The sequence below is a fragment of the Rutilus rutilus genome (genome assembly GCF_951802725.1).
Source record: "Rutilus rutilus genome assembly, chromosome: 3".
Lineage (NCBI taxonomy): Eukaryota > Metazoa > Chordata > Actinopteri > Cypriniformes > Leuciscidae > Rutilus > Rutilus rutilus.
Genome location: NC_140211.1, coordinates 48553755 through 48675650, shown reverse-complemented (window position 1 = coordinate 48675650; position 121896 = coordinate 48553755). Strand labels below are relative to the sequence as shown.

Sequence of the window (121896 nt, the reverse complement as noted above, 5' to 3'; positions counted from 1 at the left end):
AAAGGCCCCTTAGGTCTGGGGATGCCTCAATGCCGAACCGCCGACTGTTCTGATTCCGCTAAAATCAGCCAGTCGTCTATGTAATTCAGAATGCGTATGCTCTGCAGCCTGAGTGAGGCCAGAGCTGCATCTACGCACTTCGTGAATGTGCGGGGTGATAGAGCTAGACCAAATGGAAGTACCCGATACTGGTATTCTTTGTCCCCGAAAGAAAACCTCAGGAACCTCCTGTGCTGAGGGAGGATGGAGGCATGGAAATATGCGTCTTTCAGATCTATCGTGACAAACCAGTCCTCAGATCTGATTTGAGTCACGATCTGTTTGAGAGTCAGCATCAGCACGGGCCCCCACCCATAAGCTTCTCTAGCTTCTTTGGGGGACCCATTCATTATACCTATTTGATCTTGTTCCAATGACTGCATTATTGTGCTTTTGGTATTTTGTGAATAAACATAAACATAAACATCTTGAACTTGAGTTTCTGAACTGTACGATTCAAACGACGAAGATCTAGCATGGGACGCAACCCTCCATCCTTTTTTGGAACAATGAAATAACGGCTGTAAAAATCCGATTCTCTGTCGGGTGAATACACCTGCTCTATAGCCTCCTTTGCTAACAGAGCTTTCACCTCTTGCTCCATTATCAGAGCCTGCTCGGGATGTACTACCGTGAGCAACACCCCGTTGTAGCGTGGTGGACGAGAACCAAACTGGATTCTGTACCCTCTTTCTACTATCTGCAGGACCCATCGAGATATGTTTGGCAGATTCTTCCATTCTGCCAGAAAATCTACTAAGGGAACCAGCCTCTCGAGGCTGGCCTCTGGTGTAATTTAGACAGCCAGTACCAATTGAACCACCCGAACTCACTGTTTTTGAACCCCCTCAGAGGGCAATGGAGTCTGACGCAATGTCGAGTTAACACTGCGCCAGAAGCTCGCTGGAGGCCGCTGCGCCCCGAGGCACCAAGGGTGGCGGGGTTGGCAGAACGGCCCCCTGAGGGCACCGAGATGGAACGGGCACCGTATACTGAGGTGTACACCGTTCCATCCCGGTTGGGGCTGCCCTCACTGGTCTGATGCTGGTGGCGTCAGGACCTTTTCTTTTGAGCCGAAGCCTTCTTAGCCTGAAGAACGGTCCTAAGATCTGGCTTCTGCTTCGAAGGCCTCGGCTGAGAGTGTTGAGTCTGTTTCCAATATTTTTGCGGAGGGGCACGAGATGCAACACTCTCTTGTAGGATTGAGTGCAAATTAAACACAAATGAATCTTCCAGGTGATTTGTTCAAACATAATTCCACACAGAACTCAACATTCCAGACTCCAAATCACCAATCCAGAGCCATAAAAGAAGGCTCCAGCCAGTCTACCTAACCAACGAAAACCCCCAGCTAAGAACTTTATGGCCATGCAAGCTTCAAAGAGATGAGCCCAACTAAAGGAAGAACGTTGTCAGCGTTTGATAGTTTTAAAACTACTTTACAGCAACCATATCACCCTGTAGCCCAAGACTGGTTGCCCACTGAAGCTAAGCAGGGCTGAGCCTGGTTAGTACCTGGATGGGAGACCTCCTGAGAAAACCAGGTTGCTGCTGGAAGAGGTGTTAGTGAGGCCAGCAGGGGGTGCTCACCCTGTGGTCTGTGTGGGTCCTAATGCCCCAGTATAGTGACGGGGACACTATACTGCCAAAAGAGCACCGTCCTTCGGATGAGACGTTAAACCGAGGTCCTGACTCTCTGTGGTCATTAAAAAAATCCCAGGATGTCCTTTGAAAAAGAGTAGGGGTGTAACCCCGGCATCCTGGCCAAATTTGCCCCTTGGCCTCTGTCCATCATGGCCTCCTAATCATCCCCATATACTGATTGGCTTCATCACTGTCTCCTCTCCACCAGTAAGCTGGTGTGTGGTGGGCGTTCTGGCGCAATATGGCTGCCGTCGCATCATCCAAGTGGATGCTGCACATTGGTGGTGGTTGAGGAGATTCCCCCATCTATGTATTAGAAAGTTTGTATTACAAACTAGAGGTATTTCGCATTTCATGGAAAGAGAGCTCAATTACTAACAGAGAGGCTTTAAAAGCTGCTAGATCTGCTTATTTTTCAACCCTATTAGAAGAAAATAAACATAATCCTAGGTATTTATTTGAAACGGTGGCTAAACTAACGAAAAATAAAGCTTCAAGCACCGAAGTTTCCAAGCAACACAGCAGTAATGACTTTATGAACTTCTTCACTTATAAGATTGATAATATCAGGGACAAAATTATAACTATGCAACCGTCTACTACAGTATCGCATCAGGCAGTGCATTGTAGTCTCCCTGAGGAAAAATTTGATTCATTCGTTGCTATAGGAGAGGAAGAATTTAATAAACTCATTAAATCATCTAAATCTACAACATGTATGTTAGACCCTATACCGACTAAGCTACTGAAAGAAATACTTCCAGAGGTCATAGATCCTCTTCTTAATATCATTAATTCGTCTTTGTCTCTAGGATACGTACCAAAAAACTTTAAGCTGGCTTTGATTAAACCGCTTGTTAAAAAAACGCAACTTGATCCTTCAGAATTAGTCAATTACAGGCCGATCTCGAATCTACCTTTTCTGTCAAAGATATTAGAAAAGGCAGTATCCTCACAACTGTGTTCCTTTCTTGAAAGAAATGATATCTGCGAGGATTTCCAGTCCGGATTTAGACCGTACCATAGTACCGAAACAGCTCTCGTTAGAGTCACAAATGATTTGCTCTTATCATCCGATCGTGGTTGTATCTCTCTATTAGTGTTACTCGATCTTAGTGCTGCATTTGACACCATCGACCACAACGTTCTTTTAAATAGATTAGAACATTATGTTGGCATTACGGGAAATGCACTAGCATGGTTTAAATCATACTTATCTGACCGTTATCAGTTTGTAGCAGTAAATGATGAGATGTCTCATCGATCACAAGTTCAGTATGGCGTACCACAAGGCTCAGTACTAGGACCGCTGCTGTTCACTCTGTACATGCTACCCTTAGGAGATATCATTAGGAAACATGGCATTAGCTTTCACTGTTATGCCGATGATACTCAGCTCTATATTTCTTCAAAACCTAATGAAACTTATCAATTCACAAAATTAACGGAATGCATAGCGGATATAAAAAATTGGATGACTTGTAATTTCCTACTTCTAAATTCTGAAAAAACAGAGTTTCTAATTATTGGACAAAAAACTTCCTCACGTAATAACCTAGAATACTGTCTAACACTTGATGGCTGCTCTGTTAAGTCTTCGTCGTCGGTTAGGAACCTGGGTGTGCTCTTTGATACCAATCTTTCATTTGAAAGTCACGTGTCTAGTATCTGTAAAACTGCATTTTTCCATCTTAAAAATATATCTAAATTACGTCATATGCTCTCATTGACAAATGCGGAACAATTAGTTCATGCGTTCATGACCTCAAGGCTAGATTATTGTAATGCTCTACTGGGTGGTTGCCCTGCACGCTTAATAAACAAACTACAGCTAGTTCAAAACGCAGCAGCTCGAGTTCTTACCAGAACCAGGAAGTATGACCATATTAGCCCAGTTCTGTCAAAACTGCATTGGCTCCCTATTAAACATCGCATAAATTTTAAAATATTGCTGATTACTTACAAAGCACTGAATGGTTTAGCTCCGCAGTACTTGAGCGAGCTCTTAACGCATTATAGTCCGTCACGTCTATTACGATCTCAAAATTCCGGCCAGTTGATTATACCTAGAATATCAAAATCCACTGCTGGCGGTAGATCCTTTTCCTATTTAGCACCAAAACTCTGGAACAGTCTTCCTACCATTGTCCGGGAAGCAGACACACTCTGTCAGTTCAAAGCCAGATTAAAGACACATCTCTTTGACCTAGCTTTCACATAATACATTATAGACTTCTATAATTTAATGTTATGCTGCATAGATTAGGTCAGCCGGAACCGGGAACACTTCCCAAAAATCCTGATGTACTCGTTACATCATGAGAAGAATGGCATCTACGCTAATTTTAGTGTCTGTGTTTATCCCAAGGTTTTTCCTGCAGCCTGCCGGATCCGGGCCGTATCCAGATCTGACGAAGGACCTTCACCTGGACCGATGACAACGCAGTGCTGAAGTGCCAACTAGTCTCTCCCTATGGAGGATCCCACTACCACTCTACAGATAAGGCGTTGTCGGGAAAATTCGTCTCGCGGTCCTACCCCAAAGCAACAAATAAAATAAAATTCCTTATCAAAATTTATAAGGAAAGACAAGTATTTTGTTTAGGCTTGGCTTGTAGGGAATTCCAAACCTGCGTATATTCTAACGCACATAACTATAGAACCCATTCTAAATGCGCATGTGACCGCCATCAGCGTTTCTCACAGGTTCGCGTTTAAAGTCTGTGTAGAGAGAATGGTGTCGTCTTAGCGGCCCCTAATTTAATAACAAATGATCATTGCGACGGAACCAAATCAATTAAAACTAACTTTAGATGGAAATAACTTAACTCTGCTGTAAAGCCGAAACAATCTCTGTTACCTTAAATTATACGCTTATCTCTGTGAAGCTGCTTTGAGACAATCTACATTGTTAAAAGCGCTATATAAATGAAGATGACTTGACTTGACTTGACTTGACTATGTAAAGCGCTTTGAGGTCTCAGAAAAAGCGCTATATAAATGTAACAAATTAAAAGACTGATTGGTTCAGAGATGGCACAGCTCAGTGCTCGATCAAGATAACAGCAGAAGCTGCACGAGCCCACAACAGAGATACTAAACAGACCCCCTTCTTCTTAAGGACCTCTGAATGACCCAGGGTGTAAAATCTCTTCAAGTCACAAGAGAACTGAGATTTTACCTATAACAATACATAAAATCATCCCAGAACAATTTTCGATGGACTTATAATCAAACATCATGCAACTACATAATTCTATGTTGTTTCTACAATATGTCTGTGTATCTAATATGCTTAGATGCCATATAATTCATGTAATTGTTATAACTATTAGGTGTGTGAATTAAAGTGTGTCGTGCTTCCTGTCAGCATGATCGTATGTTCTTAATTCAAAAGATGGCTTGATTGAAATCTGTGTAAAATGTTTCGTATTCTTATAATAGTAATAATGTCTAAACTGTGGCCTCTTTCCTCTCTGCTAGAGCTTAGAGAGTAAGGAGAGCACAGATAAGCTTGATTTATGATAAAAAGTGAAGAGAACGCCACCTCCTAAATAAGCCAGTGTTTAATTGGTCAGAACTCATCCAGGAGGCTGGACAAACTTTTGAGTTTAAAATCTTAGACCCGAACAAAGCTTTGAGCAGAAGAGAAAATGAAAAAGTCGATTCGTAAACCATCATGGAGAAGCCATGACAGAGTGACTAGACAGACTAATAACCATGTAGACGCGCAGAGATAAAAGAACCCAAATCAAGATCAGAAGAACGGGTTCAACAGCTTCATTCAAGCCATCACCTACTCTTGTCTCAATTTCCTTTCTTTTCTTAGTTTCCTTTCTTTTCCGTTGTGAGTTTCGGTTCTAAGTTAAGTTTTGTGGCAAGATTTCGGTCCACGTTTCTTCTGCAAAGCCAGCTTCAACAAAGACTTTCATTCATCTGCCAGCACACCACGTGATTGGCCGCCCCAGACCCAGGCACCAGACCAGCCAACGAACTCGGGAAACCCCTTTTACGCAGACAAAGGGAATCCCAGAAGCAAAGACACGCAAGTAACCTCCAGACTCTTAAACTGAACTGGTGTATTTGATATAGATTTAATAACCCACCTAAGAAACGAAGGGTTAAATTAATGCTTGATGGTTCATTCAGGTTATGTCTTATAAGTGCATATAGAAACTTGGGATTTCATCATCTCACTCTTAAAACTCATTCTTTCCTCACTCTCTCTTTCTTTCTGCAACTCGTATGAATGTGGGTGCGTGTGTTTGTGTTAGATATTAGCTTTATGTGTTAGAATAATCAATAAAGTCTTGCTTGTATTTTTAAAGAAAAGTGTTACTTGCGTTATATGCTTACGAATTTAATGTCTTAAACTTCTGATCTAAGTTACCTTGCTAACTATAGTGTTTGACTATAGTTTGGATATTTATAGCCTACCTGTTGCAGAGCTGATAGTTACAGCCAGTTCAAATGAACCGCGATCGAGTCATTTGCTCGGTTGAAATAAGTGATTCTTTTGAATTCCCTATAAATTAATTAATAATTCCTTTGAGCTAAATTGACGAATCACTACAAATACAATTATCTTACACTCTTTTTGCTGTGCTCGATATGAGGCGCTAGACGGCTGGGGCTGCTCATGCCCAGCAGCCCCAGGGGGTTGGACACGGCGAGGGAGAAATTTCTTAAAAACCTCTGCCTGCTTCTTAGCCTCCTGGAACCTCTCGACAACTGAATTAACAGTGTCACTGAAGAGGCCAGAAGGATCAACAGGAGCATCTAACAGAAAAAGTTATATCTTTTTCTTTAATCTCTGCTAGATTGAGCCAGAGGTGTCTCTCAGTGGCTACAAGGGCTGCCATAGACCGCCCAATTGCTCTGGTGGTCTCCTTAGTAGCCCTGAGAGATAAATCTGTGGCCCAACGAAGTTCTCGAATCTCATCGGGTCCCACCCCCTCACTTCTATCCAAATCCCCCAGCAGGTCAGCCTGATATGCTTGAAGCACTGCCATAGTGTGAAGGCAGGCTCCGGCTTGACCTGCTGCCGTATATGCTTTGCCCACTAGATTGGATGTTGTTTTTAATGGCTTAGTGGGCAAAGCCGAGGCCTTCAGGGACGATGCTGAACCGGGAGACAGATAGATCGCAAGCGTCTGTTCTGCCCGCGGCATCACCCCATAGCCATCCTCTTTCAACCCCCTTATGTCTGATATACGTGAACTTGGGGGCTGAAAAGACGAGACGAGTATGGCTTTTTCCACGATCTAGACAGCTCACTGTGCAGATCGGATAAAAATGGAAGGCCTCGTGGTGGAGGTGAAACATTAGATGGGACGAGCACCCCTTTTCTCGGCTGGCCATTCAATATGTAACTTAACTACAGCACGAGTAATCACCTCCACCAGCTCCTCATATGCTGGGGGAAGAGATGGTGAATCCTCTTCCCCCCTGTTTGTGTCACTTTCAATGCTCAGTATATCTACCACCTCGGAGCTAGAGCACTGAAGCATTGGGCTCTCTTCCCGGGCAGAAGAAGCCGCAGCGCGGGCTTCCGACACCGGAGGGAGAGCACTGGATCCCCCAGGTAAAGGAGGAAATAAGGCCCTCGGACCCTTCTCCAACCCCGTTGAGAGATCCATTTGCGATCCCCAGGAATGCTTTCTCCGTGCTGCCTCGGCAGCAGCGGGTCCAGCACCCTGAGGATCGCGAGCCTGGCCACTTTCCTCAAAAAGTGACAGGCGGGAGCAGAGCATGCGAAGCGGAAGCTTCTCACAATGCTGGCAATCAGCCCCCTCGAAGGCTGATACCGCATGCTCCACTCCCAAACACATCACACAAAGCTTGTGTGTATCCCCACCTGTTAAATAGCGCGGGCAGGGAGAAGCACACGATTTGTACAATTGTTTCGCCATAGTGTTTGAACGTGACAGACAACAGTAAATATAGACAGACAGTATAGACACAGATCGCTTGCTGAGGCAACATAAGCTAATGCCGGTTGCACCGGATGCGCTTTTATCTCTTCCTGGTCATGACGTCACCCGCCCGTGACGTTCATTCTTTCCATTGGACTAGCTGACATAGATGCTTCAAACACAATCACGCTGGGGGCGTTCCCAAAGCGTCATCGACGCATCGCGAGTTCCCTTGAAAGGGAACAGGTACGCTGAGCTGAATTTGAAATACTAGTACAGATCGCTTGATGGAGAGCGAATTCAGGGAGGGAAACTCTCAAGCGCTCAGTCAGTGTACAACGAGTGAAAATATATCTATGCTAAACTTATACTTGACATCTAACATACAGTAAAATCTAAGAATTTATTAGCCAATGGCTAATGATAGACATTATTTAGTCGCCCAGAGTGAAATTTACTCGCATATGTGAGGGCTGTACGGCTGAGCTTCCGTTTACCATATACACTGATGTAAACATTATGAAGAGTCACAGGTGAAGCAAATGTCGTTAATTATCTCCTAACAATGCCACATATTAAGGTCTGGGTATAGATTAGATGGTAAGCAAATAATCAATGTGTTGGATGCAAGAGAAATGGCAGGAATAAAGATCTGAGTGACTGACAAATTGTTATGGCACGGCTTGTGGGTTGCTCCCGGTCAGCAGTGGTGAGTATTTACCAACAGTGGTTCGAGGAGGGACAAACCACAAACCTGCGACAGGGTGTCCAAGGCTCATCATTGCACATGGGCAACAAAGGCTATCCCATCAGGTCCGAGCCAACAGAAGGAATGTACCACAAGTCTCACAAAATTTTAATGATGGTTCTGTCAGGACCACTATCGTCAAATACGGTTGACAATTAGCATACAGTTAGGATGGATGCAGCCTAGCATGGATAAGAGCAGCAATAACCCCCCTTAGGGTAAACAGAACAGAACCAACATGAATGTATTGCAGATATCATTAATTAATTTTAATGTACAACATAATTAGAGAATTAGAGTCTGATTCAGGGGGAATCAGAATGCCAAATCCTGACTGACGAGAGGAGGAGCTGGGGATGGAGGAGGGAATTGGCTCCAGAGAAATGCGATAGCTGTTGATAATACTGAAGAGCTTATATTTCTATATAGTGATAGACGTCGTATTCCTATTGGTAGACATGGATCAGCTGAGAGTCAGCTGATGAGAGTTGACTAACGTGACCTGTCAGAACCGAATTCATGGGGGAAATGTGTCACAAAACACAGTGCATCACACTCTGCTGTGTATGAGGCTGCGTAGCTGCAGACCAAACAGAGTGCCGATGACCCATATCCACCATCGAAAGCACCTACAATGAGAACTGTTGGAACTGGAGCTTGGAGCAGTGAAACAAGTTTGCCTGGTCCGATGAGTCCACTCATTGTGATTGTCAAAACATTTTAGTAACTAAACAGAAACAATGTTACAATGTTTGCATGGTACAATTTCTGGTAAGCTACGGTTTTCTATTATTGCTTGACACAAATTTCACGATTTCAATTCAATTCTTGTGATTTGATTCAATATTGATTCATTTGAATAAATATTAGGAACACAAGATAGGCGCAAATTTTTCTCAACAAAAAAACAAACAAAATGTAAACATCTACAGCCCTATCAGCTGGTAGTATTATTTAAGGTTAAAAATTATAATGATATAAGTAAAAATATAATAAATATGTAATATAGTACACATATTTAGCAAAATACTCTCTATATACCTCTTTTTTCTAGGCAACTATCATGCTATATTATGGTCATTAAACGGCTTTCCTGAGGTAAATGTTATGTGACATAGGTGGAAAGTGGGGTGAGTTGTGCCAGTTTTTACTCAAAGTAACTTTAAAGTGAGGCCATGACAGTAATGCCTTCAACTTAAGGATGTACATATATTTCAGGATGTGGTGCATCCCTGAGAACAATACCTTTGGATCTGAAATAAACTGTTTCAGAAATATAGCTTTTGGGAAAAAAGTGGTCTCGTGGCACAACTTGCCCCTGGTGCGGGGTAAAGCCTGTTTTATACTTCTGCGTCGAACTCACGCCGTAGCTACGTCGTAGGCTGTGTGTAGCGCGCGTACCCTTCGGCGTACCCTGATGTGCACCTCTCCAAAAATGTAACAACGCGTCAACTCTACGCGGACACAAGCGCTATGATTGGTCTGCTAGAACCCCTCCCTCGGGTTTCACATGCTCCCTCTGCGCGCGTTAACGCGGACAACGACGCAGAAGTATAAATGAAAACCAATGCGTTGCCTACAGCGTAGAGGCTGTAGATCATTCTGGGCCTTCTGGCAAGGGAAGTATGACTTTTGGAGACACATAACTCCCATGGGCACCAGAACCAGTTTCATCACTTGATGAGTGCTCAGGATTTTGTTCCGGAAGAGTGGTAGGTGGCTCCCCAAAATAATAATAAGTGGGGGTGAGTTGTGCCACTGGCACAACTTAACCCAGGCCCTTTGGCACAAATCACCCCAGACCCACAAGTTTGAAAAACTAGCATGATCCAGCAGTTAAGAGCTAACATCATGCTAACTCTATATACTCATTGTATAGCCTGCACTAAAACATGTGTGAAATGTTTTCAAACTTGTCTATAATTGTTCAGACACTACAATCAAAAAAACTTAATCATAGAAATTTTACTTTGAAAGGAAAAACACTGATTGATCCATAGCCTATTATGTATGAGGAATATACATTTTGGTAAGTTGTACTGTATCTTTCAACATTGTTCATTCGTGTTTATTTAATTAGCTAGTAGAGATGATTGGTTCATGTGCCGCTAGGGATGTGTCATGTCACATTTACAGGCGCCAAAACGGTATTTATTGTTTGAATTTCGTAATAAAATTGACAGAATCTGAGAGCTGAGATTTTTTTTAATATCATAAGTAACCTGCTCTGTCTTGTCTGTCGGTCCTCATGTCCTCTTTGCTTCGCGATTTTTCTGTGCGTGAGAAAATGGATGTGTGGCATGAGAGCATGTGAAAAGTGTCAATTGCGAGTCTCACGCTGAATGCATGAGAGTTGGCAGTCCTGAATCAATAATGTAATGTTAGCTAGCAGGCTAGCGGAGGCAAAATTTTGCCCTTTGTTTACATCATAGCTATAGCAACTACATAAAGCTTATAATTGGAACTGTTAATAGAAAACACAACTACAAATAATAAGACATACTTACATGTGATCCATAAACAACAAATTGTCCCAACAAAATGGGAATGGCTACGTCTTTCAGGAGAAGCTTTTATGTGTATACATTGTAGCTACTCGGTCTGTCTGCTGTTCTCCATAAAATGTGAAAAAACTGAAAACCGTTGAGGATATAGGCTAATGTTCAGGAACAGTGTTAATTTTGAATAATAATAAATTGTAATCTCTCTAAGTTCGTCAGCCTTAGGACAAACTTTTTTAGGACAACAACTCTTCCTATTCTCTAAAGCAGCCCAACATGGCCTCAACCCCTTTGTTGCATGTTTCCGGGGGCAGGGTTTATGTAAATTTTAGGGTTTGTGATGTCAACAACCCGGGAAGAAGCTCATTGTTGTCCCTGCCAGCCGTTTGTTGTAGTATTTAAAAAGTCATTTCTGTAAAAGAAAATATATCTCTTTGCATTGAACTTTGAGAGTCAAACATACACACTTTACAGATTGTATATCCTCAAACAGCAACATTACACACCAGGGGCGGTTTCTTCATAATGACGATAGGGCGACGCACCACCACCAAAGTGCGAAAGGGACTTTTCAATCACATTCAGCCCATGATTCAACCACAGAGTTACTAGCCGTCTCTGCCTCCAATCTGCGTCAAGTCACGTTCTGTGGAGTACCGACTCTTTTTGGGTGATTTCACTCTGGCTGAGAATCTTCCCATAGAGGTCTAGAGTTTTCCCATAGACTTCCATACATAGAATTTTTTTTTTTTTTGAACTGCAGGCACTGCAATGCATTCTCTATGGGTTCCGGGAGGGCTAGCACTAACATGCTTTCATCATACTCAACCTTAACTTGTGCAGCGAATAGTGGGGACAAATATACCTCTATTGATAATCTTTAAGCTGAAGTGACATCCAATAATTACCTCAGTGCATAACTTACATTTCACGGACATATTCTCCATCTGTAAATGTTCGAAAGTAAAGCAAATATTTCCATTTTGCTGTAAGGAGTGGGCGAGCCTTCAGCAAGCTCCGCGAACGAGCGCCGCAGACGGAGCACAATAGAATATGAGCGCAATAATTCTGACAAAAATATACATTAACACTAAAATATAAATATATTTTGCTTAAATATTTGTTGTTGAATATTTGTTGTTTTTGGAACATGTGCTAGGCCTATAGAATTTTCTATAGAAATGTATGTTACTTTTAAAAATAAAACAGTTTTGTTTTTATTTTCATTTTTTGTTTAGTGAATTTAACGTCTTTAAAAAGCATTTATTTTGTTTTTAGATTGTAATGATACAATGTTAGAATGTAATGTGATTTGACATTTTTGCACATAATAGAGGTTACATTCACTTTGTTGTCATGGCCTTCAATATGAACATTGTAGGAGAATATTGATCAGGATATGTATTTTTTTTTTTTTTTTTTTTTTTTATTCAGATCTTTTTTAATTCAAATAATAATAAAAAAAAGTAATAATACTGAGATTATACCATACATCGCCATTTAGCCCAAAAAAATACAGCTTTTTTTTTTTTTGGCTATAGCCTATTGCCCAACCCTATTCCTTATGGCATGCTTTAAATGCTGAATTTTCCATTTTTAGCTCAGCAGTAATAATACATTATTAGCTGTTAAATGATTATTTATCAATTAGCCTACATTCAGTCCTGCATTAATAATTCAGTTTGTTTGTGCTTTTTTTTGCACCAGCCGCCACTGTTACACACTAACTAAAGGTAAAAAAGTTAAATCAGAATCAAGGACCCCTTTAAGGTTAAGCATATTTCTCTTCTCCATAATGTAATTTTTACTGTTGACCACCTGATGGAGACATTTCTCATGTTTTTATTAAATAACGGTAAGTGTTTGTGCCATACAGCATTGATCTAAATCAGTGAATTTACAAGGAGATTCCACCGTGTCAAAATTTCACACAATTATTAGTGGTCGCAAATTATCTGACACGAAATTACTTAAATGTGGCAGTTTTAAAATAGGCTAATAAATGTACAAAATGCATATTGATCAACTACAAAACTCGAGTAAATCAGAATGGTCAGTGTTTCTTTATGCAGATGATGGCAGTGGAGGACAGTGGAAAGAATGACTGCGACTCACTGTAGCTCTTGTTCAGCAGATGGGAGGGACTGACATGCCTCTCTCCCTCCCTCCACCATCAGACTCCCGCATTTCACAAAACTTCAGACTGAGAAACACCGAAGCGAAAGTTAAATTCGAGCAAAGGGGTCGTTTGTCCGATGTGGATGTTCAGAAACAGAATTAAGAGAGATGTAGTCAGTCCGGACGGTCGCGTGAAGTGATGGTGAGTCCAGTTGTCTTTCAGGAATGTTTACATTTGACATAATTAGCAATGTTTTTTATCCAAAACGAATATAAAATAATAAAAAAAACACGATTAATCTTAAAGAGGCTGTTACAGAAATGGTGCGATAGCTGATACAAAGTTACAAAATCGACCTTAATGTGGACTTTTTAGAGGAACTTTTACTTCGGGTATGCTGGAATCGATGATTCGTCCATAATTTCGTTTAATATGCTATAACATCTTCATTCATAGCTGTATTTAAAAGGGCTCGGTCTCTTTTTTGTTTGAAACGACAGTAGGAATACGTCCTCACAGAAATGTACCACATTGCTGGTCAAAATGCCTCTGCTACTACAGTTTAATGTATGGGGTGGTCAAAATAAAATGACAAAAAGGTTCTGAAAGCTTCTCACACTGAAGAGACCCCATATTATTGCACTACGGTTTTACAGTGCTGATAATATTGCAGTTAGGCTAGGTGGAAAGAAACCATGGATACTATGGTAAATAAGAATACAGTAGGAAAAACTGAAGGTGGGAATTCCCCCTCATTTCTTCTGAACTTATGAGGAAAAAAATGTAGGACACACCGATGTTTATCAAACTCAGGACTTCATGGTTTCTGGACTTTCTTTATGACCGTGGTTCATGTGAATGGAATAGAATAGAATAGAATAGAATAGAATAGAATAGAATAGAATATGAGTGAAGTAAAACTAATATAATAGAGTAATTTAGATGAAACTGTTGAATACTGGTTTAGTTAAACCAATAAAATAGAATTATTTAATAAATGAATTAGAAGAGTAAAGTTTAATGAATAGATTAGAGTATCTGAATATAATTGAATAAGTCTGACTTGAAGCAAATATAGTATAAGTGCATAGATGAATTAGAGAATGTGGAACTAATAGAATAGAACAGCTGGATAAAATACAATTAATGAATGTAACCAAATTGCATAGTGAAATAAAACAACTTTTATAGTTCAAAACAACATTAGTTTCCATGACTTTCACATAGTTCCATATGAATGGACAAGATTATTAGTGAAATAAAACATAAAGAGTAGTAAAAATAAAATAAATATAATAGAATTAAGGGAAGTTGAACTAATAGAATAGAGTAATTTGATAGCAGAATAGTTAACTTATTAAGAGTAAAGTTCAACGAATGGAAGAAGTCTGTAGTGAAACAAAAATAATAGAATTGGTAAGCCGATTTACATTTCTTTCTTTTAGAAAAGCCTTTAAAATGTGAGCTTCAAATACGATTCATCAGGCTTTTGAGGATTGTTTATTTGTACGTCTCTCAATCATCATTGCATTATATGAACAGAATTGCATACTTTAAAAAAAGGATAGGAATAAACAGAACAAACAGAATGGTATATTTTAAATATTGTAATTGGTTTCCATGACTTTAACACAGTGTGACTGAATGGCTCTGTGAGCTCATTACACACAGATAATACGTGATAATAGTGTTAATCAGCTGTAATGAGGTTATTGCGGTGTTCTGGACGTCCTGCATCAGTCCCAAACACCCACAGACGCTTGTTACTGTCCATCTGTTGGCATGTTTACAAAAACAAACTGAGGCAGATGAGGGCCGAATGCTGATGTGACTTCAGCTGCTGCCAGTGTTTGGTGTGTGTGGGACAGGGTGGAGCAGTCTGGCTGGGATATATAGAGACAGAGAGAGGGAGACTGTTTTACTTTGAGAGAAATGAAAAGACGTGATGGTGGTTTGGGTGAAGTTGCATTTTCCACATAAGACCTCAAATAGAGGCAGATGATTCATTTTCAGTTGGGAGAGGTGAGAGTACACGGAAAAATACATCAATACACACTTACAAACTCGTACACTAATATAGCAGATGGTTTTATCCAAATTGATTTACAAATGAAGAATGTCACAAGCAATTCATAGTGCACAATGTCTAAGTTTAAAATATATAAATATAAATAATATTAGTACACAAGCTAGGGTAGAAGTGAAATGCACAACAAATAGGAGGACACACATGCACGCAAATTGTATCTTATGCTTCAGCCACCCTTATAATAAAATGTCATTGCATTAGATAACAAAACTTCAAACCAAAGTGTCCTTTACTTTAAAGACGGCACAGGCAAAACCTTTCACAAAAAGAGAGTTTGTTGGCAATGGCAATGGTAACACATTGCCATGTAGAAAAAACTGTTGTGCCTCTTTGTGGTGATTAGTGGAACACGTTCATAGTTAAAGTGATGAACTGCACTTGCAAGGACACCTGTATGAACTTGAGGACAACTGACTTACATCTTCTAAAAATCAGCAAAACACCAGCTGATTCAAAGACATTGAAGAAAAAAAGCAAAGTCAGTGTCCAGAGGAGCTCTAGCATTGTTTGTTTGCAGTTGACCCTTACTTTGTTTTTATTATGCAATGACATTCAGACATTTTAGTGTCCAAGGCAGGCTTGAGTTTCAAAACTCGGGGCCACTGTAGATACATGCATACACAATTTTTATTGGACAGGTCAGTTGTGCACCACAAACACAATGAAAAGGCCAGAAATGGTTTAAATATATTCAGCACAAGTATGTGAATGCAGTTGTTTCTTAATTTACACATTGTTTTCCGACTGTAATATTGCATATTGCAACAAAAGTAGCCTACTCATTGCATTGCAAATACTGTGACTTTAGTCATCACAGACTTGAACCATGATTTGTCATTTGCTAATTGGTTGCTCATTGGACAGAAATTGGTGCGGTGCAGGATGAGTCATCAATGTTTTGGTCTGTTTTTGTCGGATAGACGTGATTTTAAATGCATATATCTGTGTGAGTATGGAAATAAACATTGTATAAACATTGTATGTATGGAAATGTAACATTGTATTGTGAATGAGCACACACACACTACGTTGAAAAGTTTAGGGGCAGTCAGATTTTTTTATTAATTAAATTAATACTTTTATTCAGCGAGGACATTAAAATGATCAAAATTGACTGTAAAGACATTTATATACTAACAAAAGATTTATATTTCAAATAAATGCTTGTATTTCAAACTTTATCTGTTCATCAGATAATCCTGATAAACATGCGTCACAACAAAAATATGAAGCAGCACAACTGTTTTCAATATTGATAATAGGTATAATGATGCTGAAAAGTCAACTCAACTTGTATATAACATTTGACAATATATTCACATAGAAAAAATATATTTTAAATTGTAACAGTATTTCACAATATTCCTGTTTTTACTGTATTTTTGATAAAATAAATGCAGCGTTGGTGAGAATTAGAGATTTTTTAAAAAAAAAAGAAAAAAAAGAAAATTCGTACCAATCCTAAACTTTTGAATATTAGTGCATTTGAATGCAACTTTTTGCACAGATGTCTATATAATATAACACACGAACATGGCCTACATTAGAACTTCTTTCTGTATGAGATACGACTGCTAGTCACGTTTAAGTTCCTAATGTCTTCAAATAGAAACCGGTTGCAGACGTCACTTACTTCATGATTTAAGACGAAAGAAACTGTTGGATCAGATGTGTCTGAGGGTGAAGTTCCACTTAGAAAGAGGAAAGAGTTCTTACTGAATATGTTTTTTCTATCTCTTTTCCTCCATTCACCCTCTCTTTTGTTCCCTCATTTGCCTGCATCTGGATTTTATCATTCTGTTCTTCAGCAGTGTCTGTCTTTCACTATCTCTCTTTCTGTATCTCTCGCTCTCGACTGAATCTTCCAGTAGGATCTGCTGAGAGAGAGAGGAAATTGAGTATAACAATGACACACACATGCACGCATGATTTCAGAATTTTGATAAAACAGATTGCAAATTTTTCAGTTGTATTAATACTTCATTAAACTCCTCACAATCAATGAGAGATTCACACAACAATTTTCAGAAACACTTGAACTAAGGATGTTTAAAATAACAGATTTTCCAATATTGACTTGTGGGTTTGTCTGAAAAATGTGTCTTAAGGATGTCCTGAATTATCAGACACATTTCTTAGGGGGTGTCGACCCAGGATGTAAAAACAGCTAGCAGAGCTTAAATGATGGATTTTTAGACCAAACATGTTGTTTGGCCATGACCTATCTAGCTAACTGAAAGAGAATACTATTGTTTTTTCTTACACGGGACAAGATGATTAGATTTCGAACATTTATACTGCCTGACTTAAATGTGCATTCATTTGTTGTTATCCTCATGTGACATGTTCACCTTCCCCCATTTTCATCCAAAAAAATCATAGTTTCCCCCCGTTTTGTCTTTAATTATGTTTCTCTTGCATTCTTTTTCATTTTACTTTCCTGCCATTTTCCTTCTCGGTTTGTTTTTCTTTCCTCACCCTCCCCACCACCCCTAACATGCTGGCCTTCCTGGCTGACTTTCCCTCTCTCTTTTCCCTCATCTTTTGTTTATTTCACTCACTGCTCAGTGCTCACTGAGTGGGAGACTTTTGAGAGTGTTTGTGTGTTTGTGAAGACGCTTCGGCATAATTGTTGTCAGATGATACTTAGAAGTAGTTCCTTAGAGAAGGAGAGAGTGAAGAAATAAACGAGAGGAAAGTGTACAGGGTTGCTATGACGACAGAACAGTAGTAAAATAAACATCAATGTTCATGTGCGTGTACTTGTGTGCTTATTGGTCATCCTGTGTTTCTCAGGATGGCTTCGAGCTTGTGTCAGTGTGCCTCATTCATAAAACACAAGCAGAACACATTTCTATGTAAGAACGGAATTATGGACGGTTCAAACCATAGTTTTTCATGAATGAGACCCAAATCTTTTTCGTGCGTACAGGCCACACAAATTGTAACATAAGATGTCTGTTACCATCTCTGAAAACAACCACAAGTAAAAAATACTATAAAATACAATAAAATACAAAACAGAGTATTTAAGACAAAATATAATATAATAATAATAATTATAAAACCTATGACATTCCAGGCAATCCCTACATCCAGAGATCGCTGCAGCAGAATAAAACGCAGATAGAGATGGTTGTCTAATGAAACATGAATACAATAAACAATAAACACACAATTGGGACAGCATATGGTTTATCTGTGTTCTAGACATATTAAGTATTTTCATAAGAATAAAGTATATTTGTAATGCAATGCTAATCGACATAGCCTTTATCACTGTATAGACCCTACTATAAAATACTATCATTTATGCCTCATTCTGTGACATAAAGCCACGTCAGATCACAAAAAGAAGTTATTTCAAACACTTCACTCGACTGAAGTGCGTTTGGAGTAAAAGCATGCCTTTAAATGTTCTCTTTTGTTTTGCAAACGCTTCTCATTACAGTTTTGAAAAAAGTTTTACGCATGTTGCTTTTTCAAATGCACGTTATAAGTGAATCAAACTCACAGCGCTTGAAAAGATGGAGCAGCATTTACTGCAAACCGATCGATGACCTCAGTGGTGTGCTCCACCATGAAATTCTGCGCATATATTTATTTATTCATTTAAGAATTGCAGCCTTTGTGATTTCTTATTCGCACTAAGCCAAATCGCAATTTCGGTTTAATTTTGGTTTAACTTTGGTTAATTGTGCAACCGTAGATTAACCACACAACAAACTCTCACTTCACACAAGCAAAACTGTATAGCATGCGTGCTACTATGGTACATTTATTCACCAAACAGATCGATTTTTTCATAGCACATGCATTATATATGTCGCACTGTACAGCCCTGGCGTATGTGTCAGTGTTGGGGAAACTACTGTAGGTATGCCCAATTTCAAATACTTCTGCACTATTTTATGCTATTTTGTTGTACGAGTAGACTATAAGACCTTAAGTCTTTCACCTGAGATGACACTATCTTTATAAAGTTCTATACTTTATGGCAAAGTACATAGTGTAAGTTCACAGTTTACAGTTGGCCAGCCTATATTATTTGGGACACAAGACATAGGCCTACAGTTTCTGAGTTCATTTCTCTTGTTGAAAAAAGGTCATGATGACCATTTGGTCCACAGGAACTTTTAGATGCTCTCTGGAACACGAAACAGGAAGTTGTGTTTTTGAGGAGGAAGAGCAGAACAAGCTGTCGGTTGTGATGACTAACATGTGAATCGCTTTGTCAGCTTCTGTTTATATAATCTCTGTTTCAGGGTTCAGAGGCGGTTGAGGACTGTGTGCAGGGGGCGCTATCCTCTCTCTATCCTCCTTTTGAAAGCACAGCTCCTCCTCTCCTCTCTCAGGTAAAACCATCAATCTCTACTTTCTCACTTTATTGGGCTGTTGGTTTTCCTGAAGCTGACAAACAAAAATCCCCAATATCATATCTTTCATTGACAATCTCTGACAATTTAATTTCAAGCAATGTCGACCAAACTCAGCACTGTCCTTTCTTATGGTTTAGCATGTAGTGAATACCCAAATTGATATATTTATTGATATCCATTCAACATCATTAACACCCTAGCAACTGCCTAGCAACCACATTTACCAGTGCAACCAAACCTAAAATCTCCTCAAACTACCCAAGACTCGTAACCAAGTTCAAACTCTGAATTTGTTCTCATTGCTTAATTGTTAAAACTACATATATAAGTCTTCATAAAGCCAACATTCATTCTGTCTTGACATTTTTTTTTTTTTTACTAGTTTTAGTTTCCAGTCATACAATTGTTCTAAAATGACAGCGTATGTTTGTTTGTGTCATGTAGGTGTTCTCCGTACTTGAGTCCACCTATCAACATGACAGCTTGAGATATCTGCTGGATTTCTTCATTCCTGCCAAGCATCTTCTGCATAGATTACAACAGCATGCATGTGTAAGTGTTCTGCTACGGCAAGCATTACTATTACTCATAATGATCATACTTAGAGAGTATTAAACTTCAGTTTGTTAAGGAAAGGCACGCTATTTTATTTTTTAAGGGATCAAACCAAGATCTTTTTGCCTGGTGGATATTAAAAATCCCATAGACTTAGAGGGATATGTGTTCAGACTGCAGGTAAATGTGGCCGAAATCCAATTTTTTTTGCAAAAAAAAAAATCTGTTTTTTTCATGACAGTGTGAACAGCACAAACCACATGGAATCAGATCTTTTCAATTCTGATTTGGGCCCCTTCCAAATGTGGTTCTAAAACCGAAACAGGTCAGATGTTTTGCAATGCAGTCTGAACAGTCAAATCGGAATTCATGTGACTTTTATGTCACTGTAGAGCAACATTCGTCACATTTCTGCGCTCATGGGAGTCACTTCAAAGATTTTACATACCTGAAGTAATCAAGATATTTGCAAAAGGTAATCAGTGGAAGGATAGTGATGTTTCAGAACTTATAAGTATTACAGTGATAGCTCTATAGACAAGCAAAACATGAGGGCTCGTATCATAAATGTTTAAAAACTCGCATCCTCGTCTTTGTTTTTTATATTGCCTGCGGGTAAATTGGTAAATTCACATTCAAAACAACAATTTTAACAGCTATACAAAAAAATCGGAACTGAGCACTCACGGTGTGAACGTAGCCTAAGATTGAATGAGGGACCTGAACCATATCAAGAGACCAGAATATCAGATGTGCTTTTTTTGGCTTGAGACAGTAAGCAAATTCCTACAACCCCCCCCACAAAACTCTAGCAAACACCCAGAACACCTTAGAAACCACTTCAAAAAATGTAAAAATCTACTGATCAATTGCAATACAACACTTACTAATATCATTTACGCACACATGATAATTATTTATATGCAGCCAAACAGAAACAAGCTAAATGTTCACTATGAAACTCTCACACTTGCATAAATACAAGACACACATGCATTCTCAGCCGACTCTGTTTTCATTGTCGCTATGAGAAGCTGCCAGGGACAAGAGCCTCAGTCTGAGTCATGATGGTAATTCTTACCATATGTGTGTGTGAGAAAGAGAGAGACTAGAGCCTGAGAAAGGCTGGAGGAGTGTTTGGTTGAGAAATGGGGGAGGGATAAACAGACGAACACTGGGGCACATTGAGAAAAAGGGTAGGAAGGGAATATCAGTGTGAGAAAACTGTGGGCTGTTCACTGAAAGAAAAAGGAATACAACTTCACAATCATTCTTTAGATGGGATGAAGATATGACTATATAATGACTGTACATGTCAGGCCATAAAGCAGAGGGTGGGGTTCAATAGGAAAGGGAGGATGATATAGGAGGTGAGGGGCATGGATTCCTCAACATAATTTAATCATGATCCTGTGAGTGATCACGGATCAGGAGGATTCATGTCATGGGATAATCGGCTCTATAGCCTGAAGAGAAAGCATTTGAATCGGTGTTTAGATTTTCAGTTATGTGGTAATATATATAACAGAATTTAATATTTAAAGATGCAGACAAAATTGAGGTAATGAGCAATGTTGCACTAGCCAAGAAGATCCATGTGCAGTTATCAGCAGCAGCCTCTTGGCAATTAAGGGTTAGATGCCCTAGATAGAAATGTCTATAATAACATTTCATTGGTCTAAAATCCTGCTCCACATGACTATACATTAAACATCAAGGGCCAGATTTACTAACAGCTTGCACCAGTGCAAACTCTCATTTGGCGTTAAAAAAACTACTTTCAGGATTTACTAAAGACACGCAGTGAAAAATTTGTCACCTTTATTTATATAGCGCTTTACAGCTTTACAGTGATAACAGGAAAATAATGCAACAAAGTTTGTGTCTGCTGTACAGCAGATCTAGAAGAAAATAGCGTCATTGTCCAGCTTAAGTAAGTTCAGTGATGGTTCATTTTTGTCGTAAAAAAGTTATTTAGTTCATTTATATATATAGCCGCTCTGGAGAAAACAGTGATGTCATCGTCCAGCTCTGTTCAGATCTCATATAATGGTGTCAATGCAGGCAGATCAATAATACTGTTGAATATTAAGTGTACCAAACTAAGCAAGAAAAATGCCAAAGGCGACATTGGCAGGGAACCAAAACTCCATTAGGTGACAGAATAAAAAAAATAAAAAAAATAAAAAACCTTGGGAGAAACCAGGCCAGTTCTCCTCTGACCAACGATCGAACACTGTATGATTATGATTCAGGCAGCATTACAGGTCAGAAGTCAGATTGGATCGGAACATTCAGAATATTCTAGGCACAGTTATTTTTGTGGCTGACCTGATTGCAAATGCTTTTGTAGGAGTTTCCCTTTCAGATGCAAAATTTATGGGAGGAGAGTATTTAAATGAATCACGCAAGGTGATTTACTAGGGGTTACGCTCGTCAATTTACTGGTATTTGCGCCATTATTTACCACCCAAAATAAGCATGTCTTAAAACAGACTCTAATTTGCACTGCTCTAAGTTGATTGCGTTGGCCATTATGGAAATGATCTGGCTGTGTCTGTGTTCCTTAATGTGTGCGTCGTCAGTAGATCACTCGCAGAACTTTCCACTCCCATCTGCGTTTTTTTGGAATTGCGCTCTCATGCTAATTTGCCCTGTTTAGTAAATCTGGCCCCAAATGTGTACTGATTGGCTGTGATTGTGTTGCATCATTTTGCTGGAAATAAGGTTGTTACGATGCTACAATATAAGTTGGCACTAGAATTTCACAATTCTTGATATTACTATTTTGAAACCGCAACAAAAACTAATACTAACCTAACTAATTTAAATACAACTCTTGTAAGCTTATTGAAGACAAGTAATAGTCAGTAATGAAGTAAATTTCTGTGTGCACAGAAGATTGTCTCTCAGAATGCCTGTACCAAATTGAGACCTTTTTTCCATATTATTGTGTTTGAATGGTTTAAAGATGTGTGAAAGGTGTGTGTTTTAAGGTTTTGTAAAAAACTGGATACATTTCAGGCTCGGTTTTAATGCAACTGTTTTAGTCCACTATGACATTAAACAGGCTTAGTAAGAAATATTTCTCTCTTCCTTTCAGTCTCAGTATCTAGGCTGTCTCTTCTTGCACTCTGGTTGGCCACTATGTTTGGGAGAGAAGGTAGTAGTACAACTCTCTACTTTGGACTGGAGACTCCTGCGTAGTACTGACTTCTACCTACAGGTGGTCCCCTTCTCGACACGTTGTCCTCGCCTTGCTCTTAAGTGCCTTGCACCTGGTGGGCGGAATGTACAGGAGGTCTTAGTGCCGGAGTCACAGCACCCGCTGGTGTTTACTTCTGAGTGGCTACATTGCATCAACAAGGAGCGTGGCTGCAAGAGAGAAGGTAAGACAAAAATGAAAGAATAAGGAGACCAGTGGTTAGGGTAGATAGTGGTGAAATGGGAGACCAGTGGTAAAAAAAATGGTTCAGCACATATAAGAAAATTTTAGTTTGTCTAAAAAATGTCTTAAGCTTTTGTTTCCCTTTTTAAAATGATACATAAGGCGGAGCCTATTTCTCAGTTCTTCTCAAACTTTCTTGCCATGTAGGTGGAGGATGTTTGGACACCTGTCTGGTGAGTACATGTGACGGAGTGGTCCGTATTCCATGGGAAGAGGTGGTCTATCCTAAACTCCTGCACAATCCATCCGATCCTCTCCAAGACAATCCTGACCCAACTGACTTGTCATCAGGGGGTTTGGTCCTTGGTTGGGGCGGATCTTCAGAAGAGCATGATTCCTGGTCTTGGGATGAAGAGGATGACTTGCCTCCAGATGGGAATGAGGCAGAGATTGAGGCCACATTAGAATGTCTGCGCAGAAGCAGTGATGACCACCTTGTAGGTGATGGTGCTGGAGATTATGTTGAGTTGCTAGAGCCCCGAGGAGGACCAGATGGTGGTGCTGATCCTAAACAGCGCTATCTGGAGATGCATGGTATATGTAAGACCAAAACATTACCCCTGTGTCGGAGGGGTAAAGCAATACGACTACGAAAGGGGAAGGGGAGATGGTATGGGAGGACTGAACCTGGTGCTAGGGCTGGGAAGTCTGGTACGAAGGGATAGCAACAACAATGCTAAGGATGGTGTAGTTTCCTGCAGTGACTTGGCTACCTCACGGCCCTTGCACGTGTCATTGATTTAGGTCGCCAAAGGAGGTCATATTCCCCCTTCGTTTCAGGACTCTGATGAAGGTGCTAAAGACACAGTAGGTCTCGAATTCAGATCCCGTTGTATGGACAATCCGGCCAAAGAGAGGAAGCCAGGGGTAGGAAAGAGAGAGATGGGACTGGAGGTACACTGCCCTGGGTAGAGGGTCAGAGAAAAAGGGGTTCAAGCAGGCGACATTCCATAGATGCAAATGATGTGGCAAAGAACAATGCAGAGAGTCTTGGAGGAAGGACAACAGGACCACAGTCAAAGATCACACTGTGGCTGTGATGATAACATATTGGACAGCACTTTTAAACAGTAGACATGAGCTTGCAACAGTAAAAAATTCCTCCGATGCTGCAGATAATGGCACTATCCCATTGGCTGTTTATGAGGAAACAGAAGGCATAAACAAGCAATCTGGACAATCTAGGACAAGTACAACATCCCACCGAGATTCTTTCCTTAACAATGCATCTGATTTATCAGGTTGTACGCAAAGCAGAACCAGACATTCAGACAATACCAGTGATGAGAAAACAGATACAATTCTGCCACCATCAGGTACTATGAGTACCATGGGAGAAAAGCGTGCTGGAAAGTCAGATAACTTTGTTTGTCCCAGAGGAAAAGAAGTAAAAACGGGTGGATTCAGAGCACCCAGGTATGGTCATGTAGACATTTATAGTCCCAAATATGAAATTCTATTAATGCTTCAAATATTTGTGTTTGCACCATTTTGCTGTGCTCAGCACTGCCTGCACAAGCGATACCATACCACTATAACCATACAGAATCTCTTGAATCACTAGAACACATACATTTGCTTTCCTACAGGAGGAAAAGGAAAGCCAAAGGAGGCAAAGGGAAGGCCAAATCCAATGGTCGTGTCCAACATAAAGGCAAGGGTGACCAAGTCATATCAAAGACCCAGAGCAAAACCATTCACCCAATCAGCCATTCTAGCCAATCAGAGGATGTTCCTCAGCTATCCAAAGATTGCAAAGTCTGTGTACCAGCCACTGATGCAGAAACAGATGCAAAGTCAAAGGCCAAAGATAGAGGTATGTTCTGATCAGCACAGTTAATGCTTATCAGTGGCCTCACACTGAACAAGTAAATCATTGCTTACTCCAGTGGTTTCCAGACTGGGGGGCACAACCCCTAGGGGTTATTAAAATGGGGCTTGGCAAGGCTAAGGGAAAGTGTACAGTCAGCAGATTGTTATGCAAAAGAAACCTCTTCAGGGTGATACAATACCCCACTGTATAATTATCCAACTTATTATGGAGCTACTTGCCACATAAGTAAATAATTAAACACAAAATATTAATTTGACAGTTTAAACAGTGTTATCGTTGTATAGTGTGCAATAACAGACCACTAGATGGCACGATTGAAGAATCATAATTGAGTATTGCAGGGAGCCATGTAAAAAATATAATGAATGATGCTTGGTTATAATTATGCATAAGCATTGGACAAGTTTGTGAAAGGACTGCTAGTGCCAGATAAATGTAAATCAGATGATGAATCTACTTCATATTCACAAATACCAAACAACATGTCTAGAACCCATTATAATCAGTGATGCTGTCTACTGGATGCGACTGACACGACACAACAAATCCCAGACAGTGAACAATGGTGGGTAATGAAGAGACACCACAGTGTGTTGCGTGCGTCAAAATATTAACTTCTGACAATATGAAGTCATACAAGTTGACACCACTTAGAGACTTCACATCACGGACACAAAGAGAAACCTGTTGATGTTGAGAAGCTGTAGTACTGTTTTAATTATGTTTTAAATAAATCCTTTAGAATTTTGCAATCAAGGTTATGTCTGAGAGTGTCTTTATGTGGGTGCATCTATATTTATCAAATAATCCTGAAAAAAAGTTTCCTCAAAAACATGAAGCAGCACAACTGTTTTCAACATTGAGAATAATCAGAAATGTTTCTTAAAGCAGATAATCAGCATATTAGAATGATTTCTGAAGGATCATGTGACACCAAAGACTGGAGTAATGATGCTGAAAGTCCAGCTTTGCCACCACAGGAATAAATTATATGTGAAAACATATAAAATAAAATAAAATACATTATAATATTTAACATTTTTAATATATAAAACCAGCCTTGGTGAGCATAAGAGACTTTCAGAAACAACAAATTTTACACAAAAGGGGTGGAGGGGGCTTGAAAATATTTTTCTCTACAAAAAGGGGGCGTGGCAGAAAAAGTTTGGGAACCACTGGCTTACTCCATACTCAATCTGTTTAAATTCAACATGTATTGCAGAAAGCCAGTCTGGCACATCCTTTCCTGACCATTCCCAAAAAGAGATGGGATTATCTGAATCTGCTGCTCACTTGGAGTCCAAATCTCCCCCTCCTCATCTTAGAGACTTAGATTTCAATCTTCTGCAGTCAGGAAAGCTAAAATTAACAGGTAAATGTTCTTGCTTAGTGGTTACAAAATATTTGATTTTCCCTTAACATTAAGCTTTTTCTTATGTAGGTACTATGGATCGACTGGGACGAGCATTGGTTTTCACAGAAAGTCACCTCCCAGAGGATGGCTGGAACACAGATGAAATGATCAAAGTGTTGTCCTGCTATTACACCATCACCAGGTCTGTTATTTAACCCATTTGACAGAGACCATCACAACTGTCATAACAACTACACACATATTACATGCATTGTTTTTTTTTTTTGAAAAACAAGCATATTGAGTGAGCTAAAGTTAGAGTTAGAGTTGGCCAGGGTTTTGGTAAAACCCCAGTGCTTCACTGAGTTTTAGACTGGAGGGCACTATCTCATGACCTTTTACTGTGCTTGGCTAATGTGCGTACTATGCTGTGCTTTTTTTTTTTTTTTAATAACAGACCTATGGCCAAAGAGAAGGGTCTTACCGTGATAGTGGACAGCAGAAAGTCTGCCCCGTCTGAACTCTGTCTCTCTGCACTGAAGCTCTTCAAGGTGAGTCAGTGCACTGACTGTTTGTGATCCAGCTGGCACTTTATATTGATTCTAAATCTGTTTTTTTCTGAGTGTTTGTGTCGGCTTGTGTTTAACAGGAACAGACAGCAACAGGCCTTGACTCGATTCTTATCCTAACAGAGGAACAAGAAGAATTGACCCAACTGGGTCTGGATGGAATAGAGGTTCATGTTTATACACGGAGTTAAATTTGTATCAATCAATTTGAGCTAACACAAAATAGGGAATGGTAGGGAAGGATCTTTCTAATCACTTACACTTGTGATCAACAGCTATGTGACAAACATAAGACAGATTGAGGAGCAAGGAGGAGCAGCTATTGGTAGCTAAAACCCCCTACAAGGAAGAAAATGAAGAAGGGCTAGTTATAAAAAAGTAATTTGTGATGTGGAACTGATATTAACAGTCTCCCTTAGTTACTGTTGCAAATTCTGCTTAACTTTCCTATTAGTGCTTGTTTGGATTGTATCTGGATTATCAGTGCATTTATATCTGCCAAAAATATCTATTTGCTAAAAGGCTGTGTCATGGATGGCTACATCCAAAATGTGAAATCCATCAGCACCTCAAACATAAGATTATATTATATTTGTGTCACAGAGACCATCTCAGACATAGAAAGCAAAGATTTCGTAGTTACAACAGTTGGTAGCACTTTTTTTTCTTCTTTCAGCTCCTCCACATCCCAAGGGAGTTCGTTCAGTTCCTGTGGGAAAAATTTATGTTCAGTCTAGCGCTCAAGCATTTGACTAGATAATAAAACTCATTATCTATTTTACTCTCTCAGGTGCATTCAGTACGAGGTACGGGCATCCTTCAGCAGTTTGTGGACAAGCAGCAGTTGCCCAGAGAAATGGGTGGAGACTTTAACCACTCACATGATGACTGGCTCACTTTCAGACTGGTAAGAAATTACTTGGCAAGTCGTCTTGTGTTGCCAGATATCTGGCATGGTTCACATTACATCTTATTCTGACTATCCAGCTAGTGGATGTCTAGTTTACTTGCTACTAAAAGTCTTAAATTAATGTATTTCAAGAATTTTGCGCCAGTTACCTGACAAACTTTGACAAATCCAGTGTTAGTTCTTCTCAAAAGTGCTTACTGTATCGTCCTGGTGTCTTGTAAATACTACTTTGTTTCTAATGTTTACAAATACTAGTACGGACTGCTACACATGACTGATGGAAATTGCATAGAACGCCTTATAAAACTTTCAAGACCATCAGATCTGAAGTCATAGTTTATATAATGAATGTGATATACTTCATTTAAAAAAATACTACTGCACTACTAACCATAATCCTGCGGCAAGATTCACCACCGGAGAAGTTATGGAAATAAGAATCACAGAAATATTTTAGTGACTTTTTCAGGCTAGGAGAAACTAGCTAGGTAACATTAGAGTTTAGCGTCAACCCTGGTCCAACACACAAAGAAATGAATGGTAAAAATTCTCCCAGAGCAAATATGCAGAAAAAATAGAGACCGTAATTTATGCAGTTTTATGTAACCTGCCCATTAACATAAAAAAGTTTTTTTTTAAAATGGATATCTGTGTGTGTGTGTGTGTGTGTAAACTTAGCACTTTGGATAAATATATTTTGAATCTTTAAGTTAAGTTATACTCTTAAAAAGCACCAATAACCGTAAATCTAAATGTTTTAATAATTACCACAAGCCTGACCCAACATCTGCAGTAGATTAACATGCTCTTCCTAATGCTCTACACAGAGTTTGGAGCAGTTGACTGAGTGCTGTGAGTGCGCCCTCACCCTGCTGGGAGACGCACTGCAGTCTATGGACACAGAACCACTACCTGACAGTATTAAGGTTAAGCAGCATTTGTTGCCAATATGATTTGCTGTCTACTTAAAGTGTATTTCAATACTTAATTGTTTGTGTAATATTTGTTATGCAACAATTATGCAGACACGGACAGATTAGTTATTAGACTGTTTCTAATAACTAATTCTATTCACCTTTAGAATGTTCCCTGCAGCGCCGACAAACACAAACAGTTAATGACAAGTATTCTCACTGACCAGCGGCTGACAGAGCTGCAGCAGGGGGGTGGGGCTTGGCTGGCAGGTCTGGCCAATGGGACGTCAGGGTTGGCACAGAAATCACCAGACTGCAAGTATGTATAGAATAGAGAAGAATAAATAATAATACTGTAAAATTAGTTCACATTTAAATTAGTTTCACTTAAATTTAATCTGTAGTGGACATTTAAAGTTGTTTGTTTAAAATCTGGTATGTTGCTGACGTAATTCTGCTTTTTGCTTTTAGGGCTGCTTTAGCAGTGACCTCTAACCTATATGACAGTGTGGATGATGCGCTTCACCGGCTGGTGCGTGTGTCCAATCAGAGGGGTCGTGACCTCGAAGCACTGGGGAGACTGGCTACACTTGTGGATAAACTGGACAAGGTACTGTATGTGTGAGGATAAAGAGAAGATTTGTCATCTGAATATTAATCAGGTAGTAGTTAGGAATTATTTTAGATAGACCATCAGACAGAAAGACATATATTACACCTGCTTTTATTTTTCAAGTAATCCTGAAGACCTTTAATAGCTTGTTAAAATGATGCAGTGAGATCCAGGCAGATGAGCAATGATTATGTCAGAGATCAAATTTTAGTAAGGAATAACAAATCGTATTAATTAAAATGTAAAAAAAAGTGAATCAAGTAAATATACAAATTTTAATAGCAAATAAGTTTCAAGATAAGATAGAAAAATGTATCTAAGCATTAATATCCAAAGTATAGTCTCTAAAAGATGAAGTTTGTGAAGATCAGAGAAAAGAAAAGCCCAAAAGAAGTAAGATATTTGCAGAATGCAAGGAGAGGAAGAAGGAAAAGAAGAAGCACAGAGTCTTCTGAAACTAAACATTTTATATGCTATGACTACATAACAGGAAGGGAAAGTACCTACTGAAGTTCTTTCTTTGTACTTATCTTGCAACCATTTAATGATGCAGGTCTTATTAGGTCCACCATGGTCCCTATAAGGCACACGGAATAACGTAATAAGCAATTGTGGTTTCAACACCTTTAAGACCTTTAAGAGAATATTGCAGATATTGCATTATCTCATGTCTGCAGACATATTTTGATACCAAGGTACATCACATAATCACTTTTGATGGAAAACATACCCCGGTCAACAGGATGAACCCCTCAATCTTACAGCACAGAAGAGACACAAAAGACTTGCATTTGAGAATAATCAAACATATCAGAGTACATGGTAGAATATATGTAAATGGTTAAAGAAATCAGTAACATGTAAAAGAATAATTATGTAACATAAGGAATATAATGATTAATGATGATTAGATGAATACATAGCTACCAATGGCTAGAATTCATGAAGAAAAGATACTTAATAAAAAAAAAAAAAATTGAATAATTTGAATAAATTCAAATATAAAAGATTTTGCATACACCATAAACTGTGTTTGATGAGTATTGTAGCTCAACTCTCAAGGCCCAGAGTTGAATTATGCAGTGTAGACATTTGCTGATTATAATGGGAACGTTCGAGAGAGTCCAGAACAATGAATTCACGCTGATCTGTGGAAACAAACAGTCACGTGAAACTGTGGAAACTTGCAGCTTTGTTGATTATAATGGGAGCTTTCCAGTTTTGACACATCGTGTCACTCACTTGCTTTGAATAACTGTTTTGTTTTTTTAAGCTTTTAGGAGAACCATGCTGACCATTTAGGTAGTGTGCTTTGAATGACTAATGCAATACCTTGTATAACAGCAATGAAGTCATTCAGAAGCGGCTTGTTTTGGATGTGTTCATAAAGAAAATTATAAGATTATAAGAAAAGAATAAATTATAGGAAGGAAAAGTTGACATGAAAATGAAAAGCACCATAAAAGTTTCATGCACTATATTTTTTATGCAGTCTGAACATGACAGTTGTTGTTTTTTCACTGAAAACATCCTCTCACCCTCTTGAAGGAGCTTTTATTTATACATTCAGTTATCATTTTTGCTTTAAAGTTTTTGTAATTTATATATATTTTTTTCATTTAGATACAATTTATTTTTTAGATGAATTAATTTTAGTACTTCTACTTCAACTTTTTTATTTCAGTTAGTTGCCAAGCCGATGCAAGTTTGCATTTTTCATCAAATATTTATATTTTATTTCAGTTAACAATAATAATAAAAAAAAAACAGTTTTAGTTAACAATAACAACACTGCAACCAGTAAATTTCTCATTTTCTGTTTAATGGAACAATGAAAGTAATGCAGCAAGAGGGTATGAGGACATTAGGGTAAATAATAAGTAAATAATGACAGAAATTTAATTTTTTTGTGAACTATTCCTTTCTTAATGGAAAAAAACCCCAACAATTACAAGTTTTCTCATAATGTTGCAGTCCTAATACATGTATTCCATTACAAATGATATTGACTCCTTGTTTCTTTCTCTCTCTCTGTGTGTGTGTGTTTGCTCCAGTGTGAGAGAGACATAGAGCACATACAGGAGCAGCTAGAGGACTATAAACACCCTCCTCTGTCTCTCAGCAGACTGTCACTCAAACAGCACAAGTTTAAGAGCTTCAGAGACACTGCTATGGTCAGTATGTTTGACAACTACAACTGAAATAGACTTTCATATATGATCTGAGATGCTTCTCATTTTCACACATTTGTTATTTGATCTAGCCTATTCCGCTCATGTGCACCTTAAAAAAAAACGATCAGCTAGGTTTGCATTTGTGTGTGTTTATAGGAGCTTCACAGTGAGACTCTGGTGTTGCTGGCAGAGGTGGAGAGCTGGTCTGAGCTGGATTGGTCTGGTCTCAGAACCGTGCTGGACAAACTCCCTCCAATAAGGGAAAGAGTGCGAGACATGTCTCACCTTCTGTCAGACTGCTGGACACAGCTGGACAACACACAACGACTGCTGTCTACACTTACTGAGGTAAAGCACAAACTAATACACACACACAGGGATCTCATATTAATCTAAACAGGAAACAATATTAAACTATTAACTGTTGTAAACTTGGAATTAAGCCTTTTCCCCGTTATTATTTGATTCACGGAACCGGACACCAGTTATCTTGCTTTATTCGTCAGCATAGGAGAGAAACTTGAGGAGATGTTGTATTCGTGCCAGGTCTATGTGTTCCCGATGTTTCTGTGCTGTAGTACAGTAAGATTGAGCTTATATACACCACTGAGCAACCTTCAACTTCCTTGTAAGGTAGAAAAACACGTTGCTTATAGTTAAAAATGGAACGTATACCTCATGCTTACACATGGTACAATCCACTTTCCATATTAAGAAACTATCTCTCAGTGTATACATTTGTGGTACATTTGCATCAGTTGAAAAACATTCCTTTCCTTGTAAAGAACATGCCAATTGTACACATTTAATGTATCATCATCATCATTGGAACATCTCTGCTCAGTGAATGTTGCATTGCACACATACCTCTTAGCAAAATATATAACTCTCCCAGCTCCCCTCCTTGTGTCTAAAATATGATCCTCAAACACATGTGTCCATGCAATCTATAGGCTAACTCATGCATTTTAAACTTAATAAGATAATACAACTGATTATGAATACTAATAAAGAATAAAAATACAGATACATAATATTACATAATGAAATTATATTAATAGATGAAATTTTAGTCTTCACTATTTGCCAATGGGGTAAGGGAAATAAACTCACTGTTGGCAATGAAAAAAAAATGAATGCATGGTCCAGCTCTTCTTATATGCAATTTTTAGTTTAAAGTTTTTAAACTAAACTACTCAACTTTAACCTTTAACCAAAATGTCATAACTGGCTCTTTTTTTGTTATGCAATTCCACATAATTTGTTTTTTTAATTGCAGTTGAACCAATTAATTAAGTAATTTAGACGCTTGCAATTTCTGCTTCATGCTAACTTAAATTCAAGTCTTATAACATTTATCTCACAGTAAATTATTATGTTAGTTAATCAGTAAAAATACTGATTAAAGGTGTGCGGTCACATTTATCATTGCTCTATGAAATTACGTGGGCAAAATCCAGGGATTTCAATAGGAATCTGCGCAATTAGCGTTTCGAGTGAGGGTGAAACATTATTGACAATGGACCTTTTTTGGCCGCAAAATATCACCTAAATTTCGTTAGTGTGACTGCACCTTAAGGAAATTATTGTTTTTTTTTTTGCAGTGTAGAAGCATTTACTTAGGTGCTCTCAATTTTTTGGATCCCACTGTATACCATTACTGCAATATATAATTATTTTTTGGCTTCCTACATTCCGTTCCTACATACATACACTTTTGCCAGTAATCATGACTACATCTCCATTCCTCCCCTGCAGGCATCTCAGTGGTGTGATGTGGTGTCGTCCTCCTCTCCTTCCTCTTCCTCGTCCTCTCCTCTCTCCTCTCTTCCTCCTATCCCTCCATCACGTTTCCAGGACGCTCGTGCTCTTGCACTGGAACTGGGTGGAGGGGCTTTGTTGGACCTCTGGTCTCAGACTCTGGAGCGCTATCAAAAAACACTGGCTCAGTTTAAGAGCCGAATCCTGCAGGCGGAAAGAGGTTCGTCTACAGCCCAGGGTCAGGAACAGGACTCCGGGGGACGAGGGAGGACTCCTGCCCCCAGCACCTCCAGCTTGGGGGATTTAGAGGGCGAAATCGAACCGGACTGGTGCCCTGGAGGAGAGGGGGGCATGCAGTCCTGGGGTTCACTGGCGTCTCTCTTCCGGCCACAAAACTGCTCAACACTCAAGATTGGAGAGGAGAAGAAGAAAGATGGGGTGAATCCAGGAGGGGGAAAGTTTCTGCAAAATCTGCTGCACCCAGCCAAAAAAAATGTTAGTGTTTTAGAATGACAGAGTTGCAGTCGTGTTCAACATCCAAAATAAACGTTTTTGCTACTCTTGTAAATGAAAGGTGAACTGAGAAAACCATCCAGAAAAACACCAAGCAACACCCTAACAGCTATCTAGAAACTCCCTAGCAACCACCAACCACTTAACAACACCCTATCAACTACATAGCAACACCCTGGGAACCATCCATAATGCTCTAACAACCTCCAGCAACACTATATCAACCACCAGGATCCCTAACAAGTGCATACCAACACCCTAGCAACTGGATACCAATGCCCTGGGATTCACCCAGAACACCCTAGCAACCATCAGAAATACCCTAGCAGCTGCATAGCAACTCACTAGAAACTCACTAGCAAACTGCACAGCAACGCTTTAGCTGCTGTATATAAACACCCTAGCAACTATCAAGCAGCTCTATAGTAACCACCAAGAATACACTAGAAACTGCCTAGCAACACCTTAGAAACTGCAAAGCAATGGCCTAGTACCTATTTAGCAACTCTGTGGAACCATCCAGAGCACCCTAACACCCACCTAGCAGCACCAAACCATCCAGAACACCCTAGCAATTGGGAACACCTTGCATAGGAACACCTTAACAATCACATACCAATGGACTAGGAAAACACTCTAGAAACTGCTCAGAAACACCATAGAAGCTGCATAGCAATGTCCTAGCAACCTGATAGCAACACCCTAGGAATCAAGAACACCTTTACAAAAAAATAGCAACAACCTAGCCACTACCCAAAACAAACTGCATACCAACACCTTGTTAGCAATAACTTTCCTTTGGAAACTCCCACAGCACCCTAGCAACCATCTAGAAACTGCTTAGCAACACCCTATAAACTGCATAGCAACTCCCTTGCAACCACATAACTAAACCTGGGAACCATCCAGAAAACCATAACAACCATATAGCACCACCCTAGCAACCACATAGAAACATTCTGGGAACCATTTAGAACACAGTAAAAATCATATAGCAATGCTCTTGCAAACCCCTAGAACCCCATAACAACGTCATAGCAGTACCCAAGCAACTGTACACCAATGCTCTGGGATCCCCCCCAAAACACCAAAAAACCATTTAGAACACCCAAACACACCTACAGCTAAGAAGAACACACTATAAACTGCTTAGCAACACCCTTGCAACTGCATAGCAACCCCATATAACATCAAGACATCTAGTTAGGACATGCACAGATTTAAACCATGTGTTATGTTGCAAATCTTTTTTTTTTTTGGCAGTTTTTACTTGCATTTTACTTTTGGCTGGTGCCAAATTTTTTTGTGTTTATTTAGGTAAATGAGATTTTATGTTAAAACAAATAATTACATGCAATTGTCCTGCTGTAGCCCACAGATGCACCACTCCCTCCCAAACCCCCTCGCAAGCGCCATCCCAGTTTTGACCTTCAGGCTCTGCTGGCCCCGCGCCGTTCAGCCGCCATGTCTAAACCTGCTGAGTCCACATCGGGTCAGTCTTCTCCGCTATCCTGGCTGGGCCGTCGGGCTGTGACAGATCCCATCCTCATGGCGGGAGTGACAGCAGCGGTTCCAGGATGGAGGGATCCTACTGGAGGAGGAGGAGTGCTCATAAGAGGAGTGGAGGTCAGCAGTAAAGAAGTGGCGGATCATACTGGCTTCACACGCCAACATGTGCTTCTCAGCCGCACTGAAAGAGAGACAGGAGTGGAGAGAGCAGGAGCAACCGCACAAAGGTGTGTTCATGGCAGGTTTCTCTTCAGAAATGTTTTCTCAAGCAACCACATAACAATGCCCTTGGATCTACACAGAGCAATCTAGCAGCTATTTAAAATTCCCAAGCAATCTCCCCTAGGAACCATCTAGAAATACCCTGGGAACCTCCCAGAGCACCCTAGCAGCCACCAAGTACACCCTGCAAACTGCATAGTAATGCACTAGCAAATGCATGCCAGCACTCTAGTAACTCCCTAGCAACCACTAAGAACACTCTAGAACCTGCCTAGCTTCACACTGGCAACTGTATAGCAATGCATTAGCAACCCCAAATACAGTTGTGGTCAGAATTAATGGCACCCCTGGTAAATATGATAGAAAATGGCTGTAAAAAATAAATCTGCATTGCTTTTGATCTTTCATTCAAAAAAATCGTAAAAATCGAACCTTTCATTGAAGTAAAAGAATTGAAAATGGGGGGTAAATCTTATTATAAAATAAATGGTTTTCTCCAAAAGACACTGGCCATAATTATTGGCTCCCTGTTATTAAATACTTTTTGCAACCTCCTTTTGCCAAGATAACAGATCTGAGTTTATTTCTATAATGCCTGATTAGTTTGGAGAATAACTGACAGGAGATCAGAGACCATTCCTCCATACAGAATCTCTCCAGATTCACAAGTTCATGTTGGTGCTTCTTCTGTTCAGTTCACCCCACTCATTTTCTATAGGGTTCAGTTTAGGGGACGGTCATGGCAGAAGCTTTATTTTGTGCTCAGTTACCCATTTTTGTGTTGATTTTGATGTTTGTTTTGGACCGTTGTCCTGATGGAAGATCCAACCACGGCCCATTATAAGATTTCTTGCAGAGGCAGTCAGGTTTTGATTATTTTATCTGTTGGTATTTGCTAGAATCCATATTACCATGTATCTGAACAAGATGTCCAGGACCTCCAGCAAATAAATAGGCCCATAACATATAAGATCCAGCAGTATATTTAACCGTAGGCATGGGGTACTTTTTATCCCTGTTTGCACCAAACACATCTGGTGGGTTTGCTGCCAAAAAGCCCTTTTTATGTTTCATCTGACCTAAGAATCCGGTCCCTTTTGACGTTCCAGTCGTGTCTGACAACTGAATATGCTGGAGTTTATTTTTGGAGGAGTGAGGAGGATTTTTCTTGAAACCCTCCCAAACAACATGTGGTGATGTAGGGGTTGTTTGATACAATTTTAGGCTTTCTGACCCCCAAGACTCAAGTAATCTCTGCAATTCTCCATCTGTGATCCTTGGAGAGTCTTTGGCCACTCAAACTTTCCTCCTCACCGTGCATTAAAGGGATACTTCACCTCTGGAAAGATGTTTGTGTATTTAAAATGGGTCATTTATGTAGTAGAAATGTGAAATTATTTTTGAATTTGGAGCCTTCTAGATTGAGAAAAGCCAGAAAATGTATTTTTGGCTTATGTGGATGAAAGACAACAACTCCCAGAATGCACTTGCTTCGCTGCTCTACGAGGCCACTCCCAAGCCACGCCTACCAGTAAGAGCGCACAGTTAAATAACAAGACTAGGCTACCGGTGAGTCTCCGTGACGAGTCTGCCCGGGATTTCGAGATCACCCAAAATGTCCGGGATTCGGCTTTTGCGTTCTACAGTCGCCATTCATTATGTTTACTGTGGCGAGCAGGACGAGACTGAGGGCTGCGGGAGAATGAGGCCGGTGGCATGATTACTGATGAGCGACAGAGGAACGGGAATTTTCTTAGCAATGTTAAAAAGCACATCAACCGATCACTTGTTTAGAGTTCATGTAAACTTAACATTCAGATTCACCATTCGGAATGAATTCAGTTAGATTGAAACAAAAGGTGTGCATGTAAACAATGAATGGCAACTGCAGAAAGCAAAAGCTGAATCCCGGACATTTTGGACGATCTCGACGGCCGGACATGTCCGGGAAAAAGAGGATGGTAACCACTACTACTCAGCTTTCTCCTACTACTCAGCTTTCTCCACAGAACAAGAGTCTGCTAGCTTAGCTTCCAAAGAAAGACGGCTGACACTGTGTGTACATTCTGTGAGTGAGATCCCACCTCCTATGGGTGGGTTGAAAACATGCGGGACAGCCCCTACTACTGGCTGTAGTCTTTAGCCTCTGGCAAAAAATCCTCCGATGACACAAAATGACGATTTTTGCGTCATCGGAGGATTTTTTCCTGACAAAAAATACATAAATCTCTCTCAGGGGGACATGAGGGAGGAAAGCACGGTAATTCGAAAACACTACGGGTTTTCTACTGATACAAAGCTTAATGATAAATCCTGAAGTATCCCTTAGACACACGTCCTCTTCCTGGCAGATTCGTAACATCTTTAGTTGATTGGAACTTCTTAATTATTGCCCTGATGGTCAAAATGGGGATTTTCAATTCTTTATCTATATTCTTACAGCCACTTTCTATTTTGTGATGCTCAACAATCTTTTGATGCACATCAGAACTATTTTCTTTGTTTTTACTCATTGTGATGGATGATTAAGGGAATTTGGCCTTTGTGTTTCCTCATATTTAAACTCCTGTGAAACAAGAAGTCATAGCTAGACAATTTTATGTTCCTAGTCACCCTGGTGTGCTAAATAAAGGTAAATATTAATGGGAATATACTTCAGAGATATTTTACTCGTAAAAAATTCTAGGGGTGCCAATAATTGTGGCCAACTTGTTTTGGAGAAAAACATTTATTTCATAATGTGATTTCCTCCCCACTTTCAATTCTTTTGAAAGGTTATATTTTTGTAAATTTTTTGAATGAAAGATCAAAAGGATAAACAATGCAGATTTATTTTTTACAGCCAATTTTGATCATATTTACCAGGGGTGCCATTAATTCTGACCACCACTTTATGAGTTTCTCTTCAAAATTCACCTGACCAAACTACTTTGTCAGAATTTTCCTTTAGGAGCTAAATAACATCTTAATTCCAGGGCTGTCAGTTTAATGCCTTCACTTTGTGTTATTATTTTGTGTTATTGCCCCTAAGGCCACAGACCTCACCAGACATCATAGTAACGTCCTAAATAATGTACCCTCCTATTGCGTTTGATTTTTCAGACTGATTGAAACACTGTTTAAACTAGTTATTTCTTTTTGAATTTTTGTTACTTTGTCATTTAGGGTCATGAATGTGCATGCAAAGTCTTGACACATAGATGTGTTTTGGAAAGGCTATATAAATCTTGGTTACATGGAGTCAAAATAACCCCCAATAAACCAAAAAAACTTTATTGTAACTCGTCAAACACTAAAATATGAAATACATGAGAACTTATGAATTTTAAGACTCAAAGTTTACTTGAAATTGTGACTTGTCTTCTGAATCATCCTTAGAAAATTTGCTGTTTCTTTATCTATTTGAGTTTCACAGAAAAAAAATAAAAAATTGGAAAGGATACTTTTGGTGTGAGAAACCCATTTTACCCTCACAAAGGTTTGAGAACCAGACATAAAAAGGCAGAGGCAAATTACACCAAGTACAATATAGAAATAGATGGAAATTATAAAGTTTCTCTGACAAGCTGCTATCGAGGTTTTTCTTTTTTACATTGATCTTTAGTGTAAATGTTAAGATATGAATATGAGTAGGGGTGGATTTGTATGCATAGATTGTATATGTATATATGGGAATATTATTGTTTTAATTGTTTTATATTTTTATGTATATTATGTTGTGTTGTTGTCCTTGTGTGTGTGGTGTATAGTGAAGCCAAAGACAAATTTACACTTGTGGACAATAAAGGAACTAAACTAAACTAAACTAAAACTAAACATTTAATAGTGTACATTTTTGGCAAACTGCATGGAAACTAATTGTCAATTTGACTGCAACACAAAGGGAGTACCCATACTTTTAAAACAACAGGGGGATAAGATCAGTGACAAATAAGGCATTCCAAGATCAGTTTTCATAATAGATTTTCAAGAAGAAATTTCTTTTAAACCATTTTTGTGGGTAAGCTATTCTTTTAATGACATCTTTTCCTCACTTTTTATGTCTCTCTATCACAGCAAGCTCTATTTACAGTGGTGTCGGCTGGTCAGCACAGAGAGACAGTATGTCGCTGTTCTTAAAGGTGTGGAGGAAAACTACTTGCCCCTTCTAGAGTCTTCAGATGTCCCATCTACACTGAGAGGGAAGACAGAGTCACTCTTCAGTAATTGGAAGAGCCTCTCTGCCTTCCATTCGCAGTTACTCCTCCCAGCCATGGAGGGCGCTCTCTCCCAGACGCTACAGCAGACCGATTGTTTTAGTAAATATGTGAGTAACAACTTATATTAGTGTGTACAGCGTCTGTATCCAAAATCGCATACTTCCCTACTATATAGGTGGGGAAAAACTAAATGTGACAAGAGTAGTATGTACTAAATTAGTAAGTAGTATTAAATTACCCGGATGACTTACTACTTCCGGAAGGATTCTGAATTGTGCATACAATAGACACTTTACTATCCCATGAGGCCACGGGAGAGGATTTGTAATTGACAGAAAAGCGATGCAACTGCTGGTAGGTCACATATGATAGTGACAACAGGGTGAATGTAGTATGTCCGGATTACATACTAAATCATACTACACACATTCATACTATATAGAACGTATAGAAAGTTTTTTCCCAAATCAGTTAAGCGCAAACCCTACCCACAGCTGATTCTAAAGATTTCATTGGTCATGTTAATCAGTGCGAACTGTGTACTAATCACTAGCCTACACCCTCACCTTAATCTTAGTATAGCATTGGTAGCACATCCTTATACATAGCATTACATTTTTTTAAGACTTGCATAATTTGGCAAAACAATCAAGTAATACAAAGATGACATATGAACAATGAACTGAGGAAACTGAGGAACTAAAGGCCCACTGATGTGCCTTGGAACGTGCAGCTTTTTATGATGCATTGACGTAATTTGAAGTTGACATAAAATGAAGCTAAGGCGGGACATATTGAATGGCTCCTCCCCCTTTACAAATAGCCAATAGCATTTAGTTTACCTCACAGACTGCAAGTCATACTTGACAGCACCATGGAAGCGAATCCGAGCACTGATGATAAGTTGAATTCAATAATAGAGGTGTGAATAAATTCTAGCCATTTTATTCTTAACCAACGTACAGTTGGAAAACGGAATAATACTTGAGCGTTTTTAGCAACCGGACACACATCTCCAACCCATATTGCTCTGTGACGTGTCAACGGTCGCTTTGGTCAGATGGTATTTATAGCATAGGGGGCGGGAGTCGGGACGCATTATATTCTGTGATGAGAAGTTGAAGTCTGCAATGATGTCATAAAGTTTTAGCGAAAGTGAGAGACTACGTTTTGAATGCTTATATCTCCTAAATGGGAATTTTGTCATTGTTTTGGAACACACCAGCTTATTCATAAAAAAACTAAAAGCTAAAAAACTTAAATTTTGATTTCAGGGGGCCTTTAAATACAGATGGAGTGTTAATGAACTGAACAGAAACAGGTGCGCAATTAATTTGGAACTATGGAAGGGAACACAGGCAGGCAAACGGGAAAACCAAAACACCATGACAACAAAACAGAACTTAACAGGACATTACAAATAGGCAATGGGGTCCAAACTTTTAAGTAAAAAACAACAACATAAAGGTAGTGTAAAAATAATACAATTAACTCCAGTGGTTTAATCCAAGTGTCCTGAGGCAAGATGATCACTTTATCACAGTATTTATTTCCTTCACATGTCTGATTTTTCATCTCATCACTGACACTTTTGTTTTATTAGTAACTAAATACACTAGTTAACCTTATTAGTCAAATTTGTTGTTGTAAATGATGACTCAACTGAGGAACAGTCATTATTTGTGCAATAATTGATATAATTTGCACATAAATGAATGCTAATGATGTATGATTATTATGAAATACTGGATTTTCATATTTTAAAATTATAACGGCTATATTGAGAAGGCTGAAGAAAATCAATCTGTACATAAAAATGCATTTAAAAGGCAGCAAAAATAAATGAAGGAATGGGAAGTTATTTGAAAAACTAAATAGCAAAGGGGGAAAAGCAAGTTTTAATGTGGCCTCCATATAACAAGAAGTTTAATTTAAAAGAGAAAAAAAGAAAAACAGACCCTGGGCAATAGAAGTTGAAGAAACACCCCAATACAAGGTTAACTGTCCTCTGAGATAGTCACAAGAATGTTATGAATAATGAAATGTTGGTATGTATTCATATGAAGACTTAGACTCTCATGCTGGACACTCTTTCTGCTCCACAGAAGGATCAGTTCTTTCTATATTCCCACTACATCCGTATGAGACCTGAGCCAGATGCTCTGCTCATCAGTCAGGCTGCTGACTTCTTCAAGGTGAGAAACCAACAACGATATAACAGACTTTAATTGATTAATATGCCAAGACATGCAGCAGAGGTTTAGTTATGTCCAAATGGCACGTTCCACCAATATAATATAAAATAGGGCCTGAATGTTTTCTACAATACCTTCTTTTTATGCTATGTTTTTTTGTTTTCTACAAAAACATGATATTTGTGCCTCTAATGCTTTAAAAAAGTAATGGGTTGCCAGTTTATGCCCTGCCCTTGTGAAACAGAAGTACACTTTATCATACGTACTTATCTCTTTATAAAAAAGAGTACTTAGGAAAAAGTACTTGGGAAAACTTACTTTAAAAGAATATATACTTAAGTGTGAACTGAATGTAATGTTTTCACGCACTTAAATGCATGTTAATTGCAATGAAATGAAACCTTTTTATAGTTCAATTTATATTAAATGCTATTAGCTGAACTTTAGAGTGCTTTTTGACCCACTTAAGTAGGACTTAAGCACATGTAATTTCATAATTACTTCTATTATATTTTGAAATATTGTTAAAGCATACTGCTTAATGTACTGGATGACTAGTCGAACATCATAAGTCTGACCTATCCATACTTGGCTCAACATACTGTAGAATAGTTCATGTTGCACTACTGTCTTTGCCCACAGAGTGGCAAAAGTGTTTTTGATGTCTGTGCCATACAAATAAAACATTGTTAAATTAATCAGCCGGATCTCTCTCTCTCTCTCTCTCTCTCTCTCTCTCTCTCTCTCTCTCTCTCTCTCTCCAGTCAAAGCTGTCTTCCTCTCTTGTTCCTGCTCCTCCATTTCCTCAGTGTCTCTCCACTCCCATTCAGAGACTGGAGCAGTACTGCCAGACACTAGAGGAACTGGGTGGTCTTAATCCTACTTCAGACTCCGCCCTCTCCATCCTAAAACACGCCCAGCGGCACGGAGCAGATCTGCGAGCCAGTGATCTCATCACGGGGTGTCTAGTAAGAGAATAACACATTCATTCATGTCTGAGTCCACAGTATGTCTTTGTGAAGTCACAGTGAGCATTTCCACTGCAGTGCTGCCTCCTGGTGGTCAAAAGAGAGCAGCTTGATGCAGTTTAAAGCACAACAGATCACAACAACAACATAATATTATAACTTATACATGCTAACATATTAACATTTTAAAGTGCCCCTATTATGCTATTTTAAATGTTCCTAATTTTTTTTTGGAGGTCTCCTACAACAGGTTTACATGCATCAAAGATCAAGAAACACTTTAATTTTCTCATAATATACATTGCACATCACCACATTTTTCAGTGATTCTCAAACGACTCTCTAAATCCCCCCTTTCTGAGAGCCTACTCTGCTCTGATTGGCCAGATGGCCCAGTCTGTTACGATTGGTTTACCAAGTCCTCAGCGATTGTACACACTGTAAAGATAGTAACGATGACGTCGGTTTTCAACCCGAACCTCCAGATGTTTCAACTGTAATTCCTCATCAGCATCAGCATTAACAAGTGAATGTCCATCAATAAACTGGTGTGTATATTTCTAATTTATTGCGGTGTACATGCTGGAACTTTATTAACTATTAATAACGGTATATACGTTAGCCGAACACTAACGTGAATGACTGATGTAACATTAAAGTTTGCAAAGAAAATCTTGCTCCATCCTTTATCTTTACTCAAAGTAGTAAGAACGAAAGACATGCATTAATAGACACAGGTTTAGGTAATAGTGGCCCACAGCTGCTTAGCAGAACTATTTCAGTAAGACAGTAATAACGTGAATTCCCTTATCAGTCGGTCACTCTCGACGTACGCCGTGACCGACGGATAGGAATCTCGCTAGAGAGGCCAATCTACTTCGAGTGAAACTAAATGAGCCAATGCACATTGGCATGCAATCATTTGCATCAGCTGCTCATCCACGCAGCGCGGGTATATAATGAGCAGAAGGTGCGATTGCACTTCAGTCTTTTGCTTCGGAGCCAAGCACTTTGATGCTTTCTACAACTCTTCAGAAGAAGATTGTGAAACCTGAGCGAGCTTTCTTTTTCGGACCTCTCCACTCTGGTGACACAGCACAGCAGCGCTTTTTTCTCTCTCTTTCTTTCCTTTTTGTGTCTTGTTGTTCTGAGCAAACAAAATCTGTTCTAACAGCTGGTAAGGTGCGCCTGAGAGCGCTCAAAGGCCGTTTTCACGGCTGGTAAGACCAGCGAGGAAAGAGACAGCGCGCAGACAAGTGCACATTCCTGTCTGTGTTCGCAGTGACCGCTCCCCTGCGTGCTTCAGCACTAGCGAGAGCAGTCCCTAAAAGAGCTTACACAGATAGAACGCGTCTTTATAAAGATGACATTCTATCTGTGTGTTTCTGGATGCGGTCGTTCACCTCACCTCAGAGTGGTCACAACCCACAAGTTCTCCAGGAACTTTGTTCCTTGCACAGTACACTCAGACTCCGCTACGGGCTGCCTCCCAGAGAGAGTCTCCCGAGCCGAGCCCCTGTGTTCCACCTCACTGCCCCACTCTGGGTACGCCTACGGTCCCTTTAGTCCCGCTTGTACGGTCTCTGCCAGCCTGGTTAGCGCTCCCCAGTCCGTCTCGCTGGCTCATTCGGATGCGAAGGACGCGATAGAGCCAGTCCCTCCAGCCGATATGAGGTCAGGGCACTACAGTCCCTACTTCACTGTACCCAAGAAAGGTGGTGGGTTATGACCGATCTTGACCCCGAAGATGTTCGATAGGGTCCGTGCTTTCCTTCTTGCAGCAAGGGTTGGAGCGAAGGCTGTCTCCCTCCACCCTCAAAGTACATGTTGCCGCTATTTCCGCATATCATGACCACATAGATGGCAAATCAGTTGGAAAGCACAACCTGGTCATCGGGTTCCTTAGTGGGGGCGAGATGGTTAAACCCTCCTTATCCTCCCTCCATACCCTCTTGGGACCTTTCCCTGGTTCTTCAAGCACTTCAGGATGCTCCCTTTGAGCCTTTGCAGTCAGCAGACTTAAAGCTTCTCTCCTTGAAGACTTTGCTGCTGATTGCACTGGCCTCTTGCATGAGGGTAGGGGACCTGCAAGCAATTTCGGTCGACGAATCGTGCCTAGAGTTTGGGCAGGGTGACAACCATGTTGTACTGAGACCCCGGCCTGGCTATGTGCCCAAGGTTCCTACCACTCCCTTCAGAGACCAGGTAGTGAACCTGCAAGCGCTGCCCCTGGAGGAGGCAGACCCAGCCCTGGCTTTGGACTGTCCCGTTCGCACCCTGCGTCTGTATGTAGACAGAACTCAGTCTCAGGACTTCAGACCAGCTCTTTTTCTGTTACGGAGGACAGCAGAAGGGAAAGGCTGTCTCCAAGCAGAGGATGGCCCACTGGATAGTGGATGCCATCGCCTTGGCTTACCAAGCACAAGGCTCACTCCACGAGAGGCGTTGCATCCTCCTGGGCGCTGGCACGTGGCTCCTTGCTTACAGATATCTGTAGAGCTGCGGGCTGGGCGACACCTAACACGTTCGCTAGATTTGATAGCCTACGTGTAGAGCCGGTCTCCTCCCGTGTTCTCACCCTAAACAGGTAGAAGCACTGAGAGGCCCGGCTCTGTCGGCTTTCTGCACCCTACCATGCTCCTTATTTCTCCAGAGTGAAAAACCTGTGAGTCCTCCAACACCCTCGGCCCAGACATGGCGGAGCGTCCGGCACCAGGCCATTATCCGTTGAATCCTTGAGAACCGGGTTTAGGCTGGGTTCCATATGTGTGGCCCTATGGGGATCCCATATATGTATCCTTCCACGGCTTCTCCTAATCGAAGCCTGTGTCTTTCCCTTGGGCTAAGTCATCCAATATTCATATGCAGTACAACCTTCGGGCTAGTCCACATACGTTTTTTTCCATATACGTAGAGAGTGACCGACTGATAAGGGAACGTCTTGGTTACATATGGTAACCCTCGTTCCCTGAAGGAGGGAACGGAGACGTACGTCCCGTCGCCACATCTGCTGCTGCCCGCCGGGGTGGCCAGCTTATCAGGCTTGGCTCCTCAGCAAAAAACTGAAGTGCAATCGCACCTTCTGCTCATTATATGCCCGCGCTGTGTGACAGATGACTTGTTTAAGTGGTTTAGAGTTGATTAATTATTTTAGGAGACAATAACTTTATTTATCGTGCACTTTTGACCGCAATTTTTTTTAAATGACTTACTTGAAGAAAAAAAAATATAATAATTGAATGACTGATTCGTGGTCAATAGACGAGGTGCAGACGTTCCTCTCATTGGTAGCCGAGGCGCGTTTCCAGTGAGAGCTGGATGGGGCGACCAGGAATGAAAAAGTTGTTCAGCATCTATAACGATCAGTCTATAATCCCACACACTTTGAAGCAATACTAAACTGCAGTGGAAAAGCAAATCGCGCCAAGCCGTGCCGTGCTGAGCCGAGTCATACCATGCAGTGGAAAAGCGAAGCAAGCCGTGCCGTGCCGTACCGTACCAAGCTGTACCATGCAGTGGAAAAGCGGCAATAGTTAATGTTTACATTCACAAACAGCTATATTACACACTGCAATAAAGGTAATATTCGAAAAACCGTAATGGGGCACTTTAACATCAGAACTGGTGGTCTGAAATGATAAAATTAAGCTTATTACTTTTACAGTATCTTCAACACTTTTACAGTCACCACAGCAATGTTGATTTGGACCTCACTGACTGTCATTGTATGGACAAAATCAATTGGAACATTCTTCAAAATGTCTTATTCTTCAAAATATAGTGCTTTTCTATATATATATATTTTCTATATCTCACATCTATATATATATATATATATATATAAAGCTTCAAGATATTAATAAAAACTATTATAACACTGTTCCATGTAGCTCAAATTGCTGCCAACAACACCAAGATAACAGATTTTTGATTTCCAACACATATTCTGGCAAGGATTTATACCTTGAAAGCACTGAAAATGGCTTTGGATAAAAGCGTCTGCCAAATGCACACATAACAGTGTGATGAATAACATCTGCTTTAATAATGTGCAACACGTACATATCTGTTAACATCTCAAAAATGTGGTTTCATGACCCTTTTCATGAACACTGTCCCCGCCATTGACAGAAATTACCGTCATTTATGAGACTATGCTTCCCATTGACAGAAATTTTCGGCTTTTCATGTTTTCATTGTTATATGGTAGGGGGCACTATTAGGTATCTTCTGAAAGAGTACGTAATCTCCTGATCAAAATTCATGTGACACTGAAGACTGAAGGCTGCTGAAAATTCAGCTTTGCGTCACAGGAAAAAATTACATTTTAAAATATATTACAGCAGAACCCAGTTAATTTAAATTGTAATAATATTTCACAGTATTACTGTTTTTACTGTATTTTTTTAATCAATGCAGCCTTGGTGAGATTAAGAGACTACTTTCAAAAACATTAAAAAACCTTAATGTTCCCAAACTTTTAGTGTATATGAAGAGTTTGGTTCCAAAACGCAATAAATCCATTTTGATTAATTTGAGTAAAAATGTGTTTTCTTTACCAACAAGTGGCAAGATGAAAACCACTATTTTCTGTTTCAAACTTTCATATAGCACTTTTAGGTTATAATAACATAAAAAAATTCAAATCCAAATTTAAAAATTTATTTTTTCCCCAAAATGCGATTAATCCATTGAATCAATATAAAATTTATTTTTCATTTTGAAACTGTTGAAAATACACAACAAAGTAAGTTTATTAGTATAATAATATTAGTATAATATTTTTAGTAATTTTTACGGACAAATACACATACACAAGCTATTGATAGGTAAAGAAATAGCTATCAGTAGCTCACAGTGACCTTGCTCAGCAGGGCTATGGGTTGAGTAATGCCAGAGTTATGCTTCAGGTTTTAAACAATGAATAAAAATCACATTCATTTTTAACACACTGCATTTGTTGTCTTGTGCATACTATAAATCCCTTGCATTAATATAATATCTGTGTAAAACTGTTCAAAACAGAACTGTAAAGAAGATTGAAAACTGATTTGCATGACACCTCTTGTATTAGACTACAGAAAATGACATTCATATTTAAGACATCTTTGTTGTATTGAATTGATTGTCTTGTGCATACTACAAATCCATTGCACTAATATAACAATATTCTTTGTAAAAACATTCAACAACTTATCATTCATTAAGAAATCAGTGAATGGTCACTCTCAAAAGGCTGACACAATGGGCAGCTACTCTTCATGACTGTCACAGTCAACATCGTTCGTCTGTGACTGAGAGAGTGCATTATCATAGAAGGCACATTGGCACTCACACCAATTTCAGAGAGCAAGTTCGGCACATCCTTCCTTTTTGCTTCTTTCACTGTGCTTTCATTGGAAGTTGACTTGGCTTGAAGTTTGCCCACTTTTTTCCTCTCTTGCGTCGTGTGAGAACAAGCAACAGCCGGCATTTTTCCTCCTCTCGAGTGCCTCATCTTCTTAATCTCCTCACGGAAATTATTCGATTTCGATGCCTTACGTTTCTTATCCACCACAGAAACAAACCACATGTTCATCAATGCCATCAAAATTATTCATTTTTTTGTTTGTTTGATGATCGAAAAGTACAAAGTAGATAAGAAAAAAAAAAAAGAATAAGAGAAGGGAGACTGGCGTTTGTCACGATTTGGAAAGAAAGGGAGAAAACATGACAGAATAACACGGCGGATATCGCATTTTACGTAAAATTAAAAATTGACTTTTCAATACCGACCAGATACAATACAGATTTTTGCAGGAACTCATTTTCTTTTCTTTCTTTTTTTTGCGTTTATCGCGTTTTGGAACCAAACTCTCCATATATAACTTCAATATTGATGCATCCTCCATAGCATTCATATCATATCAAATCGCACAACAACAAGAAGATGATGCTCTGCTGTGCTTATACAGTAAATCATACCAAGTGATATTTTTTGAAAATGTAAAAAGGAAGCAAGTTTTCTGTGATGTTTATGGTTAGGGGATAGAATATACAGTTTGTACAGTATAAAAATCATTACATCTATGGAATGTCCCCATAAAACATGAAAACGTGTGTGTTTCAGATACCCGTGGCGGAGCGTGGAGAGCTGGTGCGTCAGGGTGAGCTGTGTGTGTGCGGTGGAGGCAGACGGAAAAAGACGGGAATCAGAAACGTCTTCCTCTATCAGAACTACGTCATCTTCACCAAACACAAAACACCCAACCCGGGATGCAGTGTGTACAGTTTCAAACACAGCATTAAGGTACACACACACAGGCTGTGGGGGGGGGGGGGGGGGGGGGGGATACTTATGTACTGCACAGTATAGTGCCTGCAATTTTCAAAAAAATGACAACAGTATGAGGCGATACATTTCACACGACCTCATTGTACTTAAAGAGAGTACACTTTCATTACTATATTTCTTAACCCACTTTGTAAAATGCAATTTGTAATAATGTACTTTTACAGTAAAACTTTTAATTTGACATTTTAAATCATGTTTTTATAATTTATTTTGCTTTAAAGAAGTACACTTAATCTGATATGTTGACTAACATACTACAGCATATGTTAAGTATTGATTATATTTTTAACTGTAGTGTGTTCTTTGATGTTACATTTAAAATTATATTTTAAATATACTAAATTGCAACTTCATTATTACAAATGTGTAATTACTAATATGTTAGAATACATGACACTCAAGTTTCAATAGAAATTACATTAAAATATACATTTTAGTTCAACATAAATGCTTGTCAGTGCATTCAGCAGTACAAACCATTTTTATAATTATGAAATTACACATAAAGATGTACTTAAATCCTACTTAAGTGGGTCAAAAGGCAATCTAGAGTTCAGCTAATTGCATTTAACATGCAATTAAGTCTCCGAAAACATTACATTAATTTAACACTTAAAAGGTTAGTTCACCCAAAAATGAAAATTAGCCCATGAAGCCATCCTTGGTGTATATGACATTCTTCTTTCAGACGAATACAAACAAGAGTTATATTAAAAAATGTCCTGGTTCTTCCAAGCTTTACAATAGGAGTGAATGGCTGGAGAAAATTTGAAGCCCAAGTGCATCCATCCATGATAAATATACTCCACACGGCTCCGGTGGGTTAATAAAGGCCTTCTTAAGCGAAGCCATGGGTTTTTGTAAGAAAAATCCCCATATTTATAATTTAAAATAACTAGCTTCCGCCAGACGACTGTACGCACACTACGCAAGTCGACTTGCGCCAAAAGAGTAACCCGTGGTGCATATATGACGTAGGATGTAGGAGTATCGTAAGCTTAGACGCCTCTCTCGGTTTAAACAAATAGGGCTGTGCAACAAACTGAAGCTCCTCTTCTATTATATAGAAATCCTCTGACATTTCTCTTCAAAATAGCTAATTTGCGATCAGTGTTTTGTTTTGCTCTTTCCTCTGAGCTTCCGCGTTCGTCATTTGGCTTTGCGTTGTGTCAGGGGTTAGTCTTCCACCGTAAATCAATGCATACGGCCGTCTGTTGGAAGCTAGTGATTAAAGTTTGTAAAGTTTTAAATATGGGTATTTTCCTTACACAAACGATTGGCTTCACTTCAGAAGGCCTTTATTAACCTCCTGGAGCCATATGGATTACTTTTATAATGGATGGATGAATTTTTTTGGTCTTCAAATTTTCTCCCGCCATTTATTATAAAGCTTGGATGAGACAGGACATTTTTTGTATGGTGATGTGCATAGTGATGGGTCGGTCATGAACGATTCGTTCATTTTGAACAAATCTTTAATATGACTCGGGACTACCGAATTGTCTCAGAGAGTGATTAGTTCATTTTGTCTTATCGGTTCTGTACTGGAAACAGAAATTATTAGTTCATCTCTCGAGTCTTCAGGTTCGGGTCCAAGTCTTTCGTTCTTCCCGTCAGTCCCATAGGCTATGCTGTCAGTATCAGAAAGAGAAATGATTAGTTCACCTCTTGAGTCTTCAGGTCTGATTCTTCTGAGTCTTTCTTTTGTCATGTGATGAACGAATGACTCGAACCCGAAGACTCAAAAGATAAATGAATCAATTCTGTATCCGGTATCGACTGCATAGCTCAGCCTATATGGGGTTGTCACGTGATGAACGAATGACTCGAACCCGAAGTCGATAGACTCGAAACGTGAACTAATCAATTCTGTATCCGGTACTACAGACTGCATAGCTCAGTTTATGAGGATGTCACAGAATGAACGAACGTTCTTAGATCGGGAGGTGAGGTAAACTAACAGACTGCCTGAAGACCAAGATAAATTAATTAATTGTTTTTGTTTCTCATAATTTGGCCTTTTCCTTGCATTAAATTTTTTTGTCTTATTCTAAATGTGATCAACATTTGATGTGTTTGGGGAATTTGGCTAACATATAATTTAAATACATTCTGCTGAACGAAATGACTCGAAAAAAGATGCATTCATTTTGATGAACAAGATTCAAAGATCCGAGTCAGTAAAATTATCCGAACTTCCCACTACTAATAACTCCGATTGGATATGTCTGAAAGAAGAATGTCATATACACCTTGGATGGCTTCATGGTGAGTAAATCATGGGCTAATTTTCATTTTTGGGTGAACTATCCCTTTAAGGATATTCTTTTAAAGTATATTAGCATATTGGCATCTTTTTTAGTGTGTAAAAAATATTCCTAATGTTGGTAGTCTGACCAGTAAAACTCACTTCTTATATACTTCTTATACTTATTAATGACCTGATATTTCTTCAGGTCATTGCACATACACACACATTTGATCTTAGAACGTCACACTAACTGTGTTTCCTCAGACGGGTGAGATGGGCCTCACTCAGAGTGTCGGGGATGACGGACTGAGGTTTGAAGTGTGGGTGAGACAGGTGTCTCGCACCAGGGACTGTCTCACTCTCCAGGCTGCCAGCGTGCAGGAAAGAGGAACCTGGACCCACGATATCGCACAGCTGCTCTGGACTCATGCCATCCATAACACAGGTCAGGAACTAACCTTTGACCTCTCACCTTTACATCACCAGTCTCCTCTCATCTCTGATGTCTTTTACGTATTACTCTGTTTCTTTTCCTGTTGATCATTTTCTTTTGATGCAGTATTGAATAAAATATTACTATATTTATGGTTGACATTTTGCAACATTCCCCTTATGAAAAAGAGTACACTTTAGCATACATTTAAAAAGATTACTTATTACAGAAATAGTATACTTTCAAAGAATATACTTAAGTGTCAACTGAATGTAATGTTTTGAGACATGGGGCCCTATTTTAACGATCTGAAACGCAAGTATCAAGCGCGAAACGCAAGTAACTTTGTGGGCGGGTCTTGGGCGCTGTTGCTATTATACCGGCGGGATAAATGACTCTTGCGCCCGACGCAAATCTAAAATGGGTTGGTCTGAAGTAGCTTCATTATTCATAGGTGTGGTTTGGGCGTAACGTGAAATAAACCAATCAGAGCGTCATCTCACATTCCCTTTAAGAGCAGGCGCGCTTGTTCTATAGCGGATTCCTATTATAACGGCGGATTTGCCAGGCGCGCGCCAGGAGCGGTTCACAGCCGAGGAGACCGACGTTCTCGCCAGGGCCGTAAAACACAGAGAAGTGACGTTGGGGATGGGAGAAACACACCCAAATTAACTTCGGTTAAACAGGCGTATGATAATTTGGGTAAATGTGTAAGCTAGATGTATGCCTTTATAATAAACTGTCTATCTATCTATCTATCTATCTATCTATCTATCTATCTATCTATCTATCTATCTATCTATCTATCTATCGTAATAATGTATGATTTGCAAAAATGAAAACTGCTGCTTCTGTGTAGATGAGAGAATCAAAGTGCATGCGCGTTGTGCACACGCTACATTGATTATGGCCAAGCATGCGCCCTTAAAATAGCATATGAATATGGCGGAATTGTTTTCTAAACCTGCAAAATAGCATGAGGGAACGTTTGCGCCGGAACACGCCTCCTCTTTGCGCTGAACCGCCCCGGGGAACGCAAGTGTATTTCCTAGTTTACCGACGTGCGTCTGTGGAGGGAAAAGTCCGCCTTGCGCGGGTGCAAAATAGGAATGATACATGCGTCAGTGTACAAAGTCAATTGCGCTGGGTGCAAGATAGGGCCCATGCAATTAAATTAAATGTTTTATATATAGTTATATAGTTTAAATTTATATTAAATACAATTAGCTGAACTTTAGAGTGTTGTTTGACCCACTTAAGTAGGACTTAAGTACATCTTTATATTTCATTTCATAATTATGATATTTAAATATGGTTAAATACTGTCTATTGTACTGACAAGCACTTATGGTAAACTAAAATATACTTTTATGTCATTTGTATTGAAACTTGTATGGCAAGTATTTTAATATTTAATCATGTATCTTAATCATGCATTTGTAATGATGAAGTTGTAATTTTGTACATTTAAAATATAAACTTTAAATGTAATATTGAATATTATAATCAATACTTGTCTGTAGTCTGTTAGTCAACACATCAAAAAAGTGAACTTCTTTAAAATACTTCTTTAATACATTTTATTAAATCATAATGATTTAAAATGTTCGAAATTAACTTTAGTTTGAAATAATTACAAAGTGCACTTTTTAAAAGTGCTGTTCATCATATACAGTGATCGTGTCTCTTCAGAAAATTTGGACTAAACCACTCAATTCATATGGATTAGTTTTACGATCTCTTTGTTAACTTTTGAAGCGTCAAAGTGGTAGTTGCCTAGCTATCAGTGGAAGGACAAATCTCTCAGATTTCATTAAAAATATCTTCCATTTGTGTTCCGAAGATGTACGAAAGTCTTGTGAGTTTGGAACAACATTAGGGTGAGTAAATGATGACAGATTTTTATTTTTATTTTTGGGTGAACTAACCCTTTAACTAACGTTAACAAAGCATAATTAGTTATTATATGGCTCTGTGGAATACTTGATTCTGATTGGTCAATCGCACCATCCTGTGGTGTGTTATTGCCCGATAACAGCTGATTAAAAACTGATAACAAGTTAGTTATCAGTTTTGTTTTGCATTTGGTGAGCTAATAAAATATTTAAACTCATAAATATTTTGTGTAGTTATTTAATTATGTCATCCGGTATGGCGGACTCGCTCTCTTGTTTCATACATAGGCTGCTGCTGCCATTTTGCACCGATTGTTTTGTAAACTGTAATGGATTATAAGATAACAAACAGTTTCATCTCACATCAGTATTTGAGTTATATAGTTTGAGCTTGCCGATTGTTAGCAACTGCTTTCTTCGCGAAAGCTTTGCGTTTAAAGACCTAATAAAATATTTCAACTCAAGTCAATGTTCAGTGTCTAATTATTTACTTATGTGGCAAGTAGCCATTTAATAAGCAGGATAATGTACATCCAACCGTTTGTTATCGCAGAATAAACCCCTTCAGTGTGATGCAATGATCACCTGATCACCCTGTCAGGGTTTATTCTGCGATAACAACCAGCTGGATGTGCATTAACTAACATTAACTTAATGGGACCTTATTGTAAAGTGTAACCTATTGGTCTTTATAGTTCTTTTGCACTGTAATCTGGTCTTTGATCTTAATGCTACGGAATCGCGCTGACCGTCACGAAGAGAGAGAGAGAGAGATGCACATAGTACTTGCATCTACTGTGTTTACGGGAATACTCAACTTTTTTTTTTTTTACATTTTGAAATATTTCTGTTTATTTGGCCGTTTAGGCGCGCAACCAGAGACAAAGGCTACTTTGCTTGTCCGTATTGCGCTTGGAGCGCGCGCACAGTATCCTGTCAGTATAATACAGTTCTCTTTCGCGACTTATCACGCTTTTAATATTTCTTTTTATTATAAAGCACATCCTGCTCTTTTCTTTCTCTTTCATTCATGTTTTGTTATTAATAACTTTAAACAGAATCGTCAACTGAAATCTGCGTGGATTAACAAAAATACAACACATTTATAGGACATGAAGGGTCTCTGCGGCAAAAGTGAAAGTACCAGCAGGTGAAATGTTTCGAAATGTCTCTTTGCACAGCAAAGCACCCGTTTCAATAAAAGGATATGTTAAAGTTTATATAGCCTAATTTTACATTTTCGCTGCTGTTCTAAAATGGTTTTCGCCATTACCTTAAACAAGCTGCAGCTGCTTGAATCACAGTGCAGGAGCACTGTAGTTGATTGCTGTGGTGACTCGTGAGTCGTGACACTCACGAACAGCACTGAACACGCACTTTTGCTGGTACAACTTGAATATTATTATTATTATAAACTTTTCATTAACTTCGGTAGGCTGTACAACAAGGGAATTGTAATTGGCTGCTTTTTCTGCAGAGAGCCTGTTGATGTGTCTTAATTTTTTTTATGGTTTGTTGGTAAAGGGTGAGAGACCTTGCGAGCCACATGATTTTTGCCAAAGAGCCATAGGTTCCCAACCACTGGTGTACACGAATCAATAGATTAAATTACGTGACCTTTCACAAACTGCCGTGAGACTGGGCTGGTCTGACAGGGTGGGGGGCATGGCATCACGATGGTGGCTCTCCATCGTGATGTCGGTCATCGGTCATCATCCATCGGCACAACCCTAATTTATATAATAGTTTAGCAGCACATTTGATTATTCTTTTCAACTCTTTACTCATATTTTACCCGTTCATATTAGGAATCTGTGTCGCTTTGATGTCCTCACGCCTTCTGTTTAACGTGGGTCTCACGATCACAAAGTCAGTTTTCGGTCACTAAACATAGTTAATTGGCTATATACCTGAGATGGTCGCATTCACGCTTACACAATCAAAGATACTTTTGTACAGCCCCCGTGGTTTTTGTATACACTTGAATTTAAAATAACTTCAGGCAGCGGTATGGCCACTACTACAAATATAAGTTGACCAACATTACTTTTCTTATAATAGCTTTGGATTGGCCATGCCGTGGTTTCCCACGTACACTTATCTAAAGTAACATTAAATTAAAACAGAGGTAAGACACACCCAAATTTAGATAGGTCAAGCAGCATTTTGCTGTCCTAAACGGAAATTCACTTCTTGTCTTTACAAGACCACGTACACTTGAATTAGTGCCAAATATTAGTCGTGACTAATCTGACGCAGATTTTGCGGTAACATACAAATCCGTTTAATCAAATGTTTACAATTTTATTATGTCAGGTAAATGTATCATGCCAATTTCATAATCAGTTCAACGATAGTAAATACAAAACATCAAATGCTCTGGTAAGAGAAAAGATGTGTGTCTTGCCCACACTCCGCATCACGGGCTAATTTGAGCTACAAATCGCCCTGAGCCTCTCGCTGCATTTCTTTAAGTACCGAGACAGAAACTTATTTAACATGGAAACATATATGCTAACAATGGGAATTTGCATTCAGAGTTTACACCTTTTGGGAGCAGTATGCCATTTGCCTGGAAGACACACCCTCCTCTGTGTGCAAGTCATCTCAACTCTTAAAAACTTTATTACCTTTTGGTTTACTTTTTTTGGGAATGAGACCTTTGTACCAGTCACACTTTGACATTTCAAATGATACCAAACATGTATAATACTGTATGATAATTATTCACATTTAACCATATAGGTTTTGGGTGAATATCTGGTGATCTCAGCGTGAGAGAGACGAAATGGGGGAGGTGATTGACTTGGGGGATGCTAGTTTCTCAAGAGAGAGTCAGATGTTAATTTCGAGAAAGGTCCTTTGTCTGAGTGGTCGTTTCTCAATCAGACTGCCCGGCATTTTCTAACTTCTCAATTCTTACAGTTTACTTGCCTACTCAGAGATGACGATTGAGACTAAATTAAATCACCACAGTAGCCTGGTGTTTGTCAAAAAACAAAGTTATTAAAAAGTTATTCTGCCAAAAAAAATTCTCTGCGGTGGTGAGAGAAAAACACTGACATTTGCGATTCAGACTGGACCACTACCTCCTGTGAATTCTAAAATTACCAAACGTCACCATGTAAAATGTCAGAATAGGTCTTATGATGCTTGCAGGTGATGTCTTAGTAGGCAGCGTACTAGGATTTTGAACAGTTTTTGATTTATTTTTACTTTAGCTTTAGATTTTACTGTCAAAAATCCATTAGTTAAATACCACAAAGTTCTGCTTAATTAACTAAGTGCCCATTTTCCCTAATTAATGAGCTCTTAAAAACGAATACTTTGCAGTTATTGACCTAGTTATTTATGTATAATTAAGACAACATTAAAAGACAGTTTAATTAGATGTCTTCTGTCTGTGTATTTTTTTTTTCTTTTTTTTTTTTTTTTCTCTGCAGGATCTTGTCTAGGGGCAGTTTTTGGAAGAGACCAATTTGTGATTAATTATTAATTAATTATGGGAATTGGAGCCATGTCAGTCATTAAGGCATTGATTTGCATTTGCACTTTTGTCTTTTCTTTATGCAAATGAGACTTAAATGATACTTTACTCCACATTGTATTCTGTTTTGTTCATTAACCATACTTTGGACTCCTAAAAAATGGACTTGTATACTGAAGTCACACAGACATAATTTATTGTAAAGAATTCCACATCCATTTTCATGCACATATTTGACAAAAAGGTGTATGTGTGTGTGTGTGTGTAGAGTTGTGTCTGAAGGAGTCTCTGTGTATGGGAGTTTCCAGTAAGCTGCTACTGGATGTGACAGGAGCTCAAGTTTCAGAACTGGACTCTAGCTTCAGCCTGAACGACAGAGGTACAAACACACATACACATCTAAATGCATAGACTTGTATAAAGCTAGTCATACATACAATAACCTAACCCTAAAATAAACCTTTCTGCATTTTTACAATAAAAATAATATATATATACTTTATTTTTATGCCTTTTTTGACAATTGAAGACTTCCCCAAAATAAGGTTTTGTCAGAATCAGCTACAAATTTGTCCCCAAAATATGGCCCAAACACACGCACACATTTATCGGCTGCATCCAAAATCACATACTTCCCTACAATATAGTAGGCGAAAAACAGTATGTGAGAAAAGAAGTATGTCTGAATTCACACTACTCAAAAGATTTGGCAAAAAGTACCCGGACGAAATGTGCATACTGAAGTGTGCATAGGATGGACATTTTACAATCCCACGAGGCCACGGGAGAGGATTTGTGAATGACATAACTCATGCTGGTAGGTCACATGATAATGACAACATGGTGAATGTACATACCAACATACGAACATTCATACTACACACATTCATAATATATAGAACATGCTTTTTAGCGGTCGTGAAGTAATTACTTGTTCAAAATAAGTACCTACTCAAGAGAGTATGCGATTTTGGACGTGGCCATCCTCATTTTCCTTCACTGCATGCAATACTCCTTGTTTTCCAACAGATGTCACTTTATCTCTCATCACATTAAAACAGTATTTTTTAAACTACGCTTAAAACGTGGCTTAAGACAAGTCAATTATGTGATCACTGATCTGGACTTTTTATATGGAATACATATTAGGTTAGATAGTATTAGAACCTATTGTAGGTTGTTTTTGTACCACTAATATAAATGGTTCTAAAAAGGCTCAAATTTTTTGTGAACACAATTATGAACTCAGAGCCACCCTAGACTATTTTTGAACAAGTTTTTATTATTTTTCTCATTCTCTCTTTCAGTTCAGAGCAGTTGTTCAGATTCATCTTCTGTGGGCAGCATGAAAGGGGGCGACTCACCCGCCTCTGCAAGAGATTCAAAGAGAAACAGCGAGCAAACAGGACACACTCAGGTGAGTCACACACATACACATACACACACGTGCAGTGAGTAAAGATGATGATGATGATGATGATGATATGTAATTGTGTTTTATAGAGCACTTCACCCTCCACCTCTGTGTGAATCATATCAGCTCACAATGGAAGTCTTAAAATGCATGTAAGTATTTTAAATGTGTTATTTTGTGTGTTTTTTTCTTCTACTTAATATTCTTTTACACATTATATGTTGCTTGTTTATGTATTTATTCAGAATATGTGGATACGAATGTGGGGAAAAAAATGCTTTTTAGAAGCAGAGTGTGCAGTTGCAGCATTTACCAGCAGAGGCTCATTCAACAAAACATTAATATACTATTAAATGCACATTTAACCCTACAATTACTGTATCATATTTGATATGTAAATATTCTAAAGCCTCTAAATGATGAGCATGATCAACTTGGCTGAAAACTACATCTACTACATACCATCTGCTGTCTGATTTAAAAAAAAAAAAATAGCAAGTAAAAGGCCTTTTAGTATAATTGTTAAAATGCCCACCTTCAGGTCATGGTTCACGTGTCTTTTTACTGTGAAATTTATTATGATTTTTATAAAGTAAACGTAAGAATAACTTATATACTGTTAGTAATATTTCCAAATGAACTCTTACTGCCTGAAGCAACTTTGGTTTACTTGATTATCCATACATATTTTTTTTTAGAAATCATTTACATTTACATTTACATTTATTCATTTAGCTGACGCTTTTTTTTATCCAAAGCGACTTACAATTGCTATATATGTCAGAGGTCGCACGCCTCTGGAGCAACTAGGGGTTAAGTGTCTTGCTCAGGGACACATTGGTGTCTCACAGTGGATTCGAACCCGGGTCTTTCACACCAAAGGCATGTGTCTTATCCATTGCGCCACACCACCCCAATTCATGTTCAAATGTATGATATGATCCATCAGGCTTTTGAGGAACATTTATTTGTTCATCAGTGCATTACATTGCATTATATGCTGTAAAACTGCAGAGCTTTGATTATAAAACTAATCATTTTAATAACATCTTACTAATATCTATTATTGGAAGATATTAAGTGACTAATATTTATATGCATTTTTATGCAAGTAGATCTCACTGATTTACATTACAAGCAATCAGAATTTGGCCATATAAAAATCAATATCTGCAACAAACTGCATATAATTGCTGAGGTTGAGCCTTTCAATAAAATTGAGGTGTTTTTTTTTTTTTCATATGGAATATGATCTCCATGTTCTCAGTATATCACACTATGAGCCTGATGTATCAGTTATGATACACACATACAGTATGTATGCATAATAGCATATTTTTTGTCTGCTCCCCAGACAAAATGGGTGCTGTTTCTTTCATCGACACATATATTTACGACTGGGACAACTGGGCACAAACTGGATCATGAGACGCACACAGCCATGTGAACACAGTATTACAGAAGACTGGAGGTCATGTGTCAGCAGCCGTCTCGCTTCTTATCATTTCAGTTACTCTTTTTAATTGACTTTCAGTCTCAGGCCCATCACACACATTAGCAACTAAAAAAGATGACATTCAAGTCAACATGAAATCAAATTGTACATTCTTAATACACTTTACTGGTGTGCACGATTCATCTGTGTACATTTATATCAAAAGAAAAAGTGTTTATCTTCATAATCTTTTATCTAAATGTAATAACTTTCCATTCTGACTGAAAATAATATAAAGATAGGGCAATAATTGAGAAACATGGAAATGGAAACTTGACCTTTCATGTTGACTTTAAGGTGGATATCTGTGTTTAAGTGCACTTGAATGATGAAAAGATTGAAATGTACGACAAACCGATGCGAGATTTAGCCGTGTTATTCACCAAATTCTACAGAAGTCACATGGAGCTTCATACATCATTGTAAAAGTTTTGTTTTGTAATCTGTGATGTAAATGTGGATCAAATCTGAACCAAACACACGTATTTAGCAAAATTTTCCAAACTCTCGAAATATTGCTGTCGAAAGATTCTGCCAATGCAGCAAGTTGCACTTTGTGATATCAAATCAAAATAGACTGTTGGCTGAGGACACATCTGGTATTTCGGCCCATCTCCATCTCAGAGTATTGAAGAAAGAGGGAACGTTTTATTCTCCGTTCTCTGAGTTTAGTTAAGTACCAGCTGTCTTTTATTGCCATGGCCCATCCAAGAGCCAAATCCAGACCTGCATTTCAAAAGAGAGCTGCTATGGATGATGTGTTTTGCTTTATGAGTTATGTAATTATTTAACTCCGCCCTCAGCTTTTCCATTAGTAAGATTCTGCACAGTCTTAAGCAGTATTAGATGCTGGAACGCTAATCTACTCAAAGGTTCAACCGCGTAAAAACTGACTCTGACTCGAGCAACTGTAATCCACTTTTAAATTTATGAAGTCTGACTCTGGAAAATTATCCTTTATAAGCTCTATTTGTACTTCAAGTCATCTGTCTTGTTGCATATTTTAGATGGTGGAAACTGTTAGCTTCTGAGCATTTATTTTACTGATAAAACAACAGCTAGAGTTTTTGTTTGCCTTGTGCTAAAGAGTTTTAAAGTTGTTTATTGAGCTTGATGTGCCGACACACCTGTATGAAAGCAAATTCCCAAATAGGTTCTTTTTAAATGAAAAAGTTCAATCGACTGCATTTGTGGCATAATGTTCGATTACCACAAAAATATATTTTGACTCGAGAATCAAACTTCTGGTTTGGCTCTTACAAGTGAATGGGGCCAATATTTAAAAGCACAAGTTGTAATTATTGAAGTACCTAAATTAATGTTTCTATTAACACATGTATTATTTGAGATGTAAATTTGTTTAAATCATATTTTTTTTACCGGTATTTTAGGGCTACTAACATTGCAACGAAATTGTAAAATTTGATGTAACTTTTGCTGCGTTCACGCCATGTCATAATTATCGTAGTTGCGAGATGACAACATGTAAAGTACTATTCTGAAAGATTTTTTTCACACTAAAATCATGTTAACACGCATATTGTTTATCATTTGACTATAATATTGAAACCGCGATTATTTTAACATTTGCATTTACAAATCGGCCCCATTTACTTCCATTGTACTGCAAGTCCCTTGTGAGAAAGAAGGGAAATAAATATATATAAAAAAAACTACTGTACTTTAAAGTACATTTTTAACCATTGGCCTGGTTTCACAGACAGGGTTTAGATTAAGCCAGGATTAGGCCTTAGTTAAATTAGGACATTTAAATAGCTTTTATAAATGAACAAAATCATCACTGATGTGCATCTTGAGACAAAACAATTGAACTGACATATTTTAAGATATATCAGTGCAAGTTGTTTTCAGTTAAGACTCCTCAAACATGCATTTTAGTCTTTCATTATATTAACACTTAGTATATTCTTTTAAAAATATGCTAGAGTACTTTTTCACAAGGTAGTCTTGTCATTATGCCACAAATGCTATCAGTTAAGCTTATCTTGAACATACATTTAATAGTAGCTAAAAGATTAAATGGAGAAGAAATTAAGACTGAAGTCTCCTGAAGAAAAAAAAAAAAAAGGAAAAAAACCTTTTTCAGAAGACATCTTAATAACGTCTCAGACTGTGCCGAGACAAAAGTCTGCAGTCAAAGAACTGAAGGAATTTTAGGAGAATCATCTTAGACAATGTTGAAACAATACTGAGAATTTTGGAAGAGCAACCTCTGAGCAATAAAAATGTGCTATGCTGGTAAAAATAAATGATTTGATCATTTAGGCAGTTCAGAGGACGAATCCAATTTCTGAGAAAGACAGATTGCTTGGAGAAGAGTGAAGGACTGAAATGCGACCGATCCCAAACCTGTGCAACTGTGGGAGGAATGTACTGTATCCACAGCACTAAACCCACATTCAGGCCAAAAATACTCTCCGCAGCGGGGCGTGTGTGCGATCCAACTCTCCCAAAACCATAAATACCTTGGCGTGATTCATAGTTTTGATTGTAAACAGGAACGTGTGCCAGAGAAACAATCTGTCTTTATAAGCCTCTCATGAACTCATCATGTATTAATGTTTACATTTTTGAATGCTTTAAATTGCATGCTCCTTTTTGACTTTGTAACTGTTCAATTGTCTTTGTGGGATTATTAAATGAACACAACCAAATTGTTCCCTTTTTTTTCCCCCGCAGCCATTTTAGAGCCTGATGACATTTGGTGCATATGAGAGCATTATGCGGGATACGCACTTGACAACATTACTGACACGCTGAAAATGGCAGCCACTCAGTGACCAGCAGAAGGGATCACATTTTTGAAAGGGGAGAAAAAGAGATGAAAAGAGCGCGCAGAGAGAAAGAGAGAGAGAGAGAGAGAGAGGCCAAAGACAGTAGATGGTATGATGGGAAATGAAGGAGGGACAGACGAAGAGGCACAGAGAGGGGAGAGATGGAGAACAAGAGCGAAAGAATGAGGCAGACGAGTGAGTGAGCGGGGGGCGCAGCAGACGCAGCGAGTGTGAGAAAGGTATGGCTGAGGGCAGAGAAGTTTTTGTCTTGATAGAAATGTGAAGAGAGCGAGAGAATGGGTTTAAATGGGGAGGGGGGGTGGAAAAGAAGAAAGTGAGAGAGAAAGAGAGAGAGAGAGGGGGGGGGGACGAGGCAGAGAGACTCGGGCGAACAAAGAGAACGTGGAGAGAATGAGTTGGGTGAAACATCAAAGGGATTTTTCGGCCGTGTTACCGGGACAACAGACATTTGCATGCGATTAGCTTTTTACATCATATTAAGGAGGGATGGGGCGAGTGAGGGGAAGCACACATCATAAAGAGAGAGAGAGAGAGAGCAATGCCGGTCACTCACACTGACTTATGTGCTGACAAGCAGCCATTTGTCTTGAAGATCACGCATGTGGCGAGGATGATTTTACAACACGTTATACGGGGTAGATGTGCTATCTGAAAACATGCCTTCATTGCAATTAAAAGCAATAATAGGCTCATTTGTCAAGGAGCAGTGGGAAATGATCATGACCCTAAAAGAGCTGTTGTGATCACAGACGCAGGTTCGAATCTGGCCCGCGCCATGCTCCTTTCTTCACTTTTCTGCACTGCCAGATCATTTGCATTTTTATACCTTTAAAGCAAATAACAATTTTACATTTTAGGAGTAGCCTACATAAAAGAATTTGGGGCTGGTAAGAGTTGTATGTGTTCTAAAGAAAGCTTGTTTCTGCCACAGAATAATAAAAAAAAAAAAAATTAAAAAGGGTAATTGCAACTTTTTAGCTCAATTCTGAAGCTCAATTTTTTTTTTTTTTTTTTTGGTAAAACAAGATATATATATACTCAGAATCGCAAGATATTAATTTCCAATTCTAAGATGAAAGTCAGAATTGTGAGATATGAACTTGCAGTTCTGAGGAGGAAAAAAAGTCAGAATTGTGAGATAAAAAGTCAGTTAACCTTCTTTTTTATTTAATGGAAGAAAAAAAAAACTGATTGTGAGATGTAAACTCAGAATTCCAAGAAAAAAAGTCAGAATTGCTAAATGTAAAAGTGTAAACTAAAAAAGTCAGAATTGTTAGACAATTCTTTTATTATTATTATTCTGTGGCGGCAAAAAGATTACGCTCAGCAAAGCTGCATTTATTTAATAATAAAATACAATAATATTGTGAAATATTAGTACAACTAAAATAACTGTTATATATATATATATATATATATGAGATACAATATGAGAGTTTACAATTAGGGTTACATTTTGAAATACCAAGTCATAATTGAGAAAAGGTTAAAATCATGGCACAGTTGAAATTATGAGATAAAAGTTATAATTTACATAAATAATCTGACATAATATAATGTAATAATATATAATCTGACATAAGGTCAGAATTATGAAATAAAAGTTATGACTGTCATAATAATGAGATAAAAATCTATATTATAAAATATTCTAAATTAGATAATATCCATAATTATGACATAAAAGGTTGGAATTATGAAATAAAAAGTCAAAGTTATGAGACATTACATTTATGGCATTATGTGGAAACGCATAATCACAGTCTGTGAAAAGGGTCAGTTCTCGTTGTCATTTCTTTTGAATGTTTTACTGTAAATGCTACACTAGTCTTAATCTTGACTTTTTTCAGATACTGATATGCGATCAACTGCAAGTAATTCAAATGTTATGAAATTGATTACATTTTTATCGATTACATTTTTTTTATTACACATATTATCAACAGAACAATTTAAGTTAAAATTTTAAACTGAATTGAAAAAATTCATTTTTTTTTTTGTTCCCTTTTTGCATTAATGACATCTGACATGAACTCCTGGAGTTTGTGCAAATCCTGATGATCATGTTCTTCAGCGTGAGTTGACGTTCCCAAGAGCATCTTGAGCTTCACATACCAGCAGAACCTTAAATACTTTTATTCACTTTAACAATGTTGCCCGTTTTTAAACATCCAATTTTCCCCCCAAGTTCAGACTTTTGGATATATAGTGTATATACTATATATATAGTAGAATCTCTAGCCTACAGTGATGAAATAAATCTTTTTTTTTTTTTTTTTTTACTCCACTGTCCAGCAGATCGACCCAAAGACACTTGGAGATTTTGGGCTTCTATAATGGTTACATATACATTCATGAGAGCAGCAGACATGCACCTGCCAACCTCCCCCCGTCTGTCTCTCTGTTTCTCTCTGGCCTGTAATGCCTCACTGCCCTCAGTACTGCTGCTGCATTGTGCTGCCAGGCGTCGTCATGGCCGTCGCCACGGTGCTATTGTCATGGCGATATTACAGTATCAATACCCTGACACTGCGACAAAGAGACAGCAGCCAATGCCACATCACTCCACCCCTTTAACCCCTCTACTCTCATTCTCTCTCTCTCCCTCTCTCTCTATCCTCACCCAATCGATCCCTCTATCTCTGACTAAATATGTACGTATTGATTCTCCATCGGTCCCCTGCTCTCTTCTTCCATCCCTCTTTCTTTCTTCCTTTCTTTCCTTCTCTCTAAAATCTATCAGATTTCATCTCCCCCTCAGACCACCTCATGTGTCTCTCTTTTCCTCTTCATCTGTCATTTCATTGCCCTTCTTTCACTCCTTCCTGTTCTCCATGGCATCCCCCCCCCCCACCTCTGCATGTTTTTTTCTTCCTTTCTATTTTTTTTTTTGTCTCCGTCTCACTCACTCTCTGCATATTAATTGGTGCATATGAGCTGCGGCGTACAAGACAATCAAAGCGTTGGGGGTGGGTGATGATGTGACTGTATCAGACACAATATACAATACACAAATACACACATTCACTCGTTTACTGACGAGACACAGATACACTCGCATGTGCTGACAGTCGGAGGTGTTCGTGAGTTAATACCAAGTCCCCTCTCCAAAACCATCCTCACCATACAAACCCCACAAAACAAGGCCTCCGATCCAGACAAAAACACCTGCAGGCATCCAATAGCAGAAATGATACTGAATCTCACATACAAAGGTTTTCTTCCTTCTGAGGCCTAAAATAGGCCTAAAACTAAAATAACAGTAGGCTAGACAGTTATGTGTTTGTTTATCGTAGGTCAAAATAACAAACAAATATTGACATTATATATATATATAGATAGATAGATAGATAGATATAGATATAGGTAGATAGAGAGAGAGAGAGAGAGATGTATTATTAATATTATTGATGTTGTTATTTCTTGTTTAACAGAAAATGCTCCGAATGCATTAGTAACCTATTTATTTTTGTAGGCTATTTATTTATTTATTGCAAAGGAAAAAATTGGGGTGAATCTGATATACAAAGGGTTTCAAGGCCTTGAAAATAACAGTAGGTGGTTATTTATTTGTTTGCTTAAATATCAGGTCAATAGAGGATAAACACACACACACACATATTATATATAGGCTATGTGTGTGTGTGTGTGTGTGTGTGTAGGTATTGTATTGTTTTACGTTAACAGTCAGTAGAAGTGGAATAGTAGATGGTGACCCGCGCGCGCGCACCTGCGCAGCTCCCACGTGGAGCCTGAGTTTATCTTCCAGCGCGCGACACAATCACAACTGTCTGGCAACACAACTACAGTAGCACTTTCTGATGGACAACAATTTTGGGACGTAACGGTCATACTCTTCATACTTCTAAAATACGTTTGCGCGTAAATCTGAGCACTACAAGCAGACGCGAGAAACTTGTACGTGATTTGTAAGCGCGCAGTGTATCAGTCTATCCCACAAATCTATAGATCGTTTTAAAATGGTGCCTGCGAGATTATAATTACATTTGCAACCTACAGCCTCCGCCTCTCTCTCATTCACTCACTCACGACTGCACAATAAATGGATCTTTGAGAAGAGAGAGAGGGAGAGAGACGTGTGAGGAAAGAGGGAGGAGGAGAAGATAGAAAGGGCAGAAGGGAGGGGGGTATCGGCGTATGCTTGTATACAACTACCCCCGATTTCCATTTTTTTCCCTAACTCGTAATGTATTTAATTCAAGTGAAACGTAATCATGACGTGTGTTGTCATTAATCTCCTCGCCGCCTCTCCCGTAAGTACATTCAGCCTTACTTTCATCACAATATATCTGATTCATTTCAAATAATTGACCTAATCTGCTCTTTTTGAACGGTTTTACTGATACACATTGGTCGCGGGTATGAATGTGTTTGTTTGTATACAGTTTTAGACGTAGAGAGAGCGAATGTTGTCGCCTTCACAAACAACAAATATCCGACGACGACTTTTTTGGGGGGCTGATCCGGGTAATGCAAATCCATTGATACGGAATAGTCGTCGCGTTTACATCTCGGGTTTCTTCCACATATACAGCAGGACATAATTGATTGGCGTCTCGTGTGCCTCTGTTAGGACACATGTGTTCTCGCACATACACACTTCCTCACTTTTGTCTCGTGCCGTGTATGTTACCGGTGTGTGTGTGTATGTGAGCGCGCGCGCGCGCGTGCGTGTCCTGAAAGAGATGCGAGACCCGGGCATGAAAATGCAACTTTCGTTTTTAAGGCCCTTGAATATTTTCAAAGCCTTTCTCAAGTGAGGGAAAAGTGCCCTAAACTAAGATGTAGGCTATATGTTTAACTTTTCTCATTGGGAAAAGCAGCTCTCCGCTACTGCAAAATGTAGCAACTCCTTAAGTTTTGTAGGCTACTTTATGAGAAGCTTTAGTTAGTTCCTTCTGCTCCAGTTTCCACGTAAAAAAGTCGCGTAGGATTCATGACTCCATATGATCCATATCGGCCGGACGCTCTGAGGGAGAAACTACATATAGCAATAGTTAGTGCTTTCTAACTTTGAGACCTTTTACGTGCATGTTAATACAATAACTCGTTGGAGAATTGCACGCTCTGCATGTCCTAACGTTACCTCACAGATGCGCGCTCGTAAACGCTATTTAAACTGTAGCGCAAAACCTGCAGCTGCAGCCAAAGGTGCTAGTTTTACTAACGGCCCTAAAAACGTAAAGTTTCACATGTCCCTCGATCGTGTTTTGTCACGATAGCGGCGAGATTGTCAGCGGATTTCAAGATGAAACCCCATGATGGCACTTTTCAGCTGCACCCTGATCGCTTGTCCTTTCCCCTCCCTTTATCTTTTGTTGAAAGAAAATCAGGAAGAAAATGGAGTGCACAACATCACGTCCTAAAAAGCTACATTTCTGCCTCAGTTTGGGAAAACGATGCTGTTGCTTCTGTAAATCGCGATTTTACGCTCAGGATTAATCATGCGCGAATGTCAGTGTTCGCGAGAGGACGTGTCGTGTGCGCATTTGTTTGTGAGCATTTATTTATTTCATTAATGTGGCTTTTTAATTGAGATGGCCGCGAGAGAGGAGGAAGGCGACTGAAAATGGATGCGCGTTACTGACGCACATCACGCGAGTACATTCCTCTCCACGGACGGGTCATCTGATGTCCTGCAAATACATCCCGCAAAGAAACTTTAAATAGCTTAATGAAAAGATGAACATTTCAAAGGCACCATTCTTTTACATTATTTAATTCTGTCACAGATGTGGGGCACTGGCATAAAGGCTATTATAATCTCTGCCCCTGTACATGCTCGCATGAGGGGTGACGGAATGAGACCAGCCCCCCTGAACTGACGTGACAGTTTGACGGATAAGAGGGTAGAGCAGCACAGAAATGTGGCTGAACTGGGGCTGGTGGATGTTAAGGGCCCTGTAAAGAACTTTTACAACCATATCTGCACCAGCTCATCTTGATGACCTGCACAAACAGCAGACCTGGGCGAGCTGTTGCAGTAACTTTGATAATTGATAATTAATCAACAGATTTTTGGCTTAGCAAATGGCATCTCAATGTGATATAATTGGTGATAACATCCATACTTTGAAACTTGGAACATGGATTTACTCAAGCTGTCATTTTAAAGAAGAAAAACATCCAGTTCTGGTAAAGAGCTCATTTTACCTGATCTGTCCATTAAAACGTGCTTTCACTTAACAAAATGTAATTACCGGTAGGTTGATTTAGTCATATTACAATGTCAGAAAAAAAAAAAAAAAAAATTACCTTTAGCGGTACATCAGCTTGTCACTGGGCCAGTAAGGACTACTTTGTACCTTATCAAACGCTAAAAAGGTGCATTTTATATATAGTAATATACTACAAATTCAGAAGGGCTCATCTTGTCAAATAGACCAGCGTTGTCTGCCCTATTTGAGTTCCTCTCTGTGCTCAAATGCCTGAAGGTAGACTTTATACCTCAGCACACTGCCTTTGTGCACTTGTTGCACACAGCAGACACCTTACAGCTCATTTCATTGGTGGAGGTTAGAGGTTGGCTGTTCATTCTAAAACAAAAGCAAGCTGATTACTGATTGAAAATTATTCATTCTTTAGATCACCCAAGGGATGATTACACCTGAATCAAAGCTTATACTGCTGATGTGTGTACTGACCGATTTACACCTGTTATTATCATCCGTCTCAGGTGGTCCGATAGATTGCCATTGATTACGTGACATCACATATACATCAGGCTCTTATTTATTGTATACAAAATGCAAAAAAATCTAAAAGAAGTTGGCACACTGTTACTCCCAAATATAGGCTACATTTGAGATAATTTAGCAGATGCATTTCTCTAAACTGAATTGTCTGTGTTCTTGCCTGTGATGATGCCAGACATGTTCTTGTCATTCTGGGAATCTAATACAAACATTTTTGGGTTTTCTAATGTTTTAATCACTGATGTCCAGGTGCTTTAGTGTTTACACTACAAATGTAATGTCGTCACATATATTTTTAACTAGTTCATTAACAACCCAGCAAGCAATAGCCGTCGTTTTACTGTCTAGGTTAACTATAGACCCAATGTAGTCCGGCTATGAGTAACCCACTTCTAGCCAAAATAACCTTGAATTTGGTTGCATGTAATTTTTGCCAAAATAATTACAAGGTGTTTGGTTTAATTTCTTCACTCATTTTATTTATTTGTTATCTAATTGATGGCTAGTCTATTCTTGGGCTATGGTTTAGATGTCTATTAAATTTTCACTAAACTTGAGCTTGAAATTGAACTTGACCAGTTGAACTGCAGAGTTTGGTGTAGCCTTCAGATTTGACAGTAGGGAAGAATTAATTGATGATTTGTTTTCTGAAGCACCTCACTGTAAAGTAATATCAAGGCTGATATCCATGTCTTGTGCTCAAAGAAGGGTATAATGGTCAAAATTGTGATGTTTTTAACTTACTTATCCTCTCTTTAGCATCTTTGAACTGGACCTTCAAGCTCTCTGCATGGCTTTTAAAGAGAAACAAAATATAATGAAACAAGGAGAACAGGTGAAGGTTGTGGATGACCTAGTGGAATGTTGGAAGTTGAAGGGAAAGAGAATTTTGCATGCTGAAGTCACTTAAAGAAAAACGCTGTGCGGAGCAGCCGCGTCACTGAGAGAGATAAAGTTCAGCCCAAGGTTAGAAACAGGAAATTCATTTTGTCTGTAGGGATTTGTTGTATGACTGCAACAACCCAAAACCATACACACTGACCTTAGAAATCTCACTCAGAGATACAAGAAAGGTAAAATGCAGTTCATGCCTCAAAGTTTGCGCGCACACACACACACACACGTTCATCACATACTGAGCAATCAGTTCTCACTCTTAGTCTCTCACAATTTGTCTCTCTCTCTCTTTCTCTCTCTCTGGTCACATATCAAATAACAGACTGCGATAAAGCCATTCATGTTATATTTTCAAGGCCACAAGTCTAAAGTCTTTCAGAAGTATGAATGATCTCTTCTTAGCCTTTAGATGCATTACATGGCTACACTGTTGGAGGCCCAGTGTGTCCTCACACCAAAGGCAGGAGACGTTATTTCAGGTGCTCAAGGCTACGGAATACGAACCACAGCGAGACCAAATAGGTTTTATCAAAGTGCCTCAAGTGCTTGTTCAGGCATTCTAAAAGGTTTTTCAGTGTGTGTTATGTAAACGTGTTATCATTCTTGGAAATGCGACCATATTGTATTGGTACTTGTACATTTGTATTGGTACTTATGTAGCAAACGTTCAGTAAAACCAATTAGCGATGCTGGAAGAATCAGTTGACCTCAATCAAATCTTACAGATAAACAAATTGTTGAATTTTTTCGACATCAGCCATTTTTTAACAGGATGCATTTGCTACTTCCAGTGCTGGCTTTCAACATTTCTAAATGCAAAAGTCTAATAAAAAACATGCATTAAAACTATTTTAATTGCAGCTACATTACATACAGTTATTTCACATGACTATGGTCTATTTCTCTTCTAATTTTTGTTTATAAGATATTGATTCCATTACATACAAAGCAAGTAGTTATATAGCCTATGTTTGTCTACATGTGCCCCAGGAAGGAACAAAATGTGTGTGCATTTGTGTGTGCTTGTATAGGGAGTGTAGCATGTGGCCGTTCAGACAAAGGTGTTTAGCATGCATGAATCATCTAGTGACTAGGTGCCATATTGAGTGTGTGTATGTGTGTGTGTGTGTGTGTGTGTGTGTGTGTGCATGCATTATTTGCACATGCTGCTTTATCGCTCTCCTGCCTTCTCTCCCCTCCCCCCTCTGTCTAGCACCTTATCACTCTCTCCATCTATCCAAATTTAGAGAAGCTTTATTGGCGTGGCAGGGTTGGTCAGACACGAACGTGTCTGTCAAGGCGGAACAGTGAATTGCCATGACGATATTCATATGATAATAATGCCAGCAGACCAAACAGACCGCAAGATCCTCCATTGCAGAGCAGAACACTCTGTCCCCTTTCTCGACAGATTTACTCATCAAATATGCTCATTCAAAACGTATTTGTGTTCTTCATTTATGTTTTTCTTCTCTAACACCCACCCCCCATTCTTCTCTTTCTTGCCTGTCTGTCTCTCTCCTCTCTTTTCTCTTCGCCATGTTGGCAGGCCCCAATCTACCAGCTGATATCAGCATTCCCTGGCACAGTGCCAACTGGCACCGCTGCAGAGAGACAGAGAGAGAGAGAGAATGAGAGAATGATAGAAAGAAAGAAAATCAGTGAAGAATAGAGGGAGGAGGGAATGGGGGTGAAGAGAGAAAAAAAGTGCAAGGGGTGGAATCAAAATCTATGGAAGTGAAAAGATAGAAGAAAGGAAAAAGAAGCACAATAATGGTGAAAGAAAGAAAGAAAGAAAGAAAGAAAGAAAGAAAGGTTTGATATAGTGTGATATCCTTGTGAGTCACGGCTGAGCTAAAATGTCAACTGGTTCTGTAAGCCACAGTTTCGTCCAAGTCTTGTGTCATAGATACACACGCTTTCACACTCACACACAGATACACATTAATACACAAACAAACACTTGATTGTGTACATAAATCCAAACTCAGACACAGACACAGACATACAGTTCAATCTGTTCACAGAGGTAAATACTGAAAAAAACACCCACACGAATGCAAGCATAGTGATACATATCCAGGCATACAGACGCCCTCACAGATGTTTAGCAGATTGTCATGCTTTAATCATCAATGAAATTAATTTTCTCTAATTTATGAAAGAAGCAGGTGGTTTTTTTTGTGTGTGTGTGTGTGTCTGGGCCTGTCCACTCCAGACTTTTGCAATGCATGCATGTGTGCCTTTATAAGATTGTTCACTTTGATCAGTGCATTATGTGTTAGTGTGTGTGTGTGTGTGTATGAGTAGCATAGGGACTATATTTTAAGGTGTGTGTATGTATTTTTTGTTTTGATTTAAGCAGCTACTATAAGTGTATGTGCAGGAAGGGTGTGTGGGGAAGTCCAAACATCTCGCGCCCATCCTGTTTGGGACAGTCCATGTCCCGCTCTGCCCTTAGACCCGTACACAGGAACAAATGTGTATAAACTCATTTTTTATTCTGTGTTGAACTTGACAGGGGACTGTTGGAGGTGGTCAGGCAAATTGCCACCATCGGAAAACGCCCTCTTTAATTCAAGGAAGTGAAGCATGGCATAGACACATTTACGGTAAGTCATCTATCTATCTATCTATCTATCTATCTATCTATCTATCTATCTATCTGTCTGTCTGTCTGTCTGTCTAATTGCTATTGTCCATCCTTTCTCACTCAGAGTATGGATTCCCCACCAGAGTGTATGCTGGCACTTTCCTGTGAGGCCCCACTGTCTCCACCCTCCATGCCATCCCTGGATCACAGTCCCCAATTCCTACCCCAGAGTCCTCTATCTACACCTTCTAGCCCTCAAACTGAACTCTATGTCCCAGTCTCACCCTGTCCCCTTCCTGAAGCCTGCTTCCAAGATGATGAGGAGGAGGATGAGGAGTTATCAACACCCCCATCACCCACCCCAGCTGTGGCACTGTTTCCTGGTGAATTGGAACTCGGCAGTCCCTCATTAGAGAGCAGTCCACCAGCCACACCATTAGCACCTTTCCCTGGTTTTGGGGCTCTGGAGCAGGCAATCTCCTCTGGTCAAAGTACCACCTACAATGATGAGTTGGATCTTCAGCTTTTCAACAATGAGGGCATGGCTGTTCCTGGAGGGACCAGCTCTGGGCCTAGCCTAAGGTTCCCCTGCCATGTGTGTGGAAAGAGGTTCCGCTTCCAGAGTATTTTGTCTCTGCACGCTCGAGCACACAGTTTGGACAGGGAGCGTCGGGCTTCAGCTCCCTACCAAACCACACATGTCAAACTGCAGCAGAATCACGTGAGCGACAGTGCAATCCAGAATTCATTATCTGGGTCATCACAAAAAAGTATGAATGAAGACATGGTTCCAGAGGAACCTCTTCAAACTGCTAGCAGCCCTCAGTTCCTCTTTGAAGGAACCACAGCCCTGACTCCACCTTTAACAGAGGAAGCACCCATCTCAACCTCCTTCTCTCCACTTGGCCAGGCCCACTTGGAAGACAATGCCCCCTCCACAGCTGCTCCTGCCTTCCGGTGTCATGCTTGTAAGGGTAAGTTCCGAACAGCTTCAGAGCTGGCACGTCATGTGCGGATCCTCCACAACCCCTACAAATGTACAATGTGTCCCTTCTCAGCCAGCCAGGAGGAAAGACTGGCTGCCCATCTGCAGGAGACCCACCCACCTGAAGATCCTCCCACTGAAATGGTTTTCCCTTCTCACCCTATAGCAGCACCAATAGAAACTCCTCCCCCACAAATGTCTGTTGTTCCAGCTTTCCGATGTGAGACATGCGGACAGCGTTTTACACAGTCCTGGTTTTTGAAGGGGCACATGCGGAAGCACAAGGACTCATTGGATCATAAGTGCCAGGTCTGTGGCCGTGGCTTTAAGGAACCCTGGTTTCTCAAGAACCATATGAAGGTGCATCTTAACAAGCTAGGCCTCAAGGCTGGATTGAGCAATCTGGGTCCAGCTGGAACTGATCAATCCAAAGGTCCTGCAAGCACACAAGTGCTGGGGGCTCTGTATTCTAACTTGCTCCTTGCTCGAAGTATGGCCAGTGGTGGTGCTTCAGGAAATCGCACAGAGAGGTCAGATGCCAGTGCAGGCTCAAGCAAATCCTCTATATTGGGCTATCTGGGATTACCCAAAGACAACAGCAATGGAAGTTGCATGGAGCGCCTTCAGGCAGTGGCACAGGTTGCAGAAATGGGTAACGGAGGAGGAGGGCGGGGAAGTGAGTCAGCAGACGGAACAGACCAGGCAGCCATGTGGCAGCTGGTTGCTCGCAGTCTGGTGGCAGCACAGCACAACCAACAGCAGCAGAGATCCCATTCACACCATCAGTTTCCTTCCTCACGAGGCACAGTCGCTGGGGAAGCCAAGCAGATGAGGGCCTACCTGGGTGGGTTGGATTCTAGAGAGGAACTAGAGGGATCTAGTTCACCGTGGGAGTGTCCAGATTGCGGCAAGATGTTCAGAAGCCTTCAGCAGGTGGTTGCTCACGCCCGTGTCCATGTCCAAAAACCACAGAAAGGCCAAAGTGCCCGAGGGGGCATGTCCAGGGAAGAGGACATTATAAACAGAGTCAGTGGAGCTCAAGCAACAGGCGGAGTAGAAGGAGGGCAAAGAGCAAGTGACAATGAAGTTAGGCAGGAGAGAAAGCAACTCCCATCAGGAGTCGTGTCAGCTGGGAGCTTCCATTCTGTCATATCACATCTCTCTGGTAAGGATCAGCCAGCATAATCAAAAACAGCTGACTTTATCATGACAATATTTCTTATCGGCTACAATCCTTCATAGGCTATGATTGAACTTTAATTAATAAAAAAGATTTCACTGCTATTAGTTTTGTAAAATTTCCTCCGTGTGTTTTAGGCAGGATCATTTCAGGAACAGTTTAGACTCAGATTATATTACGAAACAGTTTGATTTATTCATTATACATTATCTTATCTCAAGGTCAGAATGGTGTGAGGGGATCATCCTCTTCCACTTCATCTCCAAGGGAGCGTGTTCGGGGAACAGGGATGAAGGATTGTCCCTACTGTGGTAAAGCCTTCCGGTCTTCCCATCACCTTAAAGTGCACCTTCGTGTACACACAGGTAAGGCCATCATGTTTACTAGATCTGTGACTCCCAGGGGAATACCCCAGGGGGTTACTTAAACGTGTTCCAGGGGGCTTTGACTTATATTTTGTTAAACCTATAAAACAAAAGTGATGACATAAAATATTAGATTAAATATGAATCTACAGTAATATTATTTATATAGTGATCCTACTATATAACTATGATAATCAAAAGCTACATTATCACAATTAATCTTGTTTTTTAGATTGGTATATTGTAAGGATGACACCTGGAGCTTGTAACACTTGACATTTGTAACTTTCCTGATTTAGTTTGATTGAAACCATTTGCTGTCTATCGGGTTCTTCACAAAATATAATCTACCAAAAAAAAAAGAAAAAAAAAAAGAAAGAATGAAAGAAAGAAAGAAAGAAATTTAAAAAAGAAGACCAATGCAGTGTTCACATGGTTGATGAGAGATGAAATGTCCTAATTTAACTAATGCACTGGGGAATTCACCTGATGTTACATATGGTGATAAGCACTGCCATCTATCTGTCACTGTGTGTAACTGCATATAGTTGTTTCACACAGGCAATTTATTACCTAACTGCTATGGCCTCCCTAATCAAGCATTGTTATTCTTAGCCAAATTTCTGTTCTTAAAACAACATTTTAGTTTTCAGTCTACTAAACAAGAGTAATTTACTTCTTGTTTTAGGTGAGAGACCATACAAATGCCCCCATTGTGATTATGCTGGCACCCAGTCTGGCTCTCTCAAATACCACCTTCAACGTCATCATCGTGAGCAAAGGAACGCTATGGCAACCTCCCCAAACTCCCCATCACCTAGCCTTCCCTGTCTGACTGGATCTCCTCGTGAAGGGGCAAAAAAGCGCAGACTCCCCTCCACATCCCAGTCTTCTTTTGGGAGGGAGCCTTCTTTAAGGCACAGTCAGTCATGGGGTGAAGGCCCATCAGAGCAGAAGGAGGGCTCTTCTGCATCCATTCATCAAAGAGAGGGAGACCTGGAGAGTCACTATCGCAGTCTGTCAGGGATGATGGGTACACTCTTCCCTGGTGGTCTAGAAACAAATTGGATTGGGGAGGTACCACCTCCGAAAATGCCAAAAGTGTCTCGACGGAAACCCCTTACTACAAGCCGCATGATGTCAATAAATGGCTATCAGGGCGGCACAACATCCCAGGAAGGAGGCTTTGAACCACTGGACCTCTCCCGTCGCCCTTTACAAGATGAAGGGGGAGTGAGTAGTTCTGGAGGTGAACCATCAGGTGGCTCTAAAGGAGGGAATGATATCCTCAATCAATGTGTATTCTGTCCCTTCCGAACCTCTTCTGTTGAGCTGATGGCCATGCACCTTCAGGTTAATCACACCAGCAAGTCTCGTCGCAAGAGAGGCGTCCCTTTTAGTTCCACCAATCATTCTCCAAGACTAACTTTGGCCAGGCCAGACCGTGATCCCCTGGCTCTGTGGAAGTTCCTTGGTGTAGAGGATGGAGTAGCATCTCCTGAGGACTGGGTCTCATCCAAGTCAAGAGCTGAGAATGGAGTCAGCCCAGACAACAAGGAAACAGAGGACAGCTTTGAACTTGCCCCTGGACCTGCGGGAAGATTTGGTGCCACAGAGAAGAAACGTAAAATGAGAGAAGACCTGGATGAAGCAGACGAGGAGGTTGATGAGGAGGAGAATGAGCTGGAAGCAAATGGCAGCTTTGTAAATGTACCCGAGAATCAGAGCAGAAGGGCTCAGTCTGTTTCATCAGACCTCACGGCTGAGTATCTACTCAAGGAGGAGGAAAGTGTCTTGGGGAAATAACATCTAAAGAGAGCCCTGGAGAAAAGATAGGGGCAGGGGAGAAATATTTGGGAAATAGTTGTCTAGGGTCCCTCGTATCCTTCAAACCAAGGGCATACCAGTCACTATGCTAACATACTGGACATTATGTAATCTGTTAACAGATAACCTGCAAAAGTATTTAAATCAAGCATTCCCCTTATTATACCCTCTTAGCCTCCCTTGGTTAGTGATCAATTACCTCTACATACACAAAGACTCTCAATCACACAGAGATATCCAGTATTGTATGCTAGTCTAAGCCTGCCTGACTCGGGGCCTTCTTGAACACTGTTCTCTTGTTCCTGTCTTCTTGTCAGTGAACGCAATTGCCAAGTTGCATTTCATTTACAATTTCCTTGCTCCTGTGAATCTTGCTCTCATCTCAACAAGGACTTGGAATGTCAATCTGTGGAGCTGAAAAAGCAACAAAAAAAAAAGAAACACTTCTTAATCACTACAATATACAGTATTAATGCTGAGAGAGATGCTAACCGAATACTGAACGGACATGCTACTTCCACATGAACTTAATCTGACAGCATGTCTTCAGTAAACCAAAGGAGTGAGCACACTTCTTACCATGCACCTGCCAGACTCTGAACAGAATGCTGTGATAACTGAATGGTACTTGTGAATCACCTCTAACAGAACAGGACAGAGTAAAGATTATATTACCAGATATCCACACTGCCAGTCTGCTCTGACGGGTCGTCTTCAGATATTATATGAAACAGAGATTCTGCCTCTTCTATATGCTATTTCTCTCAGTGCCTGTTCATGTAAAAGGTTTTTAGCAGATTCAGCAACACAGGAATATAGTTACATTGAATATATACAGTATATATGCGTAGTTGTGCTAGAGCATAGATTTCTGTGACAATATGGTGGCAGTTTGTGTGACTATGTCTGCTGTGAATGAAACCATGAAAGAACCCAGAGCACCCCATGTGGGAACAGCTGGCCATTTGACAAGGGCCCTATGGAAGTGTTTACATTACAGATACCACCAGGATTTCTGGGTGAAATCCAGACCACCATTACTATGGAAAGTTTAAATTTCAGGGTTTGAAATGGAAATCAATCTAGGAAATGGAGACTCAGCAATATATCCTTCAAATTCCTGTAATGTCTCTTATTCAAACCATCCAGCAATGGGTGGAAAGTGGGTCTCTACTAAAACATTCAGTATGCCGGGTTTTTTTTTTAGCCGTGAGTAGACTTTTTTTTTTTTTAATTCAAAAAAAAAAAAAAAAAAAAAAAACACTAACAAATTCAGACATCCCAGTAGAACATATGTAGCTTTTGTAAAGATAAGAGATCAAAAAGAGGAAAAAAATATGTTTTCTTTTTAAGAAGTGTTAATGGAAACGGATATGGAGAATAGTAATAAGTATTATAATAATTATGAAAGACTGCTTCAGAATGTCTTTAGAGCACTGTGCAAAGTTTTTTCCCCCAAACTCGCTTTAGTTTTGCCTTTAAATGCAGATCAAACTTTTGTTCTTTTTTCCCCAAACCATTTTGTTTTTCATAATGCTGCAGATTCAATTCATATCCCCTTAAATAATGCGTTTATATATTCACCAATTAACAAATCAATCATTCGAAAACACAATCATTGTAAAAGCTTGCCTGATGATCTTGAAACTTCAGCAATTTAAAATATATTTATAAGTTGATGGTGAGATCATGTCCAAGACATGTCCCAGTATCAGCATTGTCAGTCTGACTGATCTGCTTGCCAAATTTGATTTAATGTAATTGTGTTGCATTTTTGATGTGGAATTAGCACATCATACAAACGATGCTCTACTTTCCTCATCCAGCTCTGTGAAATCAGGTCATCTCTCATTGTTATCATTAGACACTAAGTAGGAGGTACTTTTGTCCAGTGATTGACAGAGGCTGGCCTTAAAACGTCATTATTGTGTCCTTGTTTTGTGTGTAGAGTATCTTATGCGTTCGGTAGCCCCTGATGTGGTTTTCCTTTGAGATAACAGTCAAGCCACTGTGCCTTCTGTCCTGAGCACTTCCTCAAGTATTTTGTAAGCTCACCAAAAGCACTTAGCCCCTACTGTTTCACTTTGTATTCTTTGGTAAACTGTGTTCTGTACTTCTACATATCTGATCCTCTGTTTTGTTGAGATGTCAGATGTGGGGGTCATTTCCATTTCAATGAGTGTCATTCTGTCATTCATGCGTGCTGTTGCATCTCCTGCTTTCCTCCTTTCCCGTTAACGTATGCACCACTGAAAGCTTACGTACTATCTAGCTCCGAGGCCTTTCAAGAAGTTACTTTAATTTCTATGGTGTTACTTTGATGCCGATGAGAAGAAATCAAGCTCTTCATAATTATTATTATTATCATTGTTCTTTTTTGTTTTATGGAAGAAAAAACTAAGAAAAACATGAACAAAATGTGTCTCTTGAATGTTGTACAGATAAAAATAGAGATGTTGTGTTTCTAACAAGAGATCAAACCGTCAAACCTGCTCTCCATCGCTCCCTGCGCAGCCAGCGATGATGTGGCTCTTTTAGGATGGCCTAACTGTGTATAGGGATCAGGGCAATAGTTTTGTTTTGTGTGTTTATGTGTGTGTGACCATGTGCATTAATGTCTTAAAAATTAATATTTTGTGAGATATACTGACACTGTGAAATAAGCATAAAAGTATTCCCAAACAGTGATGTGCTGCTCAAAAATTCACTAAATTCAACATGCACTTTTGTTTGTTGTTCCACCAGAAGTGTTTGAATTCATAAATATCATCCAGTGAAATAGGAGAAGTGGAGAGAAGGTCTGGGTTTGATCCTTTTTTTAGTAGCCGACTGCTGTTGGTGGCAGAGGAAGCTGATCTAACATAGTAGTGACTAATATGAAATTGTGGATTGAGAAAAAAAAAAAAAAAAAACAGTAGAGAAGAATCAATAAAACACACACAAAAAAAAACATGTTTTGCTTGCCATATTATGTGTTTCCCATTACAATTCCTGCTATTTTTAATAATTTTGGTGCATTTTAATAAAGCATGTACTTGGGGATAAATGGTCACCACATTGATATAAAAATTAAATTAAACCCTCATACCTTAACTTTACATGCAGAGTCACATTAAGGTTGACTTTGTGAGTAGCATAACTTACCGCACAAATTGCACCCTTCACCATTGACTTTGTTTAAAATCATTTAGGTTCTTGGGTAGAAATAACACTGTACTGAACAGTGTACTGAATTAAATTCTCATTGACTGTATATACATCACCTAAATTAAATCCAAAGTAAGTGGAAGAATGCAATCTGATGGTATTTTTTAAGTCCTGTAATGATTGAGAGGACCAAAAAAGGGTGGGGAGATGGGGGGAGGGGTGAATCGTCTGGCCAAGGAGGGCACCTCAAATGATGAGGGCAGTGGCTCTAGGCACCGGGCCACCCCCTGTACACATCCCTCATCATTGGCATCAGAGCCAGAACAAATACATATTGCTCTTCCAATGTTTTTATCATTAAGATGGCATGTGCACAGCTGCCAAAGATAGTCACAGTGCTTACCAGTCTGACAAGGTTTTTATGGTTTAACAAGATCTTCTGCATAGTTAATTCGCTAACAGAAGTGTTACTCCCATAATGTACTCTACACAAACACAGATTCCATCCTCGCAGCTCGGACTACATTGGATAAAGTACCTTAAATTAAAACAATTTTCTCCACTCTCTCCTCTAAGGACCTGCAGAAATACTGATAGAAATCCTCTTTAGTAAGTTTACCAAACTCTTGCGGTGTATGTCATTCAAAGACTTGTGACTTGACAACAAAACCGCACTAAATGCAGTACTGATACTTGCCGTTCAAGTACAAAATAACTGCTGTTGTCATCTCAAACACATTAATTGTGCAAGAAAATAAAATGACACTGACAATTTTGCATTTGGAACTGTTTCTCTTTTAGATTGACCATCTTTGCCTTCCTTTTTGGCATGGGATCAAGATGTTCTTTCAGGCTATTGTCTACTGTTCTACTGGCTGAAGCAATAGGACAGAATTTATTATCTGCACTGGTCTCTTTTGAGCTGCTACACACAGCAGTTTTTAGTATTAACAGTAGCTGTTGGAATGAAGTTGGAGACTGATTGACTTCCTGGATTTCTGGTAATGATCTTTAACACTGAGACCTGCTCAACCTCTCACCATTATAGGAGCAGTAAACCTGAGTAAGGAGTTTTTCACTTTACGAGAAAGTGAAAATGAAAGATTGAGTCTAACTTGGTGGGGTTTGGTAATCGCCATCTCATCAGAACTGAAAACACCAAAACAGTAATGTGTCATGGTTTCACCCAGATGATTATGAAATAGTTCAAACAGGTTGGAATAAAGAAAATATGTATTAATAAACTCAAGTCATCCACAAGTAGAAAGGCTTTGTAACAGCATGTATGTCACAAACGCATTAACAATACCAGACCACAAACTAAATGAAATGAGGGACTTAAATACACAGGGTGAATGAACTCAATGACGAACAGGTGACAAATTATTAATCAAAAACCATTGTAATGAAGAGCAGGAAACTGGAACATAGGAAAATAGGGGCTGTACCTTGATGGTATCTAAACAAACTCGGGGTAACAGGATTAGTTTCGAGTTGACAAAACCAAACTAATCCAATCAGGCTTTGTTAGTACCATGACACTGATCATCAACTTTCTCTGTCAACTCAGGCTTTGATCCTGAGTTTCTGAGTTTAGGTGTGACATCAGTAGTTAACTGCCAATCACATGCTGTGGAATAGTGAAACTTCAATTCACTTCTCACAAGAGAAGCAACGCGATTCACTTCTCTCTTCTGCAGAATATTACGAGATTGAAAAATATTAAGAATTGAAGCAAATTTACAAAGCAAGAAGAAAAGATCTGTCTTTGAAAAACTGTATTGCTACTGTATATCAGTGCAAGTAAAAGTTAGTTTATACAGTTGATATAGGCATAGAGAGAAATGAACATTTAAGCTCACATGCAGTAATTTTTATAACTTTATCTATTGATTCTAATGCTTCTTTATTTTAACTTTATGTATGAAAATGTATTTAATCTAAGTGCTTAATAATAATTGATAAACTAAAATTGTACATGTGTAATGGATTAAGGGTAGGCTATAATAATGAAATAAATTATATCTAAATCAGGGGTGTCCAAACTCAGTCCTGGAGGGCCACTGTCCTGCAGAGTTTAGCTCTAGCCTGCCTCAACACACCTACCTGGAAGTTTCTAGAATACCTAGTAAGACCTTGATTATCTGGTTCAGGTGTGTTTAATTGGGGTTGGCGCTAAACTCTGCAGGACAGTGGCCCTCCAGGAACAAGATTGGACATCCCTGATCTAAATCATACAAAACTGTTGTTATAAATAAGCATTGCTAAAAGTAAAAATAATTTGCTATGTTGTGACCTTTAATTTGTAGTAGAAACATGGGGAGGGACATTATTGCATCAGACGTTGTCACTTTGCTCACAGCTGATTGGTCCAATTTCGATTTGCAATCTCATACCTGGAACATAACCTGTCCTGGAGCAGGTTAGCCGTGGAGCGTAAGCTATGGTGATTAACACTCTGCTAAAAGCCAAACCACTTTCATGGTGGCTAAAACCCAGAGTTGGCCCAATCTAAACTGAAACATACCTGGCTAGCCACCTAATCCAGCTTCATGGTATAGGCCCCAGGGGCCTGTACCATGAAGCCGGATTAGGTGGCTAGCCGGCTATGTTTCAGCTTAGTTTCCGCCAACCCTGGGTTTTAGGTACTATGAAAGTAGCTCGGCTTTAATCGGTGTTCGTTGCCATGGTATCTTACGCTGCACGGCTAACCTGCTCCGGGGCAGGTTATGTTCTGGATTCGAGATCTCAGACTGAAGTTTGACCAATCAGCTGAGAGCAAAGAAACATATAGGTGACGTAACTTATTCCAAGTGTTTGTTGCAATGACTTCACCTTTTCTTCCAAATCCGGTGGACATCTCAGCGCAAATTGTTAGACGAGCACTTTGTAAAGAAAGAGTTTTTAGCCTGACAAAATCCCCTTGCCTTTCCTGATAGTTACTTGTATGAAAGATACAGATTTTCCGCGGAAGGAATGTCTTATTTTGCGAACTTCTTGAGCCGCACATAAATAATTTAACACGTCGAATTCATGCACTTACTGTACCGCAAATATTGCGTTGTGTTTTTTTGCAAGTGGTACATACTGCACGGTGGGTGATGCACAGAAGCTGGGGGAAAACATGGTTTGTCGAACCATTCGCAAGGTGGTCCTTGCTCTGCAGGAGTACATGAATAGTTTCATTAATATTGTTCCCCGGACATTTATCGACTATGTCCATAAAAGAGGGCTTTTATAAAATTGCCGGTAAGATATAGGTATTGATAGGGAACACTTTTTTTTTCTTTTTTTTCAAAAAGCACATTTCACAAATGTACTATACAATATAATACATGTTAAGAATTATTTTAAATCTTTATTATTATTCTGTTAATCTTATGATAGGATTCCCTATAGTCTATTGCTCCAGTCTTCACTGCTCTAAGAGAACATGAGGCAGATGTTAATAGGAAATCCTATCACTTCAGTTAGAGATGTGAATTTGTGAGATGATTATTTTCTGTGAGATGAATCTTTAAATTAGTAACATTAACAGATATAAAAATGATCTACTAAACATTTCATCTGCTGATGACTTGTGGTCATGAACGTATGATCACAAGTTTGGATGCTAAATGGCCTGGCTCCAGTGCTTGACTCACAAATTTTGAGTCTGTGTTGTGTCAGCGCTTTGAGGAAAGCAAGTTAAATTTGGTACAGTACAAAACAGTTAATTTGAACTGAGATAGAAAAACCTACACAATAACCCCCTATCATGACCCTCAGATAGGGCCACAGCACCGCTTCAATGTGGCCCTCAGTAAAACCAGAGTGAAGATCGAGATGACCTTTGGCATCCTAAAGGCACGTTTCAACGGTGTTCAGTGCTTAAGAGTCACCAGAGCGGGCATCAGAGATAGTGGCTGCATGCATGTGCCATTCTGCACATTATAGCCACCAGTAGAACAGAGCGAGAACCACCACAAAACCAGCTTCTCCCTGATGAAACTGACCCGATCACACTTGACCACTCAGCTGGTGCAGATGTAGATGCAATCACCATAAAATATTACACTTAATAAAAGCACATTGAAACTGCAGATAAGTCTCAAACTGTTTTATTGGTTTTGTGGGATGAGAGGGAGAAAGAGAGCAAGAGAAAGTTGCATTAATAAATATTAATACTAAAGTGTTACTTGGTTAAATAAGTTCACATACTGAGATCAGTTTTATTCAGCTGTTTGATCTCCATTTTTTTTTCTCAGCTCACAGTCAGCTCCTAGTGAACAGTCTAGTTCAAGTCTCCTTTAGTGTGCAGTCTAGTTCAAGTCTCCTTTAGTGTGCAGTCTAGTTCAAGTCTCCTTTAGTGTGCAGTCTAGTTCAAGACTCCTTTAGTGTGCAGTCTAGTTCAAGTCTCCTTTAGTGTGCAGTCTAGTTCAAGTCTCCTTTAGTGTGCAGTCTAGTTCAAGTCTCCTTTAGTGTGCAGTCTAGTTCAAGACTCCTTTAGTGTGCAGTCTAGTTCAAGTCTCCTTTAGTGTGCAGTCTAGTTCAAGTCTCCTTTAGTGTGCAGTCTAGTTCAAGTCTCCTTTTGTACAGGGCCCTGACTGAGTCTGTTTCCACCTGAAACATAATTCCACCACAAACATGATCATTACAAGTTTTCTGGAGGCTCATCAAAATCACAAAAAGTTCCTTGACTTCCTACAAACACAGGACTGACTGTAATTTATGTCAAGGGTTTTAAATCCTTACACATTTCTTCTGAAGGCCATTGAGGTAGAGGCCTCAGTTTCTGGGGCAGGTTGTGAAAAATCCTACAATAAAAGAGATGTGTAAGGGCCAGTCCCTTTTTTATGCCACACATTCAAATGTTTGCCATAATAAAAAGCCCAGTGCATTCACATCAGCAACTGTCTGAGAACACACCACCAGAGTGTCTTCATTTCCTCCACCCTATAGGCCAATGTAAAGCATAACTGTTGTAAAGCAGGTTATGTTTCTGGTGTTCTGTCTGCTGCATACTGACCTCTGTGTGGGAGACTGTGTGTGTATGTGTGCTGGCTTCAACAGGGACACTGTATTTCTCTCTACTGCAGAACATACAGTCAGCCATATTTACAACTTAAAAGTAGTAATGTATTGCACACGTACCCAGTGTTACTTACTTAAAGGAGCCAGCACCAGGGTCAGATTGTACAGCACCTCTAATCCCATCCATAATCGGCCATCCCTTATTGCCTACTCAGAGCCAACTCCTCCGCCAGTGTATTCTGGTTTTCTGAATTTAACTCTTTATTTCTGTTTGCTGCAAACAAGTGTTTGTGATCAAATGTTCACAAAAGTAATAAAAGGTTGTGGTAAATACTCACCACTTTGAATTATATTTTTATATTTTGTCTTTATCTGCTGCCAAGAACATTTGGAGTTGGGGTTGCATCTAAAAATCAAGGAATATTAATCTTTCTTAGTACATACATGTACATTTTTTATATATTATACAAATAGGCTATAGGGTATAGTAAACATATAGGCTACACATACATATACATAATTTTACATAAATATAGAACGTATTTGTTTAACTTACACATTAACAATGTGCAATCGTTCTCCAACAGTCTTCTCTTGCTTTGGCACAGAGACCGTATATTGTTTCGAGCTTGAAATACATATTTAAATTCATCGTAATTCTGAATAATTATCTCTTGCTCCTCCGCGGAAAAATATAACGCTCTCGCTCTACTATCCGCGATTGGTTGTTCAGTGTCGACGTCACTCTTTTATGTGCACGCGCGCGTGGAGTAATCATAGCTTAAAGATCAAAGCCTGAGTTGACAGAGAAAGTTGATGAGCTGCATCATGGTACCAATAAAGCCTGATCGCAACGGTTTGGATTTGTCAACTCAAAACCAATCCTGTAACCCCGAGTTTGTTCAGCTACCTTCATGGTACAGGCCCCAGGTAACTAAGAGAAACAAAATAAAAGTCAATAAAAACGAAAACAATCCAGGCAGTCTGGTGATGGACTTTGGAAGGATTATAAAAATTATATTGATTGATTTATTAATTTAGCTTTTTGTTATTATGTATCTTGGGTACATAATTGTACAAAATATTTTATATCTTAGGTGTGCTATTGCTGCTGTATTAGCACTGATCACTTCTGCCAGACCACAATTCATGTGTTTCTTCTCACACAATAAGTCACAATATCTGGCTTGAATGATAGCTATATTGAAGCTATCTTGAAGTCTGTCTTTTGGGGCAATGCTCATATTCAGTAACCTTACTGCATTTGTGGTGATTGCGTGCGCTAGTGATAAAGTTTCAATATCTGCTTTAAAGGGATCTACTCCACTTTAAAATGAAAATTCTGTCATCATATACTCACCCTCATGTTGTTTCAAACCTGTGTGAGTTTCTTTCTTCTGCTGAACAGAAAGGAAGATATTTAGAAGAATGTCAGTAACCAGACAGTTTCTGGTCTCATTGACTTCCATAGTAGGAAAAAAAATATACTATGGAAGTCAATGAGACCAGAAACTGTCTGGTTAGGCTACTGATATTCTTCTAAATATCTTCCTTTCTGTTCAGCAGAAGAAAGAAATTCATAAAGGATTGAAACAACATGAGGGTGAGTATATGATGACAGAATTTTCATTTTAAAGTGGAGTATCCCTTTAAGGAGATGCTGTAGTTAGCAGCTGCAGTAACAGTAGTTTGCCGGCAGGGGGCAGTTGGACCAGCGGCATTTATTTTACCTGCTGCCTTAAAGGGATACTCCACTTTTTTCGGAAATATGCTCATTTTACATCTCCCCCAGAGTTAAACAGTTGAGTTTTACCGTTTTAGAATCCATTCAGCCGAACTCCGGGTCTGACGGTACCACTTTTAGCATAGCTTAGCACAGATCATTGATTCTGATTAGTCCAGTAGCATTTCTTTCAAAATGACCAAAGAGTTTCAATATTTTTCCTATTTAAAACTTGACTCTTCTGTAGTTAAACCGTGTACTAAGATCGACGGAAAATGAAAAGTTGCGATTTTCTAAGCCTATATGACTAGGAACTACTCTCATTCCGGCGTAATAATCAAGGAACTGTGCGGCTGTACCATGAGTGCAGCAGGCGTAGTGATATGACGCAGCGCCTGAAAATAGGTCTAATAGGTTAGACAAACTTAGTCCCGGTCACATTGGAAGAAGTTACCGAGCTGGGGACTATTTTCAGGCGCTGCGTCATATCATTACGCCTGCTGCACCCATGGTACAGACACACAGTTCCTTGATTATTACGCAGGAATGAGAGTAGTTCCTAGCCATATCAGCCTAGAAAATCGCAACTTTTCATTTTCCGTCGATCTTAGTACACGGTTTAACTACAGAAGAGTCAAGTTTTAAATAGGAAAAATATTGAAACTTTTTGGTCATTTTGAAAGAAATGCTACTGGACTAATCAGAATCAATGATCTGTGCTAAGCTATGCTAAAAGTGGTACCGTCAGAACCGGAGTTCGGCTGAATGGATTCTAAAACGGTAAAACTCAACTGTTTAACTCTGGGGGAGATGTAAAATGAGCTTATTTCCGAAAAAAGTGGAGTATCCCTTTAATTTATCATGTGGAATTTGGCAAAACACATTTAAATTTCACTTGTGTCATTACAGTATTTTCTGCTTTTGGGTCTGTGTTTTTATTACATAATCAAACTTCTGGTCAGTAGAACTGACCTTGCAGGCAACTAATGAGATACATGTACTAATTGTTGTATTGGAAATGCTATCCTTCACGTAGCAAGCACTCTCACTATCATATTTGGTAGTTTTATTGAGAGCTCATATTGGTATAGCAGTTTTATTGAGAGCACAGAACGCAGGGATAGAGGCTAAAGGGGTGCTGATATTTGCCTGGACAGGTACAGGAGCAGCTCTGACAATAGTGTTGGCTGTACGGATGGTACATGGAAAAGCCATGATGCTCAAAATACTTGCTTCGTTGATGTTGATATCTCTAGGCTTGTGCACTCTTTTAAAAATCACCATGCACCTGTCATGACCTTCATTTTATTATTATTATTATTATTATTTATTATTAAGGTAATTGTATTATTTAACCCTTTGATGCACAACATGGGTCTAAAAAGACCCGACTGAGTTTTCATTTTCTATATCTTTGCAAGAAATTTATTTAATCATTCAGTATTCCAGGTATTCCTCAATTAACTTGTTTTAGATCATTACAAATCAATATTTAAATTTTTCCTTTCTTACTTTTCGAATAAAAATGGTTTTTGTGTCACTACCCCTCTAATGCGCAACATGGGTCTAAAAAGACCCGTATTCATGTTTCTTTGCTGAATCTTTGAAATAAATGTATTTTATAATTTATTAATCCAGGTGTTCATTAAATATCTTGTTTTTGATTTTCAAAAATCATTATGTTTATTTTTCCTTTCTTACTTTATAAACAAACACGATTTTTGTATTTCTACATCCATTTTACACACATGGGTCAAAAATGACCCGTATAGGAACCTTTGATATGTATAAATATATTTACTGCAGAAAACTATTCATCTGCCACACATTTCACAATTCAACACGGCTGCTTTTGTATTTTTCATGCATGTAAGTTTTATTTAAAACACTTTTTTGTTACAGAAAAATATAGATATAGCCTTGTAGGCTAAGGTTACCTTGACCTTGAAAACCATTACTAGTGTGAAAGAGAAACATGTCCAATACCATTAGCTAGCTTGCGTCGACATTCTATTTTATCTAATGTTAGCTAGGTCAATAAAATAAAATTTGCAATAGAAAGTTATATATAAAAGTATATATTGTCGCTGTTGGGCAGAAACCTTGTACCGTTATTCATTTTTATTTGTGGTCATAAATCAATGCTATCGGTCACATAAGCCGGTGTGTGGTGGCGTTCTGGTGCACTATGGCTGCTGTCGCATCATCCAGGTGGATACTGCACATTGGTGGTGGTTGAGGAGATCCCCCTACAGTTGCACTACACTACAGTTCAATTTCAGTGTTATCGGTTAGGCATATATGCGTGTTATGTGTGACAAAGTGGCCAATAAACATATTTCAAGTGTTACAGTAAATGTGTTGATCTAAACAACTGTGACATTGGTTATTTTAACAAAAAGTTTTCTTTATTCTTTTGTTTTATCACGCTTGCATAGATGGGTCATTTTAGACCCATATGTGTAAACTTGATGTTTTAACACAAAACTTATAAAAAAATATTAAAATATGAATTTGTGATCATAAAATAAAATAAAAATTATATTCATAAATCATGAAATTAATAGATCATGAAATAGTAAATGCTCAAATAAAGTGATTTCAAAAGGTGAAACAAAAAAAAAAATGCCAAGCCATGCATGAAATAACATAGGAAATGAATACGGGTCTTTTTAGACCCATGTTGTGCATTAGAAGGGGTATCCATAGTGTGCGCATCAAAGGGTTAACTAACTTATTAACAAAACAATCTCAGAGGTTAATGTACTTCAAGTAAATATGTTAGGTCAAAGAGGTTTAGCTGTCAAAAAGGTTGGGAAATCCCTGCATTGCTTGTAAATATGAAATGAAAATAATTTTTACTAAGACATTTTCTCAAAACATTAAACACAAAAACAAATCTTCAAACTACATTCACAAAACCACTGAGTCTTCTGGCAAAATCAAACAACCATTTCATCTGTTCTCAAAATCAAACAAAGCTTTCAGGTCATATACATATCAGTCATCATATAAACTCTACAGAGCATTCATTAGACACTACATAAAAAAATGGAGAACACAGCATCCAGAGCATGAGGTTACAGAAGAAAATGTACAGTAAGCAAATTTTGCAGTAACGTAAAAAAGTAGCAATCATAACTTAGTAAGGGGCAGTTTATTGTATACTGCATGCACTGCAGGTAGGCTATAGTATTGTACTGAATATTGTATAGTTTTGAATTTCTGTATATTCAGCACTGCAACAGCCCAAAATATCAAAGAAAACTCTAAAAGAAAAGCACATACACTCAAAAAGAGTAGTGCAACTGCAAAATCAAGGTCAATGAGAGATTTATTCTGCCTCAGTATTCATGCTGGCTCCAGCCTGAGGATTTCATCCACATCACAGGGAATGATGTCCCCTGCCAAGCAAAGGGAAAAACCCTCTGGCGTGCAGGATCCAGACAACACTCTCCACACCTTGCTCTTGCTTGTCCTCATCCTCTTCCTCCTTGTCCACCACCTCTTACACAGCACTCTGCCTCTCCGATTTTTTACTTCCATTGTTCATATCAACATTCAGTGCACTAATGTGAACTGACTTATATTTTGTAAAGTTGGTTTGATCACATCAAGTGTGAACAAAAAAAGTGCAAAACTGTAATGTGATTGAAAGTCAAAAGCCTTCCAAAGTAATACGTCATTAAATGACTGAGTGTTTTCAAATAATAATTGCATTTGTCAGAAGTTGATTAGACTTGCAGTGTTGCAATGTTGAGAAAACACTTTTTAAAAGCAAAATTATTTTAGTAAATCCAGTAGGGGTGCAACAAAATATCGTGTCACAATCTATCGCTATACAAAAAGGCAACGATATGTTTCGTGGATAGTGACAATATTTATTGTGTATAGTTCACCCAAAACTATAGTTTTAGTGTCAGTACTACATTAAACTACTATATACTAGTGATGGGGACCAGACCGCCTATGCCGAGTCCGAGTCAAGACCGAGTCTTTGAAGGGTCGAGACCGAGTCGAGGCCGAGTCCGTTGGTTTTCACATACAGTCGAGTCCGAGTCAAGACCGAGTCTTTGAGGAAGCAAGTCCAAGTCGAGACCGAGTCTTTAGGAGTCGAGACCAAGACCATAAAAACATGCCGAGTCCGAGTCAAGACCGAGTCTTTGAAGGGTCGAGTCCGAGTCAAGACCGAGTCTTTGAAGGAACAAGTCCGAGACGAGTCCGAGAAAGCAGAAATCGGTCTCGAGATCGGACTCGAGTACTACATCACTACTATATACAATATATATATCTGTGCAATTCCACAAACCTGGAAGTTTTTTTTTTTTAGAAAGGAACATTTTAGAGAAAAAAGAAGTATGCCTAGTTAGGAGAATCAATGATTTATGAAAATGAATCCATAAACCAAGGGTGGCACCACATCTTCAAAAGTGGTGGGGCAAAATTGTATGATTTTGGGGTGTATAGAGGGGATTTATATTGTGTGATTCCTAACGCTTTACAACAAGGTTGGGCGTGTTACCATTTGCTCATGTAACCCATATTACATTTTAAATTAGGTATCATGAATTAATTATCTTTTAAAGCATTAATTGTTGTTTTTTATGTTGATATACTATACATCATTAGAAATGTTCATTTTGACCTCTATTTTAACTAGGCATTCACCGATACCCAGGGACGTCGTTAGGCCTATTTTAGGGGGGCTGAAGCTACCCCAAAATGTTTCTAAGCCCCCCTAAATGATAATAAGAACAGCAATAACAATTCGATGTATCAAGAATTCTCTCTATGGCTGTGGTCTGAAGTTATGCACCCTCCCGCCTACACACACCGATACACACGCGTTCACACTGACCAAACGTGAATAGAGCGTCTGGCGCGAGTGATTTACAAAGACGCGTTTACGCGCGTCTGGAGGTCCTGCGGCGCGAATGTAGGCGTTTAGCGTGGCGCGTCAATTTCGCTTCAAACTTTTGCTTTTTACGTGCGTCAGTTTAGCTCTGGACGCGCGAATGGATTCAAAATGTTCAAGCGTCCAACTAGACGCGAATTTGACGCGCTATTCGCGTTTGGTGTGAACGCACAGTATGGTGAAAGGAAGATTGGTACTGCTAAGTGTCGTGATACAGAGTGAAACTGTAAGTTGTTTTTAATTACCTGCTTACCTTTAGCTACGTTTTCTTGAGGTAAAGGAAAGGGGATATTTTGGTTTGCTATGGAAAACTGCAGTCTAGCTAGAGTGAACAAGCAAAATACAAGAAATGCTTAACTTAGCATGACATAAGTGTAGCTCTAGATGTGAGTGCAAAGATTTTGCAAATGCAAGTTACAAATACCCTGGGGGCTAAGCCCCCCTGTCTTCCAATCCTAGTGACGTCCCTGCCGATACCTCTTTTTCCAGAAGTAGGCCAATACTGCTACTTTATTGGTATAATTGCGTGTGTAGAACTGTAGGCTACACGCCGATCTACTGCGCATGTGACTGTACATGCCAATCTACTGCGCATGCGTGGAACACGTCCGCCGAGCGGACCCCAGCATATACTTTCAGTAGTATAAATACAAGTAGTCCGTGTCCGTGCTGTCCACAGCTGTGTACTCATCTGAACTGGAGTTAATGCTGCGAACTGCCTGGCTGCAAGGGCAACATGCAGGAAGTGTAAAAAGTTTGTATATTATGCTAAACTGTGTCGATCAGTGCAATCAAATACGTGCGAGGTCCGTGAAATGGAATTACTATACTGCACTAGTTATGGGAAGTTCGGATCATTTTACAGACTCAGATCTTTGAATCTCGTGAATCAAAATTAACAAATATTTTTTCAAGTCATTTCGTTCATTTCAGCAGAATATAATTAAAATGTTAATAGCCAAATTCCCCAACACATCTGCTTACACAACGTTAATCACATTTCGAATAAGAAAACTCTATAATGCAGCCAAGGCCAAATTATGACAAACAGAAATGATTAATAAATTGCTTAGCTGGATCTTCAGGCTTACTGTATGCAGTTGGTTTATTCACCTCACCTCCCGATCCGAGTCGTTCGTTCTTTTGTCTTCAGCTATGCAGTCTGTACAGGAAACAGAAATGATTAGTTCACCTATCAAGTCTTCAGGTCTGAGTCGTTCGTTCATCCCGTGACAGCCCAATAGGCTAAAGAGCAGTCTTTACAGGAAACAGAAATTATTTGTTCACTTCCCGAGTCTTCGAGTCTAAGTCATCCCAAGTCGTACCGGCTCAGTATCTTACAACAAATACAACATTACTTTATTATTATTGACTGTAATAATAAGTGATTTTCCCCATCATATGGATAAAGTTCTTCTCTTTATTAAATCTCTTTATTACCACATTCAATGTTATGGAACAATTTGTTTGCAAGGAAGGTTGGGTGTTATTGCATCCAATATGGCTGTCACGTAACAAATTAACAAACGACTTAGACCCGAAGACTAGACCCTGAACTAATAATTTCTGTTTCTGGAACCGACTGCATAGCCTTAGCCTATGGGGGCTGTCATGGGATGAACGAACAACTCGGACCCGAAGACTCGGTAGGTGAACTAATCATTTCTGTTTCCGGTACCGACTGCATAGCTTTAGCGTATGGGGCTGACACGGGATGAACGAACGACTTGGACCCGAAGATTTGGGAGGTGAACTAATCATTTCTGACTCGGTACCAACTGCATAGCCTTAGCGTATGGGGCTGTCACGGGATGAATGAACAACTCGGACCCAAAGACTCGGGAGGTGAACTAATCATTTCTGTTTCCGGTACCGACTGCATAGCCTTAGCGTATAGGGCTGTCACGGCATGAATGAACAACTCAGACTCGAAGACTTGGGAAGTGAACTAATCATTTCTGTTTCCTGTCAACACAAAATAAACAAATCACTCTCTGAGACAACTTGTTGTTCTCAGGTCAAATTAAAGATTCGTTCAAAATAAACAAATCGTTCATGATCTATCCATCATTACACTGTTAATGGAATATTCAGCTTGTACTCCCAGCACACTTACAAGCACAGTGACTGTATCTACTTCTGACTCACAGGCTTGTGTGGTGTATTTCAACGCATTCTCATCCTAGGGCGTCATATACTGACGCTTTTGACATTTCGTCGGGCTGGTGTATTTGGTGGTTGACACTGAGTCTTCCGTATAATCCTGCCCTACAGCACTTACGCCCGTTTCACACATACTCCGTGTGCAGTGCGTATGCGGTGCGTGTTGCTGTGCGTATGCGGTGCAGGAGCAGCACGCGCTATAGTGCTTTCACATATGCTGCGTTTGCAGTGCGTAACTGATCCGCGGCTGTACCACAAACACTAACTCACTATTTGTATTTCAAATCCAGAAGTTATCAGCAACTTTTATTTAAAAAAAGTTTTGTCAGCATTGCGATTCTCTTTGTACACATATACACTCTTTAATAGATGTATTCACATCTATTATTCAATGCATTACTTATATATAATTATATATTAAGTAGATCAAGCAAGATACTCTGTGTTCGGGCCAATTACCAAGATCAGAGCCCTCTCCCCGGACAGCACGCCAAATACGTTTACCAATTTAATCTATCCGACTTATTTGGAAGTGTGAACTCGTGAATACAATTTTAATACAATAAATCTTGCATGTCACAAATAACTTGTTTTTCCACCTCCACGAATGATACAAGTGTTGTTCATTATGTCGCCTTGTGGAGGTAAATTGTATAGTTTTCCTTGCTTTACCCCGGTCTTAAAGTAAAAAGATGAATTTTTTTTTAAATTAAATACATTTATGGTGAGATTACTACATTCTATTTAATTAAACGCATTTATGGTGAAATTACTACATTTTCAGGTCAAGCTGTGTTCATTTTGACCACGAAACATGCGCTATCACTTTAATTCGGCGTTTGCAGCACAGCAAAAATAGACTCGGTGCGGAAACAATCGCTGCACTCCTGTGTACGCACCGCAACTGGAACGGATCGATGGACTGCAAACGCGTGCAGTGTGAAAGCTCTAACCTGTTAACACGGGTACAGAAAAAATTTGCACCGCATACGCACTGCAAACGGAGTATGTGTGAAACGGCCGTTATGCATGCCATTTCAATAATGTTATGCTGTCGCAACACACAGCCAGGAAGGTGTCCTATTCAAAAGCCTTAATTCTGGTGGTTGGGTATTTATCAGCAAACATTTCCCTATATTACCATTCTGCTGTGTTCTTCATCGTGGACGAAGGGACACCACCACTCATGAGGAGTGTAAAAAAGCCCATGTTCAGTTTATGTTCATTTATTACAAGGGCTGTGCAGCTATTATGTTGGTCATTGATTTGAATGTGAGGAGGCGTGGCTTAAGCTGAGCGCGCGCGCGAGAGCGGATCATTGTTTCGGTTTGGATCCTGAGGGAAAGTTGAAGTCCTGCAATCTTCCCTGAAAGGCAGTAAATAAGATCGATTAAAATCTCTTTCTGCAGCGCCTTCACTTTGTGAACTGCAGGAAAGAATATTTGTGGTCTTCATTGGCAGCAGATGGTATTAACTTCGTGCTGAAGTTTCCATGGTGACGATTCTCGAATGTGCGTCATTGAAGATTGTGAGTTACATTTTGAGTATTCATTATATTATTATTGTGTCACTTATTCACTGTTTAGTTTGATGTACGGCTGCTACATTATATTTTGTTATATGAGAGTGTGGTTACCTGATCGTGTGATATTATGTTAATAGCGGCATACGTGATCAGCCATTATATACTTGTAACGTCTCAGCAGTTCTGCCGTGTTAATTGCATATCTATACAGTTTTCTGTTACTGATTACATTATTTGTTTATTGTAGAACCACATTTGAGAGTCATACATCGAGTGATACACATCCTAGGTCTACTTGCATTTATTGTCGCAGAGGATTCACCATTCATCGGAAGGTCTGAGACGACAGCTTCACATCACTGATAATTTACATTTCGAAGAGACTAACACGGACTCTTATAATCATTGTTTCACTGCCGAATCACAGACCAGCTGTATCCTTGAAATTCAACTTTGTTGAAATAATTCATTGTTTATTTGTTTATTATTGTGCGTAGGCCTACGCTCTTCATATGTACATTTTCTTTTACATTTATGTGATTTTTGACTGTGAATATTTACACATTGTATTTGATTTGTTATCCAACATTCTTAAAGTAAAATAGAACAACATAGTAAGTCTGTCTGCTCTTCATTACTCTCGTAGTCATTGGACATCAAAATGTGGTAATCGACTCTCTGAAACGGTTGGCATCGTATTAGTAATTAGTGCAATACAGTTCCTTTTCTACATTTAATGGTCCTTCGAGCCGGATGCTTTAACCGTTTCAGCGATGATGTCCAGACTTAGAGAGGGAATGATAGAGGATGAGGTGGTAAGGCCACGCAGAATTACTCGACAGCCGTTGTATCTTCAGGACTATGAGGTTAGTCATCCTCAGAGGCAACTCACATTTGCAGACGAGCAGGTCAATACGGTAATGAATGCTGATATTCTCTCATGTATTCGTGAAATGAGAGAGGAGAGTAAGCAGCTGCGGCAAGATGTGAAACGTATTTCAGATATAATCGCTAGTTCCCCTGTGTCAGCTCCACTACAGGTTTCATCACCCTCACGGCAATCACCTAGTGCGGGAAATGAGGTATCTTCTACACCGATGGCTACAAGTATGTTGGCCTCACATCAGGATGATCGAAATCCAGGTCAATCTGAGTATGTGCCATTGGTGCCTCCTAGGGATGATTCTCTGCACGCACGTCGTGATGGTTATCAAGATCTTATTGAAGATCTTACTAATCGTCTAAAGAGAGTAGGTGAACTCAGTGGTAGCCAATTACATTCAGGTCAGTCCACACCTCAGTATACTGAACCTCCTCATTGGGCGAATGACTCATCGCAACACGTTCCTGGCCGAGTTGCTAAAGTCCGTGGTTTGCATCAGAGTCAGTCGAATCCTCCTTGTTGTCAGTATGATGATGACATGTTGTTGCAGCCCCATCCTTCATCTTACCCCCCTCGCGTTTTCGGTCATGCTCCTGCCGATGCACATACTTGTCATTCGCATTCAGAGTATCGGCCCATTAGAAATCTTCATGATCCATACTATGGGGGCCGAGTGCACACTTTGCAAGGAACTGCCTTAGCTGACCGTTCTCCTCTATTTCAACGTGATCTTAAAACTGAGAACTATCCTGGCAACGGACGGTTATATCCGTCTGATCATTCATATCCAATTTTGGATCAAGATCTTAACCGTTCTTTGCACACGCTGCCAGTGCAATATCGTGGGCCTACACCAACAATCCCAAATTTCATTCATGATGATCCACGAGAGTTCGCCAGACTTAAGCTCGCTTTAGGCAACGTACTGCCTGACGACGCTTCTGAATCTTTTAAGTTTCAAATATTAATGGATCATTTGAAATTGGAAGATGCTTTACTTGTTGCAGATTCTTACAGTCACAGTCGTTTTCCCTTTAGTGACACTATGCGAGCTCTTACCGACATGTATGGGCAACCACATCAGCTGGCATTGCAGCGGATCACCAGTTTAATGGATGGACCCACAATTAAGAGTGGTGATGTAAAGGCATTCAAGGGATTCGCTCTTCGTGTGCGGGCATTAGTTGGAATGTTGAATCAGTTGGGTAGCTCAGGTTGGACTGAGTTGAAGTGCGGTTCTCATGTATCTCGCCTCTTAGCTAAGTTACCTTATGACCTAAGAGCCAACTTTAAGAGATTTGTTAACCCTCTTCAGACTCCAATTCCTACTTTGCTTGACTTGGCAGATTGGCTTGAATATGAGGTTCGCGTGCAGGTGGAGGGAACCCAGTACAGCTCATACCCTGATTATGAGAAACATGCCCCCCGCAAAGACAAGAAGTATGGTTTCCCACCTCGAAAGCTGACTACTGTTCTGCATGGAGGCGAGCATAAGGGAGAGTCAGTAGAGAACTCAAAGACAGGGTCAGTGTCCTCAGATAGGATGCAGGAGAAGCCCAAAAGATATTGTCCGTTCTGCGATACCATCCAGCATTACATGAATCAGTGTTCAAACTTTAAGCTTTTGAACAAGGAGCAGGTTGAGAATTGGATTAAAATGGGTCATAGATGCTGGAGATGCGGCCGAAGTCATCAGACCTCACAGTGTACATTGAAAGCAAAGTGCAAGAAATGCGATAGAAAACATCTTGAGGTTCTTCATGATGTTAATGCCAGCTCAGATTCAAGTGGGAAAGGCAACATCAGAGAGTCAGAGGGCAGAGGTCCCGTGAGTTCCACTTCTCAGACCTTGTATCTTGACCGTTCTACAAGCGGAAAGCAGGTGTTACTTAAATTGAGTCGAGTTGTGGTTCAGAATGGAGACAAGTCGCTAGAGACCTACGCTGTACTGGACGACGGTTCAGAGCGAACGATTCTGCTGCATGAGGCCGCTCAACGTTTAGGCCTTCAAGGTACAGTTGAAGATCTAGCTCTTCGTACTGTGAGGCATGAGGTTCACACCATACGGGGAAGTTCGGTGTCCTTCTCTATAGCTCCAGCTTCACAACCTGACAGATCATTCCAAATTCATGGAGCCTTTACAGCCAAGGACCTAGGTCTTGTCCAGCATACTTATCCCATCACTGACTTGCAGCAAAAGTATCGCTATCTTAGAGACCTGCCCTTGGACGATATCAATCAAGCACAACCATTAGTGCTTATAGGTTCAGACTATCCACATTTGATCACGCCGGTGGAGCCAGTGATATTGGGGCCCAAAGGTGGACCAGCAGCTGTGCATACGAGACTTGGGTGGACATTGCAAGGTCCATCAAGGTTTCTTCGCCCTCGTCTTCAGCCACAGGAATGTCTCTTTGTTTCTTGTGTGACACCAGATTCTGACCTCTTTAACCAGGTTGAAAAGCTGTGGAAACTGGACGTTTTGCCTTATCGATCCGATAAGGTGGTCACACGCTCGCGTCAAGATTCAGAAGCCATCCGTATTCTGGAAGAAAAGACCATTAGAGTTAGTGTGGATGGAGTCAATCGATACGCTACCCCATTACTCTGGAAAGAGTCACTTCCCCCGTTGAATGCTCCAAAGGAAGCTGTCCTGGCTCTCCTATGTAGCACGGAGAGACGGTTGTCCAGAGAGCCACAAAGGGCCGCCACTTATAATGCTGAAATTCAGAAGTTGCTGCAGGCAGGCTACGTCTCCCCACTATCATCCAAGGAGTGTGAATTGAGTCCTCATTCGTGGTACATACCACACCATATGGTCCATCATAATGGTAAGGACCGTATTGTATTCAATTGCTCCTTTGAGTTCCAAGGCCAGTCTCTGAATGAGTATCTCTTACCTGGGCCTACTCTCGGGGCAAGCTTGTTGGGAGTTCTCCTCCGCTTCAGGGAGCACCCTGTAGCTGTTTGTAGCGATGTGCGAGGCATGTTTCATCAAGTCCGTCTCCTTGATGAAGACAAGCCTTTCCTCCGATTTCTGTGGCGTAATGGCAATACTGCTGAGACTCCAACAATCTATCAGTGGGAAGTTTTGCCCTTTGGAACCACCTGTAGCCCCTGTTGTGCTACATTTGCCCTTCAGTCGCAAGTAGGGAACTACCTTGAACCAACAGATGAGGTGCGTCAAACTGTTGAACACAGTTTTTATGTAGACAACTGTCTAAAAAGTGTACCAAATGAAGAACAGGCCAAGAAACTAGTACACAGATTACAGCACCAACTAATGGAGGGTGGATTTGAGTTGCGACAATGGGCCAGTAATGTTCCTACGGTCATTAACCACTTTCCGTCTGAGCTACAATCAAAGAGCAGTGAGATCTGGATTAACCAAGAAACAGCCAATCCTCAAGAGCGTACCCTCGGACTGATATGGCACTGCAAATCTGATACTTTGGGCTACAAACCATACCAGAAAGAGGAAGGTGAAACCACTATGCGTAAGATTTACCGCACACTCGCAAAGCAGTATGATCCCCTTGGGTATCTGATTCCTTTTACTACAAGGGCTAAGATCATTGTGCAATTGCTCTGGGGCAAGAAACGAGGCTGGGATGACCCTTGCCTCCCTGCTGAATTACTGACTGCTTGGCAGCAATGGGAGAATGAGCTCCCTCAGCTATCAGAGATCTCTCAGCCCAGATGCTACAGCTCCAGCACACAGAATGCAGTCAAGAGCCGCAGTATTCATGTATTCTGCGATGCTTCTGAGAGAGCTTATGGCTCTGTTGCGTACTTAAGTACCGAGGACGATCAGAACAATATTGAGGTAGCCTTTTTGGCCGCAAGATCCAGAGTCGCTCCAAAGAAGCAGCTCTCCATCGCACGCTTAGAACTTTGTGCTGCAATGACAGGAGCACAGCTGGGTGCTGTATTGAAGAAAGAGCTGACTTTAGACATCCACAACGTTGTGTATTGGTCTGATTCTACCACAGTCCTCACGTGGCTGCAATCTGATTCTTGCAGGTACAAAGTATTTGTTGGAGTCAGAGTCTGTGAAATACAAGAGTTGTCTGATCCAAAATCCTGGCGCTACGTTGATTCGTCAACTAATCCTGCTGATGACATCACACGTGGTTTGGCATTGACTCAACTGGCTCAAGACACTCGCTGGAGGAAGGGTCCAGCCTTCTTGATGCAATCTAGCTGCAATTGGCCAAAGGCACCTGAAGGTCAAACCCTTGATGATAGTCAGGAGCTTAAGAGACCTGTATTCAGTGGATTGCTTAACGAGTCTGCAACACCTGACCTTCCAGACTACCATCAATTCAATAGCTATCAAGAGCTATTAGAAGCCACAGTGCAGTCCCTGCATGGGGCGGCTGGCAGTAGAGAACCACCAGATGCAGATGAATTCCATGATGCAGAATTGACTCTTCTTAGGCATTGTCAAATGCAAGACTTCCCTGAAGATTTTGCCTTGCTCAAGGAAGAAAAGACACTCCCAACCAGCAGTCGGCTGATAGGACTTGCACCTGAGTATGACAAAGATTCCAACCTGATCAGAGTGGGTGGCAGACTTAGAAGATGTGACAGCTTGGCCAAAGACGTTCTACATCCTGTGGTTTTATCTCTGACTCATCCAGTGGTGAAACTCCTCATTAAGCACTATGACACTCAACTACTTCACCCTGGTCCTGGACGGGTGTTCGGCGAACTACGACGGAAGTTCTGGATTTTACGAGGGAGAGAGGCAGTTAAGAAACATCAGCGTTACTGCCCTGAGTGCCAAAAGTGGAGGGCTCAACCAGAAATTCCAAGGATGGCAGACATTCCACCTTCCAGCCTTAGGTTATTCAAACCTCCCTTTTATTCCACAGGGGTTGATTGTTTTGGTCCCTTTACAATAAAGGTGGGTCGTCGCACAGAGAAAAGGTGGGGTATTCTCTATAAATGTCTCACCACTCGAGCGGTTCACCTTGATCTACTTGATCATATGGACACTGATTCATTCTTGTTGTCCCTCAGACGCTTTATTTCACGTAGGGGGAAGCCCTACGAACTTTTATCTGACCAGGGAACCAATTTCAAAGGTGGGAGTCGTGAATTGGAAGAAGTTTTCAGTCAGATACAACCCACTCTCAGAGAACAACTAGCCAAAGAACAGATCAGGTTTCGCTTTAATCCTCCCAGTGCTCCTCACTTTGGGGGCTCCTGGGAAAGAGAAGTGAGGTCTGTGAAAACAGCCCTACGGACCACACTGGGCGCTCAGATTGTCACTGAAGAGGTTTTGAGGACAGTATTAGTAGAGGTTGAAGGTATCTTAAATTCAAGACCTTTGGGGTATGTCTCCAGTGATGTGGCCGATCCAGATCCTGTGACTCCGAATTCATTGCTGATGGGGCGGCCTGACTCCTCATTACCTCAGGTGGTCTATCCTGAGTCTGATCTGCTCAGCCGGAAGAGGTGGAGACACAGCCAGATTCTCAGTGATCACTTCTGGAAGCATTTCGTGCATGACTTTCTGCCTACTTTACAGTCACGTCAGAAATGGAATCGAGAGAGGGAGAACATTACAGTTGGAACTGTAGTCCTTATAGCTGACGAGCAGTTACCGAGAGCGCTCTGGCGAGTGGGTACTGTTTCATCCATCATTCCTAGCTCTGATGGTAGAGTTAGAACTGCTGTTGTTAAAGTGAAAGATCATACTTACACTCGACCAGTTGCCCGATTGATTAGATTACCCGGTTTACCGCAGGGCTCAGATTATACACAGTAGTAGATTTACTACGGGCAAATTTGTCTACCAAATTTGGGGGCGGCTGTAAAAAAGCCCATGTTCAGTTTATGTTCATTTATTACAAGGGCTGTGCAGCTATTATGTTGGTCATTGATTTGAATGTGAGGAGGCGTGGCTTAAGCTGAGCGCGCGCGCGAGAGCGGATCATTGTTTCGGTTTGGATCCTGAGGGAAAGTTGAAGTCCTGCAATCTTCCCTGAAAGGCAGTAAATAAGATCGATTAAAATCTCTTTCTGCAGCGCCTTCACTTTGTGAACTGCAGGAAAGAATATTTGTGGTCTTCATTGGCAGCAGATGGTATTAACTTCGTGCTGAAGTTTCCATGGTGACGATTCTCGAATGTGCGTCATTGAAGATTGTGAGTTACATTTTGAGTATTCATTATATTATTATTGTGTCACTTATTCACTGTTTAGTTTGATGTACGGCTGCTACATTATATTTTGTTATATGAGAGTGTGGTTACCTGATCGTGTGAGATATTATGTTAATAGCGGCATACGTGATCAGCCATTATATACTTGTAACGTCTCAGCAGTTCTGCCGTGTTAATTGCATATCTATACAGTTTTCTGTTACTGATTACATTATTTGTTTATTGTAGAACCACATTTGAGAGTCATACATCGAGTGATACACATCCTAGGTCTACTTGCATTTATTGTCGCAGAGGATTCACCATTCATCAGAAGGTCTGAGACGACAGCTTCACATCACTGATAATTTACATTTCGAAGAGACTAACACGGACTCTTATAATCATTGTTTCACTGCCGAATCACAGACCAGCTGTATCCTTGAAATTCAACTTTGTTGAAATAATTCATTGTTTATTTGTTTATTATTGTGCGTAGGCCTACGCTCTTCATATGTACATTTTCTTTTACATTTATGTGATTTTTGACTGTGAATATTTACACATTGTATTTGATTTGTTATCCAACATTCTTAAAGTAAAATAGAACAACATAGTAAGTCTGTCTGCTCTTCATTACTCTCGTAGTCATTGGACATCAAAATGTGGTAATCGACTCTCTGAAACGGTTGGCATCGTATTAGTAATTAGTGCAATACAGTTCCTTTTCTACAAGGAGGGACCTATTGTCTGCACTGCATGTGAGGATTGAAAACAATCAAGTCCTGCCTCCTAATGCCCTTCCTGTGCCTGCTTCTCCTGTGCCAGTCTTTCAGTGCACTGTTGCTGAGTCAACTGAGCTTGGATGTGCTAAAAACTTTATACATTGCATAAAGCTGGATTGAAAGGGCACGCCTGTGAGCCAAAAACTTTGCCGTCTGCCACTCTCTGTTCGTAGTGCTGTGTCAGAGGAATTAAATCGCTTGCAAGCAGATGGGGTGATCAAACACATTGATGCCTCTGCATGGGTTTCACCATTTGTTGTTACGCAGGACAAGTAAGGTAATATTAGGATGTGGGTTGACCTCAGAAAGCCAATTAAAGCAGTGATCGTGAACTCTTTTCCATTGCCACATATGGATTAACTACTCTCTGATCTAACTACTCTCTTTCTCTACCAGTGACCTGACTAATGCTTACAAACACTTGCTGCAGCTGGAGGACAGTTGTGACCTCACAGCCTTTATTACTCACGTTAGACTGTTACATTTTTGTTGTGCTCTTTAAAGATTGGCTTCAGCACCTAAGACGTAATTTCAGAAGATGATGACCATCATCCTGACTGGAGTGCCAGGTATTAAAAATGACCTGGACAACATTATCATCCATGCTCGTGACATGTCTATGCATGACAAAGCACATCATGCGGTCTACAAGGACTACAAGCTGCTGGCTTGCAGGTCAATAAAGAGAAGTGTTCCGGCAACCCAGCCTGCTGTTCTTAGGTCATACTGTTTCAGCGGATAGTCTTCTTCCTGATGAATCACGTGTACAGGTGATACTCAATGCCCTGCACCTTCTGATGGATCTACTTTGCACTCCTTACGTGGACTTATGTCGTGGTACAGTACGTTTATTCCTGGTTTTGCCACTGTTGTAGCTCCAGTGTGTGAATGCCTACAAGATCCAAATGGATTCAGCTGGAACAAAGTTTGACGACTGCTAGCAAACAACCCTGCTTTGGCATTATTTGACCCCACACTACACACGATTGTCTCCACAGATGCTTCTGACTATGGTCTGGGAGCCATACTTTCTCAGGTCTGCGCGGATGGCACTCTACATACAGATCATCAGGCACTGAGAACCCTGCTTACCACTAATGGCGCTTTTCCACTGCATGGTACGGTACGGCTCGGTTCGGTTCGGCTCACTTTGTGGCGCTTTTCCACTGCATGGTACGGCTCGGTACGGCTCGCTTTAAATGGTACCACCTCTGTTGAGGTTCCAAGCATAACTTACCGATACTAAAATGTGACATGAAAACACTACAGATCACTGGTTGGTCAGAGAGAATCGTCAGCGTCATTGGATTTGCAACATGAGACACCAAACCTGCTAGATTTAAATAGTCAGCAACAGCCACCGCAGTATTATTTGTTCGCACAATTTTTATTAAACGACTTGCTTGAAAAAATAAAAAAATAAACTTGAAAAAAAACATTTTGGTCTGAAGACTGGCCAGCTCCTAATAAAGACTGGTCAGTAGACGAGGTACAGATGTTCCTCTCGTTGGTAGCCGAGGAGCGGATCCAGCGAGAGCTGGATATTGCGACCAGGAATGAAAACGTTTTTCAGCAACTTTAACGATCAGTCTATAATCCCACCCACTTTGAAGCGGTATTAAACTGCAGTGGAAAAGCAAACCGAGCCGAGCCGCGCCGTGCCATGCAGTGGAAAAGCGCCATAAGGGTGTTGGCCGTGCTGGACTTCATGTAGCAAGGTGGTCTGCATGTCTCATGTCATTCAGTTATGATGTGGTAAACCACCCAGGTTCTCAAAATGCCCCTGCTGATTATCATTATTATAGATTATAGATGCTGTTGCTCCAGTTCCTGTTGACGATGTTGATGAGGAGTTTGTTGCTTTTCTATCTGCTGCCAGTAATTCTCTGCCTGCTGCTGATGTTGATGTTGCATGTGCTTCTTGCCCTGCACTAACCGAACTTGTACACCGATTTATAATGGTTGACCTCTTTCACCCAAGGGACTGTAATTTGAGTTGTTGCCGTATACTGCGAAAGGAAATGTCTGTTAAGGACAACTTCGTCTTCCGGGGCTCACGGCTGATCTTCAGTATGTGCTGGTCTCCATAGCACACAAAGGACATCAAGTTGAGGCGAGAACCAAATAATGTCTTCGTTATCTCTGTTGGTTGCCAGGGATAGATGCTCAGGATGATGATGCTGTCTGTTCCTGCCACGTGTGTCAGTTCAATGACAAAACTGTTCAATTCAATTCAATTCAAATTTATTTGTATAGCAGCTTTACAGAAAGTGCATTTCAGAAATGTACATAGAAAAATAAAGTTAGTTAATCATGTATTAATTTAGGGCATAACATCGCTGGCGTTGAGTCGTCTCTTCACAGGCGTCGAGTCGTCTCTTCACGGGTGTTGGGGCATCTGAAGTCTCCATGAGAGGCTGGATACAAACTGGAGCTGACGAAGCAACTAGCGTCCCGAGATAACAACAGAAAAGCAGATGGGAAATAATTAGCATAGCTGCTGTTCATAATATTAATGCATTTGATCCGATTTAACTGTAGTATAAAAGGTAAGTATTATGTGAATGCTTGGCTAAAGAGATGCGTCTTTAATCTAGTTTTAAACAGGGACAACGAGTCTGAGCCTCGAACAATATCAGGAAGACTATTCCAGAGTTTAGGAGCTAAATGTGAAAACGCCCTCCCTCCTTTAGTGGACTTAGATATCCTAGGAATGACCAGAAGCCTCGAATTTAGTGATCTTAAAGAGCGCGATGGATTGTAGGGCGATAGAAGATCCGTTAAATACACTGGAGCTAAACTGTCAAATCACATCCTGCTTTTCTCCAGCTGGTGCCGCTGCCGGATGGACCATGGCAGAAAGTGGCTGTGGATATTGTCGGGCCATTTGACACTGCTGCATCCGACTGCTGGTTTTCTATAACATTAACTGATTATTACAGTAATGGCCTGAGGTCTCCTTTTCTCAAACTGTCATTACGGATTCTGTTGTTTCGTTTCTGTTATCAGTCTTCAGCCACCATGGAAATCCATTGAGTATTGTTACTGATAACGGTGTTCAGTTTACAGTATGTCTGCTGCTTTTGCTGCTTTTCTGGAAGGAAGGGATATTAATCATCATCATTCCTCTCTCTATCACCTGGCAGCTAATGGTGCCGTAGAGAGGTTCAAACGTGTGCTCAAACACACTGTACAAATGGCCATCCAGAAATATTAGCCATGGAAACCTGTGGTAAATTACTTCTTGCAGGTGTACACTACACATGCTGCAACTGGTACTTCACCCTTTCAGCTCCTCTATGGCAGGGAAATGCACCCAAGGCTGTCTATTTTGCCATCTGCTCCGGTGCACCCACCAACTGACATGAACAAACACTAAATGAAAAAGTACACTGATGCTAAGCGAGGTAATCGTACTCTTTGGATTGTGTTATGGACTACTAATTTGAGGAAACTAAGCTGTTGTGTAAGACGTAATGTCTGGAGAACGTAAGTAAAAGAGTAAACAAGATTTATTCCATCCATTTGCTACTCCTGTCCCGTGTGCTTCATCACTTAACATCTTCTGACAGATACCACACACTTTTCAGCTTTTTAAAATACATTTCTTTCTTTCTTTTTTTTTTGTTGTTGTAATTTTTGTGTTTGAATATGTTTGATTTAATCTGTAAAATCAATTACTTTACTGTCTCATTTGCTGTAAATTATGGTTTCCCACATTTGTACATTAGCTTACTCTTCATTCTTTATTTTGGGAGGTCTTTTGAACAAGTCACATTTTTTGAGACTTCATCTAGAGAAATCTGTGGAGACTTAGAGAGATGTGTCTGACTGACCACATTTCCTGGTTCAACAATATTCTCTGTATACTCCATACACTCAAAGGAGTGGACAAGATGGTATCCTTCACTCCAATGCAGTGTAAATAAAAAATGACTGTTAGTGCTGCATGAAGCATTTACAGTTGCTTTATATAGGCCTTCTCAATTAAAGCTGTCATACATAGAGAGATCAGACAGGGGCGCTATAAACCCATGTTACTTCATAAGCGAATCTTGGATGTCACAGTGGCAGCTGAAAACCAGTAGGATAGTTGCAAATAAGTAAAAATAAAAAAAAATGAGTAAAATGATATTTGGGATAATTTTGTCTGAATCCTAATTAAAAACACGTTGAATCCAATTTATTAATATGAAGAGCTAGAAGAATGACTATGACTATGAAAACTATGACCTAATAGTCTATTTAAAATATAATAATATTCACCAGCATTTAATGTTGTTTATGTAGTGTGGAGAAGTAGGCCTATAATTCTCCCACCATTTAGGTATCTAATCAGTTTTGTAAAGATGACATATGATTACTTGGACTGTAATGGATTTCCTGCAGTCTATTAAAAGTTGAAAGTTGATCATTTATTTTCAACCCTACACCTTTTCTTTGATTAACAACAACAACAACAACAACAACAACAACAACAACAATAATAATAATAATAATATAGCCTAAATACAATAAAACTATTAAAAGACGCCCTTTTAAATGTAGGCTACTTGACATGAGCTGAGTTGATGCATTTGCTCCAAAACGCTTTTTGGACTAAGTGTTTCGTTGAATGGGTCTATACACCACACAATGTCCTCGCAGTTCAGCGCGTTTGAGTGGGCGAGTGGGGAAGCGCGAGAGGAGGGGTGAGGAAAGGAGGGGGTCTAGTCTACACGCACACACACACACACACACACGCGTACAACCGCACTGCTCTTCCCTGCTCGCGCCGCGTCGCTGGGAGCCCGCTGGATTTCTTTCCACACATCACTTCGTCTCGCATATCGCCGTGTTTCATAATCGCACCCAAGAACAAGGGAAGAAGAGCGGGAAAAGGTGACTGTGGACCTCCAAAGACTAACAAAAAGAAAAGGAAACTCAACATCAGCTTTTCAAGATGAGCGAGGTGAGTGAATGAATCACGGGGGTTTGTCATTGCAGTAAATGCATCAGTGACTGCAGGTAAGTCTCCTGTAGAGCTCTTTATCGCCTGTCTCGTTTAGGTGTTATGCCTTCGGGGGAAATAGCTAGTTCGACAAGTACTTGCGACGAATTTTAACTAAAATCAAGTATCCTATGTTTTATTTGAAAAGTCGTCTTTAACACATAACATAGCAGTGCTTTTTTTTTTTGCACTTTCCATCCGTTTGAGCCTCCCCACCCCCATCCACCGCATCTCTGAAGCTGCACTAAACGCATCTGATCCGAGCCGCCAAAATCACCTCAGTGGAAAGAAAGTGTGCTTTTCTTCCGCTTTTGGCCGCTCTTGTCCCAGAATAAATAAAAAGGATGCTGTCATGAATCAGTGGCATAATGGTTTTGCTAACTTTTTTATTCATTTTTTTTTATTCTTTTTTTTTTTTTTTTTAAGAAAAAGGTTAAGAAAGGCCTAGGCTACTCTAACATATCTAGAACATGTCTTAAGCCAGATGTTATCTTACGCACTATTCAGGAAAAAGTTGGTAGAAATTCAAAACAAATCTGTGAATACATTTTATACATGAAATTTCATTTTGTGACATCACTGAGTGGTACGATTATTTGGAATATTAAATTGTTTCCCCTTAGCAACAGGCGAACTATCTCAGAATACATTTCCTGCTAGTTCATCAGTTGAGTGATTGTGGTGGTGTGCATGTCCACATTAATCAAAAACAACTCTAAGATTACGAAATATTCAAGGATCCTTAAAAGGTTACATTTAATCAGTCCACAGTAGACCTAGGCCACTGGTAGAAATATTGAAAAACTCACTTAGTCCTAGGCCTATTCATTTTTTTATTTTTTTACTTGTCCTGTTTTTTTCCTTCCCAAATATCTACATTGGAAAAATGTTTTGCCAGGTAACCTAACATTTAAATGAGCTGTTTTTTAATCATAATTTCAGTAGCCTATTTCACTTTTTTTAACACATTTTCTTTACTTTTTACAGCTGATCTAAACTGAGATCTAGTGTCTCAAAAACTCATGACTAAAACAAAACATTATTATATGATTATATAAGATTATTTGATCTCTATTCTAGCAATAATAAACTTTTAATTACAATAATATTGTAATACGATTAAATATTTTATAAAGCTAGAATGTGATTTATAGACGGTTCATGTGAGCATTTCTCATGATGAGAGGAAAATAGTTGATTGTAGAGATTACTCTTTCCTTCTCATACTCCCGATTTGTGTTGGGAGCTGGTCATATTTAAGTAGCCTATGACATTCTAACACCAGCTCAGAGCTATTTATGATGGTCAGGTCAGGTGACATTGCTTAGTTGTATATGACCCAAAATGCTTTTGTCATCACATGAACAGATTCTCATGTGTGATAGATGTTGTAAGACAATCCATGTTTTGTAAAATGAGCAGAGTGGAAAAGTAGAAGAGAATAACTTATATGACAGCTGGAACAAATCACTCCCACTGGGCAGATTTGTGGATCTACAGTTCATATATATATATATATATATATATATATATATATATATATATATATATATATATACACACACATACACACACACACACACACACACACACACACACACACACACACACACACACACACACACACACACATCTGAATTGCACTTTCTAGTTAACCGTAGAGGTGGGTTGCATCTTATGTTACACTGTGAAATGGTATACTATATATATATATATATACTGTATATAGTTGTTTTTACTAGAAATTTACTTGTTTTATATTTTTATTAAAAAATCGGATTATTTATAAAGTCTGGCTAAAACAGCTTCATTTTACGAAACACTTGAAAACTAAACTCAAACCTCAAGTCAAGTAAAATTTATTTGTATGGCGCATTTTACAAATTAAGTAGGCTACACATAGTTTCAAAGCAGCTTTATAGAAAATCATGATGTTAATGTTTTTAATATCTTAATATCTTATAGTCTTATTTAGCAGAGAGCCAATCTATAATAGTTTACATTTTGCTATGATACAAGCAATCAAGCAATTATGATTCGCTATAGTACTGCATATATCGCCCTACAAAAGGACACTGTATGTATGCGAATAAAGTTGGGCATACTTATAGATCCCATGAAGCTCTGATAATATTATGTTTTGTGACAAAATAAAAAATGTTGAGATGTATTGATATATAGAAATAGAGTTATGAGAAGATACTGTATGTGTGCAAAATAAAGTTTACTGAATATAAATGTTTAGCTGTGTGATAAGTTTACATGTTGCAACAATAAAAACAATCACACATTCGAGATTTGCTATATATATTGCTTTATGTGAGTATACTGTATGTACAGAAGTGAAGTAGATTGTTATATCCAACTTTTAATATATCACTAGCTGATAATATAGTTTAAATTTTTGAATTGTATGATATAATAGTCAAACAGTTTAGATTTGCTATATAAAACTCTAAACATAATTAGACTGGTTAAATCATTCAAAACCGCTGTAAAGTATATACAATGATATACCTGTTACTGAATTTTACATTGATGTGATTGTGTTTGTTGGTGAACCAAACTCTCTTTTGCACTGCGAGGAAGTTCTTTGACTTTTTTTGCGGCATGTCCTGCTCACATACCTCTCATATGCAAATAGCGCAAAGCCCACCACCATGAACAGCAACCTCTTAAAAATAAAGGTTCTATAAATCTATGGTTCCATGAAGAACTTTTAACACTCATAGAATATTTCTATTCCACAAAAGGTTCTTTATAGTGATTTTTTCCCCCTTTAGATTGTTAAAATGTCCTTCACACTGATAAAAAATTGGTTATTTTAAGAACTGTTCTATGGAGCCCCTTAAGGGACCTTGGAAAAAATAAAAATATACAGACTTTCACGTGCTCACGAGAAACTTATCTCGTGCTTACGATAGTTTCGCGATAGTTTCTCGTGAGCACGAGATACATTTCTCGTGAGCATGTGAAAGTCTGTACATTTTTATTTTTGCAACGGTCCCTTTCGGGGCTCCGTACTGTTCACTGAAGAGTTTTTTATGGAACCAAAAATGGTTCTTCTATGGCATAGCTGCAATAACATCACTTTTGAAACCTTTATTTTTAAGGGTGTACAGCACAAACTCTACTGGTTACACGGTATAAACGGCCCACCACACTACCCAACCCTAATAGAGACAATCAGAGAGAGAGTGAGCGAATGCGACATGCAGTGCTGAAATGTAAAGGGCCTGGAGAAACAGCCACACACATAGCCACTGCTGGAAACACTCGAGCTGCATTTGCATCAATGGCAACTTCAACTTCTGCAGGCTTTCCCCCCTCTCTCTCTCTCTCTCTCTCTCTCTCTCTCTCTCTCTCTCTCTTCCTCCCCACTCAACCTACAGCAGCTCCCTGGGGCGGCACTTAAATGCTGCAATCTGTCTCTGTCTCACAGCCGTGTCTCTCTCTCTCTCTCTCTCTTGCAGGCACACTTTCTCTCCCATTCCCACCCTCCCTCCATCATTTCACCTGCTCTCCAACTGCAGTTCTTACAGAATGAAACAAGACAGATCTTTATTGCCGAATCAGCCGAGAGATGCAGAAAGAGAACGAAGGGTATGATGTGAAGAGAGTGTCGGTGAATGGACGCGAGGCAGGGAGCGAAGGTGTTAATTGCGTGGGCTGCTTTTCCGTTTCTGTCTTTCTTTCACGCTGTCTGTGACCTTGCTTTTCCCTCCTCCATCCCCTGAGCTTTCTCCCTCCCTCTTCATTTAATTCATCTCGTCTTTCAGCCACATTTCACCCCAAACACAGATGTCTGTTTCCTCTCTTCCTGCCTTGTGCAGTGTAGCCGCTCCATAAACGTCTCTTCCGCTGTCTTGCTTTTAAATGGGAAGGAAAAAGTGCAGAATAAACTCCCGTCGCTCCGGGCCGAGGAATGGGAGAAGATAGAGGAGGTGAATAAAAACAAACGCATTAGAGGGGGTTTACTGCTCCACTGCAAATCTCCATCCTATGGTGAACGGCTGCAGCCACATGATGTTACAGCAACGTTATGGCAATGTTGTTGAGACGTTGATTATGATTGCCAACTGCAACACTGACTCACTCTCATTTCTATCTCCTTTTCTCCTTACATTCTGTTCCTGTCGTGTTTTTTCTCTACAGAATTGAATGATTTGAGAGCTTGACTGAGTGACATCTACAAAGTGTTTCCTTGAGAAAGGTTTTTTTTTTTTTTTTTTTTTGGCCTTGTTGATATTCACACATATAACATACATCTCAATGTTTCTTTTTTTAAATCAGAGAAACCTACCCAGACAGCAACATAGAGATCCGGCCCACATCTGGCACGCGTGGAATCCACATGTACTGTACCAGGTGTGGCCCAGATCTGGGCCGACACTATGTTGCTGTCTGGGTAGGTAAAAGTTTTAAGTACTTGGAGTTACCACAGTTATAGTTGACAGGATTGCTTCGTGTAAACAATTTATTAATGAATATACCATCATTTATCGCACTATCATTCTTATATTCATTGTTCATCACTTTCCCCGCTCCCCCCAGCGTTCCCAGGCGGAAAACCAATCTTGCAACTTGGAGACTACCGTCCCGGCAAGATAGAAATTGGAAGTCTCGTGAGAAGCGAGAACGAGAACGAGCGCGAAACACAAATTGCTGGGCAAATCACTGGGCAGTTGTGGATCTACAGTTCATATATATATATATATATATATATATACATACACACACGCACATCTGAATTGCACTTTCTAGTTAACCATAGAGGTGGGTTGCATCTTATGTTACACTGTGCACAATGGTATACTATATATATATATATATATATATATATATATAGTTGTTTTACACAAATTGCTTTACGGCAATTCGACATAAACACACACACATGTATGATGTATTACCAGATTACCCACCTCGGTAGACATAGCTCCACATGATACAGTTGGCTTGCTCCGATCAAAACAAACGCACATGAGCAGCTGTAGAGAGGGGGAGGAGGCCGCCGCAAGTGAGTTTTTTACGACCGTGTTGTGAAATATACGCCCCCCCACAGCGGTAGGGGGAGCTCGTGGGGAAAACATGCGACAACAAAAGGGAAAATCAGAGAAGAAGTGACTAGAGTTCGCTAGAGTTGCCGAGTTCTCCTTTAAGTGAAAGTAAAGTAAGTACATATCAAATGATCTGTACCAAAGCAATAGTGACACATGGCAAAAACATAGTTACTCACACTTTTGTGATGTGTCATTACTGTCAGATCTAATATAGTCGGCCCTGCATCATCATTTGTTTTCAGTTTTTCTGAAAATCCTACGTCGAACTGTGTCTTGTTTAAAAACTAATCTGCAGTAAAAAGAAGCGAACAAATGAACAGTGTATCACTGCCGTGATCCGTAACTTTGTTAAAAATAAAGTTCATCCATGCGCTTTAATGTTATGATCATATGATCATGAAAAAACTTTTTCCACAATTTGGCACTGCTAAAGCTGCAAATCCTCAGAGGCATCTCTATTGTTTTGTTGGTTTACATCACCACCATCACCACAAAGCTCCTCCCTCCCGCACGCAATGGATTGTGGGCAATATTAGCCGTTAGAGTGTGCATTGATCTGCACTTCGAATTCTAACCGGAAATAGTAGTCCATCCGGGTATCTTTGGAATACTCATTTCAACATACTACGATTTGGGACATACTAATTCTAGTTTCGCATACTATTTAGGACGGATAGTATGCGAATTGGGACTCAGCCAATGACTAACACCTGTGATGATTAATGAATCTCCATAGTAACTAATAAGTGGTAGAAAACGAAACAAAGGACAACAGGAACTAATGAAAGCAAACTAAGAGTCACACCTGAGCGTTTGTTTCGGAACCGGGTGCATTTTGTCACTTGGTTCGGTTCGTTTAGGCATATGTGAACACGGCAATCACACGGAGCCGCACTGAAACAATCGCTCCGAGATCGCCTGAACAAGGTGGTCTCGGCCCGATTACAAACAAACTCTGGGGCGGTTCGCTTGAGGTTTGAAATCAATCCGAACCAATGGACCAACAAACCAAATTGTATTATATTTCATAACTGGAAATGTGAAATATAAATAGCAGTAGTGTCTGATTGAGCACATTACTTATCACGGTTGAAAACCAAAAGAGCACCTCTTCATCTTAAAATGTTGTGTTATTGCGCTTCTCCATGCAAGAATGCTGTCCAGATGAAGCCTTGATTCCTGCTCTAGCTGTGTTATAACATTCGTACAGTGTTTGCATGCATCTTGACACTGTTAACCTCTAGACAGCACTGGGAGTTCCAGAGAGAGCGTGTTTGAATTTGCTGTAGTATTAATACGAATGTAGTATATCATTTAACAGCGGGAATTTAATATACTGTACAATTCAACTGATGTGCATTCACAGGTTTCTTGTATATTACCTCATCCAATCAGATTTATAATGTATTTCTTTTCTGTTTTTAATTCAAGTGAATGTAAAGCTGTCTTTGGACTGTCAAGCTTGTTATTCATTTGTTGTGATCATTTATATTTTGATATGCAGTTCCAAATAATAAAATAAATTGGATGGAGCACCTGTTATTTGTAAACAAGCTATTTTAATTTACTGGACTATACACAAATGGACATTACTCCATGGAACACATACTATGAATCATGTAAATATGACAAATAGAGACTGAAATGTAGGTGACACTGATACGACTGAATTCAGATTATAAAATTAGGTCACGTTGTATATCTTTATGTTTGTGTTTCTGAATGGATATATGCCATATAGTTTAGCATTGAAGCTTTGAAGTAATTGTACTAAATGATCTTGATTTCTTAAGACACAAGATCTAAACACACACAGGGCCCTATTTTAAAGATCTGAAACGCAAGTATCAAGCGCGAAACGCAAGTAACTTTGTGGGCGGGTCTTGGGCGCTGTTGCTATTATACCGGCGGGATAAATGACTCTTGCGCCCGACGCAAATCTAAAATGGGTTGGTCTGAAGTAGCTTCATTATTCATAGGTGTGGTTTGGCCGTAACGTGAAATAAACCAATCAGAGCGTCATCTCACATTCGCTTTAAGAGCAGGCGCGCTTGTTCTATAGCGGATTCCTATTATAACGGCGGATTTGCCAGGCGCGCGCCAGGAGCGGTTCACAGCCGAGGAGACTTACGTTCTCGTCAGGGCCGTAAAACACAGAGAAGTGACGTTGGGGATGGGAGAAACCCACCCAAATTAACTTCGGTTAAACAGGCGTATGATAATTTGGGTAAATGTGTAAGCTAGATGTATGCCTTTATAATAAACTGTCTATCTATCTATCTATCTATCTATCTATGTATCGTAATAATGTATGATTTGCAAAAATGAAAACTGCTGCTTCTGTGTAGATGAGAGAATCAAAGTGTATGTGCGTTGTGCACACGCTACGTTGATTATGGCCAAGCATGCGCCCTTAAAATAGCATATGAATAACATGCGCAATGCGCCACTGACTTTAAACTAGTTTTTTCGGTCAGTGGCGGAATTGTTTTCTAAACCTGCAAAATAGCACCAGGGAACGTTTGCGCCGGAAGACGCCTCCTCTTTGCGCTGAACCGCCCTGGGGAGCGCAAGTGTATTTCCTAGTTTACCGACGTGCGTCTGTGGAGGGAAAAGTCCGCTGTGCGCGGGTGCAAAATAGGAATGATACATGCGTCGGTGTACAAAGTCAATTGCGCTGGGTGCAAGATAGGGCCCACATTCACTACCACAATACAAATACATATGATGAGAGTTAAGTCCTCTTTAGACATCAGTTTTCTTTAATAATATATTATAATAAGATATAATGCTATTCTTTATCAAAAGTGGGGCTGACACAATCTCTCGATTAAATTTGAGTTCTCGATTTAAAAAAAATCCTCTATTGCAATTTACTTGTGTCAATTAACCGGCAAGATACCGGAAGAGGTGTATTCCACAGACGAGAATCCATGAACCGCATTATTAGCATGTTTTCTAAGGCTGCACAATATATTTAAACCATTTAAAATGTACATATACTGCTATTGTGAAATCTCGAAGGATGTGATTAAATTAAATAAATATATGTGCTGCAGGTTTCAGAGTGAAGCGCGACGCTTTGAATATTTACATGCGTGCACAGTTTCTTTCAGCATCTCAGAGCGGCTCTGTTCGCAGTAAACGCTGCTCCACACAAACTCAGTCTCTGCATGTGCTGGTTTTTGGGTTTTCAATAATGTACATTTGAGAACGCATAAGTTCACACATACATGCGCCCAGGACAAATTTCCCCTCGGGGACAAATAAAGTTTATCCTTATCCTTACATGAGATGTTAAACTGACTGTTAAGTGGTTGTAGGAGAGATGAACCCAGTCGCAGACAGTATGCAATACACACAGATTTATTAAGACAAAACAGGGAAAACAAAACCCACAATGGGGCAAAACAAGGCTGGTGGGCAAAAACAAAGACAAACTACACTAGACTAAGATTAAACTGATAACTAGACAATAAACTAACAACAGCTACAAGATCAGGACTTTACAAGACAGAGTTCTTCACAGGGTACTCACAGGAAGGTTTACACACACTGAGAATCACATAAAGTATGGCAATGAACCGACACAAGACAGCAAACACAAGGGGATTAAATTGGGAGAAACTAATGAGGGAAACAGGTGACGGCGATGATACAATAATGATAACAAGATGAGATAACAAGGGGGCGGGGTTACATGACGAGACAACGCAAGCACACAGCCAAACAAATGGCCATGTGCTTACACACAAAACATGGGCCTGTCATGATCCTGCCTCAAGACCAGGGAAAATCAGAGACAAGGCAGAATCATGACAGAACCCCTCCCTTAAGGAGCGGCTTCCAGACGCTCCCTAAGGGAACACTAAACACGTGACATGACGGACTGAGACATGGACACAAACCAACAAAACATGACAAAAACCAACAACGGCAAACATGAATAAACAATAGCAGGGTTGGGGTGAAAAATCAAAAACAACAGACAAGGCAGAGGAGGTGGAGACAACACAGAGTTCATGGGGGAATGTCCAGGGTGGGTGGATGGGACTGTGGTCTTGGGTGGACAGGATGATGGCTGAGGGCGAGGGGTCCGGGCAGACTTGGATGGGGAAACACGAGGAACAGTCTTAGGAGAAACAGACCGGGGTGAAGTGGTGACAGGGGTGTCCGGGGAAACAAACAGAGGTCGGGTGACAGCTGGTACGGGGCTGGACACATTAGCTGGGACAGGGCTGGACACAGACATCCTCCAGTCAGCTGGGACAGGGCTGGACACATTAGTTGGGACAGGACTGGACACAGACATCCTCCTGTCTGCTGGGACAGGACTGGACACATCTGCTGGGACAGGACTGGACACATCTGCTGGGACAGGACTGGACACATCTGCTGGGACAGGACTGGACACATCTGCTGGGACAGGACTGGACACATCTGCTGGGACAGGACTGGACACATCTGCTGGGACAGGACTGGACACATCTGCTGGGACAGGACTGGACACATCTGCTGGGACAGGACTGGACACATCTGCTGGGACAGGACTGGACACATCTGCTGGGACAGGACTGGACACATCTGCTGGGACAGGACTGGACACATCTGCTGGGACAGGACTGGACACATCTGCTGGGACAGGACTGGACACATCTGCTGGGACAGGACTGGACACATCTGCTGGGACAGGACTGGACACATCAGCAGGAACAGTGCAAGCGGTGGCTGACTTAGGAACAGCGCTCTGAGTGGCTGGCCTCAGATCAACACTGGCGGTGGCTGACTTAGGAACAGCGCTCTGAGTGGCTGGCCTCAGATCAACACTGGCTGCAGCTGACTGGGGTACGGCGCTCTCGGCAGCTGACTGGGGTACGGCGCTCACAGACTCAGGACAAGACATGGCGGGGACTTCAAGGATTTGGACAAGACGTTTTAAGTATTGAGACAATGCATCGGCAACAACGAGGACAGGCATCTTTTGAGAAGCAGAAACCGACCGCAAGACAGCTTTAGCAGCTGAATCGGCCGCTGCTCTCTCTACAGCACACACGACTGCGGGCTCGGGAACAGCGCTTGCAGGAGCGGGCTCGGGAACAGCGCTTGCAGGAGCGGGCTCTGGAACAGCGCTTGCAGGAGCGGGCTCTGGAACAGCGCTTGCAGGAGCGGGCTCTGGAACAGCGCTTGCAGGAGCGGGCTCTGGAACAGCGCTTGCAGGAGCGGGCTCTGGAACAGCGCTTGCAGGAGCGGGCTCTGGAACAGCGCTTGCAGGAGCGGGCTCTGGAACAGCGCTTGCAGGAGCGGGCTCTGGAACAGCGCTAGGGGCAGCCTGAGATGAAGAACTAGAGGCTCCCCTTCTCCTCCTCTTTCTCCTTGGTCGCGGAGCGGAACCCGTAGCTGGACTAGGGACCGGTTGAAGAATCTCCGTGGGGTCTGTAGCAGGAGTTGGGAAGACAACCCCAGGAAGGGTAGACTCCGTCGAAGAGGACTCTGAGGCAGATTCCCACGATAAGCGTCTTCCTCGCTTTCCGCAGAGGCTGACAGACGCGGTGGGTGTCTCGGGCGTAGAAGAGGAGTGAGCTTGGTCCCCCAGCGAAGCAACAGCGAGAATGCAACCCTCCGGGATCACTGGCAGAGTGGCAGGTGGTTGGGACAACCACCAATGTTCCCGGAGCCTGGACTGTCGCTCGAGAAGAGAGGACACACTGTCTGCTGGGTTCTGTTTTGGTCGGTTCATTCTGTTAAGTGGTTGTAGGAGAGATGAACCCAGTCGCAGACAGTATGCAATACACACAGATTTATTAAGACAAAACAGGGAAAACAAAACCCACAATGGGGCAAAACAAGGCTGGTGGGCAAAAACAAAGACAAACTACACTAGACTAAGATTAAACTGATAACTAGACAATAAACTAACAACAGCTACAAGATCAGGACTTTACAAGACAGAGTTCTTCACAGGGTACTCACAGGAAGGTTTACACACACTGAGAATCACATAAAGTATGGCAATGAACCGACACAAGACAGCAAACACAAGGGGATTAAATTGGGAGAAACTAATGAGGGAAACAGGTGACGGCGATGATACAATAATGATAACAAGATGAGATAACAAGGGGGCGGGGTTACATGACGAGACAACGCAAGCACACAGCCAAACAAATGGCCATGTGCTTACACACAAAACATGGGCCTGTCATGATCCTGCCTCAAGACCAGGGAAAATCAGAGACAAGGCAGAATCATGACACTGACGTCCTGACTCTCTGTGGTCACAAAAAATCCCAAATTTGCCCAGTGGCCTCTGTCCATCATGGCCTCCTAATCATCCCCATATATATATATATATATATATATACACTAATTGGCTTCATCACTCTGTCTCCTCTCCACCAATAAGCTGGTGTGTGGTGAGCATTCTGGTGCAATATGGCTGCTGTCGCATCATCCAGGTGGATGCTACACATTGGTGGTGGTTGAGGAGATGTCCCCTTCTATGTAAAGCGCTTTGAGTGCCGAGAAAAGCGCTATATAAATGTAATGCAAGGGCGAAATTGTCAATCACACATTAGGGGGGACAGCTGTGGGACTTTTTGTGTTGGCGCATGCACACAAATTTTTTTTTTTTTATCAAAATAAAATAAAAGTCAGAGTCCGAACACTTAACAGCATACAACAGTAAGAAAATTTTGTACATTTTAAAGGTAAATTCATTAATCTGGTGCACTTTGAGTCACCCGAATCCACTGTTAAAAATAAATAATCCACCCGCAAACCGCCCGAACCTATGATATTCTTTGATTTAGATATCTGCATCTGATCATCACATTACAATTATTCAAATTCTTAGTGTTAAGCATGATAATATGGTAACATATCACACTGACATGCTGATTTAAAATGAACATTTATTTAAAATAAAAGTTCTTCTTTTGGCAAAATTATATTTCCTTAATAGCCTAAACAGAGGCTTTACTCCCTTCAAACTTAAAATTGTCCATTTTTCATTACATCACTGTTTGAAAACACTCAGAATAGTTTTTTTTACCTTTATAAAGGGCATTTTCCCCCCTAATTTTATTAACTGTATGCTCCATCTTTCATTTCAAATTCTTAAATTTGATAAATATATCCAATTAAAATAATAAGACACTAGGCTGTTACCAATCAAATTAAATAATTTACATTGAAAAATTATAACTGTATTAAATTAGATTATTTTAAATATTTTTATAACCGCAACAGAACCATCACGGTGGGAAAAGTGTATCTGACCATGTGACTGTCTGTCCGAGTTTTGTCGAGAGCCGGAGGCGGCACGAAATTTGACGGAGGCGGCCGCCTCATTATTCTCTATGCAGGAAAAACTCTGGCAATACCCATAAATGGAAACATAAATTTACAACTGTACTTCGGTTTCTCTGCGAGGACACCGCCGTCACCTGCCATATGAGATTTCACCATGTGAGACGACACCGCCGTCACCTGCTCTGTCAGATTTCGCGCTCCTAACTCTTCTTCTGTTTGGTTTTTCCTAACTCACTGACGGTGCACGAGCTACTAAAGGTATAGGGAAAACATGACATGGATTTCAGGAGAAATAGGTTTTGTTAATGTATAGTGTAAGGCCAGTCGAATGGATTTGGCAAATGGACCGCCCGGGATTTTATATTTT

General features: G+C 40.0%; 2 protein-coding genes across 2 annotated transcripts; both read left to right on the top strand.

The window, feature by feature from the left end:
- Positions 1-13032: 13032 nt before the first annotated feature.
- arhgef40 (Rho guanine nucleotide exchange factor (GEF) 40) lies at positions 13033-62123 on the top strand. Its single transcript, XM_084406105.1, is given in 33 exon segments — positions 13033-13167; positions 19321-19410; positions 19879-19986; positions 23093-23378; positions 23585-24078; positions 24080-24161; positions 24164-24204; positions 24206-24308; positions 24311-24426; positions 24428-24507; positions 24509-24853; positions 25027-25253; positions 26494-26643; positions 26713-26827; positions 27083-27176; positions 27275-27361; positions 27985-28101; positions 28932-29030; positions 29186-29337; positions 29490-29628; positions 31686-31805; positions 31962-32153; positions 33564-34061; positions 35451-35815; positions 39867-40116; positions 42115-42204; positions 42969-43172; positions 49282-49461; positions 52022-52202; positions 57841-57951; positions 58880-58989; positions 59076-59138; positions 60341-62123. Coding segments are annotated over 32 exon segments (5256 nt in total). The 5' UTR covers positions 13033-13164; the 3' UTR covers positions 59103-59138; positions 60341-62123.
- A 5210-nt stretch (positions 62124-67333) lies between these two features.
- znf219 (zinc finger protein 219) lies at positions 67334-79174 on the top strand. Its single transcript, XM_084404259.1, has 5 exons — positions 67334-67571; positions 73432-73522; positions 73628-75653; positions 75890-76033; positions 76722-79174. The coding sequence occupies exons 3-5, from the start codon at positions 73631-73633 to the stop codon at positions 77837-77839; spliced, it is 3285 nt and encodes a 1094-aa protein (XP_084260385.1). The 5' UTR covers positions 67334-67571; positions 73432-73522; positions 73628-73630; the 3' UTR covers positions 77840-79174.
- Positions 79175-121896: the final 42722 nt, after the last annotated feature.

Coding starts and splice junctions, on each gene's coding strand:
- znf219 (XM_084404259.1), top strand. CDS start 73,631: ATGGATTCCCCACCAGAGTGTATGCTGGCACTTTCCTGTGAGGCCCCA. Junction 75,654..75,889: donor TGTCATATCACATCTCTCTG/GTAAGGATCAGC, acceptor TCTTATCTCAAG/GTCAGAATGGTGTGAGGGGA. Junction 76,034..76,721: donor GCACCTTCGTGTACACACAG/GTAAGGCCATCA, acceptor TTCTTGTTTTAG/GTGAGAGACCATACAAATGC.